The sequence below is a fragment of the Ictidomys tridecemlineatus genome, chromosome 2 (genome assembly GCF_052094955.1).
Source record: "Ictidomys tridecemlineatus isolate mIctTri1 chromosome 2, mIctTri1.hap1, whole genome shotgun sequence".
NCBI lineage: Eukaryota > Metazoa > Chordata > Mammalia > Rodentia > Sciuridae > Ictidomys > Ictidomys tridecemlineatus.
Genome location: NC_135478.1, coordinates 23,603,620 through 23,730,531, shown reverse-complemented (window position 1 = coordinate 23,730,531; position 126,912 = coordinate 23,603,620). Strand labels below are relative to the sequence as shown.

General features: G+C 42.2%; 1 protein-coding gene across 4 annotated transcripts; it reads right to left on the bottom strand.

The window, feature by feature from the left end:
- Window positions 1-26,177: 26,177 nt before the first annotated feature.
- Scn10a (sodium voltage-gated channel alpha subunit 10) lies at window positions 26,178-118,437 on the bottom strand. Of its 4 annotated transcripts, none has more exons than XM_078038114.1 (27): window positions 118,168-118,437; window positions 116,212-116,330; window positions 113,224-113,304; window positions 93,568-93,696; window positions 92,930-93,021; window positions 90,384-90,575; window positions 89,871-89,937; window positions 85,403-85,544; window positions 85,059-85,256; window positions 83,943-84,113; window positions 80,277-80,555; window positions 77,504-77,615; window positions 69,132-69,370; window positions 65,827-66,000; window positions 57,560-57,919; window positions 55,623-56,072; window positions 54,126-54,266; window positions 52,315-52,438; window positions 50,998-51,152; window positions 47,849-48,022; window positions 43,780-43,902; window positions 42,189-42,473; window positions 40,725-40,778; window positions 39,523-39,664; window positions 37,325-37,425; window positions 31,838-32,108; window positions 26,178-27,832 (listed from the first exon to the last, which is right to left on the bottom strand). In XM_078038114.1, the coding sequence occupies exons 1-27, from the start codon at window positions 118,435-118,437 to the stop codon at window positions 26,616-26,618; spliced, it is 5,862 nt and encodes a 1,953-aa protein (XP_077894240.1). In that variant the 3' UTR covers window positions 26,178-26,615. The 4 variants fall into 4 exon arrangements, with proteins under 4 accessions (XP_077894240.1, XP_005317442.2, XP_077894241.1 ...); XM_005317385.3 differs by having other exon boundaries at window positions 37,325-37,429; window positions 39,527-39,664; XM_078038115.1 differs by having other exon boundaries at window positions 37,325-37,429; window positions 39,527-39,664; window positions 54,126-54,263.
- Between the last annotated feature and the right edge of the window lie 8,475 nt (window positions 118,438-126,912).

Genomic DNA, 126,912 nt, shown 5'->3' with positions numbered 1-126,912 from the left:
TAAAAACACATCTGGTGGGGGGACAGAAGCTGCAGAGTGCAGGAAAGGGCAAGGCACCTGGAGACCGTGCCTCAAACAAGTAACCCATGCCAAGATCTGGCCAGCTCCCCTCTTTGTGTCAGATCCTATTTAATTAAGGCAGTAAGAAGAATATGCAGTTAGTAGTTAGTCAAAGGGTTTTTAAAACCTGTGCTCCCTATTTCTCACCCTTCCCCTCACCTCAGACCTGGAGCTGGATTCAGTGTATTGTTGCGTGGATCTGTGCAAGATTCTTCTCTTGTATTACTGTGTTTCTTTCCCATTACTGTTACCCCACTGCTAATTACCTCCCCACGCAAGGCGTCCTCTCTGATAGATGAAAGTAGGTCTTTAAGTACATACCCTTGTAAAATACGTGTTGTTTGTGCACTTTTTTTCCCCCTGTCCTCAGCTTTTCTATGTATGTTTTGCTTCTGTTGAACCTACAGTTGGAAATGTGTACATCCTCAAAATTCAGCTGTAGGGCTTCCCCCCAGTAGAACCCATCTGTAAAATCAGCACAAGGAAGCCAATCTACATCTCTCTCTCATTCTCTCTTCCTGCACTTTTGTTACCCCCGATCCCCCAGGATTAACTACTGTGATATCATCAAATTCCCTCTGCTAGTTTTTCCTTGTTTTGATGTTTTTTTAAAATGGAATTGTGAGCCGGGAGAGGTGGCACACTCCTGTAATCCCAGTGGCTCCGGAGGCTGAGGCAGGAGGATCCTGAGTTCAAAGCCAGCCTCAGCAATGGTGAGGCAACTAAGCAACTCAGTGAAACTCTGTCTCTAAATAAAATACAACATAGGAGTGGGGATGTGGCTCAGTAGTTGAGGGCCCTAGAGTTCAATCTCTGGTACCAAATAAATAAATAAATGGAATCATAAAGCACCAACTCTTTTAAGCTTGGATTCTTTGGATCAGCTTTGTGTTTGTGAGATTCACCCAAATTGCTGTTTGTTGTAGCGTATTTGTTCTCATTGCTATATAGAATGTCATCATGGGAATCTATCGACATTTGTCCACTTTGCTGATGATGAGGGTTTGTTTGGGTAGTTTCTAGCCTGGGTTCATTATGGACAGTGCACTATGCATATTTTAGCACATGAATTTGGGTGAATATTTATATGCACTTCTGCCAGGCACAGACCTGGGAGTGCAATTGCTGAGTCATCAGAGAGCAAGTGTTCAGTTGCCAAGTCATTGGAGAGCAAGGGTTCACTTATAGTGGACGTGGCCAGTTTTCCAAAGTGGTTCTACCACTGTGCCTTCCACTAGCAGTGAAAATGCGTTATGTGAATGTGTACTAATTCTGGTTCATCTACATTCTCCAGCACTTGGTATTTTTGTCATTTTCATTGTAGTCACTTGAGTGGGTGTGCAGAGGTTTTACATTGTGGTTTTAATTGGCATTTCCCTGATGACTAATGAAATTGAACACTTTCGCATGGTTTATTGGCCATTTGTGTGCGTGCACTTTTCATTTATATAAATGGGTATTGTTCTAGATTTCATTCTTTTCTTATGTTTCCCCCTGAATGCTCTGCTTTTGAGCTCAATCCATGGTGTGGGCAGCCAGTTCTTTGCTTCTGATAGCTGCAGAGTGTTCCATATTATGCATCTACCACCCTTTATTTATCCCTTCTCCATAGAGGTGAGGGACTGAAGCTGATACGTGGATGAAAAGAGTAGTAATTGTTTTGCTTCTATTTTTGTCACTCTGCTAATTCCTGAGGTGGAGGTGGGCAAACAAGCAAGTGTATTAGGGTCTTAGAACCCAGAAACACTGGACCATGAGGCATCTTAGAAGGCAGAGGGAGGTGCAGGGTGGGGCTGGGGGAAAGCCACACAAAGACCAGCAGACAAAGAGATGCCTTCTCCAGTCTCCAGTCTGGGGGCATCTGACACATCAGAGGCAAGAGTAAGGAGGCTTCTAGCTCCCTACTTCTGTTGGGTGTTGGAATACTGGCTGTCATGAGCACATTCCTGCTAGGCAGAGGGTTGGAGAAGTTCCCATTGAGAACCCAACCAGCCCAAGAAAAGAGACTGCCCCCCCCCAATACCTCCTCCCCCACAATCATTGCTTCTACCTGTCAAGAAGCCACACCCCCATCCTTCTTTTTCCTGCCTGCCTCTCCTGGGAAGGCTGAATGTAATGCATGGTGTCTCTCTTCAGTTTCTCTGTATCCAGTGTGGCGTGGAACTTGAGGATGGCCAAGAGGCATAAGCACACCTCAGCCAAGGAAGAAAGAGAGTGGTTCTGGGAAAACCTTGGCTTTCCTGATACAAGAGGACAGGAGCCACGGGATCTCCTGGCTTCCTTCTCCCGGCTCCTTCTCTCTTTGAGCAATGGCAAGGTGCTCAGAGCATCATAAATGTGAGGCTGGGAGATTTTGAGATTTTGGCCGGGATAACGGAGAGCTTCATTTCACTCTTTGTTTCAGCAGAGAACTGTTTAGGCTTCTTTCATTTGCAGCCTGCTGGTGTTGAGTGGGGAAATACCTGGGAGTCCAGTTGCTCTGGATACAGACTGTGTTGCCAATTGTGTTTTTTAACTTTTCTCCTCCTCCCCACTTTCAGGGTTTCAGGAGATGAGTACCCTATGCTTCTTTTTCCAGGAAAATGGGGACTTCTCCCTCTACAGGCGCTTGGAATCTAGCCTTTTCTACTCTGCTAAGTTACTGCTCAAACTTCCAAAAAAAGTTGTTGTTTTAGTCTGTGGATGGCTCCTCTTCCATTCATTTTGGTCTCATGGGGTTTATATCTATTAAAAAGAGCTCACTATCATTTCAGTGAAGTTTCAAGAGGTACAGTTACTCTGCTATCTCTTGAACAATGGCCCTCCATGTCAGTTTCTCCTCCAGATAATATTAGGTAGTAATCAGAGGCTACCCTCATGGGTTGTCAGCATTCTTATTTTATTTTCAGTTTCTGAGCAACTGAGACCCTCTATCTCAGGAAAGGCAGAGAAAAAGAGAAGGGTCAAGGGCAAGGAGGTGACCTGCTGCCAAAGGGGGATGGCACTTTGATCTCCTAGTTGACGGACAGGTTAGTGCTTTTATCTGAAGGGCCACTGCTAGTCAGAGAGTATCTCCTGTCTCCGACAAGCATACTTAGCCCAAGTCAGATGCCAAACGCCTCATGCCGGGTCTGCAAATGAGGAAGAGCCCCCACCTCCTCAAGACACTTGACTGCCATCTGCTGGATATTTGAGAAAAATAGATATAATCTCGGATGACCAGGAAAGCCCATGGTAACCCAAAGTTGTGATATGCAATTGTTCAAGGCAGCCTGCTCCTGCCTTCGCTTATCCCATCTCCTCCTTATAAAATGCTGTCTCTTACTCATCAATTCTGGCCACTGTAGTAATTAGAGAGTGGGGCGTGGAGTGTCAGAAGCCTAGATTAGATTCATCACTTAGAATCCATATGATCGTGGTCCTTTCTGGACCTTCTTTTACTCATATATATATATATGATGGGATAATTACCCACTTCATTGAGTTATTGACAGGAGCAAATGAAATAACACAGGAAAATGTTTTTTAAGTGGAACAAATGTTTTGCAGATTGAATTTGACAGTTCACCGTTTGCCTTCAATTGGGTTCCCTAAAATCAGACTCCAGAGATGGAGATTTACCCCTAGGAGGTTTCTATGGAGTGAAAAGGACCAACATCCAAAAGGGTGGGTGGGACGCAGGGCCAAGCAAGGGAGAAGTTGGATGCATTTATAGCAACGGCCTCAGCTAAGGCCTTGGGATGCCCTGAAGCTGGGATAACCCCTGGATGTTGTCCTGCTTTTAGGCAGGATAGGGGCTATCTTCATTGGCAGTCGGCTGCTCCTAGGGAGGGGTCATTGCCTTGGGTGAGGCAGTTCCCATGAGGCCAGAGCAATGCTCAGAAAAGGGCACAGCAGTCACTCCTCCAGCAGCTGGAAGAATGCCAGACCTGGGTTCTGAGAGGGCTCTGGACAGCTCCCCAAGGCATGCCCTCCGCCTTCTGTTGTATTTGTGGGTGAATGTGTCATTTTTGGTAGACCCCATCGGGAAGGTATAAGAAAAAGAACATTATAGACTCCTCCTGGGTTTGAGCTTTGTTGGTAAGAAACACCAGACTATGGTGGCTGGGGTGGGGGGGCGTCTCCCCAGCACTCTCCCTTCAGCCCAGCTGGCCTCTGATAACTGTATTTGCTAGAAGCACATTTCACAAAAGCTCACCGAGGGCAGCCATTGCGAACATATGGTCGCCCTGAATTCTGCCACCTTTATAAAGATGATTCAGCCTGGTCACCTTGTATTCTGCCATATTTCCCATTTTTGGGGGGTGGGTACTGGGGATTGAACTCAGGGGCACCTGGCCACTGAGCCACATCTCCAGCCCTCTTTTGTATTTTATTTAGAAACAGCATCTCACTGGGTTGCTTAGCACCTTGCTTTTGCTGAGGTTGGCTTTGAACTCTCCATCCTCCTGCCTCAGCCTCCTGAGCCACTGGGATTACAGATGTGTGCATCGGCATCCAGCTATAGATTGAGTTTGACAGTCAAGGCATCTTAAGTCTGTTCACCCTTTGCCTTCAGCTGGGACGTATGCTGTCTGGGTTGTATTATGTGTATTAACAATACTTACCCTGCCCTGCAGGCATTTGAGTTTTTCTTTCTCGGATTAGGGTCAAGATGTTCAAGAGGATGCTGGAGCATTCCGTGGGGCCACATGAACTAGGTTCAGAAGTAGGTACGTGTCCAGAGAAAGGCTGGGAATTTGGGGCTCTGGACTAGCTGTGTGTTGCTATGAGCAGCAGGTCTGGGACAATAACGGTGTTGAGTAGGTGGTGGAGGGTGATCATGGAAGAGCTGGAATTCTGGAATTCTGGAAGAGCTGGAATTTCTCAAAAGAAAGGAATTCTGGTTGAAATTTCCACCAGAGTTTTATTTTTCTATCTTTAAGAAGCATTTTTCTGGATACACACAACACGGATGAATCTTAAATGTGTTATGCGAGGTGAAAGAAGCCAGCCTGAAAAGATTACTTGTATTTATATGATTTCATTTATATGGTATTCTGGAGAAGGAAGCATTAAAGGAACAGGAAACAGCTCGGTGGTTGTTGGCGTTTGGGGTTGGAGAAGACATGGATCCACAGAAGCCCAGTGAGAGGGAGGGAGGGAATGTTCTAGGGTGGTGGATCTGTTCTGCAGCTTGACTCTGATGGTGATTGCATGACTTTGCATTTGTCAGAATTGGACACCAAAAGGAATTTGCCCAAGTGTGAGTTAGAATACAAATAAATAATTAAAATCTAAGAAGGCTTTTTTTTTTAAACCTTTTTGAGTGGAAGTGGTACTTCCATCAGGAATGTGTGGGCATGTGGGTGATGAGAACCAGGAGGTGCTGTGGGTCTCCAGGAGGCGTAGTGGGATGCGGCAGGCCTCAGGGACTCAGTGCCTGATGCTCTGTACAGGAACCAGGACTGGAAACAGGAGTACTGGGCTTTGACACAAGAGACTTTGTTGTTGTTTATTTATCTTCTTCAGACCTCTCCTCCCCATGCTTCCTGGCAGGGACAAGGGAGGGGGCCCAGCCCACACCTAGAAGCCTCACTACGGTTTCTTCCCTTCCCAGCATCCTCAGCTTCCTCAACCCAAAAACATCACGTAAACTGGACTGGGTGTGGGCCAGGAGAGTCACCGACTTTAGTTCCCTGCTGACAGATGAGCTAAGAGGCTGCTATGGGCCTCAGTGTCTCCATCTCTCAGAGAAAAGCCCTGATCTCCTGAAATCCTCCAGTTGGGGATTCTACCTCGAATATTTACGTCTTTCATTTTTTGCAGTACTTGAGATCGGACCCAGGGATGCTGTACCACTTTGCTACACCCCCCAGAGCCTACTTTGTTTTTTGAGACAGGGTCTCGCTAAGTTCCTAAGGCTGTCCTCCAGCTTGCAATCCTCCTGCCTCAGCCTCCAGAGTAACTGAGATTTACAGGTGGGTGCCAGTGCAACCCCACTCCACTTCTACTGTTGAATGAGAATGTCACCTGAATAAACGCAGGAATCTCATAAGGGAGGACTCAGCCTCTGCCATAGCTTGTCCCCTGCTGAGGGCCATCTGCCTCATCTCTGTATCCAAGCTCTGACAAGAAGTCAGGGCTTTCCCTGCCTACCCCATGCCACCTGCACACACTCCCAAGAGAAGGTGCCAGACCTGACAGGAGAATTCAGAAAACTCCCCCCCCCCCCCCCCCCCGACTGGAAGTCAATGCTTTGGGCCAGAGAATGCTCAGAACTGGCAGCGACTGACAAAAGTTGCCTCTTGTGGGCAAGTGTGTCAGCCTGTGAGAGAGGAGAGGCAGGGGCTGGAGTGTGGGCTTCTCAGAGACTCTGCCACTTCAGCTCCCTCCCTGCTCCGAGATGGGAGACAGGCCCACAGATGGGCGGTGACCTGCCCAGGGCCTGGAAGTGGCAGTAGCTGTTGCTGGGCTCCCTGGGGTAGGGCCCGGGGAGCTGGCATCCTGGCTGTGCACTGTGGGAGTATGGAGCTGCTCTGGACTGCAGTGTGGAAGACAAGGAGCCTCATCATTTCTGACAGCTGCAGAGAACGGAATCCCCGTGGCTCCCCTTCTGGGAAGGGAGTGCTGCAGGTCATGTGAGTCCACTCCCAGGGAGGTCACCAGGACCATGCCCTCATCAACGGACCTTTCCAGAGAAAGTTCAGGTGAACACTGGGCTGGGCTTTTGTTCTTGCAGAGGACACTACTGAATAGTTCTTTCCCATCCCCCAGGGTCCAGACATGGGCTGTAATCCCTTCATGCAAACCCTAGGTGCCCCAGGAGCTGCCCCTCCCAGACGGATGACACACAGTAGGAATGCCTTCCGTGAGCACTCACCTGCAAGCCTTGGTGTGAACACATTCTTTCTTTTCTCTTAGGTAAACATCTAGGAGTGAAATGGTGGAATCATGTGGTAGAGGTTTTGCTTAGCTTTTTAGGAAATTATCAAAGTGGGAAATTCCACTTGATCCACATCCTTCCCAACCCTTGATCTGATCATTCATTTAAACTTTGAGCTATATGTGTCATGGCATGTCACTGTGGTTTAAATTGCATTTCCTAATGACCAATGACATTGAATGGTGTTTTTGTACCTGCTCATTTGCTATCTTTACATTTCGTTTTGTGTGTGAAGCGTTCGTTTGCATCTTTTGGCCCTTTTTATATTAGGTTGTGATTTCCTTATTATTGAGTTTTGAGAGTTCTTTGTATATTCTGGACCTTAGTCCTTTATCAGATCTGTGCTTTGCAAATATTTTTCCTCCAGTCTGTGGCTTGTCATTTTATTTTCTTAATGATGCCTTTTGCAGAACAGTTTAAAAACTCAATGAACTGTAATTTATCATTTTTTGATAGGTATTGCTTTTTGTATTGTATCTAAGGAAACCTTGCCAAATCAAAGATCAATAACTATCTTCTCCCAGAAGTTTTATAATTTTAGGTTTTATATAGGTATGTGGTCCATTTTGAATTAATTTTTGTATGGGCTGTGAAGTAGGAATTGAAATTCTTTTTCTTTGCTGTATATGTCCAATTGCCCCAGCATAATTTGTTGAGAAGATCATCCTTTCTCCATTAAATTGCCTTTGTGACTTTGTTAAAAATCAGTGACATTCCATTAATCTCTCTTCCCCTTTTACCAATGCTTGCACTACCTTGATTACTAAAGATGTACAGTAATAAAAAAATGATGTATAGTAAATAAATCAGTTAATGAGAATTTACCAATTTTATATTTTTTTGAAAAAACTATTTTGGCCTTTTAAGTTTTTCTGCCTTTCATATAAATTTTGGAATTATGTTGTCAATTTCTGTAAATAACCCTGATGGGATTTTGACTAAGATTGTATTGAATCTATAGATGAGTTTGGAGGAGAATTGACAGCTTAGTTGTGTTGAGCCTTATAATTCATAAATATTGATTACTATTTAGATCTGATTTGATTTCTTACATCTGTGTTTAATATACATGGTTTGACATATATCTCCTGTATACATTTCATGAGATTTATACCAAGTAGGGCATTATATGTTCATATTTATATCAAGTATTTCAACTTGTATTTCACCTTGAAGGGTAAAATACAAGTTGAAATACTTGATATAAATATGAACATATAAAAATGCTCCAAATTACTGAATCTTCATTAGAAGCTTTGCTGAGGCTATGTGCCCTTGTATTTTAATAGGATTCCTCTCTTTTCTGATTTGTATCTCTTACTGAAGGTACCAAAACCTCTGCTACTTCCTGTTCATCAGATTTAATCATCATACTATCAAGAATGACATGGATCATTGAGCTGTTGTGTAAATGTCAGTGTGTTGAAGACTACTTCAGACTGTACAATTGCAGAGAACATGCAAGTTGAAATAGTCCTAAGGCAAAACTGTGCAGGTGTATTGTTAGTCACACCAGGTAAAAGCAAGATGCTTCTGGTGATCTTTGTAAACTGATATGAAGGAAGAAGCATTTTTACTATTAATGGTCACATCTGAGTGCCAGAGGATGTGTTGATAGGTCCTAGTAAAGATACTACATCTGGTGGGCAACAGGTGGCACCCTCTTGTAATTCCAGTGACTCAGGAGGCTGAGGCAGGGGAATTGCAAGTTCAAGGTCAGCCATAGCAACTTAGTCAAACCCTGTCTTGAAATGAAATATAAAAAGAACTGGAAATGTAGCTCAGTGGGAGAGCTACATTTCAGTAGCTGGTTTCAGTCGCCAGTATCAAAACAAGCAAGCAAACAAACAACAACAACAAAAAAATTACGTACATCTGAAATAGTAATTATAATCATTACTGGGTGTATAATAATCCACATTCTCTAAGATCCATCTGTTTCCTGCCTGGGCTAGACTAGTAAATTACTTAGGATATCATTTGTATCCCTCCCTTTGCAACTTCTTTGTTGGTGTTACTAATCTTTTAAATCTTTTAAATTCTCCTAAGAGTGTGATATTGTTTTTTATTTACTCTCCTGTTAAAGAAGCAAGTTCAAGGGACTTCCACTTGGCCTTTTCTACAATGGTGGCCCTTGCACCATGTATTACAAAGCCAATGTGGGGATTGTGCCTGTTGCCAAATGGGCCTATTCCAACTGTCAGGGCTCAGCAAAACTTTTTTTTTTTTTTTAAATAACATTTTGTAAACCTCTATCTATCTATCTATCTATGTACTTTTATGTGGTGCGTCTTGCATGTGCTAGGTGAGTGCTCTACCACTGAGCCACAACCCCAGCCCCCTTAGCAAACCTTATTTGTATAGGACCAGATAGTAAATGTTTTAGGCTTTGTGAGCCACATTGTTGTTGTTTACCTCACCCTACTCTCTCCCCCTCATTCTCAATCTTTTTTTTTTTTTTTTAATACTGGGGATTGATTGAACCCAGGGGCATTTTACCACTAAGTTACATCCCCAGTCCCTTTATTTTTTATTTTGAAACAGGGTCTCAATATGTTTCTGAGGCTGGCCTTGAACTTATGATCCTTCTGCCTTTGTCTCCTGAGTAGCTGGAATACATAAACACATCTGGCCTTTTCTCAATCTTTCCAGAAGGTAGCAACCACCTTTAGTACACAGGTTATGCCAAGGGGAGGAAAAAGGGCTACAGGCCATATTCACCTAGGCCATAGTTTGCCAAATCTTGATATAGACAAGTGTTATATTCTATAATAAAACTTGGAGTGATCATGAGATAATGAAAATTTAAGTTTAAATAGCTGCAAATGGCTAGTGGTGACTATATTGAACAAGGTAGCTCTAGGTCCAATGACCACGGAGTGTGTCAGGGGACCCCCTAAGTTCACTACATTTGAACTTGGGCCACAGCTCCCTGAAGCTCCACTTTTTCAGTTAGACCACAGTGGCATTTGGAATCCTAGGAATTAGTGTCAGTGTTTTTTAATCCCTGAAAGGCATTTCCTTTTCTCCAGTGTACAGTTGCTATAGTAAATGGTGAGGAATCCCTTTGGGAAAAGCTGGGTGAAAGATTTACAGTTTGTTCTTAAGGAAGCTCGGCAGGATCTCTTACCCAGGGGAACTTGTCTCTCCTTCAGTCAAAGAGATCTCTGCCTATGAACCGGCTTAGGTGTGGGAAATGGGTGAGAGGCTGTGACTCCTCACCGCAGTGACTCAAGTTATGATCTTGGCTACCAGATCTGGGGTTTTCTGGTTAAATAGATCAACTGAATTTTAGTAGGCTCCCATCTATTTCACCCCTGAAGCCTTTTGAGCAAATATTCCTATGTTTCAAAATACTGTGATTAACTTTTCCCCCCTACTTCCCAATATCTTAAACATCCACCCACCTCCTCTTTTAATTAAGGTCATTGAAGTGTTAGCAGATGCCTTATGGCCTCGACTATTCCGGAATTCCATCATGCCACTGAAGTTAGAAAGCCCAGGTCAATGACAGCATATGCCCTCACTGTACCTGGATAAAAGGAAACGGCCATGCTATAATTTAGCTCTTGAGCATCCCAAAGGCCCTGTGTTAAAGGCTTGGTTCCTGCAATGGCACTTTTGGGAGGCTGAGGAACCCTTGGGAGGTGGGTCTGTGGGAGGTCTTATAGTCCTGTCAGAGTGGATGGTGGATCCCTGGTCTCTGCCCTTTTCTCTCTTGACTTGCAGGGCTCCTGGTGTAAGTGATTTTGCTCTGCCACACACTTTGACCATTCTGTGCCGGGCTGCCTACCCACAGGCCTCAAACAATGGAGCCAATCTATCATGGACTCTTACCTCCAAAACTCTGAGCCCAAATAACCCTTTTCTCTTTATTAGTTGATTATCTCAGGCATTTCTTTACAGCGACAGAAAGGTTTTCAAAGATGCTGGTTCTCTCCTCATTGGTATATTTGTCAGTATCTTAGAGAGTATCCTTTGACTGTCTTAAGGGGTATATTGGAAAAGGCTGATGAACAGGTCACACGTAAGTTCAGTCCAATATTTCATCTAGGGATTGTCTCGATTTTTAACATACTTATTTTAAATTCCATCATCCCACTGAAGTTGGAGAGCCCAGGTCAAAGACAGGAGTAGAATACCGGGTATTTGCCCACGATGCCGTAGAGGGAGACATTGGGCTAATGAATGCCGTTCTCAAACCACCATAGAGGGTACTCCATTATATTGGGCTAATGAATGCCGAAGTCTGGCTGGGCACAATTCAGGAGCCACTTGTCAAAAGAAACTAACTTTATTTTTAGAACTACAAACGCCAAACAAAACAGCTCCTCAGGAAAAAAACCCTCAGAGCCCAACTGCCACCACCGGCTTCCACAAGCCTCTCACCCACACAAGCCTCACCACCTCCCACAATCCTCCTGCTCTTGAGGCCGATTGCCTGGGTCGCATGGGCGGAGCCAAAGAAGTCCCCCCAATGAGCAGTTCCATAGTCTGAAGGGCAGGGAAACAGCCCAATGAACATCACCGCAGAGGAGCCAATCAGCTAGATGTTGCTGGGGCCACTGTGAGCCAATCATCAGCCGGCAGCTGGAAGTTTGCTGGGGCCCCTTTGGCTGTGGCTCTCAACAAATATGCCCTCACTATATCTGGTAAGAGAGGACAGCCGTGCCATAGTTTGGATCTTGAATGTCTGTTTGGATACGATTCATCCTCCCAAAGTTCATGCGCTGAAGCTTGGTTCCCAATGTAATGGTATTGAACGGTGGTGGGACTTTTAAGAAGTTGGGCCTAGTGGGAGGCAATTGGGTCATGACTGTCCACAGAAGGGATACATGGTGGTCTCAGAGATTGTTTTGGGTCTCACAGTAGTGGGTTGAGAGATCGTGGGTTGTTATAAAAGAGCAAGCCAGGCTCCTCGCTGCTCTCTTACTTCCTCTGTCGCCATGTAACCTGTTTCTGTCTCATATTGTGCCATATCCATCCACTAAACCAATCCACTACTGTGAGAACGAACACACTATTGCCATATGATACCATCTATCACATTGTGACACAGTCAGAGGACCCTAACAGATTCCATGCTGTGGATCCTTTCCAGCCACCAGAATCAGGAGCCCAATGAATCCTTTTTCTTTATACCTTACCCAGCATCAAGCATTTTGTTATAGCAACACAAAACAGACTAAAATACGGATAATTCCAATTTCTGTTCCACATAAGATTTCAGCTTTTATATTGCTTTATCTCTTCAGACTGTGTTTTATCTTGACATTTTATGTGGCTTTGATTTTGTTGTTGTTGTTGTTGTTGAAAGTTGGAGGTGTAGTATAGGTCAGTCGACAGGGGTAAGTATTTTTATGCTTGGAGATGAGTATATTTTTCCTTCTGCTAGGTCTATAGTGTGGGTTCACATAGTCAGCAGTTGGATGGTGTTTGAAGCTCACTCCCTGCCTGGTTTTGGGTCTTCCCCTTTTGTGCTGCTCTTTTGGGGGAATGGATTTCTTACTCTTCTCTTGGTTGCATTTCAATTATTTTTACATGATGCTTGTAAGCATGGAGGTAGAGAGCAGGGATGCAGAGATTCTTTGTATAGTAATGTAGCCTCCTCTAAGGTGGGGGACAGGGTCTGGTTGAGTTTGGGCAGTGGCTGCTGTTGCCCTTCCCCAGTCAGCCTGGGGGAAGGAGATTTCTCAAGATTCTTCCCTGTGAGAGCCAGGATAGTCTGAAGGGAGGCTGCGGACTCCCCAATTTATGTGCCTTCCCACTAACCAGGAGCTTTTCTCTTTCAGGCTACCCCAACCGTGTCCTTTATAATTCATTAAAAATATCCAGTTGAATCTCCTCACTGGCTTGCATGACATTCAGTGGCATCTAACCCAGGTAAGCAAATCCTCTGGACTTGTGATTCCCCATAGGTTCCTGTCTTGCTCAGATATTGGGGCAGTTCTTTGTTCGGTGATTTCAGATCTCTCAGGGATTTAAGAGAAGTCATTAATTTCTCATATAGTGGGAACAATGCTTTCCCACCTCTCTACGTTTCTAAGCTGAAGCTGGAAATCTCCACTACTTATTTTAACAGAGATAATTTAATGTAAAGAATTGTTAGCCAGGTATTAAGCTGTGAATTAGGTAATGGAAGAGGTTAAAAAAAAAAAAAAGAACATTCAGGTATCATAGTTAGAGCCATTGCAGGAGGCTGGTGTAACTAGATAGGGCTGGAGGTACAGAGCTGAAAATCTGCAGGAGAGATTCTGAAAAGCTGCAGTTTGGACTTCAAGGAGGGGATTCTGGCTGTTTACTGCAGGTGTTTCTGGGGGTAAAGCATGTGAAGTTGGTTATTGAAGTGTTAGCAGATGTCAATAGATTGGCCTAAGGATTGGGGAAGGCCCTGCGGCTCAGCACATTATTAATAGAGAAGAAGTTCCTCATCCTGTGACTCTGCTAGCACACAAGTCAGTGACTGAACAGAAACTCAACAAAACAGGAGACTAAGAAATAGAAGCTTATCTCTCCTTTGCATAAGTTAATTTTGAAGACAGGCAGTCCAGTCCATGCTTGGTGGCTCTATAATCATTGGGGATCCATCTGCCTTGCCAATCCATCATTCTAATCCACAACTTCTATCTCAAATTATATAATTTGCAAGAAACTGAATGGAATTTGAGACCACTTGTGTTGCGCAGAATAAGGCAAACTCAGAAGGTCAAAGGTTTCATGTTTTCTCTCATATGTGAAAAATGGAGAGAATGAAGGAAAGTGTGTGGTATGTCACATGAAAGTCAAAGGTTGTCAGAGTAGAGGAAAGGGATGGGTGCATGAGGAGAGAGGGAAAATACTGGGGAATGATTTTGGCCAAATTATATGGTTATATCGTGTGCCTGAACGAGTACGTAACAATAGATCCCACCATTACATACAACTATAATGCACCAATAAAGACTATTGGAAAAAAATCATATGGACATATTGGTGTGGGCCTATTTCTGTTTTTTTTTTTTAAATTCAATTCTTTCAACCTATGTGTTTATTTCTCCATGAATGCCGCACTATCTCAATTACAGCTGTGCAGTAAAATCTTAATATTGAATAGTGATTCTTTCCCTTTTTTTTCTTTTTCAAAATTATTTAATCTATTCTGGATCCTGGGCCTTCCCACATAATGTTTAGAACAGGCTTGCCAATATCTACAAAAAGTGTTGCTGACTTTTTGGCAGAAATTTTATTAAATCTCTGGGTTAATTTAGGGAGAACTAATTATTGAAACTTCCAAACCAAGGTTTAATCCATGAATCATCCAATCCATATTTGCTTTTATTCATTCATATTTTATAATTTCAGGAAATAGATTATATATATTGTTAAATTTATGTATTTCTTTTTCTTTGATATAATTCAATAACAGTGTTGTGTTTTAAATTTTGATTTCCAAAGACTTGTTGATAATAATATATAAATATATTAGAATTTTGTGCCAAACTTGCTTAACTTATTTATTACTTCTAGGAGTTTGTTTATTTTGTGGATTCCTTGTCATTTTCTACTAGACAATCACATCATTACCACCTAGGACTTTCAGTGGTATGTTGAATAAGAGTGGTGAGATTAGACATTCTTCCCTTGTTCCCAATTTTTAGGGGGAAAATATTCAATCTTCACCATTAAATATGATGCTAATGGTAGGTTTTTGTAGATACTCTTAATTAAGTTGAAGAAATTCTCTTCTACTCCTCCTAAATTCTTGAGAGGTTTTATCATGAATCGGTGTTGGATTTTTACAAATGCTTTTTCTAAATAAGTTGATACTGTGTTCGTCAGCTTCGTGTTGCTGAGACCAAAATGTGGGACAAGAATAACTTACAGGAAGAAAGGTTTATTTTGGCTCATGGTTTCAGAGGCTCAATATGTGCTCAACCAGTTCCACTGCTTTGAACCCGAGGTGAGGTTGACCAGGGGCAGAGCACTGCTTACCCCATGGCAGTAGAGAAAGAAAGGGGAAGGCCACCCAAAGTGATCCACCTCCTCCAGCCACACCCTATCTACCTACAGTCACCACCCAGTTCGTCCATTCAAACTAAAAGGTCTGATTAAGTTATGGCTTTTACAATCCAGGCACTTTACTCTGAATATTCTTGCATTAACACAGGAGATTTTGGGGGACATCTTATATCTATGTCATAACACATTTGTTGATTTTCAAAAGTTGCAATCATTTTCAAGCCATTTGAATAAACCCCGTTTAGTTATGGTATGCAATGATTTTTAAGCATTGCTGGATTCATTTATCAATATTCTGTTGAAGATTTTTTCTTTCTAAGCTCCTGAGAGATATTAGACTCTCTCTCTCTTTTTTTATTTTTTTGTACTTTCTTTGTCTGTTTTTGGTATGAGGGTAAGTAATAGCATCTTAAAATGAGTTGGGATGTGCTCCCTCCTCTTTATTTTCTAAAAGATAGTGTAAACATGATTCCTTTGAAAAATCTGTTTGAGCTGTTTGGATTTTCTCTTCTTTGGACTGCCTGTTTGTACTTTTTATCCACTTGTGTATCACATTGTTTGTCTTTTTCTTATATATATTTGTAAGAGTTCTTTTTGTATTTTGGGTTTAAAACATTTGTTTTCTCTGTGGATTACTCCTGTCTTCTCCCACACTATCTGGATCTTTCTAATCCATTTAGAGATCAGTGAAGGGCAGCATGATGAGGTGGCCAAGTGCACATCCCTCAAGCACTTGACCACCAAGGTTCAAACCCCCTCTCTACCTCTTATTTAGAAATTCTTCTTCTTAAAAAGTCTAAGTATTATAAAAAAGGAATCAGGAAAATACAATTGAAACACCAATGATTTATCATTTTGTCAGCCTGATAAAAGTTAAAAATTCTGACATTAGTGCAGATGCCAATGTAGGTAAGCAGGAATTGCCCATGCTACTGAGTTTAATTTGGTTTGACCACTCCATATTATTTACAACTGCTAATGTGTAGTAGGTACGGTAGGAAAATGTGAAGTATGTGCCCTAGAGAAACTTTCACATATATGCATGGGTGACTCTTGAGTGTCCATACTGGGTGGATGGGAGGTGAGTGGTACCCTTGTAAGGGGTAAGGGCACTGGAGGCTGGGTAGGGGAAGGGGTATGAGCTGGATATAGTTAGGAGGTGTTGAAGCCAGGTGAGAGTCCTGTGAGTAGGGGTGACTCTGAACTCTTACAATTAAAGATGGTCAGAGGATGGAGCATTCAGAAGAACATGGACAGGAAGCAAAGAAAAGTTTGCTTTCAAGAGGGACAGTTGTAGGCAGGGCTTAAGCCCTCCTACCCCTTCCTCAGGGAGAGAGAGGGCCTGGTGTGTCATTCTGCTCCATGAGGAGGCAGCTCTGGAAGTTAGGCATTCACATTCCACATTGCTGGAAGAATTCCAACGTAACAGTTTCCAACATACCAGTCCCTCACGATGTTCCTTTTCTCTCCTAACACGTATAAAGCAGTTTCATTCCCTTTAAACCTTTTGGTGGGCTTCTTTAGGGCAGGAGTCTTGATTCACAATTGTATAGTCAAGGACAGTTGCTCAGAGAAGTTGTGACACAAGCAACAGAAGCCCTGGAATCAAACTGGGTCATTCCTTCCTCTCATCCAGAGCTTGGTTCAGAGTGCCACGTCGCTTAGCGGATGAGTTGAGCATTTCTGTATGGATCGTTTGCAGACATCTTCAGCCTCCCAGTGGTTCTGGGGCTCCCTGTTCCAACCACAGGATGCATCATTACTCAACAGGCACACACATGCCTTTATACAGCTGGATAATGCAATTAAATCTGAAAGCAGGAAGCAGGAGTGGCCCCGTTTCTAATAACCAAAGAACCCAGTTCTGGTCAGGTAAAAAAAAAAAAGAGTCTTTTTTATGTATAACCCTTCATAATTTTTCATCTCTGTACAGTGAATTTTGGCGACTGAGTTTTGTTGTTGTTGTGAGTTCTCTTGTCAGACCTGGTGCTTTAAAAGGTCGACTGTGGACGTGAACTTTCAGTGTTATGTCTTGGATGCCCATAGGCAAATCCTGCCTTTTTCCACCTGAACTCATTTGGATGATGACTCAACAGGGGGCCCCTCAGGAGGACACACTTCAAATCTATTTCCACTTCAGGGAATGTATGAGCAGTTTTCTGGGGGTCAGAGTCCAATGCGGATTTGGGGCTGAAGGAGCATTCATCTGGAAGAAAAGGTCTTGACCTTCTCACCGGAGAAACTGGGAGTGGGCATCCCATCCATGTCATGAGCATCCTATCTGAATAGGTTTAATGACTCTTAACCAATTCCCTTGAAGAACTAAAAATAAAATCAATAGCTTAAGTCTCCATGGAACACATCTTTATATCTAATCTCCCTGACCTTAAATTCAGTCTCCGTCTTAACCTGTCACTGCAAACAGAGGGATTTTTATGCAACAGGAATCCAACTATAATTTGTAACATAACGGTGAATTTTTGCTTAGGGGATCTCTTTCCTCCTCCTTTTGGTGACAATATGTTACTTTTTTTTTTTTTTTTTAAGGGAGCATGGGGGAGGCAATTACATACAATCTTGGTGGAGCTGTCAATCAAAATTCTCCTGCCTTTCTTCTTCACTGGAGCTAGGCCCATCAAATGTTCTTTTTTGGGAATTTGAATCCCGACTGGACACCCTCAGGGAAAAAGAAAACCTCTAACAACTGGTCCTAGCCTCTTGGAAAGACTCTCTAATGGTTTCTGCTACCCAGACACTTGCCCAGCCTTGGCTGCAATCCTCCTGTTTATTCAACATTTACTACCTTTCTGTGAGATTCTCTGTAGCCTTCTGGTAAATTCCTCTTATGCTGGAACTGGTTTGTGTTGCTTGTTCCTCTGACTGACACAAAAATTGAAAACCAGAAATGGGTGTTCCTCTTAACAGATCCTAATATGTGGCATTAGCCAAATTGAAGTGGGGTATAGGACACGGAGACTTTCTTATCCCAAGATCTAAATCTGGAAATTTCTATCATGTTCTTAAATGTAGCCTGTTGTATCTGGTAACCCAGCTTGCCTCTTGCTGCAACAATTTAAGGGACTTAAATTAAGGGACAATCTCTAGGATTTGGAAAGCTACAGGATACTTCTGGCTGGCATAGTAAAGTTACACAAAGAACAACAAACTTTGCCTAAGCTGACCCATATGAAAGCAGAGAGGAAGGTCTTTTTACTGTCTTATAGTCTTGTGCCTTGAAAAACGGAAAAAAGATAGATTTCGGTCCTAACCTAATAATAGTGGGAAAGGAAGAAGATCTGGAAGTAGTGGTGTGTTGGCAAGAGGTCTGTTGCCAAAGGCAGCAGCACCCAAGTCCAAGTCTAGATGGAAAGACAATGAGCCAACAAGATCTAACAAATCTAAAATGCAAGAGAAAGAAATTCTACTGGGGTTGTACAGGATATGCAATGCCAGAGAAACTTCAGCCAAGGCAAGGAATGACCCATGATTGATCAAACCTGAAGACTACTTCCAGGGCCACCTGGTGCCGGCACAGGAAGTGAGGAAACTCTTCATTCCAAAGAAGGAGTCTTCCCGGATGTTTCTGTCTATGAGGAAGTAGGCCGTAGAGGAATTCTCCCAGACAGCAGGACTAAGAAAACTCCCCACTGTTCGGACAAGGGGCATATGCTTCAGGACACACTGTGGGTGTATATTTCTGGATGTGGTTTCTCCTTTTAAAAACAAGTTTTAAAAGATAGTGTGTTGATCCGAGACTTTTGCATATTGATTGAATTGTTAGCTTTTGGGGACTGTGCTGTGAGAGCTACTTCTGCACTGGTCAAATGACAAATGTCTTTGGCACTGTTCTTGTGGCTGGGAATATATTAGTGAGCAAATAGAGTTCTTCCCCTCAGAGAGCCAGTTTTCTAGTAGGAAAGACAGACAATAAGCTAGTATATACATGATATTGCAGAGCCTGGAACAGGGCGTAAGTGCTGGGGATATGGCTGGCAATTAGACAGAAATGAGACATGTGCATATTCTGACTGAGGGAAAAGTGAGTTCCAAGGGTTCCTGTGCAGAGGCAAGAGCATGGTTGGTGAGTTTCAGGAATGATAAGGAGGACGGGGTGGGCCAGACACAGCGAGCCAAGGAGGCTGGAGGGAACGAGAGGTCAGAGAAGAGTGAGGGCCTGATTATGTAAAGCCATTGTAATGACAGCAACTCAGAGCACCAGAGGAGCTGTGGGTGGGTTTTGAGCTCTGGCTGCTATCTGGGGACAAAAGTAGCAATGAGGCATTGTTTGGAAGACTTGAAATAATGCTTGTATAAGATGATGGTTACTTGGGTAAAACGGAGATCCATTAAGGTGGTGAGGAGTGTTCAAAACTGGCTGTATTTTCTTGTTTATTTATTTATTCATTTTTAACAAGTGAAAAAAAGAGGTTTATTCTAATGGCCCACACAAATGGACAGGTCCATGAATCATAGAAGTCACCAGTAAAAAGAAAGAAGGAGAAAAATTATAAAACATTTAATTAAAGCCATGGAATACTCAAAGAGGTCTAAGAAAACTCAACATAATTAACTTTTATAGCCTTAATTAGTGCCAGGCACCGTGCCCTCTCCTTCCTTTCAAGAAAGTTGCAGATCAGATGGGATAATAGGACACAAGCTAATAAAGGGAGAAAAAAAAGTCAAATAGTACCTATTACATGCCAGTAAACAATAAAGAATAATTGCAACAGCACATGAGTGCTACCTCAACATCTTTGAGAACCAGAGAACCCACTTGTGTCTGGCTATACTGAAAGGCATAAAATAGACTAATAAAATGACATGTTGAAAGAGACTCCTTCAAAATACAGAAATTTCATCTAGCGGTATCTTCATTGAATGATGTTTGCACACCAGGTACACTGGCACTAACAACACTTAAACATAAAATCTAAGCTACCCTCCAATTTGAAAAAGCAAATCTTTGAAGATGGCATATTTGATTGAAAAATGTAAACCTATTCTAATAAAGTCTGCTTGATCCAGTGGCTCACTCACCCAGCCTCGGGCCTCCTCCTGTAATCCAAAAACTGGATGTATTTTTAGAGTTTATGGGATTTTCTGATCTATAGCTGAGACATTCTTGGCTTAAAGCTGGATGTGTTGTCTGGCTTTGTCTGCATTGTCTCCCTTTGGGAAGAGGGAGCTTGTGGCTTTATGTGGGACAGCTACATTGTGTTGGGTAGGTATTTTTGATATTAGGTGTCTGGAGAGAAGGATGTGTGTTGTCGTTGGGCAGCGAAGGGTGGGAAGGTGGAAGACAGCTATGGTTTTATCTTGCTCATCTGCTGTTTCCTCTTTTAATGGCAGAACTCTTCTGTTTGGGAACTGCTCTCAGCTTAGCTCCAGATTCCCAGGGTGAACACATTATCTACAAGCTGCCGGTATGCTGGACACAATATGTCTCTCTGGATTTTTGCTGAAATTATTGGGAAAGATTCAAGTTTCTACTCTGACATCAAAGATGTAAATGATTGCAGGCCATCTTTGCCACCACATGTGGAAAATCTGCCTTGGAATGGGGTCAGCATAGAAGAAAGCAGAGTGAAGAAGGAGAAAGAGGATATTCCCCTGGCACCATTTGAGTTCCCGAATCCAGCTACATCTCTAGGTTGAAATTATTTTCTTCCTTTTTCCCCCACAAGCTAATTTAGGTTGGATTTCTATTATTTGCAACAAAGGTTAAAATCTGGTCCAAGTGCACCTGTATTATTCCTATTCCTGTGCCAATTAGTAAAGCCAGTCTTCTAAGTGGTCTCCAACCTCTCTGTCCCAGCAGTTCTGGTCCTCCCTCCTTTGGAGTCTTTCTCTAGACCTTTCCATAATCCAGCAACCAGAGGGTTAGTACCTCCAGAAGCATGCTTTTGGTAATGTGGTCAGTCCTCACTAATTGGTTGGGGTCCTGTGCTAGGCAGATTGCTTGAGGTTTTAATATCACTCACGACACCATCCAAAGTGATTCAGTGGGATACAAACTTGGTTACCACTGGGAACATTCTACTCACTTCCCCATATCTTGGTTACATTTTGCCAAACTCTTTACACTCTTGCACATCTCGGGCATCTTGCACAGTTGCTATTCCCTTTCCCTAGAATTTCCTTTTAAAATTACCCACCACTAAACTCCTACTCCTCCCTTTACACTCAGCTCAAATAATCCCAGTCCAAGATATAAATGCCATGATTGAGAGGAGAAGACAGTAATTACTTCTGGGAAGAGAGAGAAGAATCTAAGCTGAGCCATTTAAAGTTTTTTTTTTCTTATTTTTGAAATTGTGAGATACAACATATACACAGAAAAGGAATTAGACAAATGTGTTTAGCTTAACACATAAAGACAACACTTACGACAAAGAGTGTGTAATTAGTACATTGACAACATCCAATCACAAATGACTCCTTCCCTTTGTTGAGACCTGTACCCTGACTTTCAGAATGACAAACTCTTGTTTTTCCTTAGGCATTCCTAGACAATACAGTTTAATTTTGCCTGTTTTTGAGTCTCATATAATCATATAGTAGATGTAGTTATGTGTCTGGCTTCTTTCATTCAATATTATGCTTGTAAGATTCATTTATAGACTGGTATTAAACTATCTGTCATTTTCATTGTTGCATAAAATTACATTAAAAAAAGATACAACAATTTATTAAATTATTCTACTGCTGATGGACCTTGGTTGTCTCAAATTGGGGTTCATTATGAACAATGTCCATAAGAAACATTGCACATGTCTCCTACATCACGTGTGCACAGATTTCTCTAGTTTTTGTAGAAATGGAAAACCTGAGACACGAGCTTTATGTATCTTCAACTCTTTTAGGTTAAGTTGAACTGTTTTGCAAAGTGCTTGCACCAATTTACACACTCTCCAACAGTGCATGAGAGGTCTTGTTGCTTCTCATTTTTGCCAATTCTTGATGTTCGTTGGTCTCTAAAAGTTGTGCAGATGTGATAGATGTATAAAGGCATTTCACAGTAGATTTCATTTGCATATTTCCATGATTACTAATTAGGCTGTGCACCCTTTTATATGTTTATTAGTTATTCAGATTTCCTCTTTTGTGAAGTACCACTTCAATTCTCTTACCATTTTCTATTGTGTTGTCTATTTCATATTGATTTGTAGAAGTTAAAAAAATCTTTGAATATTAGACTTTTGTTGGATATAAGTGTTGTTTTTTCCCCCAGTTGTGGGGATCCAATCCAGGGCTTTATGCATTCTCAGCAAGCATTCTAATACTAAGCTATACTCCCAACCCTTATGAGTGTTTTAAATATTTTCTTTTACTCTATAGCTTGATTTTTAACTCTTAAGATATATTAGATATTTAACTCTTAAGATAATTAACTGATATTCTAGATTTCAAGGTAGTCTAAGTCATTGTCTTTTACTTATTAGCTAGATATGTATGTATTTCTCTTTATTCTAAAATCTTAATAGATTTTCCTTTCACATTTTGATATACCTGGAATTGATTTTTGAGAATGGTTTTGGTAGGAGTCTATTTTTTTTTTCCTTTTGAAACACAATTGTCCCAGCATCATTTATACAAAGATCCTCTTCTGCACTGCTAAGCTATCCCATCTTTTCCATATTTTAAGTGTTCATATATACGCTTGGGCCAATTTATTTTTGCTATAGATTCTCAGCAAGGTTGTATTGCAGTCTGAAATGTACACTTTATCCTTTTTGTCTTTTGAAAACTTTTGGAATCTTATTCTTTAGCTAGGCTCATGAACTATTTTTGTAAATGTTCCTTAGGTACTTGAATATGTGTTTTGCACTTAGTTGATAAATATTTGCACAGTATACAAATTTCTGTTCTTTTATTTTTGTCTTTTTGCTAACCTGAGGTTTTAGGTATATCCCTTGGTAAACATCATTTATTTGAATTTTTAGAGTCCTACCTGACATTCTTTGTCTATATTCTGAAGTATTTGGTCCATCCATTTACATTTAATGTAACTATTAATATATTGTTGTACAATATTATATATTGATGTACAAATATACTATGTTACTCTGTCTTTTCCACTTGTTATTCTTGTTCTACATTTCATATTTTCTTCCTTTTTACCTTACTTTTTTAAACTGGTGGATTGTTTCTTAGCTGATTTTCCCCATCCTAGTTTTGAAATTATAGACTCTGTTTCTGTTTTGTTAGTGACAACTCTAGTAATTAAGTAATTAAGTAATACATTCTTAACTTACCAAAGTCTAACAATAATGAAAACATTTTTTCTATCCTTCCATATAATAATAAAGTTTATGAACCTTACCCTATTTATGTCCTCCCAACTACCTGATATTATTGTCTGGGATTTATACAGTGCTGTTGATGTTTTCGATGGGAGGAAGGATTTAAATAATCTACCCTTATCACTACTGGAAACCTTGGAATTGCTTTTTAATTAATTTATTTAAAAATGTTGGGCTGGGGATGTGGCTCAAGCGGTAGCGCACTCGCCTGGCATGCGTGCGGCCCGGGTTCGATCCTCAGCACCACATACCAACAAAGATGTTGTGTCCGCCGAGAACTGAAAAATAAATATTAAAAATTCTCTCTCTCCCTCTCTCTTTCTCTCCTCTCTCACTCTCTCTTTAAAATAAAATAAAATAAAATAAAAATAAAAATGTTCAACCTGTGCTCAACTCTAAACTGAGTGTCTGTGTATTTTCATCCCCAGGACTTTGGAAAGTGACTTGACCTTGTTTTAAAGCAAATGCTTTAGTATACCAGGTTCTCCCTCTATTCACTCTCCTAGGTTGACTGAATGTTCTTGAATGGACTTTGCCGTCCATGTCTAGGTGCAACATAGTTTAGTGGCATTAAAAAAATCAGGGCAGAGTTTATGATGGTAGCATTTATTAAAGAACCTGCAGGTCAGCACCATTGTTCTGTTTTTTTCATATTCATATTTTTTTTGTCTCCATATTCTGGGAAGAAGGGTTCTAGTGCCATCTCTGATGGTGAGGTTGATGATGTACCTTTGGCTTTCCATCTTCCTTGGATATCTCAGGTTTGCTGCCCTGGATATATAATTCCTATCTTGTAATCAAACCCCTGGGTAAACTTTGGAACTGAATCTAGTGAAATTTTCAACAATAATCTAGCATTTGCATTGGATACATTTCCAAAAGCTCCGAGTAATGCAAGATCTATTGTGTCCCTTTTCTAATGGTTCCCATTATAATTTGGGAAATGCATGTGTAGGGGAAAAAATTGTAGAGTATATTAGTTTCCTAGAGTTGCTGTAACAAATTATCACCAACTGAGTGGCTTACAACAGAAATTTATTCTCATATTTCTGGAGGCTAGACATCTAATATCAAAGTATTGTCTGGGCTTTTCTCTCTTTGGAGTCTCCAGGGGCGAATCCTTGCCTTCCTCACCTCCTCCTAGCTTCTGATAGTTACTGGAAATCTTTGCCATTCCTTAGTTTTCAGCTTCATCTGTCTTCACATAGCTGTCTACTTTGTGTGTGTTTCTGTGTTTCACATTGTATTCTTCTCTGACCAAACTTCTCTCATATTATATCACCAGTTATTGGATTAGAGTCCACTCTAATCTAGTATAACCTCATCTTAATTTGATTATGCCCCAGAAGACCATATTTCCAAATTAAATCACATTCACAGGTACCAAGAGTTAAGATTTCAATATATTTTTTTTGGTGGGGGACACAATTCTACCTACACCAAAGGGCAAAAGATGTGATAAGTATGCCTTTGAGAATAATATTATCTACTTAGTAAAACTAGTCTGATGGCTGAATACATTTAATGATTGCAGCTAACACTATAAAAATAAACCAGTCCCCAAGCTCTCTGTCTTCCCAGCTGTCTTATAAACACTTGAGCTATTATCATTTCAGTTGATGTTTTAAGTGACCACATGGGATTGAGATGCTGAAGAAGCTGTATGGTCAATACCTGGGCATCCTGGTTCACTGACATTAGGGAGGAAGGGCCATTTGATTGAAATTGTCTTTCACATACAAACCTAATACCAGAGGATAGCTACTTTGGGATGCTAATCCAGCACCATCTTATTTTGTATATGTAGGTGTTGGCAACCTCCGACAAGCAACTTGATAGCCTTTAGCTTCTGATGGGTCAACTGTGAGAAAACAGTAAACCCCAGAAAATTTGCTTTCAAGAGGCATATCCGATGGATCAACCTCTATGCTTTGTAATTGTACCATTGGAAAATTTCATAAAATGATCAAATATATGTCCAATTAATTGATCTGATCTTTGTGATCGTGGCTGGGAATATCCCAAGTGTTAATACAAGACAAGATCACAGCTATTGTTAAGGTTCATTATGTCCTATGTAGTCACATGAACTCTTTGTTGTCCTTCATCTGCCTAAATATAATACCCTTACTAAATAACTCTTACTCCATTCACTGCATAATTCCAATTCATCTATTGGGACTTAACTCCTCTTTTATCTCATGTCTGCCATATAATAGGACTTTAATAACATTTGCAGATGAATAAAAAGAACTACTGGCCATACCTTTTATTTACCAGATCATCTTTCTCAAAATATCCCTTTTCTTTTGGTTATACTAATTATGAAGTACTAGTCCCAAGGAAATATAAATACCTTCCTTCTTAAAATCTGATATGAGACATAAAAAGGCTCTGGAATGTATCCAAAAGCTGCCTTGGTAGCCTCATAGCAGAAAGATCTGACCATGGGAATAGAGAGTGTTTTCCCATCTCAAGGGGACAGGGCACCACTGAATTATACAACACAATATTCAAAGGCTGTGCAAAACTAAATGTTTCCCACTCCCACTGATTTTTATATTCGGGAAAAAGGTTCACAGGGGAAAGAACTTAGCTCTGGTCAGCCAGGCAATTGGTGGAAGAGTTAAAAATAGAACCAGACCCTCTAGATTCCAGGACAGTGCTCCCTTCTGCCCTCCCCAGCCTCAAACTCATAGTACAAAATATCGGGATCCCTGAAAGTGAGGGAGAAATGACTTATAATGCATGTCAGTATCACATTAAGAAATCAATAAAGAAAAAGTGATGATTTAACATATGACATCAGTCTTGACATACTTTTAAAAATATTAGTTTTAATTAGAGATCTCAAAGGTATTTCATGGCATAGACCACAGGTGTTAGTCTGGGTTGGAGAAGTTGTCCAGCAGCTCTCAACATGCAATCATGCAAAAATCCTAAATAACTGCACATCTCTATGTGGTATTTGCAGGAAGGCAACCTTAGACCTTCAGCAGTGCCCTTGCCATATCTTTGAAAGTTCTGGTCCTGAGAAATTTGTCTAGGTAGATAAAATCCCTGGTCACAACTAAAATAAATAGACCAGTGACATTTTCCTGACAGTAAGAGAACCCCATCATTGGATATTGAAATTCAGAAGTAAAGTCAAAGTAGAGATACTCTTGGCTTCTGGACTATGGTTGTATGGAGACATTTTCAAAGGTAGGCACCAGCTACATTCCCTGCCAGTTCTGACATTGTGACCAGTGACATGCATTGGTGAGGCTGTAGCTGGGGGCCATCTGTCGTGGGAAAGTTATGGCAGCCAAGGAACACATCAGAGCTGGACATGCCCAGCTGGAGTATCCTCACTCAGGGTCAGGTGTAGTCACCTCCTTACTGGTGGCTTCATCTTCATTTTGCATTGAGCTGGATGTGCTCATGTTGACTCTGTCACTGAGGCCTCTAGTGACGCTGTCATAGGATGGCGGGAAAGATGTGGCAGATGCAGTTTCAAATTTGTCTGGAAGGACACAATTCTCATTTGCCATAAATTCCACAAAGCCTTCATCTGGGTGTGACAAAGCCTCCTCTTCAGTCCTGGGCACTCCAGAGGGGTTGGAGAGTGTCAAGGAGCGATAGAGCACATAACTCCGATAAGCTTTTTGAATGACAGTGGCTGAAATGTCTTCTTGTTTCCACCGGAGGGTGGTTGCTATTGGCTCATAGGACGCTTTTGAAAGATTAGTTGCCATAAACTTCTCCTCCATGTTTGCCTTTAGTGAATCCAACTCTCCAGATTCTCCCAGCACGTTCTTGGTGAAGGCAAAGAGGATGTCCAAACAGTGGATCTTATCTCCAGGGACCAAGGGCATGTCCATCTGGATTAATATTTTCTGATTGGGTTTTGGGATTCTCAAGGGGCCTGAGAGAGTGTCTGCAAAGTCTGAGAGGGCAGAAAAGGTAATGAACTGGGTGGCTTCCGGGTCGAATTTCTCCCAGGTCTCATAGAACATGTCGAAATCGTCCTCACTCAGGGGCTCTGTGCTCTCCTCTGTGGCTACATTGAAGTTCTCCAGAATCACTGCAATGTACATGTTGACCACGATGAGGAAGGAGATGATGATGTAGGTGGTGAAGAAGACGATGCCCACGGCTGGGTTCCCACAGTCTCCTCTCGTGCTATTGCCATTGGGCAGATTGGGGTCGCAGTAGGGGGGCTCTGTGTTGAGGATGGGGCTGAGGAGGCCATCCCAGCCGGCTGACGTGGTGATCTGGAAGAGGCACAGCATGCTGTTGGCGAAGGTCTGGAAGTTGAACATGTCATCGATCCCGGCCTCCCACTTGACGTAAGCAAAGCTGGACATGCCGAAGATGGAGTAGATGAACATGACGAGGAAGAGCAGCAGCCCGATGTTGAAGAGGGCAGGCAGGGACATCATGAGGGCAAAGAGCAGCGTGCGGATCCCCTTGGCTGCTCGGATCAGTCTGAGGATGCGACCGATTCGGGCCAGGCGGATGACTCGGAAGAGTGTGGGAGAGAAGTAATTTTCTAGTGATGTAAGAATCGCAGAAAACACTAGACCTTTGAAAGAGGGAGGAAATTATCTAATTAGTATCTCAACCATGAGCCCTGACCAAGTTGGATGTAAGCACATTTCCTCATCTCTTCTCAGTATGAACTTCCTCTCGGTTATCCACATTCGAGGACACTGGGCCCCTGTGAACCCGGCAGTAAATGTTCACTGCCTTAATCCTCCCTTCATCAAGTTGATCTTACCCTTCTCACCATGTTCTTATCTTTTTCCTCTACTTAGAACAACCTCTTTAAAGTCAGTCTCCAAGGTCGACACCCCATGCTCTGCAGTATTGTGCACTATGCCCACAATACTTTATTTCCAATATGACACAGACCTGCTCTCCTCTGAGTTTTCAGCTTTGGCCATCCTCATTCCTCCTTCTCGGTCCCGTGCTGTGGGAAGGCTGGGACCCCCTGTGATTCATCTCCTTATATCCTGCTGTGAAAATTGACTCAGTTCCTGGCACATGGTCCCATAGATAATTGTATGGAGCCTGAGGTTAATTATAAGGGGGAGCAGGAGTTGGGCAACTTGCTGACAGCTAAAGCAGAATGGCTTTGAATGCCCAGCTGTCTGCATAATGGTTTTAATTTCTTTCTTTCACTTCCAGCTGTGCTTGAACTCTATGAGAACCTAAGGATGGGCTTTTTAGGGTCAGCTACTGCCCCCAACCCTAACTATGAGAAAGGTTGAAAAGATGATGAATATATATGTCCCCTTACATGATCTTGAACATGAAGATTTTTGAAGCTTGGGTAATTGGGACCAAAGACCTCCACTGGGAATCAAGCAAGTCCTTTAGGGTAAGAGGATTCAAAGGAGGTAGAACCAATTTCTCACTCCTCACAGGATTCCCTTGACCCTCTTCCCTGCTATCCTTTGTTGTATGCAGATGGGTGGCCATGATATTGTGTTGAAGGAAACTGGAGGGAACTTAGGAAATCATGATAATTCTGGATTATAAAAACTTTGCAAAAACTCTTACAGTCTAGTTTAACTGGGGCATTTTTTAAATATAGGTATATTATGTGTCTATATAATCTATTAAAAATTTCTGCCAGACAACTGTCTACATCTTAGTTTTAATTTTTCCAGTACCTTATTTCAGGGTAGAATGAGTCCTCATACTTACAACAGTTTGACACTCAGTATGTGTCTTTATGGTGGGAAGGAAGAAAGGGAGGCAGGAATGAGGACAGAAAAGTTAAAGGTAAATTCTTCACTTGTCTTTTAAGTTCTCTGAGAGATTTCTTCCTAAGGAGCTGCTGTGTTGGCCTCAGAAAATGGTAGCTTAAGGTGTCCTCTTCATAGAACTAAGTATGGTAGGTGTATTTTATTTCTAAATTGCTGATATGGGAAGTTACATAAGCAAGCTCCTTTCTCTAATATAAAAGCAAAATGGACTTTCAAATATCTCACTTAAGAAGGCCAACAAAACAAAACAAAACAACAACAACAAAAAAACCCAAACAACCAACAACAAAACTCTTGTTATTCTAAGTGAGATAAGCCTGAGATGTTATTTAAGAGTATTTAGCAATCAACTACTAACTAAGTAACGTGGGAGAAATTTTTGGAGGCAATGGATATGTTTATGGCATTGATTGTGGTAATGGTCTCATGAGTATATATTTACCTGCAGATGTTTTAGATTATATACATTAAGTATATGTAGCTTTTTTGTATGTCAGCAGTACTCAATAAAATGCTTTTGAAGAAACAGCAGCAATAGAAAACAAAACAAAACAAAAATGAATTTAAACCCTCCAAACAAATAAATGCAAACCAAGGCTATATTTCTGCACCAGGGTGGGAAGATTGATGAAATACTGCCAAGCTGTGTTTAGATGCTATTAGCTCTTGAGGGTAAATCAATGGAAAATTAAGTCTACAGCTATGCCCTGACATGAAAAGCAAGCAGGTCAGAATATAACTGATTGGGATATACTTAAAATGACAAGGGAAGCTGGGGAACTGGGATTTGGCTTTTATAGCATCAAACTCTGGCTAAACCACAAGAATTCCAGGGATAGTCTCTTGGATGTGGGTGAGAAGCAGCTAGTTAGAGGAACTTAGTCTTGATATTTATCCAAAATAAATGAAGTCAGCATAGTATGAATATACATGCATGCCCATATTTATAGGAATGCCATTCACAATAATCAAGTTACAAAACCAGCATAGATGCCTGTCAATGAATGAATGGATACAGAAAACATGCAAAAGATGCACAATGGAGTTTTAGGCAGCCATAAAGAAGAAAGCAATTAAGTCATTTGCAGCAAAATCGATGGGACTGGAGAATATCATGTTAAGTGAGATAAGGCAAAATCAAAGTCAAAGGTCATATGTTTTTTCCCTCATATATGGAAGAGAGAAAAAAAGAGGAGAAAAGAGAGATTTTCATCTCAGAAGAGAATAGAGGTTGGGGATTGGCAGGAGGATACAGTGAAAGGAACCAGGGGGTAAACAGGAGGTAATGGGCAATAAAATTGACCAAATTATATGTTATGTGCATATACAAACATACCACAGTGAATCCTACTATTATGAATACTTGTAATGCATCAATAAAAAAAAATAAAAGAACTTAGCCCAGTCAAAATTCAGTTCCATTCCTTACAAGCTCTGTGAATTTGTATAACTTTCTTAATCTCTGAGGCTCAACTTTAAATGTTTCAAATGAGGACAAAAATATCTTCAGCCCAGTGCTGAAGACTCAGTAGGTACTCAGCTGTTGTGGCTCTCTCCCCACATTAGCTTCTTACTCTACCAATTTTCTCTGGATACCGTTGGGTCCCCAAATACTGGGTCTTTCATTCAATGGTCCCTAGACTGGACCTTTGTAGCATTGATCTCTTGAAATTGATCACTTGACTTTTCTGACACTCATATTCTCTAAGAGGATAATTACATATAGATTTGACTTCAGACCCTCAATTTAAGAATCTTCTTTGAGGACTTAAAATCAGCCTACTACAGTGACGCAACCACATCAATGTTTATAGCAGCTCAATTCACAATAGCTAAACAACGGACCCAGCCTAGATGCCCTTCAACAGATGGGTGGATAAAGAAAATGTGATATATATTCACAATGGAATATTAGCCTTAAAGAAGAATGAAATTATGGCATTTGCAGGTAAATGGATGGAACTAGAGAACATCATGCTAAGTGAATTAAGCCAATCCCCCCCAAAAAACAAAGGCTGAATGTTTTCTCTGATAAGTGGATGCTGATCCATAGTGCGGGGTGGGTAAGGGAAGAGTGAAAGAACTTTGGATTGTGCAGATGGGAGTAAGGGGAGGGGTGAGGCAGTGAGGATGAGAAGGACAGTAGAATGAGACAGACATTATTACCCTATATACAAGTATGATTACAGACTGGTGTGACTGCATCAGGCACAGCCAGAGGAATGAGAAGTTGTGCTCCATTTGTGTACAAGGTGTTAAAATGCATTCTACTGTCATGTGTAACTAATTTGAACAAATTAAAAAAAAAGAAAGAAAAAACAAACAAACAAACAAGCAACATCAACAACAAAAAGAATGTCCTTTGAAGGATCTCCTTCTAGTCTTTCCCCACTTTGCTGGCAACCCACTTCCTTTCCCGGAAAGTATTTTACAAATCACTTCACATAACACCATCCACCCCAACTGCTTTGAAAACTATAATGGTAAGTCCCACTGGAAACTTCATCGTCTTAAGACTTAGGTGCTCAGGAGGAGTGATTGTTCCCTTAAGGTTCTGGCAATGGGCTGTGCACATAGTAGGTGACTGCAAACATTTCACCATAGTATGGAGAATACCAGTGGAGCCCTTCATTGTCCTGAGAAAGCATCCTAGGGGAATTTCAAATCTGCTGCTCTTGGAAGGCTGCACGAACGGGGCTTTTCTAACACACGACACCTATTTGAAGAATTAGTTGGTTGTCCTCTTGGTTTTAAAAGAGCAGCCAAAACATTCCCAAGCCGAGCTGGGCTTCCCTATCACGTGGCCGTACACTTACTCCCGATGGAGAGGATCACGACAATGAAGTCAAACACATTCCAGCCGTTGGTGAAATAGTATTGCCTCAAGGCGAACATCTTCAAGACGCACTCGCCCGTGAAGACAGCCACGAAGAACTGATTGATTTTGCCGAGGATTTTGGTCTTTTCTTCGCTCTGCTCATCTGTCTCCACCATCATGGTGATCATGTTGAGGCAAATGAGGACCATAATGGCAATGTCAAAGGCTTGCCTGGTCACGACATCAAAGATGAATCCCTGGTACCTGTTCTGAGGAAACCAAAGGTGGTGGCATCAGGACCTTTGTCCCCACATAAATCAAACATCGGGACGGCCTGACTTCTCCAGACATGAGTTTTAAAAGTCTGTCACCTTTGTCCCATTCACATTCCACCTCTAAACAGAAGCCACCTCTGTTCACAGTCTCACCTTTAGTTGATTCCACCTCACTGCCCTGTTCTAGTCCTCATCACCCTCCCAGATGTCCACCATCACCAGGTACCTCTTTTGTCCTCACCCACGATCTTCCCTCCCTTTGGAATGCTCTTCTAATGTCCCCTCTTGCTATCTCAATCCCAATACAGATTAAGCCATCTCTCCTAAGCCCCACTTCCTCCAGGGAGTTTGGCTTTATCACGTTACACCTGTCTCTTTGGCTTCCAGAGCCTTTGTAATCAGTCTTGAGCTAAGATTTCACATACGCCTCTCTTCTCTACCAGACAGTGAGCTCTTGGAGGACAGAGGCCATGCTTACTCAAACCTATGCTCCTGTAGTACCCCGTGCATAGCAACAGTTCAAGAACTGCTTGTAAGATTGTTGATTTGAGCTGCTCTGCTAAGTACAAAGTCAATTGCAATGGTTTGACCCACTCTTGGAAATGTTCCCTGAAGAGAACATTCTGGGGGTTTGTCAGATGTCTAAGCAAATGCAAGTGCAGGGCATGGGGTCAGGTTTCAGTCGTTTGCATTCTTGGAGGAAGGCAGAGTGGCTGGGGTAACCAGTAGATGATTTATATCCAGTTATCTTTATGATGGTTTTTAGAAAGTTCCTAGTGTGGCCCTCTCTACTTCCTGTTGGTGTTAACATTAATGCTCTGGGAGTTCTTGGCCCACTCTCATACTCCACCCCTCCCCTTTACCCAAGTCCTTCTCCTGACCTCTGTGGTGCTCACAGTCCTCAATCCACAAAAACCATCTTCCACTCAAAGGCAGTCATCCTCCTCCACCCCACGTGGCCCAGGGTAGGGATCAGGCCTGCGGTCTTCCTTGTTCCCCACGGTTCCTTCTCTTTGCTCTTCCTGTGTCTTGTAAAAAAGCCCTTTCTCCCTTGAAGCTCTGTCATCTAGCTGGTCCACCTTTACCTCTTCAAGACTACCACTTACCCACCTCCTGCTCCCTCTGCTCCTTTCCTAATAAATCAAGCTCTTGGCCATCCTTGCCCACTTTGGGCTATTATCCTAGGCATCTTTAATGTCCATGTAAATGACTCTTACTCTTTCTGTTCCTTGGACAATCTCTAATGATTTGGTTTTTCTTAACCTAAAACAAAATCCTCCTGAGCTTCCTACTCCAGGTCTCTCCTCACATGAACAACTGAAGTTTTTGAAACTGTCTCCCACTTACTCCAACAGAGCTTTGGCCCCCTGCCTGCCACCAAAATGGTTCTCACTAAGATCACCAATAACCTTCATAATGTTCAATGCAAGGACAGTTATTTGGCATTGCTCATGTCCCCTGCTCTGGGAAGCTCCCCTTTCTTAGTTTCCATCCATGTCTTACCCTCTTGGTTCTTGCCCTTCACATGGTTCTGTTTCAGTCTCCTTGACCAAATGAAGATATTAGCTCCATCAAGACTCAGTCCTAGACATCTTTCACCCCATCCTCCCTGGGTTATCTCTTCAGCCTTGTGAATTATCTTATATGTGATTTTTTCCTAATTATTCACCTTGGTCACAGACTCGTAATTTCCTGCGAGGGCAGGAAATTTGTCCATCTTTCTCACTGTTCTGCTCCTACTGTCTGCATAGTGCTTTGCATAAAATAAATTGGTGAATAAATGGAAGACAGAATGGACAGCTCCACCTTATGAGCTTTGATTAAATTTAATTCTATGCAGTGGGCGCTTACAGAATGGGTCCTATGTGCTGGGTTCTACGTAAGTGGCCATGAGGCAGGAGGAGAAGACCACATCATAGTCTTACCAGGAAGCTTCAAGGAGCTTCTAAGCAGGCTGGGGGCTGGGTGGGTGGGTGGGTGGGCAGTGCTATGATAAGGCTTCTGCCTCAAGGCAGGGTGGGTTGCTGTCCTGCTGGTTTAGAGCAAAGAATCTGACCCAAGTGGTCCCAGCTCCATGAATAATGGCTGGCTGGCTCATGCCTTTCCTGGGGTGGAAGGAGAATTTCTGAGTCACTAACCCTTTATTTCATCACTGAAAATGGTTAAAAAAAAAAAGAAAGTAAGAAAAATAGAGGCCCATTCATGGTTTCATGATTTCTAATTAAACAAAGCAGGCAATAGTATCTATAAATGTCTAGGCATCAGGTTTGCCCTGGATATTCCAACTTTAGGGAATGCAGCAGCTTTTGGCTGACCCAGGTTTGGCCTGAGGGCAGAGATCACATCTTTGTGATTCAGTGCTCTCAGAGATGATAAAGTGGGTGATTGATGATGTGATATTTTAGAAACTATTATGTCCCAATGAAGTAGAGCACATGAAACCTGCTTTTAGTGAGTTCTGAAGCAGGGAATGTTATAGAATAAAATATACTGTTTGGTGTAACCTTTAGCTGTTGCTATGAGGAAACAAGGTTGAGACCCTGGGCTTTGCCGGAGGTGGGGAGTTGTGTGTGTGTGTGTGTGCATGTGCATGGTGGGGAGGTGCCTATTTGGTGTCAGTTTAACACTGCCATGAAACCTGGGGTGCAGAATTCCTCTGCCAAGGCTCTGCTTATCTAACCAGCTTTCCCTGTTGGGTCTCCCAAGAGAGAGAAGGAAATGAAAGCCGGGCCTGAGAAGGTGGATTCTCGGGAATGGGAATGCCTTGTTTTTCTTGGGTTTCTTTCTTGGTTCTAGACTTTAAGAAGCGTAGCTGATCAGGCTGGGTAGGGAGTGCCGTGATGCTGCCTGCCATCTGGATACCAGTCAGGAGTTAGGATGGGCCAACGCCTATGGGCCGTGGAGAGTTTTCATATGCAGTTGCTGCTCGAACCCTGCCCTGCTGGTTTCCCTAAGATTTCAAAATTTAAATGTTCCAGCCTTGCCTCAGCCTTGACGGTCTTTGCAACAAAGGAAACAGTGTTTTTACATGCTTAGGCCATGTTATTAAGAAGAGAGCCATGTTCCTGCATTAAGGGTAGCATAGTGTTGGTGCCTTTCCCTGAAAATAGGTGGAGAATATCAGGAACAGAGTTGGGCTCTGAGATTCCATCCCCCACCCCCATTTGCAGGGCCTCCACTACTGGAGGAATTGGAGAGCTTTGGTTGTGGCTTAATTAAGGGAAAAGATGAGCAGCCTGGAGTCTCACTTGTGTGTTATATTGCTTGGAACTCCAGCATCAGGTTCAGACCTTTGTATTTAGATGTCCTATCTAGGGTCCCTTTTTTGAAATGCAGCATACCCTATCCCAGGGACAAGGAGAGGAAGAGGCCAGGGGTAGCCTGTGGGATTAATTGATAAGAGGGGAGAAGCTGGGATGTTGATTGGTTGATTGGTAGTGTGTAAGGGAAGTGCTCCAAGCTTTCAAGATTTTGCCAAAGGTTTCCCTAGCACAGGACTCTGAGGTTCCAATGTGAATTCAGCCTGAATCTGGCCACAAAGAAAGGATAGCAGAGACTCAGCCGCTTGCTTCTCACTAAGTCTCAGGGTCGTCTTCCTAGGGCCCTTGACTTGAGTCTCCTTGGCTGGGCTCAGTCTTTGCATCTACATCTTTTAATTTTGAGCCTCTTCTTGCCCATTGGACTTCTTGACAGAGGACACTCAGTGAACCTTGCATACTTTTATTCAGGCTCCTTCAAGCCCAGTTATCTTGATTTTATGAAAGATCTGGGAGAAATCCTCTACCCCTACAGAGGTTCGGAATCTTCTACCACACCCTATTACAATATTTCTTAGCAGAATCTAAATAGTAATAATTTTATGACCACTATTTCCAAATAAAGTGTGTCAAAAGTCATAACTTGCCAGGCGTGGTGGTGCGAGCTGTAATCCCTGCAGTTTGGGAGGCCGAGGCAGAAGGATTGAAAGTTCAAAGCCAACCTCAGCAACTTAGAGAGGCCCTAAGCAACTCAGTGAGACACTGTCTCTAATAAGATATAAAAAGGGCTGGGGATGTGGCTCAGTGGTTAAGTGCCTTTGGGTTCAGTCTCCAGTATAAAAAAAAATTCATAACTTTTTAAAAAAAATCTTGTAAATGTTTTTGAGACTTTGTGTTCACCAAATTTGGAGGCACTCATGTAAGTACCATTACTTGATTTAGAAATCCTAATGCCTTGGCCAACAAAATGAACGTCTTTTAACTTCCCAATTCCTTTAGGGAAAGACCTGTTTCTTTATTGAAGGTCCTTTGGCTTTGCCCTTGTGTGGGGAAAGGGTTAATAATGAGATTGTGTCGTAGGAAGTACCTGTAGTTTTCTTCATAAATGCTGTATCTAAGCCACAGAAAGGTTATGCAAAAGGGCAAGAGCCAATTCCATTCACTGCAGTGGATGGCTCAGAAATTCTTTGAAGAGGTTTATCTGTAATTCCTGAAGTATCAACATCTTCATTCCCAAACCTGTTCATCCACTCCCAACAGGGCTGCCATCCTGGGGCCACCCAGAGTTTTGATATCTCCATCTTCCGGAGAGGACTGAGAAGAATTTAGGTGATATCATGTATAGTTTGGGTACTGCTTGTATGTAATAGAGGAATAAAAGGACAGGTCTCTTGAGGTCTTTAGGAAAAAAGGAATCAAAGTAGAGTCTGGTTCTAATTTTTCGCCAGTCTTTAAATTTCAGAATGGGATATTTTTTTTTAGTTCCTGTTGGGCCACTAGACTATGACCATGACTGTATCCTGGGGGGTGGATTTTGGCTATTTCCTCTCCAGTCTACCTATAGGCATGAGGTGGAATGTAAGATGAGTCTGGAGATCCATTACAATCTAGATCATGATGTATAACCACCCAGATGTTTCAACTCTGGAGTCTAATCATCCTTGTTATCATTCAGCCTAATCTGTTTCCAAACCTGTGCTTGAACCCTAAAATTGCTGGGGAACTCAGTGCTTCCACGAACAGGTCTATTTGTAGCATCTTTAGGAGTTATTTTCACTCTCAAAGAACAGTTTCTTCTTCTAAACTTGTCATTCTTGGGGCCTAGGTACCCTCATCACCCTCATCACCCTCATCTCTAAACACAGTCCAGATCTCTACAGACAGTACTGGTCAGGCCTCTCCCAGCCCAGGCATAGCATAAACACACCATGAGAGGGAAGCTGTGTGGCTCACCAGGGGCCGTGGGATGGGCTTCTGGGGCTTCTTGGAGCCCAGCTTCTTCATGGCATTGTAGTATTTCTTCTGTTCCTCTGTCATGAAGATGTCCTGGCCCCCTAAGTGAAGGAGGGAGACATACTATTGTTAATAGAGTAACAGGATCCCTCTGGGGAACCAAAGTCAGAGCATTCTGTATGAGAACCTTCTCCACTTCATGGTAGAAAGACATGCCCAGCCTAGAATCAAGGAGAGTCTTGCCTGGACGCCACAACCAAAGACAGAGTGGTAGGACGGAACTCATCTTAGACTTCCTGCCTGGGTTTCTGAAGCCAAGCTTGTTTCTGTTCTCCAGAAACACAGAGATGCTGCGTGGACAGGGGGTGGGGAGAGCTTGGGAACAGGACCCAAGGAGAAGATACATGCTGGTTTAACTCTGAGCCTTCATTTTGTTTCAGTCAAACTCAGAGGACTTCTAGAGTCAGTCTCTGCTGGGGGGCAAGAATTTCTAAGTGCTTCTGGAGCAAAGATTGAGGACATAGAGCCTCAAGCCCTTTCTTGAGAGGAGTTGCTGAGGATAGTTCATACCTTGTCCTTGGGTTCTTGGTCTTTAAAGGACCTTGAATGGTTTTTTTTCCAGAGCCTCCGAGTAGCACTGCCCCTGCTGTTAGAGTGTCACATATGGTATTGATTGACTCTGCATCCTTCCCTGAAGACTGAGTGTTAATTTTCTTCAGGGATCCTCTGGACCACCGTCATTCAATTCCTCACCTTTCAATTCCTATTATAATCTGAAAGCCCACAGCACGCCTGTGTAAATGAGTCTGCAAATGCTGAGAAATTGGGCTGATATCTATGGGATAGGAGAGGAAATATCAAAAGGCTTCTTGGGAAGAACATCTTTGGTGAGGCCAGGACAGGGGCTGGGGCAGTGAGTAGGTGAGCACTGGGTGGGGTCAGACTGAGACTTCTGGGCAAGGAGTCTGTGGTTGAAGTTCTTATCCCAATCTGATCATTGGCTTATCTCACTCTATCACATAACATGGCTAGTGCTGTTCTCTGGACCTCAGTTTCCTCATCTGGAAATAGGAGAAAGGATTGTTTGAATGCTCTCAAATTGCTGGAATGGAGTACTGATGATGGTGGTCACTGCTGACTTGCAGAGCCCCTCTGAGGCTCCCATAGCTCTCTCCTCTCTTTCCTAATACCTAGGACCCTGAGGGAGGATTTTCTGTAGGTGGGATGCCTGCCCCAGTGGATATACATTCTAAATTATAATAGTAACACTTAGTACCTAGTGCCTACTGTGTGTTCAGTTCTTAACTAGATGCTCTTTGTATATGGTTTTCTTTTCTTTATTTCTTCTTTGTATAAAACCATATACAAAACCATATACAAAAATCACACTCCTGATAAATATTATTAACTCCATTAAATAGGTGAAAACTGAGACCCAGGGAGGTATATGATATTTCCAATATCACCTGTTCAGCTGGTGACTGAATCAGGAACACATATCTGGGCATATGTAATGCCAAAGGCTATTCTGTGCTATGTGACTCAACCATGTGACCTCTTTTCTCTTTGGATCTCAGTTTATACAAATCTAAAATGGTGCCACATCTAACTCAGGGGTATGGAGTGTCCTTAAGGAAAGGATAGCATGAAAGCATTTTATGCCTTCAATACTCTTATATTTTACTATATTATAAATGTAACAGTTTCCTATTAATCTGAGTCAACATTCATGGAGCCAAGATCCTTCTTCCCCATCCCAAGGATGATTGGAATTCTGCCAAAATCTGGGTCTTGGCCCTTCCTAAGTTTTCCTGACTTAGTCCTCTGTGAGTCAGAGCCCCAAACAGAGCAGCAAATATTGGATCCTATTCCTTCCCTGTAGATGTTTCCCAAGGTGTCACCTGTGACAGTCTCAGCACACTTGGTTCCAGCTGGGAAGACTGAGGTCATTTTGAGAAGGAGAATGGGGACCTAGGGAGGGGCATTTTTGACATGGGGTGCATTTCTTGTAGCAGCAGCAGCCCCAGGCACCAGATAGGGGTGAGGCCCACAACCAGGGGGCAAAGGTCAACTTGATGTTAAGTGCCAAAATTAGGTTCTGGGTTAGGCATAGAGGCCTATGAGTAGCGTTGACTTCAGCCATGAGGCCAGGCCAGGGGGCAGCAAGTATAAGATTCCCAGAAACAATGGAGCTCCACATATCTTTTTTTTCTGTTGATTGAAGTTGTCAATTATGACCCCAACAAAGAGATTCAGTGTGAAGAAGCCACCAAAAATGATGAAGATGACGAAGTACAAGTACATGTACACGTTGTCCTCCCACTTGGGCTGACTGTCGACCTGTGACCAGACAAGAGGGAATAGGAGAAAGAGGTTGGGTGTCTTAGCTTAGGTTGACCCTAAAAGTCAACCCTGGGACAAGAACCTGAGAGCAGGTAAATTTTCCCAGGAAGCAGGATTGAGGGAATTGGGGGAGAATAAGCAGAAAGTGAAGGCAAGTTAATGAAGCAGGTGTTGTTAGGCAGACCATCATTGTGAGTAACTGATGCTCAATCCTGTTGGGGCCCCCTGAAGACTATGTAGAACATACCTCAGAATGGAACCACCAAAGGACAGGGAAGCTGGAATATTTATTTATGACTGCCCAAGCTTATCAGTGAGGGTTGTGTCTAGGGATGTTAAATCCCCCGTCCTTGGGGGACAGGCTGCTGAGCACGGAACATGGGTCAGGGCATCACTGGGTCTGTATCTCCCAGGGCTGTACCTTTGGTATGCCTGGCATACCAAAGCTACTTGGTTATCATTTGTTGACTATTCTGGATAAATGGTGGAATGAGTGAACTCGTGGGTAAATACATGACAAATGTATAAGCAATTGTATCAAAACTGGAGTGAAAAGGGGACTGAAACACTGAAGAAAGTCTTGAGACAGAGAATCAGAAAGGCAGAATGCAAGCGAACTCGGAAGTGAGCTGAGGGAACACGGGTCAGGGCATCGCTGGGTCTGTCCACTAGCATCTCCCCCACCTCCCAATGCACCTGAGATTCTGTCTTATTCCTTCAATGTCCCTTTTTTCTAGCCATTGCCCTGGTTCCTATTCCTGTCTAGGAGTGGCCTCCCATATACCATCCTTCAGAGATGACCTGGTGCTCTCCTGGTGAGCACAAGAAGAGTATGAGAGGCCTGGGAGTGTACATGGGAGGGGAATGGGCTAGGTGGGCTTAAACACAACCCAGAAGGCCAGCTGGACACTACTGCAGGGAGGGACAGTGTGAGGCTGCTGGATGACCACACCTCTTCTGACACCAATGCCATTTTTGTTTCATTTCAAACACAGACCGACATGGACACGACGCTCAGAGGGGAAGGCTGTAGATACAATGAATTGACGAGACTCACCTCTCGGGAATCAACAGCCGCATACATGATGTCCATCCAGCCTTTAAAAGTTGCCTGGAAACAAGGAGCAGAGGCCACTCAGTGCCTGCCAATCTATCTGCACTGGACCCCTACCAGGCCATGGTGGCCCAGTGAAAGAGCAGGATGCTTAGGAGGCTTGAGGAAGAAAGGGCTTGGGCAGAAAGTGAGAAAGGAAAGTGTCCTTTGGGTGACTTGACCAATCTTATAAGATGATTTAAAGTAATCCACATGTGGCTATTTCAGAATAGAGTGGCATCAAAGACATGGAACCTTCTAGAGTTTGGCATGATTGGCTATCTGGATGCTGTAGTGCCATCTGCGGAGACTGCTCTGTGCTCTGGATCAGGCTACCTGTCTTGGGGCTGCCATTTTCTCAATCACTTTCCCACCAATGCACATGACATAAGAATGGGATATAGCCACCTCTGGAATATCAGGAAGTTGGGAGTAGAAGACCTCCACATTTTTGTCTCCAGTTTTATTGTTCTTGAGATCTTGAAATTTGGCATGTTGGGCTGGGGATGTGGCTCAAGTGGTAGCGCGCTCGCCTGGCATGCGTGCGGCCCGGGTTCGATCCTCAGCACCACATACAAACAAAGATCTTGTATCTGCCGATAACTAACTAACTAACTAAATAATAATAAAAAAAAGAAATTTGGCATGCCTTTTAACATATGCTGGTCATGAAAGACATCTCAGGTCTTGCACTCCTAGGCCTTTTATAGCGTTAGATGGACTATTCCTATTCATGTATTTGTCTGTTTTTCTCCTATAGCCTTGGTGCCTGAAACCAGTTCTGACTGTATCTCCCAGGGCTGTATCTTTGGTATGCCTGGCATACCAAAGCTGCTTGGTTATCATTTGTTGACTGTTATTATGAATAAATGGTGGAATGGGTGAACTCGTGGGTAAATACATGACAAATATATAAGCAATTGTATCAAAACTTGAGTGGAAAGGGGACTGAATAAATAAGTGGATGAAAGCGAGGGATGAAGGAATAAATAGAAAGTATGAATTTGACTGTCATTATGACAACATCATATATTATAGTAAGAAACTTAATTAGACATGATTTATTACCATCTAGGAGACGATATAAAGTAGAAGACTGAGCACGTGGCTATACAATGGTCATTTTGTATAGGTAGTGTGTTCTAAGTAATCCCTTGACATAACCCCATGGGGGGTCCCTTCCCTTTTTTCTATGCTCTTAACCTAGACTTGTCTAACTGCACCACTGTGAGATGTCACTCATTGGTAATGTCTTCTAGCCTAATGGGTAACATCTGTGTAGTCTATAGGAATGAAGAATGACCTCAGCCCACACTTAGTGATATCCCTAGCAATATCTCTATATAGCATCTTCTGGAAGATTCCAGACTTTCTTCACTTGTTGGGCATCCAAAGAAAGAGAAATGGTTGATCTCATAGTTGACTCACCACCTGAAGAAGTGCGAGGTAACCCATTGCAACATTGTCAAAGTTGACTTTCACGTTGACCCAGAAAAAGTTGTCACTGTTGTTTTGATTCTGACAATCAGAAATGTTATTCACAATTGACCAATGCACAAGAGAAAAGTCTTTGTTGGTATTGTTGATGCACCTCCAAAACTTCCCTGCGAAGAGGTTCACGCCCATGATGCTGAAGATGAGCCAGAAGATGAGGCAGACCAGGAGGACATTCATGATGGATGGGATGGCGCCCACCAAGGCATCGACCACCACCTGGTGGGAAATAGAAAAGGACCTGGGACACTGCAAATGCCCTTCCCTACTGGGTCCCATTTCCTTCTATACTCACTCAAGCTACTTCATGAGCCAGTGGCCTTTGGAAACAGCAAGAGATGTATGTTAATTAGTGCAATAATTCACACTCATAAGATTAAGAGACATTGGGCAGCTGAAGCTGGGTTTAGATCTTGTTCCCCTAACCTCACTGGAGGAAGGTTTCAGTATCTTTCCTTAGGACTGAGAATATGGATCATTTTATAAGCATAAGCATACTCATTTAGAGGTACAAGTATATGTGTTATATTCATATATGCAGGCTTTTCAAACCTTACTTTATTATCCTCAATTTCTGCATTTTAGAGAATTCATACAAACATCAGTGAAACTAAATCTATATTCACCAACTCACTCATTTGAAAATCAGCAAACAAGAAACTGGGTACAAGCTGGGCACAGTGGTGCATGCCTGTAACCCCAATGGCTCGGGAGGCCGAGGTAGGAGGATTGTGAGTTCAAAGCCAGTCTCAGCAAAAACAAGGCCCTAAGCAACTCAGTGAGACCCTGTCTCTAAATAAAATACAAAATAGGGCTGGTGATGTGGCTCAGTGGTCAAGTGTCTCTGAGTTCAATCCCTGGTACAAAAAAAAAAAAAAAAAAGGAATCTGGGTACAAATTAAAATAAAATTCAAACTATTTCAATCTGTAGTTCCTAGTATTTGCAAAGATATAAATTACTTTTAAAAATTCAAGTTAATTTTTGAGCCAATGGTGGAGAAAGGGCAAGGTGGAGGCTGATAATAATAGATAGGGGAAGGGTGGATGGAAGGGAGTAATTCACAGGATGTGGAGACTGTGTTGGGTTGGAGAGAAGGTACGTTCCAGTGCGTGGTGGCTGAGCTGCTGAATCGAAGATGTCTCTCTATTTAATTGGACCACCAGAGAAAAGACTCATTCGTCAGGGAAAGGTGGAGAGCTTGGGATGTTCTGGAGATGTTGTCAATAAGAACAAGAGGCAGAGTTGGGAGACTGAGGTAGTAGATGCTGTGGAGCCTTGAGACAAGATCACTTCACAGCGAGAGTGAATCCTGGTGGGTGTGATATCTATGTATGAGAAGGAAAGAGGTTCTCACACAGGGTCTTGGGGAGGACCCGGAGAGTTGGGACATGCAGCATCACCAAAGTGGGAGCAGGAAGGGAAGATGCAGAACTGACCTTTGGAGGTGGGGGTCAGTGGTATGAAGGCATTGGGTAAGGGTTACCAAGTAAAAGTTTATAAGAGAAGTTCTGAGATGGGTCTTACCCGCATGCCTTCGAAACGCGACAGAGCCCGCAGTGGTCGCAGGGCACGGAGGGTCCGAAGGGCTTTGATGGATTCCATATCAGAATATTCCAGGATCTTCGCTATGAGGCTCGTCAGTGAGATCTGAGTGCAGGCAGAGAGCAAAAGCATCACACTAGGGTTCCAAGAGGGCAACCTGGTGGAAGAAGACAGGAAATCTCTGCCCAGCCTCCCATTTCCTGCTCTGTCTAAGCCACTGTCCTGGCTCCGACCTTATTCTGTATAGCAGTGAGAGGTAGAGAAAGAGCCCAGTCCCTCCTCATTTAGAGACAATTTTACTCCTTACTTACTTGGACCTGTGAATAACAAGAACACATTCTCCCACATTGCTACACAGGTGGTCAAACTTCCTCTCCTTTCTAGTAACAGGTAGACCCCCAAACCTTGAAATTTTGATTGACTTTCAAGGATTTGGAGAGATGATGCCCCTTCATGGTGGCAATGCTTATGGTTTATTTTGAGGGATATAAAATGAGTCTTAATTGTATTTGCTCAGAAAAATGCACTGGAAAGAGTCCTGTTCTGGGTGGGATCCAGGTCCCTCTTTTCTTTTCCTTTTCTTTAGTGGTGGTGTGGGTCTTGAACCCAGGGCCTTGTACATGCTAGGCAAGCACTTTACCGACTGAGCTATATCCCCAGCCCACCTCAAGGTCCCTCTTGATCCCCAATTTTTTGTGACCTGCTAGTCCAGGATACTTTTGCCCTTTGTAAAATGAGGACGACAGACTAAAAGAATCCTACAGTACTTACAGCTCTGCAGTTCTCAACAAGAACGAATGGCAGGGGGTCTAGCTTCAATAGATGTCTGGGATGTAATGACTGAGTTGTGAACCCCTGTTGGTCTGTCAGCTATAAGGTTTTTTTTTTTTAAATGATAACCTAAGGACTTCAAAAGACACAAACTGACACGGAAAAATGGTTACCCCTTCTAGGAATTTTGAAGGTGCTAGGGAGATACTCTGTGTACAGGCTCAAGCCTGCAGGGGGCTGTGACCTAATCCTGTGCTTATTCTGGTAGCCAGGTAGGGTTGTACACAATAATTTTAGAAAGCAAAGGGTTTACGCTTGGGTGCTTGAGCCTTAAATAATACCTGTTCTATGAATGGGTGGCTCATTTCACTAGGACAAAAAACTGGAATGGAAAGGGCCTCTTGTTTCATTACAGAAACATCCAGACACTACCAGGTAGCACCCAGCTGCCTGGCTGGTTGAGAGAGATGGGAGGTTTGGGGCCAGTTCCATGTTAGCCCTAGTGAGTCTTTTGCTCATCTTTCTGGGAAGCTTGGATCATGTTGAACAGTAACAGCTGGGGCACACAGGGGCTGCCACCTCTCCTGCAAATCCCACTCACTCATCCCAGCTCTCTTCCCACTGCTCAGGCCACTAGCCTCCCAACTGGTCTCTAAGCCCCAGTACTTTATCCATCTCATTCATACTCTACTGCCAATCTGATTATGATCACATCTCTCCTATAGGCTCCACCTTTATTGGTCCTTTATCACCCTTAGGGAAAGTTTCTGTCTCCTTAGCCTATGTTACATGACTACAACCTACTCTTCTAGTCATATTTCACCGATATATCCTACCCAAATCAAATTATTCCCCCAACCACCCTTGTGTCTGTGCCTTTGTTCAAAAGCATCCTTTAGCTAGGATGGGCCTTGTCCAGTAACTCTGCACCTCTCTGCTCTTGCTCATGTGCATGCCTCATATATAATGCCATCTCCTGTATGAAACCTTCATAGCCGCCTCACCTCCCGAGTGAAAGAAAGCTCATGTTCCTGTATACTGAAGACACTAACTGTCCCTAACAGTGTCCACCACATACCCATCTTAATACACTAATTTCCTTATGTGTGTCTTAATCTGTTGAAAGACTAAAGCGTAAACTCCTGGAGGTGGGGAGTATTTATCTCTTGCTTTTATTCCCCTATGAGCACTTTGTATAACAATCTTGTATTTGGTAGATTTGAATAAACACTTGATAAATAGATGAAAAGGTCGAATTGTGTTGGGATGGATGAAAGGAATAAAAGAAGAAAGGAAGAACATCTGAGTGGAAAGTCGAAAGGCAATTGGATAGAAAGATGGATTAAAGATTACAAAGACAGATTTGGTAGTCAAATGGAAGGATGATTTGGTAGTCAATGGAAGAATGGAAGATAGAAATCAAAGGAGAAAGGAAAAAGTATGGAAGCAGGGAAGAGTAGAAGAATGGATGACTGAAGAATGGATGTAAAATGACTGATGGATGAGTGGAAAGATGCAGAGTTAGAGAGAATGGATGAATGGGAGAAATCAGTGGATTATATGAAGGTTGATTGCATGGATAGAATAAAGGAGATAAATGGACATGAGTGGATGAATATGGATGGATAGAAGGAAGGAAGGGGAAGAGAAGAATGAACAGTAAGGAAGGACAGGAAACACAGGAAGGACAGTTGGATGGGTCGAAGAATAGAAAGGTGGAAGAATGGGTGGAAGAATGAATGGATGCTTGGGTGAAAGATGCATGAATAGGTGAATAGAAAGATAGATGACTGGATATTTGGATAGAAGGGTGAATCAAAAGAGAGAAAGATATAAGGGTTGAGGATAGATGGATGAATGGATAGAAGAAAAGAAGAATGGGAATGGATGCTAGAAGGAAAAGACTGGTGGAGAAGGACACATGGAGGAAATAACGATAAATGAATGTTTTGGAGGAGGGAATAAAAAAGGGTGAATATTTGATAGATGAAAGGAGGAATGTAAGGGAGGAAGGGCAGATGGTTAGAAGAAAGTTCTGTAGGAAGATGGATGGAATTAGGGGGTGACCATTTAAGGTGATTAGGACTGAAACTAGTGAGATCTACATAGGTAAAAGTTACTACACCCCTAAAAGGGAGGGGTCAGAATGAACATTTTCCTTTCATGTATGACTAACTATTTTATATGCACAAATTAGCACCCATGACTCAGATTTTTAGACCTCGCAGCTAGTCCCTGTGGTGCAGGAGCCAGATGATGCTAGCACATTGGCATCAGGAAAGAAGAGAGAAGAGAGTCGTATGCGCTGGCCTGCTGTGGAGGACCTGCCAACATGGGAGGCTGGACAGAATGTTCTGTACTGAACTCCATCCAGTTTTAGGAGGCAAGCACCAAATACAGACACATTTCCTGACACCTCCAATGTGTAGACCTTGATGCTGGTGTCTGCTGGTTGGGGGAGGCTGAGATAAACAGCACTATGCCTCACCCTGCTTACAGGAACCCTTAGCTATGTGGCAAAGCCAAGAGTGGAGAGAGGGTAGGGGGAAGGAGGGAGGGTGAGAGAGAGATAGGGAAAAATATATTGGTTAAGATACAGGAGAGGTGACTCCCAGGAACCACAAGTCTAATGTATGTGTGGGAAGCACATGGTACATTCCCTAATGCAGAGGTTAGTGGTCACAGGTTACTGGGAATCTGAACACATGAGCTCTGGATAGTCACCTCTCCAAAGGGACCCTCTTTCCTTTCCAATGGGAGGAGCCAATGGTATCAACTCAGTGGTTTCCAATCATAGGGGCCCTTTGGAAATGCCCAGAAGATTTTAAATAATACTGATACCTGGACCCCACCCCAAATTAGAAAGATCAGAATCTCTGGAGTAGTAGTGTATGGCTACTGTATTTTTAAGAGTTCCCCAGGTGATTCAAAAGTAGCTAGGGATGGAGACCATGGAGCTAGCAGGCAGGCAGATTTCTCTGTGCTCCCCAAGGTCCAGAGCCCTGGCAGTGGAGGCAGCGTCTTAAGACCCTGGATAGCCCCTGAGTCATCTTGCTTTGGATATAAAAATGCAGAGGACTCTGGTAGTCTTTCTGGTTGGAGGTCTAAGAACTGAGGGGCTCACTGGAGGGTCACCTTTGTGTTGGAGCTTACCACTCACAGGTATTCTCAGACTCTATTGGGTATTTAAAGATTTTCTTTGGGATTCCTCTGCCCTAGCTGTCGTCATTAGTCAGAGGTGAGAACCCCAAGCCCCACGTGTTCCCACTGAGCCACTCACATTCACAATGAGGAAGTCCAGCCAGCACCAGGCGTTGGTGAAGTACTTCTTGAAGCCATAGGCCACCCACTTGAGCAGCATCTCAAACACAAAGATAAAGGTGAACACCCTGTCAGAGTATTCCAGCAAAGCCTTCACCTTGGGCTTCTGGTCCAGGTAATAATCTTCAAAGGCCTGGAGGGAAAGGAAGAGAGGGACAGACTGCACAGGGGCCCAGGCAGACAGGGAAGGACCCTGCCAGCCCTGCTCACAGTCCCTGGGAGCAGTATCATTTTCTTGCCTCTGTTCCTGGGAGGGGAGGTGGAGACTGGAGGAGGCATTGTGAGATATAAACCAAGACTTCCTCAGCCAACAGGGACATGAAGCCCTGCTGATGCTTTGCAGGGTTGTTGAATGCAAGTGAGAAAGGAAACCTTCTCGAATAGGATTTTGGAAGCGAACCAAAGGGATGCTAACAGTGACTTGGTTTAAAAATAAAAGCATCAAAGGATGTTCGCAGGCAGTTCACACACAAAAAAAATGAGAGTAAGAAATGCCAACAAACTTCTGAAAAAAAAAAAGCGTTTTATCTCACTGGTAATCAAGGAAATGGAAATTAAAAGAAGATGCCATATTGTTCTTTTATCAGACTGGTGGAGATCAAAAAGAATGGAGGGGAGACCCCAGCACTGGTGTGTGACTGGTGGGAAGGAAAACAAAAATAGTTTTGGGGAAGCCAAATTGGAAACATGACTCCAAGGTTTTAGAAACCCAGTAATTCTGCCTTCAAGGATTTGTCCTAAGGGCACTAGATGCCATTAGGACCCTCTTTATGAGCCAGCACCCCACTCACCAGCACTGGGAGTGACTTTGTTGGGCTACTTTGCGGATTAGATATCTGTTCTCTACCCAGGGCAGCCAATGAGGATTGACATGTGGGTTTATCAGGTCATCCCCTTTGTTTCAAGGGCAGGGCTTCCTGTGGGAAATTCATGGCTGAATTTCAATTTCTCTTGGCTTCTTTCTTTGCTCATTTACTCCCCTCATGGACTTTATCTAAGAGTACCCCAATAAACTGCCAGCACAGGAAAATTGCTTGGGGTTCTGAATCTAGGACCCAACCTGACAGGCAATCATTGATATCTCCAAGGTGGTGCATATGGCTACGTGATGCTTATTAGAAGTAAACACAGGGGTTGGTTGAATAAATATGGCACATTTCTCTAATAGAATATGTTGTAGTCGTTAAGTGAGATAGTATGAGAACAATTCCTAAGAAAATTTCCTGGGAAATCACAGACTCACAGATGTGATTTTAATTTTATAATATGTATTCTGTGCATAAGAGAGATGGGAAGGAGATATACCAAAATGTTTTCAAAGTAAGCTTCACTTTGAGTGATAGGAACATGGGTAATTTTTTCCTTTTGACTTTTGCTATAATTTCCAACTTGGTTTCTCTGTCTCTCTCTCTCTTTCTCTCTCTCTCTCTCTCTCTCTCTCTCTCTTTTGCATTTTACTTTGTCAGATGAAAACTCATGTTATATTTTAAAAAGTACTCCAAGTAAAAGCATAAAGACTAAATTTGGTGCAAGCCTGTTTGGCCCCATGGGGAAGGAGATGGGGAGCGAAGGGAAGCTGCTGGGGTGGGGTGGGCTGGGGCAGAGCAGCTGTTGCAGGATCTGAGTCCCTGCTGGAGATGGGGAGGGTGACAGCTGGGGTATGAGGAAGAGCAAGGGAGAATGGAGAAAAATGGAGAGAAATCAGCATTATCATTTTATCCAGATCAGAAGGGAGAGAAGGGAAGGTGTGGAGAAAGCCCTGTCTCACCTCCTCCAGCTCCTGCAATGTGGCCTCAGCATGCTTGCAGCCCAAGTGGACAGTTGGCATCCTGTCCCATCACGATGGCACTTTCAGAAACTGCCACCTTCTGCAATTGCCACGACAGCAGGCCAGTCCTCTTACCGACACTCTCCCCACTTGGCTTTGTGCCATCCCTGCTGGGTCCTCCTCCACCTCTTAGGGTGGAGCCTCGTCCCTGCCGCTGCTCTATCCCAACGTTGAAGCCACACTGAGCAGCTCAGATGCCCTACATGGGAAGTCTGGTATTGAAGTCCAGTGCTCAGACATTCAGTAGATTATTTTCAGGGCATCAATGATAGAGGAGGAACAAGACAAGTGAAAATACTCCGAGCTGTGGAATCAAGAGAGTGGGTCTCTAGTCCCAGACCTTGAACTAGTTATCTGGGTCTCCACACAGTTTCCTTCATGTCTTTGGGCTTCAACTTCCTCACCTATAAAATATGTACCACTGGGGATGACCAGTCCCTTCAGGTGTTTTTATCATCTATCTTGTTCTATTGAGATGAGCACTCGAGATTGAACCCTGAGAGAGAAAGGATCCTCCTTCTTGTCTGACAAAGCCTGGCATTCAGTCCAGGGCTTCAGGAGTGTCTTGAACTCTGAGCTTTTATCCCTGAGGCCTTGCGGGTCAGTATGCAATGGTTCATGGATGATAGAATCAGCCTCATCTGAGAGCGTGCTGTAAATACAGGCTCTCAGGCCCTGCCACCAATCTTCCAAAGCAGAACCTGCATTTAGCTAGCTTCCCAGGTGATTCAGTTTTGAGAAGCACTGCCATAGCAATTTCCTGTTTTGAGGGATGAATAGTAGCATTTGCAAGTGGTTTGATAAGATAAGAAGGATGGTCTCTGTAGGCCTTCAGGGAAAGCCAATATATTTGGGGAGGTCAGAGGGAGGGAAATCAGGGATATGGGACTCAGTTGAGGGCAAAATTAGGTTTTGTTACTGCCAAGTTGGGTAAGCTTGGAAAAGTCCCCCAAACCTTTGTTTCTCCATCCATAAAGTGTGTGTGTGTGTGTGTGTGTGTGTGTGTGTGTGTGTGTGTGTGTTTGTGTGTATGTGGTAGGGAGCATGCGCTCACTGTTTACAATGTAATTTTGTAGCAGCCAGTCTGAGCAGGCCATGTTGTGGACCATCTAGAACCTTCCATCCCCTGCTGTTAAGAGGAACATTGACCTGCAACTCTCCTTCTCCTGCTTCAGGCTGAGAACTTTAAGGCCAGGATTGAGAGGAGCCCACTGATGCAGCTCCAGGGCTGTTAGATTGCAAGGATCCCATATGGAGAGCTTAGGGGCAAGAGACCTTACCAGAGACCCACTGCTAAGCAGGATCATGAAGATGATGAAGCTCTCAAACCAGCTGTGCTCCACGATGCGGTAGCAGGTCTTACGCAGCTGCCAGCCCATGTCCCACGGGAACTTGGTGGCATCCACTTTGCAGCAGGGACAGTGTCGCATGCAGCCTGTGGAGAGAGGTGCCTCATAGTGAGTGATATTCCACTGGGATCACTTCTGCTCCAGCTCTGCAGAGAAACCACTCTTCTGGGAAACCCACTCAATGCACCTTTGGAAAAGAATCCTCTCCTGGAATAAGAGAGAAGGGGTCCCTTCCAGGTGGTCCTTCAATTCAGCCCTTTAGGTGATTCTCTTGAATTTTGTGGTCTAGCCCACTCTGATGTCCTCCTCAACCATCTTCCTTCTTATAGATGATACCAGTGGTCCCTATCTTTATGCTCAATCATCCCTGGAAGCCTGATTAACCAATGGGCATGGGTCTGGTGGTGTCTGATGGACTATGCTCCGAGCCCACACTAAACTTAGTGGCCACTGCCTGGCTAGGTTGTGACTCATCCTAGCCCAGGGTCAAGTGGTACAAGAAACTCAATGAACATGATTTTTGTCCTAGTCCTCAACTTCTACTTCTTTAAAGTTATTGAGGCCACAATAACTGTCATAGTGTGAACTATTTGTTTTTTCATTCATTGCACAAATATTGAGAATGTCATATGACTCTGCTTTAAACATGAGGGAAAAGATGAATAAGTTACAGGCTGTGCCTTTAAGGGCCCTAAACCCCTCAGCTTGTGAGGTCTCGCTCTTTTCTCACTCTCCCTACAGCCATCCAGGGATGAGGTTCTGGTGATGGTGTGTGAAAGCGGAAATTTACGGATTTGCCAGAGGTTGGCAAGGGACTTAAAAATTCCCAGTATGAAAAATGAAGTGATACAAAAGATGGAGGGAAACAGATATGTTGTGGCCATCCTCTGGGTCCTTTATGTCCCCAATCAAGAGTTAAGGTAGTCACGGTTTTGGTAGTATCCGCCTATTCTCTTTTCAATCTCAAGAAGGCTGGCTTATAACTCAGTGAGGTGTTCTCAAGGGAGAAGAGAGAGACTCAGCTCCTGTCCTGGGTCCGTCTGATGTGGCATGAGGGGCAGTGAGTCATGTCATTTGTATCTGACACTGGAGCCCTTGAGCCTGGGATGAGGCTGCGGGGGGCCCAGTTTTTGTGGCCCCTGTGGACCCCAAGCCAAGGCCCTGGACGCAGAGGTGCCTGGTGAACATCCACCTGGGTTCTGGCCCTAATGAACGGCAGCATGAGGAGGCCCTGAGCTGCCCCTTTACCTTCTGTGAAGCAGTCCTCTGGTTCTTCCAGGTCATCTGCCAGCTCAGGGATCTTCTTCAGTATCTCCTCGGGGTCTGGGCAGTCCACAGTGCTGCCCTCTGAGGAGCTTGTATCGTCCACTTCCTGCAGGGAAGAGGGCCAGGGTAGTGAGCTCAGTTCTCTGAGGGACCCAGAAGCAGTGTGGCCCCGACAGGGCCAACTGGCCGAGATCCCCAGAGGTGCAGGGCGAGCCCTTCAGGGCCCAGGTCCTGCCGCTGGGCCTGACGGGCATCCTGCATGCATTTGGTGCCTCAGCAGCTGAGGCCTGGAATGCTGCTGCTCCCTGTGGAGCCCCCAGGCTTAGCTCAGCGAAGCTGTAAACTTCCAGGCCCTGATGGAGTGCTGGCGATGGCCCGAGACACCATAATTACACCCATAAAGACTCTCAGCTTTCACTGGGCTTGAATATTTAATCGGGGAGCAAGGCTGAGGGGCCTGCTGCCCTCCTGGCAGCTCTGGCCCTATAATGTCTCCAATGAATTCAATTAGGAGTTGAAGCTGCTCTCATATTAGTAAACCTGATAGCTTGGCTAATGGACCCAAATGGTGGGGTGGGTCCCCATCTGTCGCTGTCAGGCCCCTCCCTGCCTGGCCAGGGTCATAGACAAGAAAACAAAAACAAAACAAAACAAAACAAAAAAATAAAACCAACACTCAGGTGTTGTGTACTGAAAACATCAAAGAGGGAAAACTAACAGAGTCCTTAGAATGCTTAGAAGGGAACGTGGCAGCCAGGTGTAGAATGTGACAATCTTCCCCACTGGGGTTCATCTGGCTTGTGTTCACCCACTGCCCCCAAATCCCATCTCAGCCCTCTCTCTTATCTTGCCTGCTAGGGTCAGCCTTGCCCAAGGCATGCAGCCAGCAGCTGACAGGCCTCGTGCTGGAGGGCTTGATACCTTTGGGGTGATTTATGTCTGGCTTATCTTTGCCTAGCCCGGTGCCTGTCACACAGTCCACACTCAGGGGCTAGGTGTCACGTCAAATTCTCTAATTCGTTAACCCGGGTAGTGAAGATGCTAAATCTTTAGAGGCACCTCTTTCCCAGTGGATTGTTTTCTTCCAAGATTTGTAAGCCACATTGCAAAGTTTATTTTTAGCTCCTAGAGGACATTCCTAAACCTGAGTCTTCTTCCCCCGCTCGCTCGGTCCCTGTAAGGCTGTCACTTCACCACTCACCGGCAGACAGCCTCTCTCCAGCACCGATCTGCTTTTGGCTAGGGGAAAAAAAAATGTGGACAAAAGAAAGTGGGGGAGCCTCGCAGGGGAGAAAGACTTCCCCATCCACGAGCACCTCTAACTTTTATCTGCTGCCTCTGATTCTCTTTGTGCAATGTCTTTTGTTTCCCTTTCTCTTAGCTGTCATTTTCTGGGCACTTACTCCATTTCAGGCAGGAGCTAAACACTTGACAAGCAGCGTCTCATTTAAGCCTCAAAATAATCCTGCCAAGGAGGCATCACCCGCTTCCCAATGAAGAAACAGGCTCAGAGAGGTTGAGGAATGGCCCTAAACCCCCCAGCTAGTGGGGTCTCACTCTTTTCTCACTCTCCCTTCAGCATCCAGGGGTGAGGTTCTGGTGATGGCGTGTGAAAGCTGAAATTTACGGATTTGCCAGAGGTTGGCAAGGGACTTAAAAAATTCCCAGTATGAAAGATAGAGTCACAAGGTGGAGTGTGGTCTGGAATACTCTCCCCCAGCCCCATCTTCCACTGGTCCACCAGTCAGTACAGGGCTGACTATCTGGATTCTCCAGGAAGCTCACATACCTACCTCTGCAGGAACCTGAGGAGCAGCTGTGTCTTTCCACTGCTCACCCACATATGGAGTTAGGTCCTCAGAGGAGATACCAGAGCCTGGGCTCCTAGGTGCCAGGTGGTCCTCGTACCTCCCGACTTGCTGCAGCTGCTCCTGCTAGTGAGAAAGGGTCCCAACTGGGTACTTGAGTCAGGTTCAGCTGAACACTTCCAAATTTGAAAAGATCTTGCGCACCACAGGCTGACAGAGCTAAGGATTTCGTACATGCAACTGGCACACATCCATCCATATGTATGTACATTTGTGTGAAATGAGCTCAGACGCTATAGCCAGATAGATCTGCATTTCACGCCTAGTTCCATTGCTTAGAAGCTGTGTGAGGGTAGGCAAATTATTTAACCTCTCTTAGCTTCTTTTTTTCTCCCTTTGCAAAATTAAAAGGCAGGATCTACATCATTCCATTATTTTGACAACTAAATATGTTAATGCTTACAGAATACTCTGTAGGAAGTGCTTGGCTCGACAGATGTTAGCCATGACCATTAGTGCTTGTGCAGAAGTCAGACGGCTGGTGGACTTGGCCAAGTAGACCCCTCCAAAGAACCCCAATGTAACTGAACATGCGTCTTGGTGGCAGACAGAGTTCACGTCCTTTACTCTGGGGATGGTGACGCCCTGCCCTCGGCTGTCACCCAGACAAAGGCATGTAAAAAATGGCAGCTGATAACAGCAGCTGCTGGAGCGCCAAAGAAGTGACAGCTGTAGGGTAAGAAGGCTATGGGAGAGCTGCAGACTCAAAGCACAGCTGTCTGAGGCCACTTAGTGTCCTGGCCAGCAGCCCTCTATGTCCCTAGGGCCCCTACAGGGATCCTGGCCCTCCCACACTGTGCCAGAGGACGTGTCCCGAGTCAGTGAGAAGAGGTTAATAGGGTTGATGCAGCAGCTTGAGGTAGTAAAGCACTGTGCAAAAAAAGCATAGACTCTCAAAGGTTTAAATGCGCCTTCAATTTTTTGATGCTGAAAGGAGTGTCATTTCCCGATGACATCACTTGTCAGGAAAATCTCCTCAAATGAGTCACCTAATAATCAGGACTTCTTAGGGTGCTGGTGAAGCTTAGATGAGCCTGCTCTTGGAAAACATCCTGTTATTGGAGGAATATCATTAGTGTCTCATGTACCAAGTCTGAGCCAGGCCGAGTGAAGTGGCAGCCGTGTGACAGAAAATGCCCAAGCACCTCAGAGTAGCCTGGGATTCATCTGTGGCCCTGCCTGGACATTCGGACCCTTTCTTCCAGGCCCTGCTGATGGGTCACCTCCTCTGGAGAACTTGGCGTGGTTTTAGCTTCTTTATGTCAAGGTCTCCTATGCCTGACTCGCCAGGGGCTCTGTCAAGGCTGGGCCAGCCCTGATGCTGGAAAGCCTAGGTACCTTCATTTCCTGTCTGTCCTTTGTCACTCTTACCCCGAGGCCCCTCCCTACCTTGTGAGGATGTCTCCCAGGGAGCACTCTTACCTGTACTTTGGGGAGCACTTCCTGGCAGGAGCTCTGAGCATCCTGCTCACCATCATCCTCCAAGTCATCGAGATCAGATTCACCCTCAGCAATGGGCACAGAGACCCACACGTTAGGATTGGTGATGAAGTCACCGTGGTCCTCCCTGGGGTCTCTGAGAGCTGGCAGCCCTCCAGGGCTCCTCATAGAAGTAGCATCGGCAACAATGTGGTTCTCGGCTTTGGAGATAGAGATGGAGGGTTTCATCCACAGCGGGGGCTCTGGCTTGGGCCAGCGGGGCAGGCAGGGCCTGCTGAAGAAGCCGCGAAGTGCCTGCTTGGTGCGACGGCCAAAAGCCTGGATCCGTGCCAGGGCCACCTGCAGGTTGTTCACTTCCCCGTCATCCTCTGGTGCAGTGAGGTTGTCGGCACTGAAAGAGTTCAGCAGCAGGGCGATGAACAGGTTGAGCACCTGGAGAAAAGGAATGGAAGGGAAGATGGCTCCATCAAGCCACCTGGTGGGCAGCAGGATGGTAGGACCACCATAGCTTGACCTCTCTCTCCTTATGTACCCAGGATGCCTTGCTTCTTGGGAGAATGAGCTGCTGAGGGGATGTCCCAGGGTAACCTGACACAGGAGGACAAAGCTTGGAAGGACATTCTCCACCACAGTGGAGGATCACCCTGCTGAGCAAAGGGACACTCAGGGACAATACAGAGAAGCAGGCAGGGGCTTGCCCTTGGTCACCCACATCTGTTGAAGCCCTGCTTTCTGTTCCCCACTCTGGAATCTCAGGCACATCTTGTTGTTTCTGACTTTATGTTCTTCTGAGAGCAGGGAGTTGGAGCTCCCTAATTTTCAGAGTAGATGTGAAGATAGGAAAGATGTCAAAGTGCTCAGAGAGACAAACTTTCTGCATGAGGGGTAGGTGTTCTCATAGCTCTGCAAGGATGGTGAGTGAGCTGAGCCTGGGAGAAAGGAGTTTCAAGCTGGCCCAATTCAGCAATGCAGGCAGAAAACATCTCTGGCTCGGGGACCAGGCTGGGAAAGATTTGGGGGGTCTGGATATGTTCTTTCATCTCTTTGTTGAGCTTTCTCCTGTCTGTAAAACCTTACACAAAAGGAATCCAAAATGGCGGACTTCCATGGCAATAGGAACATGGCTCTTGGAAGACCATGTCCTCCCTTGCTCACTTCTCCCCCCACAAAAAAACCTAGGGCTAGTTAGTTGCTCACAACTAGAGTGGGTGGTGCCAACTGAGAGCAAGGAACCAGGCTGGGATGGAGAAGGGATGTTGGTACTAATTGGCAGGAAGGCCTGCAGAGGGATTCCCCCAAAAACCTGGGAATAGATTTGAAAAACTATGATCTGCTAGACATGGTCCAATTTTTACTCTCTCCTCTTGTGCCCTGGCTCTTTCCTCTTCTTTCCTGAAGAAATGTATCCTCTGAGCACCCCCAGATTGCGGGGGAGGGGATTTTTCCTTCAACAATGAATAGCTACCGTTTATTGAGTTCCCAGACACTGCACTCGGTAATTTGCATATGTCATCTCCTGTCATTTAATTTTCCCAGCAAGCCCATGAGTAAGCACTGTTTTTTTTTTTTTTTTTTCTCTTTTGATTTTTAAGGAAATCAGAGCTCAGGGAGAATTATTAGATCTCTTGCTCTGGGTCACCCAGCTAGTAAACGATGGTGGGAAATTTTCCCACAGGATTTTCCTTCTTTGTTCTATGTGCTTGTCCCTACATGTCAGTTGCTCCCTGAGGCATACTTCTTATTGCATGTCCCACATGGCTTTGAAAAGTTTTAAGATTTCTCAACGGGGGGGGGGGACAATGTAGGCATAAAAATGCACAAAGTCAAGCAAGGTCAAACAAGTTTTTTGTTGTTGTTGTTTGGAATGACCCAGAAACCTCCTTCCTTGCCCATGATGTGGAACCCCAGTGGGCACTCACCACCAGGTTTCCCAGCACCATGACCGTCAAGAAGAGGATGAGGCATATGGATTTCTGGCTGACTTCCATGCAGGCCCACATGTTCTCGATCCACTCTCCACAGAGGATCCGGAAGACAATGAGGAAGGAATGGAAGAAGTCATGCATGTGCCAGCGAGGCCACTCATCCCCTGGCACAGCGATAACAGAACGGTGAGCCCCGTAGTCTTCCCCGAGCAGCTGCTTGCCAACCAGAGCGAAGATGAAGACAATGATGGCGAGGATGATGGTCAGGTTCCCCAGCGCCCCCACCGAGTTCCCGATGATCTTGATGAGCGTGTTCAAGGTGGGCCAGGACTTGGCCAGCTTGAAGACCCGCAGCTGGGGAGAAGCAGAGACTGTCAGGCCCTGGCAGCTCTTCATCACCTCTCATCCAGTCTTGGCTGGAAACCAAAGTTCTGAGAAAAGCACGAGGCAGCTCATCCCATAAGTTGAGGTGCTCCCTGAAAGTTGCTTTCAGAGACTTCTTTTTATAAATGACTCAAAAAATACCATCAGCCATCTATGGTCCCTAAGTATCAATGTACTTCACTGACTGTCAATCAGGGCCTTATACTGTGGAGGGAGTCTCATGATCTTTGTTCTATTAGCCACAGGCCTGATCCCTCCCGAATGTCACTTGCAAATAATGGGAGTCACTGGGTTCTGACTGATAGAACGGAAATGGAGACAAAAGGAACACACGTTATGTTCAGGCATAGCTATAAATTTTCCTGCACTTTCTCTTCCCCTTTCATGGTCCACAGAGGCTACCTGTTTAAAGCCATGATATCATAAAATGGGATACTCCTGAATCCCTGAGTTACTTCTTGGAGTAAACACGCTCGGGAAAGCTTCCCAGCCAGTATTGGATGTGCTGTGAGACATGGACTTCTGATGCTATCTCACAGACTTAGGGGTTGTCACTGGAGCTAGCTCTATTTATTTTGAGCAAGGTAGACATTGGTATGATGAAAAGAGAGGTATTGCCATTTCAAAAACATCGACTGTGTGGCACTGGCCTATGATCATGTGTTGGACAATGAGGAAACAGATGTAGGAAGACTTGGAAAGTGTTGATCTGTGTGATTTACTGGCAAAAATATTCTTTGCAATAATTCTGGGGTAGATCATGTGCCTCATGATCCAGCAGCCTCAGGAGAAGGATTGGCAAAAACCTTAGTATTGTGCGTCGCTTATAATTTGGTTTTACCAAATATTACAAGAAAGAGATGAGGAATCCAGGAAATATTTGGTTGATTTACAAGAAATGAAGGGAAATAGAGTCCAGAATTTTAGGTCCTTGAATATACAGTGCTTCTAGGTCCCAAACAATAAGGATTAAGTTTCAAAGTGTTGAAGACCTGTCAAAATTTCCAATGAAATGAAAAAACTCTCAGCAAAGATTGCATTAATGTGTAGCCATTAATGTTTTTTTTTTCTTTTGAGAGAGAAAGACACGAGGACAAGAAAGCAAAGAAGTTAGGCAGAATTGGGGACTATGTGCTTTGAATGTGTAGCAATAAGAGGTCTGAAGCCATTTACATTTTGGAAGGAATTGTATTGCATAATGATCCCTGAGTGAAAAGCTTTTGACTGTTTAAAAATTAAGGCAAACCTTGGCCTCCCATGTTTCCACAAGCAGGAAGAACTTTGCAGACTGTAAAGGCCATCTTGAGAGGCAGCAGAGTCAGTTCCTGAAGGAGTGCTAGCTATAGATACCTGATTTGCATCAGACTATGAAATGACTAAGAAATAAACCTTTATGAGATTCAGCTACTGAGTTTTGGGGATTACTTATACAACAGTTAGCATTATTTGTCACTAATTAATAACAAAGTTTTTGGTCCTGGGTTTATTCCCATATTAGGCATGCACTCTACCACTGAGTTACATCTCCATCTCCCTAATTTTTTTTTTAAAGAAGATAAAATTTAAAAACAGTGCAATAATAAGCTGAGAAAGGATAATTGGAATGAAAAATTTTCTGGAGGAAAATGGAGAGACTTTAGCTAACTTTTGACTTTGACTAATTTAACTGCTTATGCTGTAGTTTGTAAGGTAACTACTCAAAGAATAAACACTGAGTATTTAGTTTTCAAATCAGTAAAGGGGAAAATAAGACAAGCAAAAATATAAAAATATACAATCTAAAATAAATCAAGAAGTGTGTGTGTGTGTGTGTGTGTGTGTGTGTGTGGCGGTAGGGGGTGGGTGGGAGATTGATCCATCTAATGATAAACGTATATTCAAATATGTCAGTATTTACACTAAAACAGGTAGACTAAATGCTTTGGTTAAAAGACAAAAACTGGACTGTCAAAAATGAATAAGAACACAAACTCTGTCTATATGCTATTGGCATATAAATACACGACTGTCATATAAAGACTATAAGTAGAAGTATGGATAAAAACATATTGGGCAGATTCTAAATCAAAAGAAAGAAGAGTTATGTAATTAATATTAGGCAAAGTCATTTTTTAAAGGCAAAAACATATATAAAGATAAAGAAGGTCAATTTTAATAATATAAGTTTCACTTTACTGGGAAGACATAACAACTTAAAATATGTATGCACTTAATAGTGCAGACTCAAGGCAAAGCCAGATGAGAAACAGACCTGCTATAATCATAGTGGGAGATATTTTTATACACCACCTTCTCTGTAATTGCTAGAACAAGCAGTAGACAATAACAACCAGGGATATAGAATATACTGCACAATAAAATTTCTCTACCCAATGGATATATACAGGGCATTGTACCCTACAGCTAACAGGAAGACACATTTTATTCAAGTACATAAGGAACATTTTTAATATGCTGAGCCAAAGAGAAATTATCAATAAATTCCAAAGCATTAAAATCATACCACATATGTTTCTCCAACTATAATACAATTAAGCTGGAACTCAATAACATAAAGATAACTAGAAAAACCACATATGTTTTGAAATTGAGAATCATACTTCTAATTAACCTTTGAGTCAAAGAATAAATCAAAGTTGAAATTAGGAAATATTTAGAGCCAAACAAGAAGGAAAATTCTACATGTGAAAGCAGTTCTTAGAAGGAAAATGAAGCCTTAAATATATTGGAAAGGAAAATGGACTGAAAATTGCATCTTAAGAAGTTGGAAAAGAACAAAATATGTAGCATTTGAGGATATAATTAAGATAAGATGCAGGATTAATTGAAATAGGAAAACATCAATGATGTAGAGAGAATCAACAAGATAAAAGCTGGTTCTTTGAGAAAACTAATTAAATTGATGATCTTTGGCAGAACTAATGAAAGGATGAGAGGAAACACGAGTCACTATTATTAAGAAAAAGGTGGCAGAGGTAGAGTTGACAGAGATCCTTGAAACACAGCAGGGGATGTACAAGTCTAGGCCAATAAAACTCGAAAATTTCTATAGGAAGGAAAATTCTTAAATAAATAACAACCCATACCAATTTGAGAAATAAAAAAAAAACCTGACTAGTTTTCCAACCATTAAGAAACTTAAATCAATAGTGAAAAATCTTGACCTCCATGAGTCTTCACTAGTGAATCCTACCAAACCTACAAGGAAAAAATTATACCACTCTTACATAAATATTGGCTAGAGAAAAAGAGAAATATTCTTCAACTCTTTTTATGGAGATTAGTATAGTCTGGATACCTGGATACTCAAACTACAAGGACAATGTAAGTAAGAAAAATCACAGGCTAACTATTATTCATCAATATGGATATAACAATAGTAAGCAAATTATCAACAAACTGAATCTTGCAATGTATTAACAAGATCAAGATCATTTTGGGTGTATCCAGATCAAGTGAGGTGTATCCCAAGAAAGCAAAATTCTTTTAACATTAAAAAACATCAACTAATAAAATTTGCCACTCTATAAAGGAGAAAATCTTCTGATTATCTTAACGTGATTATCTTTACAGGCAGAACAGTGATGTGATAAGTGCCTGTTCATGATAAACAGTCTTAGCCAAATAGAACTTCCTAGACTGATAAAGGTTTTTTTTTTTGTTGTTGTTGTTAAAAAACCCATTTTTTTTTTTTTTAAAAAGCCTGCCACAAATGTCAGACTTAGTGAAATATTGAAAGCATTCTCTTTGCAATCAGGAAAATAGCAAGGATGCCTGCTATTAATGCGTATTTTCAACCGTGTACTGGATGTCCCAACCAGCACAGTAATACAGTGAAAAAAAAAATCAAATGGTAGAAGGATTAAAAGAGAAGAAACAAAACTCTTCATTTGCACATGACATGCTTGTGTTCAAAAATTTAAAAACTATATAGATAAATCATCAGAACTAATAAAAGAGGTTTTTGGATTGCAAAACATTAAATGTCAAAATGCTAACAAAAGGCAAGAAAAGAACATTTAAAAAATGTAAGATCCTTATGGGGAAAATCATGAAGACTTTATAGACTATAGACGGGCATAGTGGCGCATGCCTCTAATCCCAGTGGCTTGGGAGGCTGAGGCAGGAGGATTTGTGAGTTCAAAGCCTGCCTCAACAACTGTAAGGCACTAAGCAACTCAGTGAGACCCTGTCTCTAAATAAAACACAAATAAGTGGGGCTAGGGATGTGACTCGGTGGCCACTGAGTTCAATGCCTGCTATGCCCCCAAAAACTTTATATAAAAATTATAGAACTTTATTGAGAGATTGGAAATAAATCGATATACTATCTTCATGGATCAGAAGATTACATCTTGTAATGGATACATTTCTTCTCAAATTGCCTTAGCGATTATTGAAGTCCCAATGTGAAAAGAAAAAACACCCAAGAGTTTTGTGTATATGTCAGTATGTAACATGGCAAGCTGATTCTCATTGAATATGGAAGTGCAGGGGCCAAGATACTCAAGAGTAAAATGAGGTGGAAGACTTACAATGCAGACATATTCAAAGCTGCAGTGTTGGTACAAAGACAGAATTAATGGAGCAATGCCTTGGACACTGTCATGAGAATTGATGCTCTTCTGCAAGGGAGGAAAAAGCAGAAAGACAGACTTGAAACTTTCATTTCTTCCTTCTTTCCTCCTCCCTTCTGACTTTTTTCCTTTGATCAATCAGCAGATGTTTATTGAGTTCTTACTTAATGCACTGGGCCTTGGGCTAGGCCCTGGAGATAGAAAGGCAAACAAGAAGACTGTGGTTCTAGCGACATGGGGTATTTGAATGTAGTCATCATACAGCGTGAAGGACAGGTTGATTGGATGAGGGAATCCCTTGTTAGATAGCTGGGGTGGGGAGGTTCTCTGTAAGAGGACTTGAGAGTTAAACCCAGAAGGTTGAGAATTACTAAGCTCAGTGACTAGGGAAAAGCATACCAGGTAGAGGAAATAAGTATAAAAGGCCCAAATCTAGGAAAAGTCTTGTTTCTAGTGAGGTCTCTAGAGGAGGTTCTAGTGAGGTTCTAGAAGAGGTCTCTCTGGCTGTTGCAAAGAAGGCAAGAGGAAGTTTCTTGGTAAGACAGGCAGGACCAGATCATGCAGAAATTTTACACCATATTAAGGACTTCAGATTTTATTCTCAGAACAACAGGAAACCATGAAAAGTTACTTGTAACCAATATACCTTACCAACCTAAGATTTTGGTAATAGGGGAAACCATGTGTATGTTTTGTTTTTTGTCGGGGTCAGGGAAGAAGAGGTGATGGTGTAAGGGAACTGTCTGTTCTATCTGCCCATTTTTTTTCTAAAATATTTAAAACTTAAATTTAAAAATGAAATCTAGTGATTAAAACTGACCAACTGAACTTTGTTATTCTCTAGTAATTCCCACAGTTCAGGTGCAGGCATGGCAGTGGGAACTTAACTCGAGAATAGTGTCTTGTACAACACAAAGATGCTTGAAGAACAGAGGAGAAGGATGATTGAGTTTGTGGTCAAGGGCGTGATAATCTTAATGGACCATGAAATCTAAGCCAAGTCATGTAGGAAGTGGAACAGACCTCAGGTAAGTGTGGTGCAAGGGAAGGGGGAGTTGATCAATGGATTAAGATCAGAAAGTGGGCCAGGTGCTGTGGTGCACACCTGTAATCCCAGCAGCTCAAGAGGCTGAGACAGGAGGATCGAGAGTTCAAAGCCAGCCTCAGCAAAAGTGAGGCCCGAAGCAACTCAGTGAGACCCTGTCTCTAAATAAAATACAAAAGAGGGCTGGGGAATGTGGCTCAGTGGTGGAATGTCCCTGAGTTCAATCCCTGGCTTCCCCCATAAAAAAGAAAAAAAAAAAAGATCAGAAGGTGGAGGAGACATGTACTTAGAAAGGAGGGGAACATGCACATGGAAAATTCTGTTGGCCCAGGTTGTAAAGTAAATCTACCTTTTTTTTTTTTTTTTTTTGGTCATTACTGATTTGAGACTTTGTGGGATCAGAACAAAGTAGCACATAGACCTTAAAGCACCAAGCTTCTGTTTCCCTAAACACCGTCCAAATATTCCCCGTCTATTAGAGAGCCAGCTTTGGGTCCTCCTGGGACAGAGGAGTATGAAGTCCTGCTTCCATCTGACATTGGGCATTAGCATAGGGGCCTTTCACTTGTCATCATCTTCTACATACTTACAACAACTTGTCCTTCTGAAACTGTCACTTAATTATAATCTAAAATCTCCAGGTCATGCAGAAAGAGTCCTGGAGGCCCACTCTGCCCTTCTCCTCCCTGGAATCCAGTGCTAAGGGTGGTGGGAGGGAGGCCCCACCTGCTTAGGCGGATTGCATCAACCAGGGGGTTTAGGACACAAATGTCTCAGGACATTGATCTTTAAGTGTGATTGTTTAACAATTGAATTAGTAGTCCATATTGATAATATTCACATAGAATTAGAGATTTCTGGTTTCTCATGAAAAATTGGAAACTCTGACAATATTGGGCAGGTCACTTCTTTGGTAAAACTTGCATTGATTTTTCTGTAAACACCCCTCCCTGGTGTTGTGAATTGTGCTGGGTCTGCCTAGGTAGGAGTGAGTTGTCCTTACCTGATTACCTGAGGCAAATATCCAGGGCTAGTGCCTCTTCCTTGGCCAGCTTTACTGCATGGTCTGCAGGCATTTGAGTTTGCCATCTCAATTCCAGAACAACTAGGCTCAGGGCTTAGCTCTTTCTAACCCCCATGATAAGGTCCTAAGCAGACTTTCCGTCCTAGGTCTCACTGTTCCCCTGAACCGAGTGACCTCTTCAGCCCGTGGATGTCCAACACTCAGCAGAACTTTCTATTCTCCCTTCGAGAGATCATTGGTCACTCTCTTCTTCATTTTGTCACTTCTCTCCAAAACTAGACACAGGGTTCCTAGAGGGCACCGAGAGAACATGGAGAACAAGGGACTCCTGTGCTAACAAGTCATGTCAGTTCTTCAGGCCTCTTGTCTACTCTCAAGAGTCAGCAAGACATCAAGCTTCCTCCAGATGCTCTGGGGACTTGGGAGACTCCAGTGACCCCAGCCTGGCCTCCTGGGAATCTGACAGATTTGGCTGACAGATGCAGCTCTGCTCAGAGTGGGTGGCCTGCAGGCACTGGGTCAGGAGCGCCTCGGATAGGGGAAGTTCTCCTGCAGAGGGTGTCCTGGGGCTGAGTGGAGAGAAGAGCTGGTACAAGAGCCTAACAGGCAGTTCTTGGCCTGTGTGGTGTGCCAGACATTGGGATATGATTTGGGGAACCAGGGAGTGGGAGGATGCCTTTATTTTTTGAGGCAGGTAACTAGGGAATGAACTCAGGGGTACTTGACCATGCCACACCCCCAGCCCTGTGTTGTATTTTATTTAGAGACAGGGTCTCACTGAGTTGCTTAGTGCCTTGCTTTTGCTGAGGCTGGCTTTGAACTCGTGATTCTCTTGCCTCAGCCTCCTGAGATGCTAGGATTACAGGAGTGTGCCACCACTGTCTCAGGTTCGTCGTGTCAAATAAGAGACATAAGGTCAAGAGTATAGCAAGATGCCCCACAAAGCATAAATGCTCAATAAATATTAGCTGCTTCAATTTATTGTCATTATTGCTATTTGATAGGAGAACAGGATGGTGCTTGGAAGGCTTCTGCTGGTGCAGATGACGGGACTGAGGACCAAAGAGGAGAAAATGTGTCCATACTTGGGACCAGAGAACCAAGCTCCAGAGCCATGCCCTTGAAGAAAGGGATGTTGGCTGGTAAAGTCCAAAGGACAGTGCATGTCCCCAGGGGTCAGCTTCCCTGCATCTGGGTGGCCATTTCCCAAGGGTCCAAGAGAAAACATTACCAAGCGGAAGGTCCGCAGCACAGACAAGCTTCCCTTTTTGGCCACGCTCAGCTCCAGCAGGCTCACGGTGACGATGACACAGTCGAAGATATTCCACCTCTTCTGGAAGTAATAATAGGGGTCGAAGGCAATGATCTTGAAGACCATTTCAGCAGTAAAAAATATGGTAAAGACCTGCGGATGGAAACAAGTTGTCATCACAGTGGGGTCTCTGGGGTCAGGGGATAATGACAAAGGGACAATAGGGAAAATGTCTGGTTTACAGTGTAGTAAATCTTCTTATCTTTGTTTTATTCCGTTTCTGTTTTGTTTGCAGGCTCTTGAGGACGGGGGATGGCAACAATGTGGCAGAACATGGGAATTTTGGGGCTCACGCTCTGGTATGTGCATTAGAATTAGAAGGCAGGCCTCAGTTTTCATGTATGTATGGTGGCAGGGTGGAGCAAGTGGAGCATCGTAAGATAATATAACGATCTTATATAATTATGTCAATTCAGAGTCCAGCTTGGTTCAGTAGTTAAAAAGTGTGGGAGGGAAAAGCGAAGAATGTCCATTACTTGCCTAACGCCACAGCAATGCAACCATGTGGTACAAAGGGCATTTACCAAGTGCCCTCTGCAGGCAGGTAGATAAAAATCCCAACTCAGCGGGGCACGGGATGCATGCCTGTAATCCTAGTGGCCCCGGGAGGTTGAGGCAGGAGGATTGCAGGTTCAAAGCCAGCCTCAGAAAAAGCAAGGCACTAAGCGACTCAGTGAAACCCTGTCTCTAAATAAAATACAAAATAAGGCTGGGGATGTGGCTCAGTGATCGAGTGCCCCTGAGTTCAATCCCCAGTTACCAACCCCTCCAAAAAAAAAAAAAATCCCAATTCATCCATTTCTGGCTGTGTAAGCTTGGAGAGGTAATGCACTCTCTTTTTGTACCTCAATTTCTTCATCTGTGTAATGGGTGCAAAATGAGCTAATGCTTATGCAGTTGTTAGCAAAGGGCCTGGTGGGTTGGTAATTCCCTGATAAACAATAGTAATGAAGAACAATAATACAAAGCCTCTTAGATTCTTTTTGGCTCTGTGTTTTCTTTATTGCCTTAAATAGGATAGAATTCTGGCATTGAGAGAGGTCAGTGTCAGGCTCAGGTGGTAGAAGCCAGAAGGGAAGCAGATAATCAAGGAAGAAGGCAACAAAGGGTGCGGTGCAGTGGCTCCCCTGCACCCCTGCCTGTCTATTATCGGGGCCTTGTCTGGCCTGAGAAACCAGGGACCTGGGAAACCAGTGATCATATCCCTGTTCAAGAAGGGAAAAACTTAAGAATGTCTATTACTTGCCTAACGCCACAGCAGTGCAACCACGCAGTACAAAGGGCATTTACCAAGTGCCCTCTGCAGGCAGCACAGTGTGGGGAGTGGCCGTGGAGTGAGGTCCTGTGCTTTGGAGAGACCTGGCCAACTCTGCTTCTACTCTCACCAACTGTGCAACCTTGGGCAGGATACTTTTTCTCTCTGAGTCCTAGAGTTTTCTTTTGTAAGAATAATGAAAACCTCATGGTGTTGTGATGTTGAGTAACATTCCTAAAGCCTGGACTCATCAAAGGCACACCTTCCTTCCTTTTTTCTTCCTTTCTCTCTGAAAAATGATCCCAAATCCTGACACATGGGGAAAGGCCTTTTTTCTCTCTTGCCTCAACTTCTCCAGTGTAAAATCAGGGTGTGAATTCACATGTTGACTCCCTAAGGCTCTCTGTGGTCTCATATTGACTTCTTAGGGGGAAAAAGTGTTTCCTCCATTTCCATTTTCCCTTTTCATTGTCAACTTTAAATAGAATATAACCTCTTTTTTTTCCGCGGGGGGGGGGGGGCGGGGCGGTACTGAGGATTGAATCCAGGGGCACTTAACCACTGAGCCATATCCCCAACACTTTTTTGTATTTTGTTTAGAGACAGGGTCTTGCCAGAGTTGCTTAGGGCCTTGCTAAGTTGCTGAGGCTGGCTTTGAACTTGTGATCCTCCTGCCTCAGCCTCCCGAGCTGCTGGGATTACAGGCGTGCAGCACTAGGTTATATTCCAATGTAATCCTTAGTTTAGGTGCTGCTCAAAGAGAGGGCACACACATGCCATAGTCTGCTGAAACCTACTGCAGCCCCCTTTACATCTGGGCTAAGGGGAAGGGACAGGTTTCCAAGGAAGTAGTCACACTTCTTCTGGAACCCCCTCTACCCTTTGGAGGGGTCAGAAGACACCTCAGGTCCTTGTAGACCTGGTAGGCCAACTCCAGGGGGCGGAGCCCAGCATAGACTGGAGTCAGGACCGGAATCCTTCCTACTGTCTGCTCAGCACACACAGTAGCAGGGCCTGCGGGGTGGGTTAGCCCATGGGTCGGAAAGTGTGGGCTTGGGAGCCAATCTGCTGTGTTCAGATCCTGGTGTTGCCACGAACTCACGCCTACATTTTAGGCAAATAATTTAATCTTCCCTGTCTCAGTTTTTTCCATCTGTGAAAGGGGATAATAATAGTTCCTACCACAGAGAGTTCTAGTGAAAAAGAAGTTGGATTAGCCTTGAAAAAAGCATCTGAGACCATGTCTTGCCCTGAATAAGTGTTCAAATAAAGTTAGCTATTAATATTCCTGTGAATCGAGCAAGGTCGGGGGCAGCTGTCTCCTTCTGAGTCAGCTACTTTATTCAGCATGCATTGAAACCCAGTACGGATTCTATCTTGTTAAAGCAAATCATGCTAAGGAGGTAATGGAGGAAAATTTACATTAGCATCATGTCTAAGCTCGCTGCAAGAGCAAAGTTCTGACTCCTTGATGCTTTGGCTACAACAGCACATGTTTTCTGTGTCCTCCCCCCCCACCCCCACTATCTTTCTCTTCCCTCCTCCACTCTTTCTGTCCCTCATTGACAACACTGAAAATTATAACCATAGAACCATGGTTCATAGGAGTCATACAAGTAATCAAAGAGGAAAGAAACTTACAAGTTCATAGATTGTCTTTCAATGAGAAAGTGACATTTGTCCTCATTTGAAGGTAGATCACTGAGATCCAGAGTATTCTAGTGGCTGATCTATGTGCTACAAAAAGGGAACCAGTTGTTTCTAGCTCAGGACTTTCTCCATCCACTTTCCTGTGTTTGCTCATCCCAAAGCAGTTCCCCCTTGTTCACCCTCGCTCCTCCAGATGTGACCTCCGGAAGCCAGTGTCCACACATCTCCTGCACTGCCACTGTGCCCTCAGCTAATGAGATCACCAACTACTGAAGGCATGCTCCCCGACCCCAGCCACGGCAGCCCGGCCGTCACTCACAATGTTGCCTATGTGGAGCATGGTTTCGAAGGCAGAGCTCATGCCGTGATGCTCCATGGCCATGAAGACTGTGTTCACCACGATGCAGAAAGTGATGGCGAGTTCTGCAAAGGGGTCTGTCACCAGCTCATAGAGCACTGTCTTGAGCTTCACCCATGTCGGGCAGCACTTCCAGATCAGATACTTCTGAGCCAAAGTGGTCAAGCAGGGTGGGCACCGCTGTTGAGAGTCCTCAAGTTCTGCAATATGGGTGAGATCAAGGATAGCTGTCAGCCATGGGTCACTTTAGAATCCCATCCTGTGGTCATGCCCTGACATTGCCATACTAATAACTACCACCTCCAAGATCTTGACTTCAGCCCTCCCTCTCCCTGATGATCATTTCCTGCTTATTGAGCTCCTACAGTCCTGTAACCACAACCCAATCGCTGCCCTATGGAGTCCTTCAAACAACTGGCCTTACACATTTTTACCGCCTAGTTCCAATGTCATGTTCTTACTCCTTAACTTCTTTTTTTTTTTTAGCTTACAATAAAAGCTTTCTTTTATTGATTGTTCTGCATATACGTATGTTAATAAAACAAAGTTAAAAAAGATATTACAGTAGAAACATCAAAAATAATGAGTGATCTTTTTTAGTTCATTAATGTATTTTTAAAACGCTACATGTACATATTGGTTTGCTGTATAAATGAATAATGTTGGTTTTTAGTTGTAGATGGACATAATAACTTTATTTTATTTTTATTTATTTTTATGTGAGGCTGAGGATAGAACCCAATGCCTCACATATGCCAGGCAAGCGCTCTACCACTGAGCCCCAACCCCAGCCCCAGAAATGAATAATGTTACAATTAAATAACAAATAACAACAAGGACAGCAATTAAAGTGAATAAACTTTTAAGGCCAAGACTCAAATCTGTAGAATATTGCAGGGATGAGTGAAAATTTGCCCTGACCAAACAAAAAATATTATACTTCATAGTGTTACTATTTTTTATTTGTATTAATTAGTTATACATGACAGTAGAATGCATTTTGACACATCATACATAAATGGAGCATAACTTCTCACTCTTCCAGCTGTACATGGTGTAGAATTACACTGGTCGTGTAATCATATGAGTACATAGGATAATAATGTGTGATTCATTCTACTGTCCTCTCTACCCCCAACCCCCTTGCCACCCTCCACTCCCCTCTGTCTAATCCAAAGTAATTCTATTCGCCCCTAGAACCACCCTGCATTGTGAACCAGCATCTTACTTCTCATCTTACCCAGCTAATTCTATCTCTACCTACTCCCTTATAGACACCCTCAATTGTACCTGCCTGGCAAGCACCGACTCTAAATATAAACAAAATTTGCTGACTATTCTGTACTCACGCCCAACCAGCTGAACCTGGTCAGACAAAATATACAGCCTTGCTTACTGGTCACAGTGGAGGTCCTTGACTCCCAGCCTGTCCCTGCCTAGGAGTCCTGCTGTGTCTCTGTGTTTCAGCCCACTCCTCCAGCCTTCTAGGCCACTACTATTTCTTCCTCTCTCCTCTCTTTCAATCCCTAGCTCCTCACTTTCTGCTCCTGAGCTCCCTTTTATGTCACTTAAAATGCAAAACTGCTTACAGAGGAACTTCCTCTTCTTCCTGCTACTAGGTCTCCAAGGACTCAAGTCCACCCCAATTTCTTCCTTTCGCATCCCTGTGTGCCTCCTCCTCTCACCTGTGAGGGGCTCCTACCTCTCTTGCCTGCTGAAGCCCTGTGCTGTCCCCTTCTCTCCCTTCTGGACCGGCCCCATCAGCACGTGAACATGCTTCTACTGTATCTCAGCTTTGAAGACGGTCTCCCAGGGTCCTATGCTCTCCTTCATCTACTGAGTCCTTAGTAGCTTCTAAGAGTTTTCTCCACCTTCTCACCTGCTCTTCTCTCTACACACGCTGGAATCTGGCTTTTCCTCCCAAACGCAAACTGTTAATTTATAGCGCTCTTCTTATTTCACTACTCAGAGCATTTGACAGAATTTGTAATACTCTCCTTGAAACCTGGTGTCCATTTGGCTCCCAGAACATCATGATCTCTTGGTTTTTTTCTCCCACATCAGTGACCACTTCTTCTCAGTTTCTGATCCTGTCTCACTCTTCCTTTCCTGTCTTAAATGTGGGAGAACTCAAGAATTCTGTCGTTAGCCTGTTTTTTAATCCTCTCTCTAGGTGATTTCATTGAATCCTATGGCCTTAAAAAATGTCTATGCTGATCTTCCCAAATTATAATGTCTCTCCTGTGAACCCCAGGCTCATCTCTCTAGCTCCCTCTGTCAAATTTCTACTTGTATGTGAAGAAATCAAAGGTCCGCCTTTATGAAGGGCAATTTGGGTTAATCTGTAAATTCCACCTTCTGGCACACACCCTGTAGATATACCAGCCCATGTGGGCAAAGAAGATGGTGTATTTTATTTATGATAATCATAAAAAATGAAATAAACAGTAAGGTGCATTATGAAAAAGGATGAAGCAGATTTGTGATGATGTAAAAAAAATCTTTATATGATTTTTATGATTCACTCTACTATCTTCCCTACCATATATTCCCTTGCCTCCCTTCACTCCCCTCTGTCTAATCCAAAGTACCTCTGTGTGTGGTGTGTGATGTGTGTGTGCATGAGTGTGTGTGTGCTTATAAAAGCATAGAACATTGCCTGAAGGACTCAAGAGAGACTATAAAATGAGTTTATAGAAATAGTTGCATGCTCCCAAATTCTGCTAATGCCTCATTTGTAGTTAAAATTTTTGTGTGTAATTAGATTTAGCTGATAGTGCCTCCTTGGTAGTTAAAATTTTTGTGTGTAATTAGATTTATCATGTGTTTCCTCATGTGTTCTTCCTTTGCATATGAAGCCTTTCTCACTGTAAGGTTTAAAAAAAAACACTATCTGTGTTTCCTTCTTTCCTTTGTAGTTTTACTTTTTTTTTCATTTAAATCTTTGGTACATTTGTAGTTTATTTGGGGTAAGAACTAAGATATTGATCCAGTTCATTTTTCCCAATCTCTGCTTATTTGTATCAACAAAGATTCAAAATATCATTTGGTCACAAGTTTTTTTAATATATATACCCATATATTTTCATAAACGTGTCTATTTTTCTTCCATTGATCAAATTATTCATCTTCACTCTCATGCTGCTTTGATTACCTACTGTAGATTTTTGAAACTACAGATATCAAAACTAGCAGAGCAGAGTTCTTTAAAGAAGTTGGCACAATCTGGGAGCAAAATCAATAATCTCTATTTAGAACAGAAGTGGAGCTTCCCCAGACTATTTTGGCACTAAAAAAGAATCACAGGACATAGTACTGAGTGATGAAGCTTGCTGACATGCCATTTTGTCGGAAAGCAGCCTAACAGTGAGGCATCACAGGAGAAGAGACTCAGATTTGTGAGCAACATTTACATGGCTGATATGGATGCCTGGGAGATACAGAGACTAAAACAACCACATGCTTACTAGCTTGAAGCATGATTCCTTTCCTCTCCAGAAAAATCTTCAGAAAGAATTTCCCCCTGCTACAGTGAAAGAGGTGTCCTCTTCCTGATAATGGCCAATGTCTCCGCTTGTGCATACTCTCCTGGGACCTTAGGAATCTGTTGAACATCCCCTCTTCTCCCTTAATCTTCAGTCTCTCCCTTTCTCTCTGATCCTCCCCATCAACGTGTAAATATGCTCAAAACAAACAAATCCCCCAAATGTCCTTTAACTTTGCCCTCTCTCTAGTGTCACCTTACTCTCTCCTCCCCTTCCCAGGTAAACTTCCTGAAAAAGTTGTCTGTAAACAATATCTCCATTTCTACCCCTCTCACTCATTCTTCAAGCCTCTTCAAGGTGGCCTCTGCCATTTGCTTTGCTCAGGTTGCCAAAGACATCATGCAACTGAAGACCCAAGATGCCTTTCAGGTTTCATTGTACCTAAATAGCAATGCCTCTGTTCATTTTTCTACTAATCCTGAAGGAATTTAGACTCTTGGCTCTGCATCGTGTTCTGAGTCCTCTCTTATGCTGACCTTCCCTTCTTAGTCTCCTCTGTTACCTCCATCTCTCCTGCTTAACCATTAAACATTGTAATTTCTTAGAACTCTGTCCTGGGCTTATTTATCTTCTTACTTGATTCCCCTCTATGGCATCTTATCCTCTGTCATCTTTTCAAAATTACCATCTTGCTTCAAAGCTCTATCAAATATACATCTCTGGGCCACACTCTTCAAGGAATTTCTAGCACCATTTATCACAAAGCCAATTTCCTACTGGACATTTCTACTTGGATGTTCCAAAAACACCTGACAACCAACATGTCCCAGACTCAACTCCTAATCTCCCCAGCTTATGTTTTCCCAGTGAAGCTTCCTCCCCCACAAAGAGCTCCCTTCTTTGAGCGTTTGCACCCGCCGCCCTTCCATTGCTTACACTAGAACCATGTGCATTATCAGGACCTGAATCTTATGCTCCTTAGGTTGGTAAGCCTTCCATTTTCCATTGTCTCTGCTGCCACCACCCAGAGTCTGAGAATTGCAGTCTCCCACTTGGTTCCTCTTAACTGATTTCCCTGCCAATACCCTTCCCCTCCTAATTCCATTTTCTCCAAGTATCCAGAGTAACCTTTATAAATGCAAATGTAGCTCCCCTGCCTCCAGTCCTTTAGTGGCACCTTGCTGCTCTTAGGATGAAGTCCAATGTCTTTAATAAGGTCTAGGAGGTTCTGTAGACCTGGCACCAGCCCATCTCTCTAGACTTATTTGAGCCCCTCTCCTCCCTGATAGATGTGTTACAGCTACATTAGGCTTTTTATTTCAGCTTTAGGGTATTTCTGCCTGGAATACTTCCCTGACTCCAGGCTGAACTTATCTCCCTTCTCTTTGCATCCTGTGCTTCTCCTTCAAGACTCTCAGTACCCCACTAACAACTTGTTCCATGCCAATCTCTCCCGCCAAGCTCGAGGGCAGCTGTACTCACTGCTGTGATCCTGCTTCTGGTCTTTGGTTTGGACAATTGTCAAATCTCAGCTTGTATGCCAAGCCTAGACAACTCAAGTGCCTTGAGCTCAATGAATTGACAAACTCTTGGCCCAAACTTTCTCAGGTACCATTACTCCCAGAGAGGTGGCTTCTGTAAATCCTATGCTGACTATAACAGCATTCTTCATGAGTATAATGGAAGTAAAATCCAACCAAAGAAGGTCATGTGCCCAATGCTCTAGAATCTTTGACCTAACCTAGAAATGTCATTGCTTCTCCTGCTATTCCTAGCCTACTCTCACAGTCGGAGGCGATGTCTATCTTGCTCCAAGATGTCTGACTATTCCCAATTTTATTTTAGTTTTAGTAGTTCAGATAATTATAAATTTGGCACCACTCTCCAAATATCACCTTTGAGTACTACCCTCATTCATTCATTCATTCAACAGTTTTTTGTTGAGTGTCTACAATGCATAATGCGCTGCCTCTCAAGGTACTAGAGATTTCCTTTGAGCAAAATGGGCACATCTCTGCCCTCGAAGAGTTTGTGACCCAGTGAAGAGGAACCCACAGCTGAATATTACTATGCACTTGACCTGACTCATTTAATCCTCCCAAAGTACTGCAAGATGAGTGTATTTGAACTTTTTTACTGGTGAGAAAACTGAAGTACAGAGAAGTTAATGGAGCTCAAAGGTCACACCATTTTCCATAAATGGCAGGGCCACAATTCAAACCCAGGTGGTGGGGCTCCAAGTCTGGGTTCTAAGCTCTGTTGCCTCTCCTTCACCCTGAGAACATCTTCGGTCTTACTTAAATTGGGATGTGTTTGGGATGCATTTCACTCATGTCTCATTCCTGCAAATAGTATAGGCTGCTGATGACTGGAACTCTCTCCAGGTTCTCACATGGCTGATTCCCTTACTTCATTCCAATTTCTGGTCTCCTTAGGGAGAATGACCTTCCACAACCACTTATCAAAAACAACCCCTACTCTTCGTCTCCTTCCTACTCTATTTTTTTCTCCTATTTATCATCACTACCCAAATATCTATTTGTTTTGCATCTGTTCCTCCCTTACCCCCAGTGTGAGGGCTCCATGAGAGTAGGCTTCTGTCTTGTTCACCACTGAATTCCAAGCACCTAGAACAATGCTGGACACATAACAGGTGCTCAACAAATGTGTGTGATGAGTGAGTAAATATTACAGAGAGAGAGAGAAAGGGGATACTTCATAGTTCTGAGGAATAAATGAAAAGAAAGCTGTTTGCACTTTACATTTGCTTTTTGATGACTAATGGGAAGACAAAGGAAAAAAAATCCACCTGGCCAACAAAAAATTGAAGGCAAAGTAACATGGTGGAACTCTAAGCAGTCATGGAAAATGGTGGGAGTGCTCAGTATTACAGTAAAAAGTGATTATTAAATAATCATCAACAAGGAAAAATGATTTAAAGTTGGTAATCATTCTTAAAACCAAAGCTCAATTCCATCCATTTACCAGCAAATGCCATAATTTCATTCTTCTTTATATATAGTGTGTATATACCATATTTTCGTTATTCATTCATCTGTTGAAGGACACCTAGGTTGGTTCCATAGCTTAGCTATTGTGAATTGAGCTGTTATAAACATTGATGGGGCCGCATCACTGTAATATGCTGATTTTAAGTCCTGTTTTCTCTGATATATGAATGCTAAATTTAAAAAGGGTAGGTAGGGAGGGGAAGAATGGAAGTCCATTGGATTAGACAAAGGGGAATGAAGGAAAGGGAGGAGGGACGGGAATAGGAAGGACGGTAGAATTAATAAAACATAACTTTCCTATCCTTGAATTTGAAATACCTGACCAGGGTAACTCTGTATCATGTACAAACACAAGAATAGGATCCTAATTAGAATAAGTTACACTCCATGTATGTATAATACACCAAAATACACCCTATTGTTATGACTATTTAAAAAAACAAATAATTAAAAAGATTTTTAAAAAACCCAAAGCTCAGGCCTTCAAGAAACATGACTTAAAGGTGTCTCCCATCCCAGTAATTGAATCCAACTTAGACTTCAAGCTCCTAACCTGGGAACTTTCTTTTGGCTAATTCAATGCCTGGTGCTATTTCATTATCTCAGGTTGTTCTTGGGCTTTGGGAGTTCAAGTTTGGTGGTACACTGAGCTGTTCCTCAGTCAATGCTAAATGTATTTTAAATGTATTTTACTGGAATTTGAGTTCCAATGTAATCTCTGAGGGGACAATCCCTGCAGGTGGTTCTTTGCCCTTTCCTCTCCACCTTTCCTGTTTGGCTTTCACTTATCCCCTTCCGTAGCCTTCATGGGTGGTGCAGTGACTGTTCCACCACTCTGCTGCCATTCTGGAGACCTCTGAAGGCCTGAGGTCTTCTCCACCAGGTATGTTACTCTACAGTTTCCATGTCATGATGAGCGTATGGATCTGTCTCTAGGCCTTGCCACCTCTGGCTTCACCCAGAAAGTAAAGTGCAGATGGGCTCTGGTTTCAGATCCTTCAAAGAGTTTCTGCTGCTCACTACACCCTACCTTGAAATGAAGCTCTAGCCGAGGGCTGCAAGGAAGTTACACTGGGTCCCTTCTCAGCAGCACATCAACATCAGTGTCCCTTGGCATCCGCTAGACCTAAGCAACTTAGTGTTTCTAGGGCAGATACATAAGTGGATATAACTAGAACAACACTCTCCATACCTTGAAGTAAAACAAAGGTTGGATTAAAACAACCTCACACCCGGCATGAGGAAGATGTAGCCATAAATACGGAAACTTGTGTGAATTGGAGTCATGAGCCAATGCCACCCCCGTCTCCTCCTCCTCCCCTTGACTAGGTGTAACCAGCTAGAACTTAGACACATCCCTGAGGATACTGAGTGGATTCACAGTTGATTGGCAGAACCCAGAATTGACAGGGATTTAGAGAAGTGAACCGATTAATTTACTTAAATTATCTTTCAATATTCAGCATAATGGGGACTTGCGACAGAAATCAAGTTACCACTGTGAAAGTTATAGCCACGAAAAGCATGAGGGTAATTTTGCCATGCTAGGAAATTAAAGACTGCTAAATCTTTTGCACACCTGAGAGGTGACTTTAAATTCTCTGGGGCCTGCCCAATTACTTCTTTGAAAATCTAGTTTTGTGAATACATATGAAGGAGAAGCTAATTTGAACAAGAGATGAACGAGGGCATTTCGTTTATTGGATTCTTTTGCTTTGAAAAATTATGCACATAAGAACTACATTAGCAAAGGAGGATGGTCTTGAGGCATAAGAGAGAGTACACAGGTGAGACTTATCACTGCACGGTGGATGTTTGTCCAGAGTGCAACACTTACCCTCGATGACAGAGGTCATGATACTGACCACACTCATTGCTCTTTGGACTCTGAAAGGTTCATTCAAATATTCTGCTGACAATAAAGTTTTCTTCTGTCCTGCATCGAATGCCTGCTGAGACACAAACAGATAGGATACTCCCCCCAGCCTGAAGTCTTCAACAGCAAAGAACATCACCCAAGCCTCCTCCTGGCCAGTCTCCCATGGCTAAGATGCTCTGGGAAACCATAATCCTTTGCAGACAGCCTTGGAGAAACAGGGCTGGCCCTTGAGTTTGGGGGAAGAACTCAGGCATGAACACCAGGGCATAGAGGTGGGATGGAACCAGAGTGCAGGTTGGAGGCCAGTGGGGTGACTTGGATTCACCTGAGACTCTGCAAACTCCTTTTCCTAGGATGGGACTTGGACATCCCAGTGGTGATGGGGTTGCCTCTGAGGTCTCTGAGATTACTATCAAAGGGAGCTAAAAGCTGCAGAGGCAGTGGGCCAGGAAGTGGCCCTCTGGGAACTGCCCTCTGGGCAGTGCATATGACATTTACATGGAACTCTTACTCCACAGTGAAATTTCCTGACCTCCCTTCTAATAGACCCATTTCCTTCCCCAGCACACAACCCACTTCCAATTCCACATAGTCTCTTTCTTTCTTCAGGGAGCATGTTTGTGTCTTGATTGCCTATCTGTTAGTTTTCTTTAATAGACTGAATGTTTGTGCTCTCCTACCCCAAGTTCATATTGAAATGGTATTAGGAGGTGGAGGCTTCAGGAAGTGATTAAGTCCCAAAGGTGGAGCCCTCACGAATGAGATTCATGACATTATAAAAGAGACTCCAGAGAGCTCTCTCACTTCTCCCACCCTGTCAGGACACAGCAAGAAAGTGCCATTTATGAGTCAGGAAGGTGGCCCTCACCAGACACGGAATCTGCAGGTGCTTTGACCTTGAACTTCCTGTCCTTCAGAACAGTGAAAAATGAATTTTTGTCACTTATTTGCCACCCATCCTGTTCTAAGAGGCCGGACAGACATTGTCTATCACAATCTTTTTGACCGTTTCCTCTTTAAACCTTCATTGGAGGTTCTGCCTGTGTTCTCCACCAGAGCCACAACTATAGTCATACACAGACTCTGGACATGGAGAGTTCAAGGTCCACAACAGCTGACAGCTCTGCACAAAACTTTCAGAGTCCATAGTCAACAAGCATTTATGGAATGCTTATCACAGGTGAAGCCCATAGGAATGTAGTTAACAATAAATACGAAATTTAGACAGTTTCCAATCCCGAGGGCTCGGCAAATGATACTAGCAGCTATGCCTATTAGTCAGCCATGTATATAAATGTAGACACTTTATTATTTCACTGAACTCTCCAATTCATTAGGAAGCTTTTTACAAGGGGAGATGAGAAGGCAAGAAGAACAGAGGGACTTGCTAAAGGTGATTCAGCTGGTAAATGGCATAGCTGGGACTGCCACCCAGGTCCTTGCAACGTGGAAGGATTTAAAGAGTTAATCTGGCACTAGCTGAATAATTTAACTAGAATGAATCAAGGTTAGAACACTATTACTCTCCACCTCCCTGCCCTGCTCTGTGTCCAGGGAGGGCAACCTGTACAAAAATGTCTCACCCTTACCCTCTGGTTCTGTTCAGGCTTGGCCAGTGGGAGGTACAAATAGGACATTAGAGAATGAAAAGAAAGAGAAGTCAGGTATTTGTCCCCTGACTTCTTCCTGCTGGGCTATGGCTGGGCAGCAGCTGTGATTCTCTCTCTAGGATGGCAGGTTCTATTCCACAGCCTCTGACACACAGCTGCAGCTCTTGATAGGTTCTGATTCTGCTCTTTTCCTTCTCTCTTTCAGCCCAGGTATGTAATAGCTCCCCACTGTTGCTCATCTCCAGTGCCTTCCTTATCAGTTCCCCGAACCCAGCCCACACCTTTCTACGTACTTTTCTAAAATCTTTCCACGTTGCCACTGGAGTGACCGTCTTGCTTCTTGCTGGGACCCAGAATCACATGGCATCTCATCAGACTGAGTTAACACATCTCAGTTCTTAATACTCACTCAAGTCAGTAGAACCATATAATGACCTCTTGACAAGTCTGTTTGCAAATTGCTCTGTATCTCTAGCTAGCCACAGAGGGCACATGAAAAACACTAGAAGCATCTTTACTGAAACTGGATGGAGAGCACAAATTAAATCACAGCTCTAATCCAGTAAGTAGTCCCTGATTTACCATTAAATCTGTAATTATTCTATTAAAGAGTGCTAGACATTTAGTCACTGTTGTATAATTTGTGCATTTTGTTTAGTTATTTCTTCTGTGAGTCAAGCAAGGGACACTTCATTTCTATTGAGGTCTGTCCTGAGAACCTCCCAGAATTTTTCTGGGTCTCATTTGCTAAGTCTTGGGTAATTTGCATATAACCAGAGACAAGTGCAGAAGGGCCCTGGGTTTTTCTCATACCTCATGCCCCTAGCAAGAAAATGGGATGGTCTCCAGAGCAGTGATGGTGAGTGGGGACAGAAACAATGAGAGGAAATATGAAGACAAATGGAAAATAATTGGTATCACTTCTCTGCACAGTAAGCCAGGAAATTTCTTTGACCTCAGGTAAACTCAGGTAAACTCAGTTGCTCTGAGTTTACCATGTCAAATGGGAGTCAGATGGGAGGCAAGGACCTCTCCACTGGTGGCACTCAGGGCTTCTTGGCCAAAGGCCTCTGGCTTGAGAGAGGTGGCTTTGAGAGAGTCTAGATCATGCACAAACTCACCGGGACTTCTGTGGCTCCAGGGACCAGCTCACTAGTGGTCAGCATTGGGTGTCCCTCTTCTCCATGCCCAGAGCCAAGGCTGGGAGTTTGAGACAGTGGGCCTGGCGGTCCAACAGCCTTGCTCAGCAGCAGGGAACCTCGTCGGCTCTCATGGTCTCCATGAAAGACTCCATCATCTGTGATCCCATCGTGGAATGAGACATCTTGGCCAGGGGCTCGGAAATGAAACACACTGCCATGGCTAGCCCGACGCCTTCCAGAAGCAAGGCCTAGGAAAGACTGGGCATTGCCCCAGAAGAGCAGGAAAGAAGGTGGGCTGGAGGCTGGTCCTCCAGCAAATCTAGAGCACACTTCCCTCCACCCACTTCCTCTTCCTGACCCTATTCTCATGACCTTCCAGTAGCTAGATAATGATACAGATCTGAAGGGTAGACAGGTGGAGTGGACAGGGGAAAGGATATTCTAGACAGACTCAGGGAAAGGCCAGGAGAGAGGAGAGGCTATGAGTGCTGAAGATCAGCTAACAGGTCATTATGGCCAAGATCAGAGGACAACCTTGCATTGGATGGATGGGTCAGCTGTTTGCCAAACTTTGACCATAGAGCTGGACAAAACTGCTTAAGTTCCCTCCTCTACATGCAAAGCTGTGATCTAAGAAGACTCTATTATGCACACCAGGACGGGCACATGCTTGGAAAGTGGTTGTTGAATGGACAAGTGCACTCTATTGTCTGGAAATTAGGTTGTACAATTCATTACATTTTGTCTGTAAGAGAGTGAGAGTTTGTATTGCAAAGGAGACAAGAGCTTTATAGCGTAATGAGTTTCCAGGATCCCTCGAGGCAAGCTTTGAACAGTCAACAATGGGAGGATTGAAGGAAGAGTTGCAGCCTAATTTCCTGGAAGAATAATGCCATTCTTCCAAATCAATAAACATTTCCCATCAAAATCTCCCACTGAGAAAACTATGTGGCTTACAGGTTTCAGAGGAAAAGAGCTAGTTCATAGGCCTGGAAACCCCAGAAAGTTAGTGTGTGAGTTAGCCAGGTGTCATGACCACTGTGGGAACCTGACCACAATAAGCGCTGGGTCCTGTCCTTGGATCATACATAGTATTTCTGAAATCTAAACATTGATTCCCTATTTTGATCATACTGCTCAGCTCCTCCCATCCTTAATTCCTTTTATTTATTTATTTTTATTTTAAATTTTTTTTAGTTGTAGATAAACACAATACCTTTTATTTTATTTATTTCTTTTTATGTGGTGCCGAAGATCAAAACCAGTGCCTCACACGTGCTAGGCAAGTGCTCTACCACTAAGCTACAACCCCAATCCTCCTTTTATTTATTAAACCACAAAAGTTGAATATCTTGCCAATTGGTTTTCCTCACATCTCTCCTTATTCCACAAAACTGAAGTTTTTCCTTTCTTGATGATTTGGAGCCTGATCTTATTCAACAACCATCATTGCAAGCACAGTATTATAACTTGAACATTCTTTGCTTAGAACACATGGCCAAGGACCCTAGAACTCAAAAAAATCCATGAATCTGTCCCACTTTGAAGAAAAGGTGAACAACTGACCAATTCATATTTAAAAATGGGAAAACTGACTTATTTGTACTCAGACAATAGGTACAAATCAATCAAGAAAAAGAAAACATTTAGATCTAGTATTTGACAGTCAGTGCCTGCTTGGCTACCATTTATTTCAGAATTAACCTATTTGGTAAATTGTGGGCAATGACCTTTGAGTCTAATCATTGGTATTGCCTTAAAGTGCATCAATCAAACAGGTCAACTAGTCTTTTGCATGTTCCTGAAAATCCCTATAATCTCTCCTGCCTTATCCCCAATCCCTATCTCATCACTCCTGGTCAGAAAAATGGCTTTATATAAAAGCTGTCTAAGGTCTATATTCCAGATGTCCATGTCTGGGAAAAGAGGAAGGGATGCATTCTTGTAATGGACCCCAACCAACCAGTTTGCATGCAAGAAGGCCCCACATACTTTCCCCCTGTCTTTGTTCATACATGTTCTTTTTGTCTGGAGAATATCCTCCCAAGTCCTCCCACACCTTCAATTACTGAAAGAACCTTATATACTCTTTGCTGTTCACTTCACTTTTCCCTTCTCCAGGAGGCCTTTCCTGACACACATCTACCCCCATATGAGAGGAAGTCTCTTCATTTATGTCTAAAACACCACATATATGCCTCTACTAGAGTACTTAACACATAAGCTGTTTTTATATCTGCCTCCTCCACCCAATGGAAGTCCTTGGGAAAGAGGCCATGTTTTATTTCTGTCTACAGAACTAAATACACCAAGCACCCAGTATTCTTGAATGAACAAGACACAGTCTCTCTATTTTTTCCTTAAGCAGGTAAATCTAAGTGGAGAGACAAGTGCATACATCAAACAATTCTTGGACATCCAAATGCTAATCTGTGTGGGGCTGAGTGAATGGGAGAAATTAAAGCCCAATTCAGAGTGTCATTGACATTTCCTTGGAAGCTGTGATTCATCCTGCTCTGTGATTGTCAGAGCTCTCGTCAAATTTCCTTTGAAACATCATCTGAACTGTGCCCTGTGCATGGCAGGTGCTGCTCAAAAAAGGCAGAGCAAGGAATAAAGGGGCACAGATGCAGATAAATTCTTCAGTGTGGGTATGTTACTAGGGTCAGAGTTCATAAAAGTGTGTCTGTGTATGTATGTGTGCACACACATCTCGGGGTTGGAAATGGTGTTACAGAAAAGTAGAACGTCCTTTAAATGAGAGAGATCAAGAAGAGAGATTGAGAGGGCAGGATGCCTGAAGAATAGCCATGTTTATCGCCCTTTCCACACTATTAGTGTGGTGACTACCCTTCCATAAAAGGAATATTATGGCTCAGGCCTATGGAAAGGGAATACATTTTGTACACTGGATTTTCAAGGGACAGGGATGTGGTGGGAGGAAGCCTGGTGAGGACTTAGAGGGGGGGACCTTGGAGTAGGAGCTAAATATTCAAATGAGGGTAGAATTGCTAAAGGGAATAAGGTGAGATTCTGACATTATTCCTGGACTGGACAGTGTCACGGAAATGGGCTCTGGGATCTTCCATGCCAACAATAGGTAACAACTGTAGCTGCAGGCCCGGAAGTATGAGGTGGGAAAGACAGTTGTGAATGGTTTCAGCACCAAGGACAGAGACCGCCTGCCCCCCTCAGGAGCTGCAGATCAGAGCGTCCAGGGAAGCTGACCTTTGATGTTCCCAAACATTTCAAGGTCAGCAGGTCCAACATGGGCTCCCTGCCTTCCTTACAACCCTGGATCCTTCCTCCAGTGCCCCTGCTTTAGAACCACCACTCAGTTAACTAAAGATGACTCCTGAAACTCTGGAATGATCTTGGATTCCTCTTTTTCTACATCCCCCAATCCCAATCTTGTTGGTCCCTTCCTTTCAGAAAGATCCCTGTAACTTACCTCTTTCCCTATCTAACATGCCTCTGTCCTCATTTAGGCCACCATTGGGATGGAGCGTCTGGATTACTAAAACATCCTCCTGATCTCTGTGCCTCTGGCTTTCTCCCTGCTACAGACTTTTCCCCATGTCAACCCACTGTCCATAGCAGCTGACAAGGTGGGGCATCTTTAAGATGCAAACCAGAGCCCCTTACCATCCTGCGCTGGTTGTAAGTCTCAGATTGGGGTGATCTGTTGTCATCTGTGGAGCAGTCCGACACTCTTGATTTCATTCTGTGCTTTCTCTCACTGGCATTTTTGGAGGCTAAAGGTGATCCATTGTGGGAATGGAGAGAGGCTGTGTCAATCCCCAGTGCTGTCAGCACCTGAGGAGAAAGAACAGCAGCTTCACCCAGCAGGATCTGGTGGGCTTAGAACAAATGTGTCCCCCTGACATGGAGTGTCACAGGGATGGGGGATTTGAGACTGAGGAGGTTAAGGGTTAGGATCAAGGCGGTGGTGAGATTGAGACACAAAAGAAACATCCACCTCTGGGTCACCTCCCTTCCTCAGACCCTGCAGTCGACTCTTGGTGCCCCATTCAGTCCTTTTTACAAGGTTTGTATACCTGTCCCTAGCTGTTTGTGGCGGCTGTTAATGCACACACCTACATCATGGAGAAAAACTCCATAGGTTTCCTTCAGTGGTGCAGATATGGGGGTACAAAAGGCCCAGCCACTTGCCTCAAGGAGGGGCTAACTTTGTGGTACAAATCATGCTCCAGAGCTCTCCATGGACTCAGACTGAAGCTAGTCTTGGGTTGAGACCACTTCATTGTTTAGTTCTGTTCCCACTCCACCCTGCTTCCTTCATTCCACTTCTCCTGAGAAGACTCCCAGAATAAATTACTTGTATCAGAATCCTCATTCAGGTCCTCTTTTTGGAGAAAAACTTCACTAAACAATCCCTGAGGTAAGAGGCATCCTCTTGCAGTTACCTAGAATGGCAGCTTATTCTAAGTGAAACTTGGTAATTTGTAAGTGAATCTAATTCAGACTCTATCCAAGAATATACACTGTGCTATTGTGTTCACAAAGCATTTTTGTGTGTGTGTGCCAGAGATTGAACTCAGGGGCACTCGACCACTGAGTCCTATCCCCAGCCCTCTTCTGTATTTTATTTAGAGACAGGGTCTCACTGAGTTGCTTAGTGCCTTGCTTTCGCTGAGGCTGGCTTTGGAACTCGAGATCCTCCTGCCTCAGCCTCTCAAGTCATTGGGATGACAGGCATGTGCCCGGCACTCATAAAGTTTTTGACCCTTACAAACCAACCTCCTGCTCCTTCCGGAGCATCTCCAGGGCCTCCTGGAACTTCTTCTCCTTTGCTTCAATTTCAGCAATTGTTGCTTGGTTCTGTTCCTCGTACGCCATGGTGACCACAGCCAGGATCAAGTTGACTAGGTAGAAAGATCCCAGGAAGATGACCAGCACAAAAAAGACCATATAAATTTTCCCAGAAGCTCTGAGAGTCTGCAGATTCAAGGTAAAGAAGAGAGACCTGTACTCATAGCCCGTAGGTCCCTGAGGTTAGGTGAGGATCCTCCAGGAGCAGTATAGCCATGCAGTGTACCCACCAGCCTCCAGCTTAGTCTGTGTGGAGACATGCAGATCAATACCTGCTGGTAGAGGCGTTCCCAGGAATCCTGTGTCATGAGGCGGAACAGTGAGAGGAAAGCCCAAGCAAAGGAATCAAAGCTGGTATAGTTAAAATCTGGGTTTTCAGAAGTTTTAAGGCAGATGGAACCAACAGGGCAGTGGCTGCAGCAAGAACAGAGAAGGTCATTGATTGTGCAGCCCTGCTTCTTGGGGCTGCAGGGAAATCACGGGGTTTGAAGTCAGAGGTCAGAGTCAAAGGCCAGGCCTTCTTCTTATTAGCTGGGTGACTCTTTTTAAAATGTTATTGGTTCTTTTTAGTTACCCATGATAGCAGAGTCCATTCTGATATAATTATACAATTGTGGAATATACCTTATTCTAATTGGGATGCCAGTCCTATGGTGACATTCACTGGAGTGCATTCATACATGAACCTAGGAAAGTATGCCAGATTCATTCCACTGTCTTTCCTATTCCTATCCCTCTTCCCTTCTTTTTTCATTCTCCCTTGTCTATTCCACTGAATTTCTTTTCTTTTTAATTCTTTTTTTGTTATATTTTTTTATTTTTTAGGTGTAGATGGACACAACACAATGCATTTTATTTTTATGTGGTGCTGAGGATTGAACCCGGGTCCCGCCCGTGCTAGGCGAGTGCTCTACCGCTGAGCCACAACCCCAGCCCCTCCACTGAATTTCTAATCTCCCCCTCCCTAATTGTGGGTTAACTGCCACATATCAGAGAAACTAATCTATCTTTTCTTTTGTGTGTGTGTGTGTGTGTGGTGGCAGGGGTGGGGGTCAGATAATTGGCTTATTTCACTTAGCATGGTAGTCTCCAGATCCAAGCTGAATGATTTTGGACACTTAGTATCTTTAGGATTCAGTTTCTCTCATCCCTAAAATGGAGATGCTAGTTCTTTTACTCCAGCATTTTATGTCTAGGGGAGTATCCTGGGAAGGCCAGATGACTGCCCAGACCTGATTCCATAAGGTGTCAAGTTCTTTGCCAGTTCATACCAGGATAAGGAGATTCCGTAATAATAATGCAGAATGTAGTCATGAGCCTGTTGGCATTGTCTGCACGGCTGTCTATCAAAGGAAGACTGACCAATTATAGTTAACAATAAAAACAGCACTTTCCATTTGCTTTGCTAACACTGCAATTTGTTCATCTCAATAATAATGAGGAAGGTGGGGCTCAGAGAAAAATCAGTTGGCTAAATCCACAAAGGTGCCAGCATATTCATTAGAGAGGAGAAATGTAGCCATAAAGGAGCCCAATACTTAAGTCAGCTCAGTCTCCTCCTAAAGATGGAGAGGCTGATGGCTACTTGGTGAGAGCTGGGGTGGATGTGCTAGACTTACATACACACACACACACACACACACACACACACACACACAGGTGGATAGATGAAAAAAAGTATCTCTCAGCTCAGGACATGTGAGTATCTCCCGTCCACCCCAGTGGGGATGGCCTAATCAGGGGGACACAGTAGCAGAAACCTTGTGTGAACTACAAGAATCTTTTACTCCTGGGTGACATGCCCAGCACCAACCTCAGGGATTCTCCTTACTTCAGACATCCATGTGAACACATAGCTTCAAGACTCACTGAATTGATTAGAATGCTAGTAAATTAATTACCATCAATTCCTGTTCGATCTCCATTGTGAGATTTGCAAGTTCCCTGACTCTGCAGACCCACATTTAAAGGCAGTCTCTTGGGTTGTTCTCCCAAGGAGGTAGTTTTCTAATGAACTCTGAGGACGGGCTTATTTCTAGGTCTTCTGTACGACCTCACCCTCGTCACTCTACATCGACAGCTTACCGCTCAGTGTAGCAACAGTTAACTGATCTGAGGATTCAACGAGACCATGGGGCACAGTCTCTTGCACAGTGCCTTTCGCATATTAAATATTATATTTAAAATGCAAATTAAAATTCTGGCTATTGGGAGCTTCCAAAAGGAGGGACTGGAATAGCACAAGTGAAAGAATGCTGAAACTCCTCAGGTATTGCAGTACTCATTCTCCACCTCGAGACCCCAGATTTTCCTCCCATGGTGCCCTTGATCCATGGAGGACTTTACTCAGGACCCTGGCTCTTCTGTGGCTCAGCATCAGACCCAGGTTTGGTGTTCACAGCAGGCTCCCTCGGGGCTCACTGTGCTATTGTTTGGAGCTGACCTGTCAACTAATTTCCAAGCTGGGTCCATTCCTCCACTGCCTGGTTTGGACCTGCCCAGGAGGAGGTCTGGCTTCTCTGTGAGCTAAGGAGGGAGGCATAGATGGACCCCTTACAACTTTATAATGGGAAAGTACTTGGATTGCTCTGGAGCTACTGCCTTGAGAAATGCCATCATCTAGACATGAAAGGGACATTGGAGGTGGGGGGCTTGGTTTAAATCCAAAGGAAAATGGAGATTGACATCAAAACAACCACCCTCCCTGAGCCAGAGACTCAAATGCCAAGTGCATTTGTAAGGACAGAAACCAAGGAATCGGATGTGGACTAAATTCTCTCTCTTGTCCTCTCCCCTCAGCTCTATCTGAGATTATTTTCCTAGTGAGCTGATTAAGGTAGAGCCTTATAGGTCCTGTCCAGCTCCACTTGGGCAATGGGGAGCTGTCAGATGATCAGGGAGTGACGGCACTGTGAGTGTGGATCTTCCAGGCTCACAGATATGGAGGCGGGAGAGAGGGACCTGACCTTTCTGACCTGCTGCATGAATCTTTTCTGCTCATGTCTCACTCCAGAGGCCCAGAAGCCAAAGCATGAGGCAGAACCGAGGGATGCTCACCCCTTAGCTTCATCTCACTTTCTGTTCTGCCACCTGGAATGGTCCCCATCCAAGCATCTCTTGGAAACCCCACCTGGAAGCATCCTACTGCAACTTGACTATTCAACCACTACCTCCAGGAAGCCTTCTCTGAACTGCATCCCCTGGCACCTCACTGTCTTTCCCCAGCCCATGGAGCCTGTAGCTCAGCACTTGTTCTCCACAGTGCAACATTTTTTTTGTGTGTGTGCATGAGAAATAAAACACCAACCCCCCCCCCCCGCCCCGGCAGCTTACAAGCTGAATTTAGCATGTAGACATATTTTGTTTGGTCAACACAATATGTAGACATTTTGGGGAACGAGTAACCAAGTTTATAGTCGGGGAATTTCACTTAAAAAAATCAAAATTTCCTGTCTTTCTTTAAAAGTGAAGAGAGCTCAAAGCAGTGGGCCCACATTTCCACATGGCAACCACAGGCTAGAGTGAGCAATGACTGTTCCCTTAGATGGGGAATGAACTCCCAGTTGCTATGGTTCCCTCCTGGCTTGCTCTACTCATTTGTTGTTATGTGTCTGACCTCTGAAGAAATTTGAAATTGCAAAGTGTTATGCATGTGTTTCTTCCTCTAGTATGCAAGAATAATGAAACCCATATAATGGAGTTAGCTGTGATAGTTAAATGCAGAGCATTTGATATAAATATACTTAATAAATATTAATTTCTTCCTGGAGTAGGACATTTTCAAAATGACTATAATTCTCCCCCTTTCACTATCTTACCTCACCCCTTTGCAATATGACTTTGCAGCTCTTTCCTTGAGCCATGAAGTCTATTTCCTCACCCCTTGGATCTGTACTGGTTTGTGACTTGCTTTGGTCAATAGAATACAGAAAGTGTGACATCATACCAGTTTTAAGTCTAGACTTCAAGAGGACTTTCACACTTCTACTATTTCTCTTGGAACTCTGGTCCTGCATGAGAACAGGCTCAGGCTAGACTGCTGGGGAATGAAAAAATCACACATAGAGGACAGGTATTCAAGATCAGCTGCCTTGCTATTGATCTGTCCACTGCCTGCATGAATGAATCTATTCAGTGCCACCTGATCTTAGCCCAAAATGCTGATGCATAGAATCATGAGCTAAATAAATGGTAACTGTTTTAAGTCATAAAATCTGGGGGTTGTTACATGGCAAAAGCTAACTTGTACACCACTTCTCTATTTTTTTCCTCCAAAAAGAAAAAAAAAAGTATTTCCTGCAATTTCAGAATCCTAAGCAATCACTCCACCTAATTCCTATTCATACTGATTAGGTAGAGTTGATTAGGTAGGTAGTTATTCAGTATAGTTGATCTAGTATAAGCAGTTGGTTCTGATGATTTTTAAAATTTGTTCTAATTAGTTATACATGATAATAGAATGCATTTTGACACATTGTACACAAATGGAGCACAATTTCTCATTCATCTGGCTGGACATGGTGCAGAGTCACACCAGTAGGGTAATCATACATGTATACAGGGTAATGATGTCTGTCTCATTCTACCACCCTTCCTATCCCCACAATCCCCTGCTCCCCTCACTCCCCTCTACACTATTTCCATAAAGTCTAGGATGGCAAAGACCATGACTCATCCATCTTCCTCACAACCTGCAACCCAGACTGCTGGGCTTTGGGGCTGTCATGGGAGGGTACTCACCCTGCATCAGATCCATTGCCACACAGTAAAGGATCAGAAGTGCCTGGCTTAATAACATATGATACATCTGCCAAAGAAAGGAAGAAATAAAAGTCTTACATATACGATTCTGAATCTTCTGACCCAAGCCTATATAGCAAACACAACACTTTCTAAATAATCTCTCTGAGTGGAGGTGAGCTCCCTCAGCTGCATATACTCAATGGGCACTCAGCTGACATCCTGAGCCATGAAGAAGGTGTGAAGCCCCTTCCAAGAAGGGTTGATCAGAGACTTCAGCTCTAAGTCCTCCCAGCACAGTCAGAATGACTTGCTTCTGGATTTAAAGCTAATTTCTTTGCAAAAGGGATGCTGAGCAACAAGCAACGGTGACCCCAAAGTGAAACAACTCTGAGGAATCAAACCATACGTCTACACAGATCTGCAGGGGCCTCCCCCTCCCCCTTGTCCCTATGTCCATCTGGTCCTGCTGTCCCAACCAGGCCTGATCTCCATGATAGAAAACCCACTCACGTGTTCTGTGAGATGAGTAATTAGAGGCGTCATCTGGAGCTGTGTCATTCCTGACACACTTGTTCTTGAGGTTACCCTTGAAGAGCTGCAGGCCCACCAGGGCGAAGACACTCAGGCAGAAGACGGTGAGGATGGTCACATCAGCCAGTTTCCTCACCGAGTGGATCAGGGCTCCTACAATGACCTTCAGCCCTGCAGGAGGATGAACGTGATGCTCCCATGTGAAGGAGGCACCCCACAGGACACAGACATGCTTCTGAGCCATCCTCCCCACTCTCTCCTTACAGGTGTGAAGTGTTTATAAATTCCAGGGCAGATCCAAGCCCAGCTTCTCATCTGGACCTGGCAATAGCCGTGAGAGACAGGCGAGCAGGGGCTATTATTCTCATTATAAAGATAAGCAATCGAGTACTAGGCAATGCATTTCTTATCATCTCAGGGCTAATAAATTTCTGATACAAGCAATTCCATTTTAAAAATTGAATAACCACTATGTTCTCCTGTGAGGTTACTCACTTATCTCCAGTCTGTGGCATCTTTCAGTGCTCATCTTAGTATCTCTGTTCTGGAGAGAGGCAGTTCAAGGCATGGGACTCATGAATCTCAGTGTCTGTGTGTGTGTGTGTGTGTGTGTGTGTGTGTGTGTGAGAGAGAGAGAGAGAGAGAGAGAGAGAGAGAGAGAGAGAGAGAGAGAGAGAGAAAGATGAACTTAGCCACAGAGTTAGACCATGCAAACCACTGAGAATTACTGAGGTAGAAACCAAGAAACATTGAGGAAGAATATCTCCCAGCCAAGCAGAGCTGGCAGCAAAGGTGTGGGCCGTGCTCATTGAAGAAGGGGTGACTGTTGCTCCGGCAAATGAAATTAACTTCTTTGGTAGGGAAGCCTCACAGGCAGCCGAAAGAGCTTTGTCTAGGGAAGCAGTCAGGGCTGTCTTGATGGTGAACCAGTAATCCATTGAGCACTCCACATGGCAGTCCCTAAGCTGAGAGCTGAGTGACAGCTGGGGCACTGGTGTGCAGTGGGGGGTTTGACAGCGGAAGGGAAACTTCATGGTGCTATCAAGAGGATGAGCACACAGAGGAGAGTTCTTAAACTGAAGTTCACGATGGGAATGGGGTGGCTGGAGTGTGGGGAGGTTGGAAAAGACCAGGGGGTGTCCTTATCACTATGTTACAAATACTCTGTCCTTGACAGAGCCCTGAGAAATAAGTGTGAGCTGAGTAAGGAAAGGAGGAAGGACATTCCAGCCTCAGGCTGGGAGATGAGCATGGGTTTGGAGTATTTGGGGAATCACGGGTTGGATTCTGGAACATGGTGCAAGGTGGATAGAGGTGAGAGAGGAAGCCACAGAGGGAAATTGGACAGGCCAGGTCTGTGAACAAGACTCAGGATCTTCTGGCTAAGAGTAGGTGAGAGAGACACCAGAAGACACAATTGTGGTTTCTTCATGGACTTTGTCCAGGGGGAGTTGGAAAAAGGGTTTCAAATCTCTCCCTGCAGAGCCAGACATGGACTGGTAGAAAAGGGTTTCTGCTCTAGAATTGTTGTTTCTATTTCCCCAGTGAGGGAAGAGATTCTCAGTGGAGAGGGGACATCATCCTCCTGGCCACAAGGGGGTGAACAGAGGGCTGTTTCAGGGTGTTTACTTTATCTCTGTCTTCACCATCCCCACCATCAAACTAGTGGGGGTTGAGTAGTCACAGAAAGGTGACAATAGAGATCTTGGAGACCCAATAAGATGAGCTTTGGTGGACTACGCTTGTTTCTGAATTCTCTATCATCAAGACTTGCTTAGTTTGGAACTGGAGAACATCAGGCTACGTGAAAAAAAGCCAGATTCAGAAAATCCCGGGCCCCATGTTTTCTCTCATACGTGGAAGCTACAGAGAAAAAAGGAATAAAAAGGGGGACCTTGCAAACATTGAAGGAGGATAAGGAGTAGAAGTGAGGGACCAGGGGAGGGAGGAGGGAAGGGAAAAGAAAAGATCTGGGGAATGAAGTTGACCAATTATGCCATTTGCATATATGAAATTATCACAATGCATTCCAATTTTACATATAACTATAACACACCAACTAAAAAAATAAATAAATGGAAGGAAGATCAATAGAATGAAGGAAGGGGATCAGGGAAGAGAGTTGGGAAGGGAAAGTGAAAGATTGGGAATTGAGATGGAGAAAACTGTTAGCCACATCCCCAGCCCTGTTTTGTATTTTATTTAGAGACAGGGTCTCACTGAATTGCTTAGCTCCTCACCATTGCTGAGTCTGGCTTTGAACTTGTGATTCTCCTGCCTTAGCCTCCAGAGCTGCTGGGATTACAGGCATGAGCCACTGCACCTGGACTCCAGCTCACACTTTGCTCTTACTAGTAGTGACAAGGCCTAGAGATTGTGTTTTCTATATTAAGAGCCTTGGTTTCTTTTTCTCTTAAATGAGGACAGTAGTCCTTACAGGGTTTTTGTGAAAACCAAAGAAGGGCATTAGGCTGTGAAGACTAACATTTGCTCTGTGAATACATGTGCTGGTTAAAGCAGCTCACCTGGGATCACAGAAACTGTTTTTAAAGCTCTAAGAACTCTGAACGTCCTCAGGCCAGAGATTCCTCGGAGATCTATTGCTGCACCAACATATCTGTAAGATCAGAAGTCAGTCAGCATTTCTGCACGGAGAGGGCCCCAGGAATTCATGCAACATAAGTAAGGATAACGTCCGATAGCGTGAACTTAGGAAAACTCAGGACAGAGACTTAGAACCTGGTGCACTACCATCTGTAGACACAGGCACTGATTTAATCATCACATTCTCTTTTGGAAAAGACCATTTTAGAAGATGCAACATGATCTAGAGGCTCTGTGCACCACACAAATGATGAATATTCAAGCACGCAGCCTCGGCCAATCTATCTGCTCAGACATGGTTCCTCTGGAGATGCCTCCATTTTGGCTAGTTACCCAATATGGGCAGGATGAACTTTGCCTCATCATTATCAGCTCAGAGCTGAGGTCTTTGACTTGTTCCTGTGGATGTGGGACTAACCTGAGTGACTTCAAAAGCAACACTCTATGGCAAGAAAACCCCAAGCCAGATAAGGAAGCTGAAATGAGGCCAGAAAACACGTCCAGAGCCTGAGCCTGAACACACAGGGACAAACACAAATCAGTGTGGGCAAGTACTCACGCCAGGGTGATGACGCTAAAGTCCAGCCAGTTCCAAGGATCTCGCAGGTAAGTGAACTCATTTAGACAAAATCCCCTTGCCAGTATCTTGATCAAAGCTTCAAAGGTGTAAATGACCGTGAAGATGTACCTGGGGAGGAGGGTGGAAAGGGACATTAATGGGGCCGCGGAGAGAGCTCAGGTGGTTCCTTCTGCGTCCGGGAGGGGAGATGAGCTGCTGTGGTTGTTCCAGGGCAGCACATGCAGAGAACATCATCAAGATGTGGAAGGGGAAGAAATCGAGGGAAGGAGACAAGACACAGAGTGAGGGATATCAAGAGTTGCACAAATGGGTGGGGTGGGGTGCAGTGGTGAGGGGTTTGTGTGGCTGAGATGCCAGCAGCCTCCGAAGGCAGGCAAAGGGCAGTAAACAAGGATCCTCCTGTTCCAGGAGCCTTCCAGAGGTGCTGTCTTATGGATCTAGAGGCTCCTTTTCCAACCTGTTGGTAATGGAAGAAGTAGAAGAGGGATGAGGCTCTGCTACATCCCTCCTCCCCAGACTTCTCTACTTCCGACTCTCATTCCTTCTCCCACCTTGTCTAGTCTGCCTGGGTTCCTGGTCTAAGTGCTGTGAAAGAAAAAGGTATCTAAATCCACAAGTGTTTTCTCAGGAGGGTAGATCCAGGCAGAGGAAGTTATCTCTAAACAGCCTCTTTATTTGGCTGGGTGCCCTGTTGGGTTTGGATTTGAAGAGATGACTGTGGAGTTCATGTTGGGATTTAGGTTTCTCAAGCGTTTGGAGTCCCTCCATCACCTGTGGCAGGTTGTCACATTCTAGCAAGCATCGGAGCCACCTGAAAGTCTTGCTCATTTCTAGACTCTGTCTTGAGGGTGTCTGAATCTGATCCAGTAGGTCTGGGGTGGGACCCAAGAATGTAAATTTCCCAACACATTCCCAGCTGAGGTTAATGCACTGGCTCAGAGAACCACTCTTTGATAACCACTAACTCGAAGAATTTAGTTGCACGCAAAAATTGCACATAATTCTGGATATATTGAAAAAAAAATTTAAATTATAAACATTTTCCTCTTAAAAATAGCAAAGGTTTTGATTAGATATGGCAGATAGAACACATGGATTTACCTTCATCCTTCCTGACCCTTCTCAGATGACAGCTAAAGGATTGTTTAAAAAAGGCATGAACCTACTAGGACAAACACAATGGAGAGTACAACCTAGCCTTCTCAAAACTAGAGAATAAACTGATGAGTTTATTCTGGCAGAGCAGATCTCAGAAAACTGATAACTAGCTACAAGTAGGATGCACCTGTGCAAGCCAAGCTCTCTGCAGAACCTCCAACAGCCCAGGCCTTAGAGATGCTCAATGGCTCCAAGGGTGAACTTTGGGACAAGAGGCAGAGGGAGCTGAGAGGACTGTTTGAAAGTCTCTACAAGAAGCAATAGGACTGTCTAGACCTCACTGTACCCTCCACTTGGTGATGAACGCTCTCCTCTGTTCCAGAGGTGGAGTGGATGTTCATTCTCAAGGGCTGAACAAGAGGAAGAGAGAAGCATGCTGAAACATGGTTATAAAGAAGAGTTTGTGTACTAAAAGGCAGACATCCCTCTTCTGCCCCTCATTACGTTCCAGAAGGCAGCCAGGTTTATGACTCATGAAGATGATGCACTTTACCACTCTGGAAAGCAGCATGGAGATTTCTCAGAAAACTTGGAATGGAACCACTCATTTGACCCAGTTATCCCACTCCTTGGCATATACCCAAAGGACTTAAAATCAGCATACTGTAGTAATATGGCCACATCAATGTTTATAGCAGCTCAATTCACAATAGCTAAGCTATGGAACCAATCTAGGTGCTCTTTAACAGATGAGTGGGTGAAGAAAATTCGGTATATATATATATATATATATATATATATACACAATGGAGTATTGCCCAGCCATAAAGAAGAATAGAATTATAGCATTTGCTGGTAAATGGATGGAACTAGAGACTACCATGCTAAGTGAAATAAGCCAATCCAAAACAAAACAAAACAAAACAAAAAAACCAAAGGCTGAATGTTCTCTTTGATATGTAGATTCTGACACACAATAGTGGGGGGGGGATAGAATTTCATTGGATTAAAGGAGTCTGAAGGGAAGGGAGTGGGGTGGGAATAGAAAAGACAGTAGAATGAATTGGACATAATTTTCCTATGTTCATATACGAATACATGACCAGTGTAACTCCACATCACGTACAACCACACAGTTATACCCTGTGTATGTATGATATGTCAAGAAAAATTCTATTGTCATTCATAACAAATAAAAAAATCAGAAAAGTTAAAAAAAAACAAACAAAAAACAAGACAACAAAAAAGAAAGATGCTGCTGAACTCTGAGTAAGAACAGCCAGGCAAGGAGAGTCGAGAATTTCCTGTTGAAAACATTTATATTCAGTGTACAAAAGTTCAAATACATCTTACATCTTATAATCCAAACGTTTTACCCGAAATGAAATAAAAGCAAACCTACAAGCAAACCTATATATGTTTACTTGCTAGTTCACTGTACCTGAAATATCGAATAAAAAGAAGAGAAAATCCAGAGTCCCCCCAAATGGCTCTCAGAATGCTTTTCTACATCTTGTCTGTGGGTGACACCTTCTCTGTGACTTGATTAGGCGGGGACTGATCAGGGTGGTGTTTTGTAGCTCCAAATAACTCTTGAATTCCAGTTCTATTCAGCCTCCACTTGTTCTTTTGACTTCTGATATGTTTTCTCAGGGGGAAAATACAAGATATTTTCACAAATTGCTGATAGCTAAAAAAAAAAAAAAAAAAGTACTAGAGTCTGAGAAGGGCTGTCTTTGCACAGCCGACATGTCTGCTGCTCTCTAGAAGGGGTTTGCAGGAGGGCAATCTGATGGGCTAGGCAATTGGGGACTAGTGAAGACCTGGCCTTCCAAAGCCTCTTCAAGGGGCATCAGGAATCTGAGGGACACTTCTAACTCTCAAACCCAAAGCAACCAAAGTGGGGGAGAGGGAAGACAGTAGAAGAAAATTTAGAGAGAATGAAAGTTTTTAGAGAATTAAGAGGTGAAATTAACACTTAGTAAAACAAGATTAGAAGGCTATTTAAAAAAAAAAACAAACCTCTCAAGAATAAAATAAAAAATTGAAAACAAAAATATAACAGCAAAAGTAAAACATTAATAGAAGGACTGGAAATAAAGTTTAAGAAATCTCATCAAAAGCAGAACAAAAAGCAGAAATGGAGGAGGTGATTTAAAAAAAGTAGGAAAATTAGAGAATCAGACTGGAAGGTGCAATGTCTCCCTCATAAGAGGTTGAGAAAGAAATAGAGAAAGAATAGATTGGAGAAAGGTATCAAAAAATAATTCAAGAAACAACTTCCAAACTGACGGATCTAAGTCATAGACACACCTTACCAACGTTCAGGAGAATCAGTGGGAAAAAAAAGCCATATCTAGGCATAACATCACAAAGTTTCAGAGATTTGTGTACAAACAGAAACACTCAAAACTTTTTTGAGAGAAGAAACAAAACAGGCCATGGAAAGGGTTAAGAATTAAACTCTCCTCGGATTTCTCAGAAGTAGCCTTGGATGTTAGAAGACAATGAACAATGATTTCAAGATTTTGAAGAAAATAACTTCTACTACAGAATATCATCCCCATCCAAACTGTCAAAGACGAGGGTAGAAGAAACACAATTACAGACAGGCAAAGTCTCTGAAAATTGACTTCCCAGATACCTACCTATGAAAATTGCTAGAAGATGTGCTCCAACACCAACACCAAGAAAGTAAAGAGGAGGGGTGTGCAATGCAGGAGAGAGACAGAGGGAATCGAAAAGGATGGAAAAATCTCCAGGAAAGAATTTGGCATCAGATTCAGAGAACACATAGGTCAGGATGAGGCAGGAGATGAAGCACCGCAGAAATGATTTCCCCAAGAACAACTGAAACTGATGGATCACCGGATGGGTTCACATGGACTGAAGAAAGGATTAAAGCTCCGGAAAAGAGTTTTGAAACAAATGAGGGATAAAGATAACGAAAACCAAGCCAAGGAGGAAATGAAATCCTGTTTTTGAAGTCCAGAGAGAGCGAAAACACTGTACAAAAAGGAAAAGTAGTCAAAGGACACTGTATTACACAGCAGTCCCGTTGTGTCATCATATGGGTGGTCGGCCAATGTGCGTGTTATGTGATGACTTAATAAAAAAAAATTATGATATAATGGGAAGATGTGGATAAAGGAAATGAGTGTGTGCCTATGGTCCTGATTCCTATTTTTTCAACTGTAGGACGCTCAGAGGAAGTCACCTGAATGGAAAAAAAAATAGTACTGTGAGCATATTATTGGAAATAGGGGAGACACCAGAAAAAAAGAAGTGAAAAAGAAGGCGATTCCTTCTGGAAAGGTGGGATTAAGGGTAAGGAGCTGAAGAACATGAAATTGCTTGCTGTTGTTTTGTTAGAATCCTCATAGAACTACGTGATCTTTAAAACCATGAACGTGCTTATCTTAAAGAAAAGTGGAAATCAAATTAAAAAGTGAATAATAGAAATGTATGTGTTTTATTGTTTTGGCATCTCTAAGAGGAGAAAGTGTTTGAAACTGTTCATGAAGGAATCTATCTCTGGCTACAAAGCCTCTTGAGCTGCCGGCATCAACCACAACGGTTGGTCCTCCCTCCCCACCCCGCCCCCACTTTTTATGTTTTCTAAATTAGAAAATCTTAACTCAGAATTATAGGTTGCTGGGAAGCATTGACAGATATTTCCGGCTTTTCAGATCAAACACAGACCCAGAAATTACTGAGAGGGTTCTGTTGAAAGACTATTTTCAGTGTTTCTCCAGGGGACGAGGGCCCCAGCTCAGTACAGCTGAGAGCTGCCAGGTTGACTGTCTCTGGACACAGGGGCTAATGGGGGCGTGTACCTCTTTGGTGGCATTTGGCTCTGGATGCTCTTTCTTGATGTTCAGTTGCAGCATTTGGATGTAATTTTTAAGATGCCCAATATGTGTTTCCCTAAGTGTGTTTTTTTTTCCTAGTGAATGAAAAATATCACTGTGGTATTGGGAAAAAAGTCAAACTGCAATTTACACTGCTTTTCTGTTTTAAGAAATCATGATGTTTAGTTATTAGATATTCTGACATTTAGGCCCTGCAGTTAAAGATCCATACTATTCAAAATCCTGAATGGATCACTGAACTATACTGCTTGTATTCATTAAAAAAAGACCACTTAAAAATTTCCTTCTGCAATTCTGAAACATGATGGAAGATGTATTTTGTTTGCCAGACAGAGTTATTATTGCTGTGGTGGTGGTGGTGGGGAGCACAGTGTCTTGGCCTCACTTTTTGTTTCTGCCTAGTAGGTGGAGGTGATGTGCACTAAGTGGCCACAAGAAGTTTGTATTCACAACTTCCACCAGGTCCCTCAACAGCAAATCAGGGTCTGGAGGATGTTGGGAGTCATCCTGGCTCCAAAGACTAACTTCCCCATCCCCCAAGAAGAGCCATCCAATGGTGAGCCCTGCTGGCTCACATGATCCTTACCCACCAATCAGAGCCCTGCTGGCTCACCTGATCCTTACCCACCAATCAGACTAGCCCTGCTGACTCATCTGATCCTACCCACCAATCAGACTAGCCCTGCTGGCTCACCTGATCCTTACCCTCCAATCAAAAATCACCCCATGCCAACTTTCAAACCACCCCTGGCTCTATAAATATGCAGAGCTGTTCCTCAATAAACGGGCTCCGACGACAAGCCTTGTTCATTCTTTCATTGCTGCCGAAACCCGGGAGGGGGAATGCCTCGCTGCTGGAGGGCCCCCTCTCTCAAGCCTTGTTCGTTCTTTCAGAGGCAGTCTATGGACCCCAGCTGTTTTCCAGGAATAAGGTGTGTCCTGGCATCTGGAAGCAGCCTCTTGCCTTTGGATAGCATAAAATTTGCCTCTTTAACCATTTTTAAGTATACAATTTGGTGGTATTAAATGCAATTACAATGCTGTAGACTCTTCACTTTTTCATCTTCTCAAACAGAAATGTACCTATGAAACAACAACTCCTCATTCCCCACTCCTTGGGAACCTCTACACTCTGTCCTTATAAATTTTTCTACTCTAAGTCCTTTATATAAACATAATTGTGCATTTGTTCTCTTAATTTGACTTAGTTTACTTGGCATAATGTTTTTTTTTTCAAGGGTTCATCCATGTTGGGACATATTGGCATTCATTTTAAGGCTGAATAATAGTCCATCCTTTCTGTATAAACTACATGTTGTTTGTCCATTCATCTATTAATGAAAATTTGAGTTATTTCCACCTTTTGGCTCTTATGAATAATACTGCTACAAATACTGGTGTATAAGCCAACTTACCTTCTTTTGTTTTTTGGTACCAGGGACTGAATGCAGGGTCACTTAACCACTGAGCCATGTCCCAGCCTTTTTTATTTTTTATTTTGGGACAGGGTCTTGCTAAGTTGCTTAGGGCCTTGCTAAGTTGCTGAGTTTGGCCTCAAACTTTTGATCCTCCTACTTTGGCTCCGGAGTCGCTGGGATTACAGGGATGTGCTACCCCACTCAATAAAACCAAATTACTTTTTAAAGTATGTTTCATAGTTTAAAACTAATCTTTAATTTAAAAAAAGAAAATCTCTTCTTTTAAAATCAGCTTCACAGTAAGTAGAACAAAGCCTCATTAAGCACTTCTCTCACATATAGATTGAACATATGCTGACAACTGATTAAGTCAGTTTTGTTCAATGATAAAGTAAAATGTCGTTGTTCACATACGTAACAGTCATTGATTTTAAATGCCAGTCACATTATAAGTAATACAGTGGTTCTGCTGAAAGAATTCTACCAATTGTTTTTCTTGCTTCCTTTCCAACCACAATATCTATCATTGATTTTGAAGCTGGTTTCCTGTCTTAGCAAGAGTGTGCTTGTTTTTGATATGAAGATGAACAGGTCACTCTATAGTTATGGTGTCTATTCAACCTTTAACATTGAATCTGAAAATTTTGCTTAGGAAAAGCCTTATTTTGTGCTTGTAGAGATAGTCAATTGTTTTAAAAGTGGGGAAAATAATATAGAAGTTTTGGTAGTTTAATATCACTATTTGATAAAAGTGATAAGAGATAATAAACTGGGTTCCAGGGCAAAACGATCCAATAAAATTCAGTGAAGATTATACATTGTCATGATTTATATTTTCTTGCATATTTTGTGAAGTTATTGACATCCATTCTCCACTTGTCTTGTGGTGGATTGATGCTTTATATTTATATATAACATAATTATAGACCCACCTCATTTACCAAAATAGATCAAATATACTGGCAAACTACATCTGGTAGAAATATCAGCTGCATGACAAACAGGTTAGCAGATCCATTAATGTAGACTTCCATATTAACAGATGAAAGACTTTCTGTGGATCTTAATTAATATAAAGATATTGATAAAAATCCAACACATATTTATAACAAAAATCTTAACAAACTATAAATGGAACGAACTGTCCACAACTTGTAATTATGAGAATTCATGGACATCATGACAATCATGAAACCTTAGAGGCACACTCTTTGAAAACCAGGAAGAAAAGAATCTGCTCATGATTACAACTTAGACTCAGCATTGCGCTGAAGGTCCTGGCCAATTTAATATGACAAGAAAAATAAACAAGAGACATAAAGACCATAGAGGAAAGAAACAAGTTCAACACTGCTTGCAGATGATATCGTTGACCATGTAATAAGTCTGAAAGCATCTATAGAGAAACATAACTTGTCAAGGATCTCAGCAAATTTGCTGGATGCAAAACCTGGACATATTTAATAATAAAAATAAATATTCAAAAAAGAAATCAAAATTTTAATGTATGTAGGGACAAGACATTATAAAAATCTCATGGAGGAATATAAAAGAAGTCCTGTAAAAATTAAGAGATATGACAGGCTGATGTGTGGGCAGGCTGTATATTGTAAATATGGTGATTCTTCTTGTGATGATAGATAAATTTTCAACAGCATTATCAGAATACAGCTTGAAAATATGACCCTTAAATTGATATGTGCTACAGAAATGAGAAAAAAGAAACAAGATCATTTTCAATAAGACAAATAAGCAGGTGCCCAAGCATCAACCCTCCATGTCTTATTATAAAGCATTAAATCTGTGTGATGCTGATGCAGGAAATGAATGACAGATTCCTGGAAGAAACAGATTCAAGTGGGAGTGGGAATCTGGTATGTGACAGACTCAATTGTAGGAATCACTTGGGAATTGATGGTCCATTAAAAATGAGGTTGGGATGATTTATATGAAGAATTATTGGAAACCTGTCTCATACAACACACATGCAAAAGTAAATTCTAGAAGGATGAAATATCTAAATGTGGAAAGAAAAATTATGACCTTTAGAAGAAAATACAGAATATCTTTATGGAATATTATATAACAGTGAAAATTAATCAATGAGGTCTACAGTTGTCCATTTAGATAAATAACCAAAGCACAATATTGATTTTTTAAAAGCATCAGATAAAACATGCATACGATATGATAGCTTTCTCATAAATTTGAAAAGAAAAAAAACTATATGTAGGCAGTGCCAGGGACCTAATTCCATTTGCCATTAGGCTCAGCTTCACTTCACATGTTTGTTTGGTTTTTTCCCCAGATGATAAAACACTTCTCTTTTCACTATGGTTTTCTCTGCAACCAAACTGCTGCAATTTGTCAGTTGTCTTTCCAGAGTCTCAGTATGGTTAGTGATGAGTGTCCTAAAATTATTAAAGTACTCTTTCCATGATTCTGCATGAGTCCCAGGCATGAGAATAGTGGGAAAGTCTTACTCTAGTGGCTGCTAACTAGTTTGCACCTTTCGCCTCCTCCTGAATGTCAATCTGTCATATTCTTCTCTATTTTAGCCCTACTGGATCTCTTGTTACTTTGTGAGCACAAGAAGTGATTTTAAAATGGAATACGTATCTCTATCTTCCTTCAGGCAAACAGATAGTCAGGGAGGTAGGGAGCTATGATTATCAGCAGGTAATAGTGCAAAGTTAGTGTTTCAGGGAGGGTTAATGAAAGAGAGGGAAGGTAAATGCAGGGAACCACTTGGGTCCACAAGATTGTATCAAGAACACAGAGATAGGATTTGCTTCTGATTCTTCACTGGCTACAATTTATTTTTCCCTTAAAAATACACAGCATGATCCTTGGAGCTCCAGTCTATCCCGAGGATATTTATTTTCTTCTTCTGGACTCCCAGCAATGTAGCAAACAACTAATGGTTGTTATCAGTTTGCATTTCAAAAGTAAAATCCACAAGGCCAAGGACGCTCAGCATCACCAGATACTGTCACAGGAGTTTCCAGGACTAGCATCAGATAGGAAGATTTTTTTATATTTTATGTTTTTTCAAAGTGTGTTTATAAAGGAAATTCTGTCAGTAATTCAGTTAATGCAAAATCTGATAAACAATGGATTTAATAATCACTAGGAATGGATATTGATATAACTGTGGAAGACAATTGGACAATATCTCAAAAATTAAAATGGTACATGCCTCGGTCCAGGTAATTCTACTTCTAGAAATTTATTCCTTAAATTGACCCACATTATGTGTATAAAGATATGTGCATAAAGTTATTCATCAGAGAATTAACTATAATGGCAAAATAGGAGGATTACATTGATTAGAATCAACATGAATGCCTATCAACAGGGTAATCATTAAGTAAATTTTCCTTCATCCATGCAAGTGAAAGCTATTTATCCAATTTCTGCAAAACTATCACTACTGAGAGTTTAATTGACATTTCACTGAATCTATAGATTAATTTGGATACCATTAACATTTTAATAGTAGTGAGGCTTCTAATCCATTAACCTGAGATATCCTGAGTTTATTTAAGTGGTTCAAAATTTTTCTCAATAATATTTTATCATTTTTCAGTATAAAGGTTTTGGGCATTTAAAAAAAAACAGCACCTTTTGTATGTATTAATTCTCTTATTTTGCTTTCCAATTTTTTCTCCTTTTGTAATTATTTTTTCTTTCTGTTTTCTTCTCATTTATTTTATCATTTTTTGTCTAGTTTTATGTTAGGTACTTAAATATTTTTTTTCAACTTTTACTAATATAAATATGATATGATGAATGCTGTAAATTATCCTGAACATATTTTTACATTTTAAGGTTCCAATTAAATTGGTTTTTAAAACATTTTGCTTTCCTAGAAATTCTGTAGTCTTTAAATTTATAAATCTTTTATGCAAGAGTTTCTTAAGAGAAGATTTTAAAATTATCAAGTGAAAAGACTTCCCATTTTTTTCTGATTTTACTACTATTTTCTAATTGTATTGCGTTGAAATCAGATCATTTTTTATTATGTTAATTTATGCTATTTCTGGAACTTATTGAGGTTTTTGGGTGATTTACTATTTGGTCAATTTGTATGGTCTTTTAAAAAGGAGACATAATCTCTATTTTCAGGGAATATAGTTTGCAATATAATAATCAGATATATCATATTTATATAGCTTAAGTCATCTTTTTCTTTATTTTTTTAATTCACTTGATCTGGTATAGACTGAAAGAAATAAATTAATCTTTCCTAGTCCTCAATGTTTGTGTCTATTAACACACTTTTTTGATTTATAAATAGTGTTGCCATGCTATTTGTTAAAAAGATATGAATTGTCAGGTGTGATGTCACATGCCTATAATCCCAGCAGCTGGGGAGGCTGAGGCAGCTCAGTGATCGAGTTCCCTGATTTCAATGTCCAGTACCAAAAAAAAAAAAAAAAGGTGAATTACCATTATGAATAAACTTTAAAACATGTCATTTTTGTTATGTTCAATGCTTTTTAGCCTAACTTCCACTTTCTCTGATACAGATCATGACTTGCTTTCTTTGCCTTTGGGGGCATCTTTGTCAATTCTTTAATTTTAGTCTTTTGTGTCACTCTGAAGAACATCTTTCTTAGGTAATACTATATGAATTTTTTGATTAAGTGAGTCAAATCCATTTATACTTGCTGACATGACAGATTTGCTTGTATTATGTATTTTATGGCCTTTAAAATACTTGATTACCTGTCATGTTTTATTTCCTTTTATTTTTTGTGTACAATTCTTCTGATGAAAAGAAAAGTTTGTAATTTTGCTGTAGTGTTTAGCTTTGTAAGTACAAACATCATCATAATTAAATATATCATCATAATATATCATCATAATTAAATATATCATCATAATTAAAACTATGTAATACATTACCCTTAAAAATGCTATTTCCTGAAACAGAATCTCTTATTTACATTTAACAATTCTGTTTCCTCTTTGGTTTATCCATCCATTGCATTAAATAACAACTTTCTTAGGCTTACCCTTGTGCTGTTGAACATGACTTTCCCCCCACCTTCTTTGATTTATCAACCCTAAAGAAGATTTTTTTTAACTTCACTATTATAGAAACAACAATAAGTGAACATATTCTCTGCTCCCACGTTCTCTTTTTCTTTCTGCTCCCATTTTTTTTTTTTTTTGCTATTTGTATCCTGTCACTGTTTCCGGTACCTCTGGAGCTTGCAGGGGGTAAAATGCCTGATCCTCATTTTTATTCCCCTCTGCAGGCGCCGTGGCTTACCAAGCCCTGATCAGCTAAGTGATTTACCACTCTCCCACCCACTCTTGGTCTCCCAAGATTGTTTTGACAGCCTTTGTCCTCTGTGATTTCCGTTCTCTTCTCTTTGTTCTTGTGTATTTATACTGCTCTTATTTCCATGCTGTCATTTTATTGGCATTTTGAGAGAGTGGGCTAAAATATATGCATGCTACCATCCATATTTAACCAGAATCCCCGGATAACTCCCAAATAACTCGTTTTGAGAAGAAGTGCTTTGTATGAAAAGTTCAAAAGAAGGATAAAAGTTTTACATGCTATGTGATTTTAGTGATATACAATAGGATTTTCTAATTTTGCAATTTCTCTCCTTAATTACTGTCTTCTGATTTGTATTTTACTTATTCAGTGCAATTATTTTTTAAAAATTATTTTTAAAACATTTTGTTAGAATATGTAATATTAATAAAAATGCACATGAGATGTAAACTTCTATGTTTTTATGTGGTTTTCAAATGAATGCTTGTGTATTAATCAGCTCTGGATGACACAACAAAACACTATAGAACAGAAAAATTGAACAAAAGAAATTCTCTCACAGTTCAGGGACTGAAAGTGTGAGATCAGAGTGCCAGGAGGATCCAGGGCTAACAAAAATCCCCTTCCTGGCTTGTAGATGGTTATCTTCTTCCAGGTATTCATAGGGCTCTTACAGGAACACCAGTTCTATAAGATAAGAGTTTCACCCTGGTGACCTCATTTGACCTCACTCATCACCTTAAATGCTGTATGTCCAACACAGTAATGTGGGAGGTTAGATTTTCAATGTATGAATTTTCAGTTCATAGCAGCTTGTGTGACAACTACCTGCTTCACAAAATGGAACATTATAAGCACTTTGCGGTCTCTTCCCAATCTCTCTCTTCTGTCTTGGGGGTTTTTATTATTATAAAGGCAAGAGAAATTGCTACAAATTAGGAGAAATTGCTCCTAATTTGTAGCAATTTCTCTTGCCTTTATAATAATAATAATAATAATAATAATAATAATAATAATAATAATAAATACTCCCCATAGCCTTCTCCATGCAGTAGCCTCTACCTTTGGTATAACAGACAGGGCCTAGAAGCAGCTATATCTTGCAGTAGGCATACCAAAGCCAGTATAAGGCCCACCCTTTCAGCCCCATCTCTGAAAGAAGTTGCCTCCCTCTTGGGCACCTCCACTGCTATCTCAATTACCTCCTGCTATTGCCACCACAACCTATAGTTGCAGTAGCATCCATCCTGGGACACGGCAGGGTCTGGAAGCCCAACACCAAGGTGAGATACAGATAATCTGCACAGATTATGGGTAGAAACTGTAATACCTCAGATTGACACTCCAAGTAAAGAAATCACATAGACAACATGAGAAAACAAAGGAGGAAAGTGCCCCAAACAAACCAGGATATGATAATAACAGAACCGATGTTAGCACAATTGATGAAATGTCAGAGAAGGGGTTCATAATTAAAATGTTCATAATTAAAATGATCTGTTAATTAAAGAATGACCTAAATGAGAAAATACAGGCAAAATTAATCATTCTAACAAAGAGATAGGAGAGCAAATATAGGCAACCATTGATCACACCAACAAAGAGATAAGGGAGAAAAGATAGGTAGCAAAAAATTACTTCAAGAAAGCAATAGAGAGTCTGAAAAAAGAACAATCAGAAATCTTTGAAATGAAAGATACAATAAACCAAATAAAAAACTCAATATAAAGCATCATCAACAGACAGAACATAAGATAATGAAGACAAGGTATACAATCTGGAAAATAAAGTTGACCACACAGTGAAGATGGTAAGGAACCATGATCAGAACATCCAATAATTATGGAATAACATCAAAAGACCAAATATAAGAGTTATTGGGATAGAGGAAGGCACAGAGTTTCAAACCAAAGGAAGGAACAATCTCTTCAATGAGGTAATATCAGAGAATTTCCTAAACCTGAAGAATGAATTGGAAAATCAAATACAAGAAGCTTACAGGACACCAAATGTAAAAATTTCAACAGATCTACACCAAGGCACATTATAATGAAAATGCCTAGCATACAGAATAAGGATAGAATCTTAAAGGCTGCAAGAGAGAGGAATCAGATCACAAAAAGGGGGAGACCAATTTGGATCTCAGCAGATTTTTCAACCCACACCTCCAAACCAGGAGATCCTGGAATAGCATATACCAAGCTCTAAAAGAAAATGGATGCCAGCCAAGAATTTTATATCCAGAAAAATTAAGCTATAGATTTGATGATGAAATAAAAACCTTCCATGATAAACAAAAGTTTTAAAAGAATTTACAAATAGAAAGCCTGCACTACAGAACATCCTTGGCAAAATATTCCATGAAGAGGAATTCAAAAACAACAATGAAAACCAGCAAAGGGAGGAATTAAACTAAAGGAAAAACTAATCAAAGGAGAAACAAAGTCAAGTTAAATACCAAAAATAAACAAAGTGGCTGGGAATACAAATAATGTAATAACCCTGAATGTTAATGGCCTAAACTCACCAATGAAAAGACATAGACTGGCAAGATTGTCTTTTAAAAATTATGTAACAATATGCTATCTCCAAGAGACTCATCTCATAGGAAAAGACATACACAGACTGAAGGTGAAAGGTTGGGAAAAATCATACCACTCTCATGGACTGTGGAAACAAGCAGGAATTTCCAGCCTCATATCAAATAAAGTAGATTTCAAGCCAAAATTAATCAAAAGGGATAAAGAAGGATATTTCATACTGCTTAAGGGAACTATTCATCAACAAGACATAACAATAATAAATTTATATGCCCGAGTGTCTATATTCATCAAACTTAGGTTCAAGAGTCCAATAGACCACAACATAATAATTCTGGGAGACTTTAACACACCTCTTTCACCCCTGGAAGGATCTTCCAAATAAAAGCTGAACAAAGGCACTATAGAACTCAATGATATACTCAATAACTTAGACTTAGCTGACATATATAGAATATGTCATTCTTCAATAAGAAAATACACTTTCTTCTCAGCAGCACATGGATCCTTTTCTAAAATAGATCATACATTATGGCTGAAAGCAACTCTTAGCAAATATAAAAAAGTAGAGAAACTACCCTGCATTCTATCAGATCATGATGGAATGAAATTAGAAATCAATGATAAAATTTAAAAAGAAAAGCTACTCCAACACCTAGAGACTAAATAATATGCTACTGAATGAACAATGGGTTGCAAAAGACATCAAGGAGGAGATTAAAAAATTCTTAGAGGTGAATAAGAACACAGATAAATGTATCAAAATGTATCAAAATCTCTGGGACATAGTGAAGGCAGTACTAAGAGGACAGTTCATTGCATGCAGTTCATTCCTTAAAAGAAGGAAAAAAATCAACAAATAAATGACTTAACATTACATCTCAAAACCCTAGAAAAAGAAAAACAAAATCAACACCAAAAGTAGTAGAAGACCTACAGAAGGCTAAAGAAAGAAATTACAAAAGACCTTAGAAGATGGAAAGATCTACCTTGTTCTTGGATAGGCAGAATTAATATTGTCAACATGATAATACAAAAAGTACTATACAGATTTAATGCAATTCCAGTCAAAATATCAATGACATTCCTCATAGAAATAGAAAAAGCAGACATGAAATTTATCTGGAAAAACAAGAGACCCAGAGTAGCTAAAGCAATCCTCAGCAAAAAGAGTGAAGCAGGCGGCATCACTATACCAGACTATACTATAGAGCAATAGTAACAAAAGCAGTATGGTATTGGTACCAAAATAGACTTGTAGACCAATGGTACAGAATAGAGGACACAGAGACTAACCCACATAAATACAGTTAACTTATACTAGACAAAGGCACTTAAAATGTACATTGGAGAAAAGATAGCCTCTTCAACAAATGGTGCTGGGAAAACTGGAAATTCATATGCAACACAATGAAATTAAATCCCTATCTCTCACCATGCACAAAACTCAACTCAAAGTGGATCAAGGACCTAGGAATTAAACCAGAGACACTGCATCTATTAGATGAAAAAGGAGGCCCAAATCTCCATTATGTCAGATAGGCCCCGACTTCCTTAATAAAACTCCTATAGTGCAAGAATAGGAGTTAAGAATCAGTAAATGGGATGGATTCAAATTAAAAGGCTTCTTCTCAGCAAAAGAAACAATCAGTGAGTTGAATAGACAGCCTACATTTTTGGAGCAAATTTTTACCATATACACATCAGATGGCGCACTAACCTCTAGGATTATATAAAGAGCTCAAAAATCTTCACATCAAAAAAGCAAATAACCCAATCAATAAGTGGGCCAAGGAGCTGAACAGACACTTCTCAGAACAAGATATACAATCAGTCAACAAATATATGAAAAAATGTTCAACATCTGTTACAATTAGAGAAATGCAAATCAAAACTACTCTAAGATATCATCTCACTCTAGTCAGAATGGCAGCTATCAAGAATATAAACAACAATAAGTGTTGGTGAGAATGTGGGGAAAAAAGTACACTCATACATTGCTGGAGGGACTGCAAATTGGGGCAGCCAATATGGAAAGATGTATGGAGATTCCTTGGAAAACTTGGACTGGAACCACCATTTGACTCAGCTATCCCACTCCTTGGTCTATACCCAAAGGAGTACTTTAGTAACACAGCCACATCAATATTTATAGGAGCACACTTCACAATAGCTAAACTGTGGAAGCAACCTAGATGCCCTTCAGTAGATGAATGGATAAAGAAAATGTGGTATATATACACAATGAAATATTATTCAGCATTAAAAGAGAATAAAATCATGGCATTTTCAGGTAAATGGATGAAGTTGGAGAATATAATGCTAAGTGAAGTTAGCCAATCCCCAAAACCAAATGCCGAATATTTTCTCTGATTTAAGGATGCTGATTCATAATGTGCTGGTGGGGGCAGGGGAGGATTAGATGAACTCTAGATAGAGCAAAGAGGAAAGGGGGATGGAGGGGAAGGGAGGGGGTACTGGGGTAAGAAAGACTGTGGAATGTGATGGACATCATTACCCTAAGTACATGTATGAAGACATGAATGGTATGATTCTCCTTTGTGTACAACCAGAGATATGAAAAATTGTGCTCTATATGTGTAATATCATTTGTAATGCTTTCTGTTGTCATATATAACCAATTAAAATTTTAAAAATGAAGAAAAGAAAAAGAATACACCAGAAAAACCAGTTGTCCTCTGATGAACAGAAAGGCTTAATTTTAGTATATTGAAATGTACTGGTCTTTTCCTTCTATGGTTAGTGTTCTGCGTCATATGTGATAAAACTTATCCTTCTTATGTGAATACATGACCAGTGTAACTCCACATCATGTACAACCACATGAATGGGAATTTATACTCCAAGTATATAGAATATGTCAAAATACACTCTACTCTCATGTATATCTAAAAAGATTCAAAAAAAATCTTTCCCTATTCTGAGATTATATTCTTTAATTTTTTCCTTCCAAAAGCTTTACATCTTGGTGTTATGCAAAGAAAGTTAGGTATCAATTCCCTTAGAGTTAACTCTTGTGTGTGCTGTGAAGTTGGATGTTCAATGTCATTATTCTTCTGGGATTCCTGATTATCCTGCATCATTTACTGAAGATTATCCTTTTCCTGCTGTTCTGTGGTGTCACCTTGATCACAAATCAGATGCCTATTCATTGGTCTGTTTGTGGTCTGACTGATCTTACACCAGTGACGTACTACTCCATTATTACAGCTTTAGGATATCTTCACACCCAGTAGAGTGAGTTCTCCTGCCTTGATTTTCTTCCTCAAAAGTGTCTCGGTTATGATTTGCTCTGTGCATTTTCATACAAATTTAGTCACTTTGTCAAGTAATGCAATAAAAGCCTGATGGAATTTCTCTTGGGAATCAGATTCAGCTGACTAGTCATTTGGGGAGTTTTTCCAATATTGAGAGACTTTGAGTCCAACAACATAATATCATCTCCCCCATTTATTGGATTTTATTTAATTTTACTTAATAGATTTTATAATTTTATGTGTAGAAATCTTACTCATACTTTGATAATCCTATTCCTAGGTACTTGATATTTTTAAATACCAATGTAAGTGGTATTTTAAAATTTTCTAGTCTGTTGTTAGATGTGTAATTGATTTATGTATATTAATTCAGATTCAGCTATTACATTATGCTGTCTTACTAATTTTAATAGTTTGTAGATCATGTTGGATATGTTGTATACATAATATGATACTAAATCACTACACTTTGGTACTTTTCTTATTCTTGAACCCTTTATTTCTTTTTCTTGCCTTTGTATACTCCTTTACAAAGTTGGAGAGGTGAAAATAGACATTTTTTTTTTTTGTTGTTGATCTGAAAGGGAAAGACTCTCTGTTCATAATTATGTATGATGGTGGCTACCTTTTGAAAAAGGAGCACCCTCTCTCAGACCAAGGTGATTCCATTCTATTCCAATTTTTTCTAAGAGTTTTTAAAACATAACTGGAAATGGAACTTTATCAAATGGTTTTTCAGCATCAATCAAGGTGACCACAAGATCTTTTCTCTGTTAATCTTTACATAGAAATAGAACACATTCTCTATTGTGGGGTGCATTACTGCTAGTTGGCAAAAAAAAGAAAAAGAAAAAAACGAAGGAAAGAAAGAAAGAAAGACCCAAACAAACAAACAAGTTGGGGGGAAAAAAAGCTTTGCAGTTCAATTCACAATAGCTAAGCTATGGAACCAACCTAGGTGCCCTTCAACAGATGAACGGATAAAGAAAATGTGGTACATATATACAATAGACTATTACTCAGCCATAAAGAAGAATGAAATTATGGCACTTGCCAGTAAATGGATGGCACTGGAGACTATCATGCTAAATGAAATAAGCCAATCCCCTCAGAACCAAAGGCTGAATGTTTTCTCTGATGTGTGGATGCTAACACACAATAGGGGGGAGAGAATAAAAGTTCATTGGATTAGATAAAGGGAAATGAAGGGAAGGGAGGGAGGATGGGAATAGAAAAGACCGTGGAATGAATTGAATATAACTTTCCTGTGTTCCTAAATGAATACAAGACCAGTGAAACTCCACTTCATGTACAACTGCAAGAATGGGATCCTAATTAGGAGAAGTTATATTCCATGTATGTAGAATATGTCCAAATATACTCTACTACTATCATGTATGTCTAAAGAGAACAAATAAAAAATATTTTTAAAAAAGCTTTGCAGAGATCCTGTTGTTATACCTGAAGGAACATAAGGTACAAACTGAGGTAGGGGCTTCTGTCCCAGATGTGGTGGTGCAGGTGTTTGGGGAAAGGACTCCTTTTGAAACTACAGAGGCTTTGCCTGCTAACCCACGGAGACAGAATAAGCTCAGGAATATTAAGGTCAATTTGAAGGATGTGAGTCATGACAACCTAAACATCTACATTTGTGAGTTATTTTGTGAATATCTTCCCCCCTACATTTGTTTTTAACTTTGTTATAACTTTACTCCTGCCTCTCTTTCAGAGTAGGTCCTCCCTCAACTTCATTCACGTGCACACCTAGCAATGAGTGTGTGTTGGCAGGGTGTGGAGAGGACTCTTCTGCTCAGGGCACCCTGTCCAATGAATTCAGACCCTCTGGGCAACAGGATTTTAAAATCTCTTTCTGGGAAATTTCAATGTGCAACTAAGGTTGAGAGCTACGAATCTATACCTTTTTGAAATTGAAGATTATATGTGAAACACAGTCTGTTTCACAAAGGAGAAGTCTAATCATTACAAAGTCAAATAGATAACAGAATTTAGCATTACCCAACGGAGACATGACAGGACAAATGAAAGGAAAAAGCCACCAAGAAAAAATTTTTTTTAAAAAAGCAAGAGGACAAAGAACGAAAACAGCACAATGATTATAGTCAATCTACTCACTCGAGTTTCTCTGGAAGATCGGTTCGGGTCATGCACACACAATTGACCACAATGGTGACAGTAATAAATACAGTGAACCACCTGAGAGGCCAATGTTAAGGAAGAGCTGAGCGTCACCTTGTCTCCTTGATGTCATCTAGGATCACCTTGATGCTGAATGATCAAGTTCATAACTCTTAGCTAATATTAGCATCATGGTCTTGTCATATAATAACCACTTGTATTTACTGAATCCCTCACCTGGGCTGAAAACCCTGCCCACTAATTTCTAACAGCACACAACAATCTATGGCTGGATATTATTACTGATATTTTTGATCGGAGCAAACTGATCTCAAAGCTTAAATAAATTTTCTGAGATCTTGCAGCCAGTTATCCATGGTGTGGAGATGTGGGCTCAGCTCTGTCTATAACAGACCCTTTGGAAAAAGAAAAGAAAATAGAGTCCCTTTTCCAAAATGTCCTTCTGTCCTGAGGCTTTCATTTCACCAGACAAGGTGACCTGAAATTCCAACCAGCAAAAGTCTCTTTTATTCTTTTTTTTTTGGCGGGGGGGTTAGGGGATTACCAGGGACTCAGGGGTACTCAACCACTGAGACACATCCCCAGCCTTATTTTGTTTTTTTTTTTTAATTTAGAGATAAGGTCTCACTGAGTTGCTTAGCACCTCACTTTTGCTGAGGCTGGCTTTGAACTTACAATCCTCCTATCTCAGCCTCCCAAGCTACTGGGATTACAAGTGTGTGCTACCTCACCCACCTAAAAGTCTCTTTTATTCTAAAAGCCAAAGAGAAGTTAGGAAGTTGGAGATAAGTGGAAGGGTACCAGCCTTTCTGGGATTGTTTTAGTCAGATCATTTTCCTAATGTAGCTGAGATCAGTCTTATTGATGGAAACAGACTTCTGGAGGAGTCAGGAACCAGGAAGGGACTTACTCACTTGGGAAGAAAATCCTAAATAGAATTAGCTATGCATTGCCACAGAGGAAAATGCCAGGAGCAGGGAATAGGCAAAGGTATTCTGGAAGTGGAAGGAGACTTTGAAAGGAAGGTGAGTGGAAGAGGGTAAACGTGGAAGAAAGGGTGGCTGGGAGGATCCAAAGACAACTTTCTCCTATTTGTACATTTCCTCAGAGCTAGATGGCCTCCTAACAAGATTTCCTACAGGAAAGGAGAGAGAGAGAGAGAGAGAGAGAGAGAGAGAGAGAGAGAGCAAGTGCACTACTCATTTCAATTTGAGCAGAAATATTTAAATTGGCTTTAGTTTTCTGTAAGTGCCTTTAGTGACCCTTGTTTTATGGTTACTTAGGAACACATCTATTTTGAACAGGGAAATTCTATTAATTAAACCACATTTTCTTGCTGATTTACAATTAAATTAAGAAATATGTCCACAGAGGGGGAAATGTTAACCCGAGTTTAAATTAAAATCATATCTCTACTTCTACAAAACCTTTAAAATGTTATATATTTTGTGCATAAGATTACAAATGAAAATATTCACAGAACGTGTATTTGGAATTGTAATTTTGAGTGAAATATTAATTATAGACCCTGAGGATTCCACACCTTGAAGAATATCTTTTGGGGCTGCAGTCACCAAATTGATGAGATTCAAATATATAACTGCTCTATAACATAGACTTTTGTGAGAAAGAGACCCCTCAACAGGTGTCCTAGGTAGCTTGTGACTCCACTGAGGAGTCACAAGCTACCTAGGAGTAAATACTTCTCAAATCTCAAGATGAAAAGAATATTTACCGGTCACTTGGTTCTTTAAAGGGATCTTATTTCCAATTAGCTGTTTCTTACTTACCTAGACGTAATTCAACCAAAATCCACGAAGAGGAGTTTATGTATGTGTTATTTCTCTTTGTTTGTAATTTCTGTGTAGATATATATGTAGATATACGTGTTTTTAAAGCAACAACTGCCCAAGTAGAGACGACACACTGAGAGAATAATTTATATCTAATTTATATCCATTAACTACCTACTTCCTCACTGTAGGAACTATCCTAAGAAGAATGGAGGCTGGACCTCATAACTATCTGTGAGACCTTGAGCAATTTACTAAATACTTCTGTTTCATTATCTGTAACATGGGGATGCTAATCTCAGCTTCCAAGACTTCTGTACCTAGGACAGCATTGACATTTAGAAAGTATTTAGGAAAAGGGAGCTTTGCTTTTGAAGAATCTGGAAATCAAATATTCAATTCTGAAAATATAACTTCCACAGGTTAATTAACCATAAAGATATAACATGAAAACAGAAAATGGAATGCACCTTCATCAAGCAGTGCAGTTTCTTGTTGAGTGTGCAGATGATTCTATGGGATGCTTACTCAGTGAGAACTGTGCAGAGATCCCACAAGCTCTTCCCCCCATGGCAGAGGGTGGGGTGAGGTGGGAGCTCCTTTGTACTGGAGTTTCCTAAGAAGCAGCTGGCCACCATCTGCTAGGCAAGGCTGCTCTTGCATATCAACTTTCTGGAAGTCAGGGCTGAATTAGTCATTGGGAATTTCCAGTTTGGACAGTCACCAAGGAAGATCTTTGGAAGCCAAGCCAAAGTCTCTTTTGTCTACTAGCTTGGCTTGCCTTGAAAACAAAATAAAACAAAAAACAAAACTAAAGATGGCTTCTGCTGCTACCTAAAGCAACTCATGTAATATAGACGTTTGACCAATGTCTCCCTAGTCATCATTTTCCCCCATGGCGGGAAACTCAGACTACAGATATTGTAAACTGCTAGTAGTTTTGGAGTGACCTGTAATATTGGCAGTGCCTCATGTCCAATGAGGTCCCATTGAGGCAATCTTGGAACTGTTTGGGGATATTGGGCATATTAAAGCCACAAATAACTTTGTTAATTTAATCTCCTCAAAGTCTCAGGATTCAATTGTAGAAAGCTCTACTTTTAACGTCTAAAGAAGGTACTGGACAGAACCTGATTCTAACACACAGAAGAAGCAACCGAGCAAAGGATACGAGTGGACAGACATTTTGATGGCCGTTCTTCTGATCAGGTTGAAGGGGCTGAATATCCAAAGGGCTCGAGTGGCACTAAACCGGGAAATGGTCCTGCCTTTGTTCAGCACCATAAATGTCTAAAACAAAACAGAGCAGAGTTGGATCTCCAGTGAGAAGCAGAAATCCTGACACAGCCATGTTTTTTGAGCATGAGTTGTGTTGGGTCAGGCATGTGAGCAAGAAGGGGCCTGGGAGCCACAAGTCACTGAGAGCCAGAGGGAGGTGCAGAGAGTTAGGAGGATCATGGACTCAAAACCATATCCTCACTCTCCCAGAAAAAGTCCTGTTTTGTGGCTCACGGAGAGTGCCTGATGGACAGACAGCTGTCTGGGGGCTGATAAGACGCGCCTTGCCCAGGGGAAGATTTTAGCAACATCATTGTGGAGTTCTGATTGCATTTAATTCTGCTTCTGATTTGAGGACCATTCCTGGTCCTGTGATGCTCCTTCTGTTGTCTACTTCCTCCTAAACTCTCGCCTGATTCCTTCCTTTAAGCATTTAGGAGGGTGTAGGCTCTTGGCAAGAGAGAGGAGAGAGAAAGATATTCCCGTGCCTTTTTAATTTCTCTACAGACGATATTGAGATAACTGATTCCCGACCTTTGTGACTACCAAACATGTACTCACCATTTTCTTGACTGTGTAGAGCACCTACAGTATGATACAGGTGATGTAACTGTCTCAGAGCACCTCTTGTATAGATTAGTATTTCTCAAACTTCTTGATTTAAAAAAATCATTACTAGAGTTTTTATTTATGTTTATAATTTTTTATTATACCCAAATGTGCATGTATATGTGTGTGTCATTATGGTTTGGACCTTAGATGTCCCTCAGAGGACACAGGTTGAAGTCTTGGTCATCAGCCTGTAGCACTATTGGGAAGTGGTTGGATCTTTAAGAGGGAGAACTAAGTGAGAGGAAGTTAGGTCACCAGGGATATACCCTTGAGGGGGATATTGGGATCCCAGCCCCTTCCTCTCTCTCTCTCGGTTTTGCTTCTTGGGTACCATGAGGTGAGCACTTTTCTTCTACCATGAATTTCCTCCATGATGGTCTACCTCACCATAGGCCCAGAGTGATGGACCAAGTAGCCAAGGACTGAAACCTCTGAGACCATGAGCCAAAATAAACCTTTCCTCCTTTTTAAGTTGATTTCCTTGGATATTTTGTTGAAGCAAAGAAAATATGACTAATATATAAGTATATAAATATATAAGTATATACATACAATATGCATGTACATATGTTTACATATGTGTGTGTGTATATATATATATATCATATTAAAAATAAAGAACTTAGGAAATTTTCAAACACAGGAATGTACAGACACACATACATTCCAGTAGCTGTTCGAGTGATGATGTTCTTCCCCAATAATAGCTTCCATGTTTACCACTGTATGCTCGAAAGAACATGCACAAAAGAAACAAATGATATCAAAGTATTACTACAAAAGGGTTTCGACTTCACATATCCACTGAATGAGTTTGGAAGACTCCAGGGTTTCCAAGATCATACTTAGAGGATCCCAGGCTCAAATCATTCTGTTTTTTTGTGCTCTTTTCCCAAGTCCCCTCCCCTAACATCAAGTTCTCTGTCCTCCACCTGCAAAGAAAGCCAACACCTCTGGGGGCCTACGCCAGAGCTCACCCCAGAAGCTGCCAACTTTTCCTGCAAGTTCTGCAGCAGTTGTGTGCTTTTTGAGGATTGGGGTTTAATTAGCTCTTATCATAAATTTCATAAAGATTCAAAGAAACCATCAAGGTAGTGAGTTAGCTATATCTCTCACGGACTGAGTCTTTTAGCAGACTGTCATATCACCCAGGGTTCAGGAAGACTCCCTGGGCCGGGTGGAACTGAGACTTCCTCTCCAAGAGCTGAGGGCAGACATTCCTACTGGTAGCTCTTACCCGGTGTGTGCTGTAGAAGGGGTCTAGATCCTCCAGGGGCTCCCCGACCAGTTCTGCTGAGAGCTCACCATAGAACTTGGGCAGCTGGTTGCAGGCTTTCAAGTCCAGCTGGGGCCGTGGCTTCTCTTCTTGGTCCTTCTTCTCTCTAGGCTTGTCTTTGACTTTCTTTTCTGCCTGATGGGCAGCAATTCGCTTCTCAATCTCTGCCAGTGACTCTGGAGTGAACCGACGGAAGTTGGTCGTTTCCAGGGACCCCAAGGGGAATTCCATTTTTTCATTCTTCTTCAGGAAGAATGTAAACTCTTATGAGAGTAAAAATAAGCACAGGAAGGTGACAGCTTGCTCACTGACCCTTTCCCTCCCATCCATCATGCCCTGATGGATAGAACATCTTCCCCGCCCTCTTCTTCACCTGCTCCCTTAACTCACAGTAGGCTCCTCCCAGGAACCCATCCCCCTGCAGTGCTCATATGTTTATGGGAGACTGTTTTTTCCAGGTACCTCAGGTCTTGTCTTTGCTCCCCAAGCACTAAGTCATTTCTTCTTCACCAGCCTGAAACACATACCCCTGCCCCAGCTTTAGCCATTTTGCCCTCTTTGCTCATTTCTAGGACTGAAGAGTTCCAGGCTCTCCCCTACATTCATCAAACACTTGGGTTCACGATCGACTTTATCTTAAGTCTCATCCTTCTCTCTGAACACGATATTTGATTTATTGGCATTTTCAGTATTCCTTCCTTTGAACTTCATTAAGATCTCTTGGTTTCCTGCTCTTTGTTCATGGCTGAACAATTTTCTTCATAACCAGATGAGATCTGAGGTGTGCCGTGTTAGCTATGCCCTCATTCTTATCCTAAATCCCAATCCCAGGTCTATCTAGGGCAGTCTAATTCAGGTTTCTTTGAACCTTGGATAGCTGAGGGATGCTGGGGAACAGCACTGTAATCTAGGAATCACATTTTCCCTAGTCGGCAGTTTCTTCTAGACTGAGATTGCAAGTATACTCTATCTTTCCTGACTTTCTCTGTCTCTCTGTGTCTCTGTCTCTGTCTCTGTCTCTGTCTCTGTCTCTCTCTCTCTCTGTCTCTCTCTCTCTCTCTCTCTCTCTCTCTCTCCTTCTCTCTCTCGTAGTGCTGGGGATGGAACTCATGAATGCTAGGCAAGTGAACTACCACTGAGCCACAAACCTGCCCCATTCTGCTTCTCTTATCCCTATAAGCCAATGACCATGTTTCCTAGTTAATGGAGAAAAAGAGACTCCTTCCACTTTATGTCACCAAACCTCAGCTTACCTTATACACCCTGCCATCCGTGGTTCAGATCAATTCTTTCCTTTGACTTAGAATCTTATTCCTTTAACATTTCATTTGTGTTTCTCTTCTCGTCTCCCGGCTCCTTCCTATCAGCATTTTGAGAAACTTAACTCTTTAACAATTTTAAGAATATCCACTTGAGGCACAGCCCGTCTAGATCTTCCCTTCTCCCTGTTCCTGTTCTTTGCTGGATTTCATAATTCCTATACATGCTGAAGGCCTTGCAGCTTGGTTTCTTTCTCTTTTTTTTTTAAAAAAAATCTGTTCTTTTAGATATACATGACTGTAAAATGTGTTTTGACATATTATACATGCATAGAGTATAACTTCCCATTCTTGTGGTTGTACGTGATGTGGAGTTACCCTGGTTGTGTATTCATACATGAACATAGGAAAGTTATGTCTGATTCATTCTACTGTCTTTCCTATTCCCATCCCCCTCCCTTCCCTTCATTCCCTTTTCTCTAATCCAATGAAATTCTATTCTTCCCTCTCACCAGTCTGCAACTTGGCTCTGCCCCCACCACACTAAAATATTTCCTTGCAAGGACATCAGAGAACTCTGGGGAGCTCAATTCAGGGGACCCTTCTTGATTCTTATCTTGTTGGTCCCACTGGCTATTTTAAACCACTACCTTCTTGAAATACTCTCTCGCCTTGGCTGCTAGAAAACCAACCTTCTCTTGGTTTTCTTACTTTCTGTCTGCACCTTCGCAATTTCCTCTTCCTCAGCTTCTCCTGCTGTGCTTCTTTGGGTTCTATGTTAGGCTCTTATTGTGTTTCAATAATAGCAACAGGATCAACATCAACAGCTTAGCGTTTACTGAGATTCCATTATGTTCCAGACTCTGGATGAAGTAATTTACACTCTTCATCACGTTAAACATCACTGTACCCTAGGAGATATTATTTTCAGTATATAAATGATAAACCAGAGCGGCAATGTTAAATTTTCCAAGGATGCATTACTAAGTGGTAGAACCAGTACTTAAACTCTGACACAATCTCCTGAGAGACATCTCCTCCAATCTAGCGTTGTCCATTCTCATTCATATACAGATGAGTCCTGAGTCTTTATCTTGGCCTCTCATGGGTCCTTGGGGACCACGCCCTCATTTGGCATCTCCACTTAAGTGTCTCAGGGGCACCTCAAAATTCAGCCTGCCTCAAACTCATTGTCATCTCCACACCTAGTACCTTCCTCTCCTCTATGGCTCTCTCTCTTTGTGAATGGCCCCACATAACCTAGTCTTTGCCTGCCCACAGACCGCGGGTATCACCATTATGTCCTTTTCATTTAATTTCCCTCTACAATAAGATACCAGTGCTGTTAATTTTTGCTCCTCAGGATCTGCTCTCCATGTGTCCCCCACCTCTCCGTCACACACTGGCCCCACCCCTGACATTCTCATGGCTTCCTGTTTGTCCTCTTGCTTCCTCTTTAGCTCTTTCTGACCCACTCTTTAACTGTAAGCAAATATTTCTGAAGTGCAAACCTCATTCTTTGTCATCTTGAGGCCCTTCCAGGTTCCGTTGCTCCGTCCTGAAATCATTCTACCAATTTGCTTTTCATTCTTTAACTTTTGGGTGTGCAACAACTTTCTACACCCTACACGAAGTCTGTGTAGGGATTCCCATTTCATGCTTCCATAGCTTTCTTCCCTTTCTCAGGAAATCTCAGATTTGTCATTTCTGATTGCTTTTTGATTTCTCCTACTAAATTGTAAGCTCAGTGAGAGCTGGGAACACATCTATTCTGTTTAGCATTGATTCCCTAGAGCCTAGCCCAGTGCTCAGCATTTAGAATCTGTTGGCATCAATAGATATTTCTTGAATGAGAAGCAGTAATTCTAAAACTCATATAAGTTGAAAATAAAAACTAAAGAATATTTCCTTTGGAAAAGTGCAGCAAAATCACAGATGCAATCATAAGAATGTACAGAATAAAAGAAATGATTTTTTAAAATCCATTTTCTTAAAAATATTATATAGCATCCCTCAAAGTCAAGTAGAGGGTGGCAGAGGTAGCATTTGAATCTAACACCTCTATAATGAAGACTCTGTTTGCTTCCACCAGATCTAGAGACAGCTCTCGTTCAGTCCCCTATGATGAAGATTCTACCAGCTGAGTCAGTCCTAGAAGAAGTTCTTGTATCCAGCACCCACACTGGGAAACCCTGTTTGCTGTTGCTGGTCCTTCCATGTTCTGTGGTCCTGCGACAAGACCCCATTCCTCTGATACTGTTTCTCTTCCTTAATGCCTTTCAAGATTTTAGCCTGGAAATTTTTCCTCTCTCTCTCCCTCTCTTCCTGCCCACTTGTACCTGGTTTTCCACTTGGGGGAATTCTTCAAAATCAGCTTACATTATAGGACTGAACATCTGTCTTGCAATTCTGTCTCTCCTAAAGGTCTATGTGCTGTATGCCCATGTCTTGATGAGCAAGGCGTATTTATGCAGTGGTCATTCAAACATTGTAGACTTGATTGGATCCCATGAGTGTCTTTAATTCTTTACTTTTGAGCGACAAGAACTACTTTATCTTCCTTGTCTTAGGCAAGAAGAACTACTTGTGGGACAAAATTTGAGTCTCAGGCCTTAGTTACAGAGGAACAACGTAGGACCTTTCTCAGTGATACAGAAATGCAGTGCTAAGGATTAAAAACAGGATCAAACCAGAAGTTCAGGCGCTAGAGCAGGGACTTCATTGAAGTTAAAGTGGTCTCAGCCCTGAGGCTGACCTTGATGCCAAGTATCCATAACTCTACTGGGCCACCATAAATTTCTCTGGTCAAGGTCAAGGCTATTCTGAGAGTAGTGGTGAGACTGTGCTCACCGGTGGGATGTTATAGAGTGTGTTATAGGTACAAGGGCCCAGTACTTTCCTCAAGACTTTACAATTAGGAAAGATCAACCAACAGGACTATTCTATTTTTTTTCCTTCTCAATATCAAGTGGGAGAAGGAATTTAAGAAAAAAGATTGACTTCCTCTAAAGACCTGGGGAAGGTTAAGACGCATTAAAAATAACCTGAGTCCTGGGTAGGGCAGATTAGCTACAGGGCGAGTTCTTTCTTTGTAAAGGGGACTCACTCTGCTCCAGCTCTCAGGGGCCAGACCCAGACCTGTAGAAATTCCTCAGCCCTCCTTACTCTTGCTAAGTGATCACTCATAAGGATTTTGGCTCATAACTCTTAAGAGTACCTCTGCATTTCCTCCAATTTGCTTTCCAGAAATGTAGTGCCTATGAACAAGTGTTCTGTGGGAAAAAACAATGTTGATGAAAATTCTTCCCATTAAAATGCACTTGCTAAAAACTATGAAAGATGTTAACACTTTTGATTGTCCTTTTTATCATGTAATGGTATGCTTTTAAGAAGTTACATCTATTCTTTTTTTAAAAAATTTACTTTCTGAGTTTGATTTATTTTACTTTATTTCATTATTTCATATTGTTCTCAAGTTCCATCCATGTTCCTGCAAATGACATATTTCATTCTTCTTTATGACTGAATAAAACTCTGTTGTTTATGTAGACCACATTTTCTTTACCCATTCAACTATTGATGGTAGACTGGTTTACAGATTGGCTGTAGTAAATTGTGCTGCTATAAACAGGGGTATGTACCTGTCACTATAGTATGCTGACTTTAATTTTTTAGCATAAATTCTGAGGAGTAGTATAGCTAGGTCATATAGAGGTTCTGTTCCTAGTCTGTTAAGTACTCTCCATACTAATTTCTATAGTGGTTGTACTAATTTACAATCCCACCATTATAAAAGTGTTCCTTTTTCTCCATATCCTCTCCAGAATTTATTATTGCTTGTGTTCGTGATGACTGCCATTCTGACTGGGGTTAAGATGAAATCTCAGTATAGTTTTGATTTTCATGTCCCTAATTGCTAATTATGTTGAACATTTTTTTCATAAATTTATTGGTCATTTGGGTTTCTTCTTTTGAGAAATGTCTGTTTAACTCATGCTCATTTATTAATTGGATTATTTGATTTTTTGATATAAAGTTTTTTTTAGTTATTTATATGTTCTGGATATTAATCCTCTATCAGAGGAATAGCTAGAAAATATTTCTCTCCCATTCTGTAGGTTCTTTCTTCACATTGCTAATTGTTTCCTTTGCTGTGCAGAAGCTTTTTAATTTGATGCCATCCCATTTACTAACTCTTGGCATTATTTCCTGAGCTTAGGGGTCCTACTGAGAGAGTCATTGCTAGCACCTATATGTTAGAGTTGTTGACACTATATTTTCTTCTAGGAGTTGCACAGTTTCTGGTCTAATTCTTAGGTTCTTGGTCCATTTTGAGCTGACTTTTGTGCAGGGTAAGGGATAAGGATCTAGTCTAATTTTTCTACATATGGATTACCAGTTCTCCCAGCCCCATTTGTTTAAAAGTCTGTCTTTTGCTCAATGTGTTTTTTTAAAAAAATTTATTTGTTCTTATTAGTTGTACATGACAATAGAATGTATTTTGACATATTATAAATTCATAGAATATAAGAAGTTATAGCTATTCTTGAAGAAGGTAGCAGGAAGGTGGGGAAAGAGGTCAAGTCCTTGAGAACATAGCTGTACTTGAAACTTGAGTGTTATAATATATAATTTTACTTTAAAAAATTGGTCCTGGGGATCGAGCCCAGGACCTTGAACATGCTAGGCAAGCACTCTACCATTGAGCTACACCATTAACCCTCTATATAAATCATTTTCTATTATTTCTTCAGGCAATTAAATTATAAGTCAATTTGGGGTGTATATTTTAACCCATGTCTACCTTACAGCTCCTGAGAGACCATTGATGACTTAGCAGTACATGATTATTTTCAAGTTGTTATGATCTCATAAGTTTACTCAATCCTGGTCTAACCCATGTTCTCTAGTGCTGCCAGGAAGGGTCTCTGGGACCTGGTTCACCATGGCCAATGAAAACCCTGGAAGGCACTTTAATGACTGTCTAGGTTTTCCATGGGCCTCAGTGTTCTCAGGAAGCCTGTTACCTGTAGGGTTAGCCTGGAGGTAAACAGAATGACTCGTGGGTTGAATAGTATCTCTGTGGTATTTTCCCTGCTTGCTCTAGAGAAGTAGATTGAAGCTCTTACAATAGCCTCCATTCTCCTAGTTCACTAATCCAATACCTTAGGACATATCACCTTAATGGGCTCCATAGACACCTCAAAATTATTGCCTCCCATGATCTCATCATCATCTCCCCTCAAAACCCAGCTGCTTCTCCTCTTGTGTTTCCTGTATTAATAAATTGTGCATTTTTCTAACAGCAACGGAGAGGTCCTCCTTCATGCCTCTTCCTCTCTCAAAGCTTCTTCCCTTTTATCAGATGCTATTTTAGACTCTGGCGTATAACAGTAAATAAGCTTGAGTTTTATAACTTTCGGGAACTTAAATGTAGCTGTGGGCCTCAGCCAACTTATCTGGACAGCTTCCTGGGACCCTTAATTCCCAAAGGAGAAGACTGCAGCTCTGGTGGTAGTATGAGTAGTCTGGAGCCACATCCAAAACACAGATCTAGCTCTCATCTTTTTTTTTTTTTTTTTTTGCACCAGGGATTGAATCCAGAGGCGCTTTACCACTGAGTCATATCCCTAGCCTTTTTTATACTTTGAGACAGGGTCTCACTAAGTTGGCCAGAGTGGCTTTGAACTCACAATCTTCCTGCCTCAGCCTCCTGAACCTCTGGGATTATAGGTGTGCACCACTGCACCTGGCTAAATTGGCATCTTTAACCCAGGTCTATCATCTGCATTCCAGATTTCTTGTATCCAACCATCTACTCACCAACCCCCCGCACCCCCCCCATCCCTGACAATGTATAAAATCCAACTATGATCTTCATTTTAAGCACACTCTTCCCTTAGTCTCTCTGCTCCTTTTAATACATCAAAAGTTCACCCTTCCAGTAGCTGAGGGTCCAAACCTTGAAACTGTAGTTATCCATTACTTTTCTCTCTCAGCTCTTACGTTCAGTGTCTCAGAAAGCCCCCTCCAGAAGAATGGCTGTCTACTTCTCACCAAAGCCACTGCCAGCAGTCAAATCCTCGGCCACCCACCTCTGCTGCTACTGCCAGTTCAGTCCACCATCGTCTCTTGCCTGGACTACTGATGTATCTTCTCAATTTATCTCACCACTAGCATTTCTTCAATCCCCGAGGTCTGTACTCTTTGCAGCAATCAGAATAATTCTTTAAAAAATACCCTGTAGTGTGCTCCCATAAATATCACCTCTGGAATTTATGTCATTTCTCCCTTGCTCACTGGACCCCATTCCCACAGACTGCTTTGCTCTTTCTTGAATGTACCAAGAACATTTTGCCTTAGTATCTTTGAACTTGCTATTCCTTTGCCTAATATTTGCTTTTCATTTATAACCACATGGTTCATTTCAAATATCACCTTGCTAGGGATGGTTCCACTAATTATTCTTCCCCAAACAATAGTAACCTGACCACCACTATATATCCCTTTACCTTTCTTGATTTTTATACCATTTTCTATTTTTATTTGCTCATAACTTATCTCCTTCAACTATATTTTTTCTCCATGAAAATATGAACTGTTTGCTTAATTGTTTGAACCCTTAACATTGATAATGGTGCTTGACATTGTAAGCAATCAACAAATATCTGTTGTTAGTAGGAGTGAAGGAACCACTCCTGGCTCTTTTTAGTGAAGTAGGGTAATTATCAGGCAAGACAACTAGAATATACTTCAGAACGACTAGAAGAGAAGAGTATAAAATTCTTGGCATATATAAAGATCAATGGTTGAAGAGAGAGAAATGTTTATTACCCTGATATGTATGTAATATACATATTATATACATATATTGAATTGTCATGATATACCCCATAAAGATATACAAATTGAAAATAAATATTTATTGAATAAATGAATAAATATTTAAGGGATATGAATGATGTGAATCAAATATTTATGAAACAGAGCTTCTTATCTGACCTCAGAATGAAATTTGGGGAAAATTGGGAAGAAAAAGTACAAGTATTTAACTCTCACTCCAGGGCAGGTAGAAACTGACCATATCTTAGGTTCTTGAAAAGCAGTGGCTTGTGTTCCATAAAAGTTGCTGAAATCCATCCTGATATGGATTAAAGCAGCTCTCTGAAGAGGGAAGAGAAAATGAATGCTGGAACTAGGAGGGTCATGCGGGGTGGAGAGGCACTGAACATCCCCTGTATGAGGTAGCCTAAAATAAGGGTGTCCATTTCATATAAAGAGCAGGCAAAGAGCTTTTAAGAACAGAAGAGTTTTGTTCATGAGACAGTAATTTTAGTCTTGGAGGGACTTGGGGGAAGTGTGATCAAGTATACTGGAGTAGAAAGGATATGACTAGATAGCTTGAGCTGCAGAAAAGGGAATAGTTGGAATGTTGGTGCAGCTGCAC

Coding starts and splice junctions, on each gene's coding strand:
- Scn10a (XM_078038114.1), bottom strand. CDS start 118,437: ATGGAATTCCCCTTGGGGTCCCTGGAAACGACCAACTTCCGTCGGTTC. Junction 85,257..85,402: donor GGGAACGCCTCTACCAGCAG/GTATTGATCTGC, acceptor TTGAATCTGCAG/ACTCTCAGAGCTTCTGGGAA. Junction 66,001..69,131: donor TGCTCCACATAGGCAACATT/GTGAGTGACGGC, acceptor TTCCATCCGCAG/GTCTTTACCATATTTTTTAC.